The sequence below is a fragment of the Acomys russatus genome, chromosome 22 (genome assembly GCF_903995435.1).
Source record: "Acomys russatus chromosome 22, mAcoRus1.1, whole genome shotgun sequence".
In the NCBI taxonomy this organism is placed as follows: Eukaryota; Metazoa; Chordata; class Mammalia; order Rodentia; family Muridae; genus Acomys; species Acomys russatus.
The window spans coordinates 29,524,482-29,667,854 of NC_067158.1; the positions used below are offsets into that span (position 1 = coordinate 29,524,482).

The 143,373-nt window shown below is 46.8% G+C and overlaps 2 protein-coding genes across 3 annotated transcripts; one reads left to right on the forward strand and one right to left on the reverse strand.

Moving 5' to 3' along the window:
• Positions 1-6,123: 6,123 nt before the first annotated feature.
• Positions 6,124-96,452, forward strand: Stx18 (syntaxin 18). The gene is made up of 11 exons (XM_051165288.1): positions 6,124-6,392; positions 55,650-55,717; positions 67,403-67,518; positions 69,070-69,147; positions 69,313-69,379; positions 80,864-80,976; positions 85,372-85,460; positions 92,053-92,111; positions 93,238-93,307; positions 95,386-95,466; positions 96,207-96,452. Exons 1-11 carry the CDS (start codon positions 6,225-6,227, stop codon positions 96,300-96,302), a joined length of 1,005 nt encoding a protein of 334 aa, XP_051021245.1. The 5' UTR covers positions 6,124-6,224; the 3' UTR covers positions 96,303-96,452.
• Positions 96,453-98,322: 1,870 nt separating this feature from the next.
• On the reverse strand, positions 98,323-119,360 carry Nsg1 (neuronal vesicle trafficking associated 1). Of its 2 annotated transcripts, none has more exons than XM_051164901.1 (5): positions 119,200-119,360; positions 118,684-118,838; positions 115,462-115,578; positions 103,570-103,680; positions 98,323-98,787 (listed from the first exon to the last, which is right to left on the reverse strand). In XM_051164901.1, exons 2-5 carry the CDS (start codon positions 118,810-118,812, stop codon positions 98,587-98,589), a joined length of 558 nt encoding a protein of 185 aa, XP_051020858.1. In that variant the 5' UTR covers positions 118,813-118,838; positions 119,200-119,360; the 3' UTR covers positions 98,323-98,586. The 2 variants fall into 2 exon arrangements, with proteins under 2 accessions (XP_051020858.1, XP_051020859.1); XM_051164902.1 differs by having other exon boundaries at positions 119,108-119,238.
• Between the last annotated feature and the right edge of the window lie 24,013 nt (positions 119,361-143,373).

Consider the following 143,373-nt stretch of genomic DNA (forward strand, 5'->3'; position numbering starts at 1 on the left):
CTGTTGCAACAGAGTAGAGGCACTTCCAAAGATATCCTGAGCCCCCACTTCCAGATCTCTGGATATGTGTGTTGCATAGCATTGAGATTGCATTTGGAATTAAGGCTCCTGGCCAACAAGTGTCTTAGTTACCTTTACGCTACTATAACAGACATCTGATACAATCATCTTAGAGATGAAGAAAAAGGTTTACTTGGGGTTTAGTTGCTCACATTTGAAAGTTCTAGTCCATGATAAACTGGCCGATTGTTTTGGCCCTTTGTGACACAGCAAAAGTACTCTCTCAACAGAGAGAGAGAAGAGAGAAAGAGGCAGAGACTAGGGTTCCCTTTGAATGCATAGCTCCCAGTGACCTATACACCTCCCACTAGACCCCTTTGCTCAGAGATCCCATTACGCCCTAACAGTGTCAGTTAAGCCTTTACTTTATGGGCCTTTAGAAGAACTCTGTAGAATATATTCCTTTAAAGGCTAAGGCAAAAAGTTCCAAGCTCAGTTGAGTAGAAGTGATCATCCCCTAGGTTCCACAGGTTTGAACGTGACAATGCTTGGGTGCAGTACAACAACCAGATGGCAACTCCTAGGAAGGGTGAAGAATACTTAGAGATGGTCCTTGCTCAGAGAAGTCCCATCGGCAGCCAGTGTCCCCGCCTTTTCAGCGAGAGCTCAGGGAAATCTTTTGTCCAGAGACAAACAGCTAGTAATTCAGTTGGGATCCAGACCCAGTTCTTCCGGCTCTGATGCTTGTGGTTTCTCTCCTTCTAATTAGTCATCCTCTGGCAATTGTTTCCTGGACTTCTAAGGTTGTTTATATGCCCCCAGAAAGCTTGCTAGGTATTAAAATCCTCAAGGTCCATGCTGTCCAGAGAGTGGAAAAGCAAGTATGTGATCCCATGGCAGCTGGCTGGCCAAGGCTCAGAGGCTGGTGGCCATAGGCTCCACAGAGCATGCTTGAAGTAGTGCTTGAAGGGACTCTGGCTAGCTTGAGGCTGGCAAGCACAGCTCTGGCAGGCCTTGGCCTTCTCCCTCATTGCCTCTACCTTGCTAAAAACCATTAGAGCACATTCCTAAAGCTACCTCACCAAGGTCTATTCCCTTATTTGGCCATTTCCTCTCCTGAAGATGACTACCAAGTTACAACTACCCAAGTAATAAAGTCCAGAAATCAAAAGCTCCCTTTGGCTCACATAATTAACATGCCCAATCAAAATATACCACCCCATTCTAGCCCATTCTCTCACGGCCCTCCTTTTTTTCTGTTCTTAAAAATTACACCTGCAAGGTCATTTGCTGCTGTTTTTCTGCCTGAGTCAGGAAGCAGCTGCTTTAACTTTTCTTCTCCTCTTAATAAAGGATCTCTTTATTAGGTTTGTCCCTAATTTAGGATCTGAAAGGGAACCCCTCTGTGGGAGGGTTCTCCTTCAGTGTTTCCCTTGGATTCTTCTGGAGCCTTTTGTTCACCAGGGCCTACTCTTGCGTGATGCCTGGAAGTGGACTCCATCAGACATTGGGTGCTCAGCAGCCCTCAGACTAGCAAGTCACTCCTACTCAAGCTGTGACTTTCAGCATTAATATCTATGGAGCTCAGGGGCCAATCCTTCAGAGCTACAGAAAAGACTTGTGAGTTGTGACTTCTGAGACGACTTCTGACAGATGAACATCATCAGGGCTGAATTCCAAGCTGTGTCAAGTTGTGTGTGGGCCAGAGCATCCTATCTTTGCTGGGCCTGCACTCTTGACAACGTATTTGTACCTGGAGACAATAGGAATCTCCTGGAGAGGGAAGAGAACTCCCCTTCCTCCTCAACCCCTCCCAAGCGCCCCCCCCCCGCAAGGTCAATGCTGATGGCATGAGCACCCTGCCAAGAACCAGTGAGTTGACCCATATCATACAAACATTCCTTGTCTTTCTATGTGAAAATAATAGAGGACAAAGCTTAGTTGGGATAACTTCCAGGATAAGCCAAAATCCACACAGTGATTGCCTGACTGGCAGAATTCAAGTCACAGGTAATGCCACATCACATTTGCTCTTTGTAACTCTATCTTAAAATCTATCCACATGGCCCTGGGGGACAAATGGAGTATGCTCAAGAGCTGAGGCCCATTTTGTCTCTGTGATGAGACCTTGTTGGGGAGATGGCTGATCAATGTTGCTGCTCTGGGATTGGCTCACTTCCTCACCTCCAGTTCTGGGGGAAGCTTGTCACTCACTGACCTCTGGAGTGGCTGTGGACATGTGACAAGCATCACTTTCCTTTCTGCAGCTTTTCAAAAGTGAAACATCTTTCCAGACTGACAAGACCCACTCCAGATAACACAAGCTGTTGCAGAACTTGTAAATGAACCCTCCTGAACCCAAGAAATTCCTTAAAGGAGAAGCTGGGAGCAAGAACTGAGGCACATGTTGAGAGTGATGCATGGGTCATGTGCCATTGGCCATTATGTCCTATTCGCTGCACACTTGATGGAAGATGCCTTTGTTGGCATCCTTTCTTACCAGATTAGGCACATTTTCTCTCTAGCCTTCCTTTTCGGGGGGTGGGGGGTTGGTGTCCTGGTCAGCTGCAATTCTCTGAGAATGGAGGATCATAGGGAGATCAAAGAGACAGGAGAATGAGAGAACACACAGGTTGGTAGCTGTAGGATTTAAAATCAAGACACAGGGCTGGAGAGATGGCTCAGTGGTTAAGATCACTGTCTGCTCTTCAAGAGGTCCTGAGTTCAATTAAAGTCAAGCCACAAACCCAAGGCAACTGGGGATGGCTTGTCTGCAGGGGATTAGTGCCCAAACAGGGGCAGAAGACAGAAAGAGAACTTCAAACGAAGCAAGGCAGGCATAGAAGAGACAGACTAGCAAATGAAAGGGGGTTGGGTGAGAAGGGAATGAAATTGTGGTGTGCATTTGTTTCTGGGGGTTGCAGTAACAGGTGACAACAAATGTGTTGACTTAAAACAACAGATATTAGAGACCAGGTAGATCTCTGTGAGTTCAAGGCTGGCCAGGCCTCCAAAGTGAGTCCAAAACAGCCAAGGCTACACAGAGAAACCCTGTCTCCAAAAACAAAACTGGCAAACAAACAAAACAAACAAACAAACAAACAAAACAAAACAGCAGATATTTATTTCCCATAGTCCTGTAGGGAAATCAAAATGTTTAAAGACCCACACATGCTTCTGAGGCTCTTAGGGAAGAATTGCTGCTTGCTTCTTCACCTCTTGGTGACTGTCAGCATTTCTGAGCACATGGCTACATCTGCTTGTGTCTTCACATTCCTTTGTTGGCATCTTTTTTGTTTTTTGAGACAAAGTTTCTCTGTGTAGCCTAAGCTGTCCTGGACTCACTTTGTAGACCAGGCTGGCCTCAAACTCACAAAAACCTGCCTGCCTCTGCCTCCCTTAGTGCTGGGATTAAAGGCGTGCATCACTACACCTGGCTGGCATCTTTTATATAGACACCATACTGACTTCAGGCCCTATGTTGTCATCCCTACCTTTAACTGTAGCACATCTGTATTTACAGAACCTATTTGTAAGCAAGCTTTGGGTTCTAATCCCCACTCGATATAGGGTCTGAATATAAGGTCTAAGAATAATCTGGATATGGATGTAGTTCCCAAACACATATCATTTAACTATTACATGGAGGGAAAAATCCAAAGGAGAGTGAGATCAGGACAAGCAGCCTTTTCTTTGGAACTTGTTAAGTGTTTTATGTACTTGCCATCACTTGAGCCTGGACAGCCTGTCTAAAGTTCACTTGAGTCTCATCTACACCACAGCTTTCCCTGCTTTTACAGATCCATACAGAAAACCTGGAGGCTCATGCCCACCTTCTACCCTCACCCGACTGCACCAAGCACATGGCTCACACAAGGCACCACCCACACACTAAAATATTTTATGGAGCTCAGTGTTCCTCCTACATCGAGCCTCATCCCACTTATCTTCTTTCTAATTTCCTGGCCCCCTCCAAGATTCTGGCTTTCTCTTCTGTCCCCTAATTCAACTCCTCCACTTTGTTATGCAAGACAATTTAATTCTCTTTCCATTTACTCTGCCCCAGGCTTACCTTTGCATAGCCAAAGTCTCATTAATGTCTCCATAAAACAAAGCACCATTTATGCAAGATGCAAGACAGAGTCACTGGCACAGACTTTGTGTTCTCTCTCTCTCTCTCTCTCTCTCTCTCTCTCTCTCTCTCTCTCTCTCTCTCCCTCTCTCTCTCTCTCTCCTCTCTCTCCTCTCTCCCCCCCTCTCTCTCTCTCTCTCTCCCTCCCTCCCTCCCTCCCTCTTTCACTCCCTCCCTCCCTCTTTCACTCCCTCCCTCCCTCCCTTCCTCCTCCTCAAGTTTTATGGACAGTTTTCTTCAGGACTGACTTAGTGGATAGACTCTTGATGTTAAACAATCGTTTACTTCTTTTCTGTTACATGTATACTTCCTTGACATATATTTATTCTAAACATGTCTTTAATACTGTGGTTCTCAAATATTTGATGTCAGAAAAACTTTTATATTCCCACAAAATTATGCAGGGCCTTCAGTACGTTTGTTTGCATAGATTTTATCCATTGATAGTTACTATATTAAAATAAAAAGGGCAACTTAGAAATATTTATCTGCCTAAAATAATCAGGGTACATCTATCACATATTAATATAAACATCTTCATAGGAAAATAGTTTTTAAAACAATAGAGGACTCGGTAAGAAGAGTTGGCACTTGCATTTTTGTAATTCTCGTGGAAGTCTGGCTTAATGGAAGACAGCTGCTCTGCATTTAGCCCATTGGAAGCTCAGTGTCTCTGGAAAACCCAACCATACAATTGGTTAGAACGCGCAAAGTGTAAAGGCAAACGTGATCTTAGGGCTATTATGAAGCCAGCTTTTCATCTTGCTGATTGTTAAAAGCCGGATTTTTAAAAAACATACATCAGAGTTGGGCTTCTTGTGTAAGGAAAACGAAACCCAGAAAAGTTGATACTGAGTTAAAACTAAACCATGGGGTCATACTCCTGGACATCTGGCCACTGTGACGCCGAGAGAGGGAGAGCCAGCTTATCCCAGGGATGATGAACCCACTCATTGGTTTTCCAATACAAAGTGGTTATCCCTGAAACCCTATACGTATAACCAGATCCAGCAGATTGTGCTTGCATATCCATGGGTACTTACATATGTAACAATGGTAACTCAGGAAGAAGAGGCTATCAATTTGAGACTGAGTCTCGGGATGTGGAAGGAGTTGGAGGGAGGGTATTTGAGCGAGCTGGAGGGAGAAAATGGAAGGAGGCAAAGTGTTGTACTTGTATTTTAATTAAAGGTGTATACAAAATGAAAAAGAACTGTAAACCAAGCTTTCAGAAAAATTGTATTGGTTGACTTGAGTTAAGGCAGTGATTCCCTTCCTCTTCCCTTCCTTCTTTTTCTATGATAACTATGATTCAAGAGAGCACTTTTCAGAACTACTCATTGAGGGTGAACATAACTCAGGAGCATCAAGGTCAGTCTGCTTCCTTTTGTCTGACTCTGGTAAGTTCCTCCAAACTCTCCACAGTTCTACTCAGGGATGTCTGCTCTAAGCTTCTTCGGCATCGCATGTAAGCAGACAATGGCAACATCTATTGTCCACATAATAAGAGCCAAACGACACGAAGACGTTTTATATGCACATTCTAATTCTCTGAGCATTCCAAGGAAGGCGCCCTGGCTTCATTTTACGTGGCTGAAGCTTGGAGCAGAAAAGCTTCTGGCCTCTAGCTCTGTATACTAACCCTGTCCTAGCTCCTGCACCCAGATGATCACTGTTCTTTGCTGCTCAAGGGGATCTTTAGACAAAGATCAAAGATGTTAAGCCTCCCACCTGTCAACCTAACCGTCTGATTGCTTCCTAAAGAAGCATAAGAGAGAGATCTTTCTGGCTTCCCGATGCTTTCGTTCCTGTAGCTCAGGTCTAGAAGCACTGAGAAATTTCTGAGTGGCTGAGGAGAAATTGGTGCCGATGCCTGTCCCTATCTGGAGTGGAGAGTCCCCGCGCTTGGCTGAAGTCGGAACTTTTCTCCACTAGCTGCGGTACACGGGAGGACCGCGGAACCTTTCTTCTCTGACCACAGTTCCCGGGCGGAGGCGTGCGAAATCGGAACGTCCCTCAGCGACCGGGTTCTTGCCGGGGTCGCCGGCTGCTGACGTGTGCCGACCGGCTTCAGGCCGCGGTGCGGGTCGCTATGGCGGTGGACATCACACTGCTCTTCCGGGCTAGTGTCAAGACAGTGAAGACGCGGAACAAGGCATTGGGAGTGGCGGTTGGTGGCGGGGCCGATGGCAGCCGGGACGAACTGTTCCGCCGAAGCCCTCGGCCTAAGGGAGACTTCTCCAGCCGGGCCCGCGAAGTGGTAAGCTGGTTGCTATGGGAACGGCCAGCGGGATTTGGGGGCGGATCCGCACTCAGGTCCCTGGACCCAAAATTCGACCCTGCCTCATAAGCTCAGTGAAGAGAACTTACGAAACAGAAGAGTAGGTCTCACGGAGCCGACAGCTGGCTGGGGTTGGCGACAGGTTTATTTTCGAGAGGAGGGGGATGCGTATTCTGGCACTGTAGGAAGCAAGACTTGTAGAGGTGCTTGGATATTCTTGAAATCAGGCTAACCCTATAGGCAATGAGTTCGCCGTCATTGCTGACTTGAGTGCCAGGGAAAAGTTCCCCCAGTCCTTTGCTTCCTGTCGCAAAGCTCACCACTCTACCTTTGCCCCTTTCTTGTACTTTTTTGGGCCTCCTCTTGCGCATAGGGTTTAAAATCCACGCTCAGCTGAACTCTCTGTTACCCTCGCCACCCGTAGTAGGTAGGACCGAGTACCTCCTGAACTGGTTTAGGATATCACCAGTGTAGGGTAAAAGGTAGGGGAAGCCTTTCCTTTCAGAGCCGCAACACGTATAAACAAAAATGCATTGTTGTTACTGTCCTCTAAACTGCTTTCTGCTCCCTGAACACAGCCGGGCTTTCGTTGTCTTCAAAGTAGGATTCTTCTTCATAAGGGCAGGAACAGTGTTGCATAACGTGACCAACAACATTGCTTAGTAAATGGATGACTGGGTGGTTAGTGACTGTTTCTACTAAACAGGAAAAATAAGAGCGATAATAATTTGCATTGTATTTCTTTGTATCTATGACACAAGAGTAGGTGTTATTTTTGTAGCACTAGAGGCATGTACAGTCTGTCTTTCATTATTTTTAAGAAACACACCACACACACACACACACACACACACACACACACACACACACGTCCAAAGCATTGAAAGGGAACCTAAATTTTAAGCCTCACATGTTATCCTAACCATGTTAACTATTAAGAAGACTTACGCTATCAAGCAAGGTTTATTTAACTATAAAATGGTCCCTTTTTATCCAAAACAAACTTTAAAAACTCAGTTGGATCTGTCATATATATTATATGTCACATGTCTTAGCATACTGTGTATCACGTGGGAGAGTCCTGTCTCGGGTTGAAGTGAGAGGAAGGGAAAGTAAGGTGTCCTCACAGCTCCACTCTGAGTCTGGCCAAACTGTTGCCTAGGTTGCTGTGACATAGTGTGTGGACATCACAGTTTTTGCGTAAGAAGGGCCCTTCCTGAAATTGATGATTTATTAATGCTGCACAGATTTTCAGTCCTCGGGAATAGAAGATTTGGGAACGGTAGTTAAGAAGCTCAGTTAAGCTAGCAGCCGTGTGAGGAGAGAGCCCTGTTATCAGGTGGACTGCTCCCCAAGTGCTGGAAATGCGTTCTCGACTATTTTCATGTAAGAACCTCAGGATGATAGGTGCTTCCATCTTACCCACCTGTGGTCTTGAATGACTTGGGGATGGGCTGGCCCTGGAGGTGCCATGTGGTGGAGGCTACTCTTCCTCACTAATTTATAGAGGTTTCGGAGACCAAGGGAGCTACCACACAGGTACCCGGAGCCAGGTGAGCAGCCCAGCTGCCAATCCAGAGCAGCAGGGGCTCCTGAGTAGCACAGAACAAGAAGCCAGGAAACTGCTTAGTGCTAGGCCTGCCAGGAAGTCACCACAACCTCTCAGGCCCAGTTACCACATTAGCAAGACTGAGAGCTTAGACTAGCTAGCCAGGGGAACTTCTCTTAAATCACAGATGTTTTGATTCCAAGTAAGGTTATAATGATTCCGAGTTGTTGAGACTTTCCCCCTCAGGTGAGGCAAATAATGAGATGTTGTTCTTTCTTATATCTTGGATTTGTGAGAGTTGAATTTATTGGTTAGTTTATTGTTCATCTAGTCATCCTTAGGAGTTCACTAGCTTCAGGGTTTGGCTGAAATCCAAAGTCATTGGTGTTTGTTGTTGTTTTGTTTTGTTTTTTTGTTTTTTAGTCAGTTGTGGCACATGCCTTTAATCCCAGCACTTGGGAAGGCAGAGGCAGGTGGATCTCAAAGTTTGAGGTCAGTCTAGTCTACAAAGTGAGTTACAAAACATCCAGCGCTACACAGAGAAACCCTTTCTCAAACAAACAAACCAAACAAGAAATACTTATTTTAGTGTGTGTCTGTGTGTCTGTCTGTCTCTGTCTACCTAAGGAGGCCAGAAGGGGATGTTAGATCCTCAGGTCTGGAGTTACAGGTGGCTGTGAGCTGCCTGGTGTGGGTGCTGGGAACCAAACTCAGGTCCTCTGAAAGAACACGATGTGCCTGTAACTACCAAGCCATCCTGTAGCCCCATAAAGTTCTTAGAGTGGCCCCAAAGCAGGCAATTTGGGCTCAGCATTTCCCTGTTGTCGCTTCTAACATGTTCTTCCTGCACTCGGCGCTCGCTGCCACCCTGTTATTGTCCTTGTTCTCTCGTGCACCAGACACCTTCATAGCCCAGGCTCTTTGCATCTGTAGTTTCCTTTACAGGAAACATTCCTCTCAGAATCCACACGGAGTGATCTCTGTTGACTTCCTGTGGCTCAGCTGTTCCTAAGCCAGGCCATCCTTCGCTGCTTTGTACACAGTGGCAACCTTTTCCTCTTCCTGGTAATGTTTGTTTCTGTTGCTAACACATTGGGTATAGTTAGTTTACTTAGTTATCTTAGTGACTGTGTGCTCCCTAGGAAAGAGACTGTACTGAATCCATAGCTTCTAGAGCAGTGCAGGAATATAGGTTCTCAGTGTGTATCTCTTGAATTAGTAAGTACTAACTGACTGTTTCTCCTTCCTTTCACTTTTGGGGCTCACCAGGCCTCCTTCCAGTTCTAAAAAGTTGCAGTTCTAATAGGACTCTTGACTGTTTCAGATGCCTATTTATTCTTTACCCAGCATCTGTTATAAATAGCAGCTTTAGTTTTATTAATGAGGCTCAGGCCTTCTCTTAAGGAGAAGCAGACACAGTGCAACTTGGGGGTGACTGACAAGTGTAACTCTCCAGCATCAAATCCTTAAGTCCTCTTTGATTTCCCTTTCAGGGGTCCCAATATTAGGGCCTAGTAAGTGAGCTGGAACCACCTGGATTGTTATCTGGAGGAGCTGTAAATAAATTGTACCCAGAAATTGGCTGTAATCCTAGTTGAATGGGATTTCAGTGAGGTAACACATTTCAGAAGCAGCATCTGGCAGCAGGTGCAAAGAGCCAGAGAGAGGCAGAGGAGGCAGGAGATGGGGCCAGACTCCAGGAGCAGAGAAAAACTGAGTAGCCAATAAGGCAGCTGGGAGCAGAGCAAGAGTGTGTTGAATCATACTGATTTAAAAAGTATAGGGCAGAAATGGTTTTGCAAACAAAATAAGGAATGGCTGGGTATAAAAGCTGGGGTAGGAAAGGCGTGCAAGAAAGAGGTACTCATTAGCCAGCCTTCTCTTCGCCTTTCCCCCTTCTCCTTCAGGGCTTTTAGGAACCAACCAGAGGGCCCAGGGACCCACTGAATGGCCTTTTACCTTCACATTGCTGTGTCCTTGTACAACAACTGGTGTTTCCTTATGTAGAGCTCAGTGCCAAAGACTCTCTTGATGTCAGTTATGAGCTTTTTGTGGATTGCCCTTCTGGATTTTGCCTAGGACTTAGGAGAGCTACAGCTTTTGAAATTTTGTTTTTCAGTAATTGGTTTATTCCATTACCTGAGAGCACCTGATGTTTATCAGGCATTGTGTGGGCACAAAGGACTTCAAAAATACAGATAAAGGGGGAAAATTAGTGGAAAGCTCAGAGAGAAAGTAGTGATTTAATTGGGTTGTCAAGGCGGAGAACCATCATACCAAACTTAGGAAGGGGGAGCAGTGTGCAGGGAAGTGTGTGAGCTGTCAGTGAGGCACAGCAGGGTGAGCAGAGCAGAGGCAAGGCAAGGATGAGAAGGGCCACTTATTGGAGGAGGCCTGAATGGTGGAGTGGGTCTCTAGGCGTGAGGATGTTCTGGATTGCATAGGTGTGGGCGCAGAGTTGGGTCTGCAGGCCAGGTCCAGCCTGCTGTCTGTTGTTAATGAAGTGATCACTGTTAATTTCCTTCAAACAGTCTTAGAATTTCATGCTACAGCAACAGTGCTATAGGCTACAAAAGCCTGTAGAGCTGTAAGTGTTTGCTGCCAGGCCTCCCCGACAAATGTTTGCCAGCTTTTGGGCTCACAGGGCTTTTTAAACCTGTAACTCCTCTCTAAAAACCAACCAACAAACAAACAAAAAATAGTGCATGCATGTGTGCACGTGGAGGCCAGAAGATGGGATGAGGTGTTTCCTTTATCATTGCCTATTCCCTTGAGGCAGAGGCTCTCTCTGAACTTGGGGCTTGTGTTTTCTCAGCCAGGCTGGAAGCCAGGAAGCCCCAGGATCCTCCTCTCTCTGCTTTCCCTGGAGCTGGGTCACAGGCATACATGTGATACGCAGTTTGTGACAGGGGTGCTGGGATCCAGACTCCATTTCACAACTGTGCAGCAAGTTCTCTTAACCACTGAGCCGTCACTGCAGCCCTGTGACCCCTTTCTGCCCAGAAATCTTTACGTAGTCTCAGATGTGTAGATTATAAATTAGGCACAGAAGATAAAATTTTCACTGATAATCGTACATTTATGTAAAATAGTTCTTTGGAATACATAATGCTTTATCACTTACTGGAAATGAAAGCAAGTTTTTGTACTAAGATGACTGTTTATTTTTGCAGAAAGAATGAACTCTTGGTTGAGTATGTGATACTGAAAGATCTTGAATATTTTCAGCATTTCTCAGAGTTAATATTTTGTTTTTTAAATTGTCAGTGCGGAAAATGCTGCTTTATATAAATGTATAGTACAAAAAAAAAAAAAAAAAAGAAAAGAAAAGAAAAGAAAAAACAGCAGAGAAAAGTATGCTTTGGGCAGTTTCAGCAGTTGTTGGTAATTGTATCCTAACCTGAAGCCAAAATTTATTGAATGATTCTTTTTTTAAATGAAACTCAATTTGGTAATTTAAACAGGATTTACAAAAAACAAACACTCTAACAAGATATATTCCAAAGATACACTAATCTAATACTTCCATACTGAGCAGTCACGGCATTAGAAGTCTGTTTTCTTTGAAACCATCGCTCCTGTAGGATAAAAAAAAAATTTTTTTTTTCTTTGTAGAATCACTGCAGTTTATAACGTACAATAGCCTTGCCTCTAAGCCATGGTGTTTCAGACAGTGCTGGCTGGCATCACGTGATGTGACAGCATGCATAGTGCTGTGTGTTTAGAACCAAGGCTACAATGACATCACACATTGTTATGGGGTTGGGTGAATCCTGCCAGAGCTCTTCATTATGGGTTTGACTTTGAGTCAAGTTTTGGCCATTTCACATTCAGAAACTGTTCCTTGTTGCCACACTTTTTGTCTTCTCTGTTTCCAGTTTGTTGATTATGAATTTGTTTTGGTTTTGATGTGAAATGTTTCCTTCCTCCCACAGGCTCATGGCTGTGAAAACTTGGTCCACAATTGGTGGTACTATTTGGAGAGGTTGTGCAACCTTTAGGAGGTCAAGCTTAGTTGGAGGAAGTGGGTCAGTGGAGGGCAAGCCTTGTGGATTTATCCCTTTCCTGGTTCTGGCCTCAGCCTGTTGCTTCTTTATCCACCAAGATGGACGCAGGCAGCTTTATACAGGAGCTAGCTGCCCCACCATCAAGTCTTCTTCACTGATGGTCAGCACCCTCTCAGACTATAAGTTGAAATAAGTTTTTCTTCTCTAAGTGCTGTTGTCAAGTATTTTGTTTTCAGTGAGATGAGAGTAATATAGGGATACTCATCTGTGTTTAGTATGGTTTTGGATGCACACTTCATAATCAGTTAGTGAGGTAGAGGGAGGAAAAGAAGGAGAAGGGGAGGGAGTAGGGGAGAGCAAGAGAACAGCCTAGGTTTTTGGGCAAAAAATTAATACCTTAGCACTCCCTCAAATCTGAGAGAAGGTGTCAGCCACTCATGTCTTCTTAATTCCACACAGAGAGAATAGATCCAAGAGCCACAGGGTTTGGAGGCTTAGTGGTAGAAGTCTCTTGGTGGTAGTGTTTCCTGGCAAACCTGGATTGGACATTGCAGGCAGGATCCAAAGAGGGTCCTCCAACTTTGCCATGCTTAGCTCTCGGAAACTAATGAGTATTAGATAGATACTACGTGTGTCCAGCTAACAGCTCAACCTAAGACCAGTCTTGCAAATCCAGAGCACCCTGGGCTGCTCCTTACGGCCAGTCTGCCTGTCTGGGGTGCAGCTAGGGACTAAGGCTTAGGAGCCCCATTTGCTCATTGTTGGGTAGTAATGGGTGTGCTCATGCCTCTGTGGTCAGTGAGTTGATTAGACTTCAGCATGCTAAGAACAGTCTGGAGTGCAAAGGTCTCTCTTTCTTCCCCTGTTACCTTGCAGAGCAGCAGCAGTTCATCATGCCTTTTCTCCCTCCCTCAATGACAATTTTGGTAAAATTTTTCCTATCTAGGACCTGATTTCATCTTGGAGGATCAAAAGCCAGATTTGTGTATACACTGCAAATAGAACCTTGTCTGTTGGAGCAGATACCAGCCAGCCTTGTGCCCATTTATAGTCAGAATACAGTTGGCCCTCCACTTCTTAGGGTTCTCTTACAGAAGCTGTGCATTCATTCGACTATGTGTTGAAAATTAAAAACTATTTATGTGCTGAACATGCACTTATATTTCTTCTTGTCAGCTTTCCCTGAGTTATCACTCTAACAAGTATTGACCTAGCAGGGAGCTGTATGTCATGAGCATCTAAAGTGTGTCGGATGTTAAATCTTACGCCATTTTATGTAAGGGGCTAAGCTTCTGTGGATTTCGTGTACATAGGGATTTTGAAACCTTTCTCCTGTATCACTGGGAGAGTGACTGTGCCAGGGGGCTGCTTTATTGCGAGTGCTGTAACATACAGCCAGGAGAGCCTGCACACTCAAAAACTGGTTATTTTTGAGGGTCTTCTGTAGGCAGGAGGTCTGTTAAGGTCTTTGGTTTATCTCAGGTAGTGTTTATTTATTTATTTTTTAAGTGTTTATTTTTACGGGTTAGAACTATGATGTTGAATGTGTAATGCTGATAGTGTGGCTTTAGGGTTCACGTGAACTTGATGCTTGAGGTGTCTTGTTACGTAGAAATCCATTTGGGCTCCCTCTGGTGGGCGAAAGACCCATGCGGCCTGCAAGTGGCAGTCACTCTTACAATGTGAACTCCTTTCAATTAAAGCACATTAGGTCAGGCATGATGGCTCACAACTTTAATCCTAGCCCTCAAAAGGCAGAGACAAGTGGATCTCTTAGATCAACACCAGCCTGGTCTATATAGACAGCTCCAGGCCAGCCAAGGCCTAAGACCCTGTCTCAAACAAACAAACAAACAAACAAACAACAGAACTCCACTAAATAAATAAATCAATAAATAAAATTATCTTAAAAAGAGGCTCCTTGAAAATTCCTCTTAGTGCATAAAGTTGAGGAATGAGGGATGGACTTGTTGAATGAACCCAGTCACTTAGACACAGGAAGCTTGCAACACAGTTGAAATGTTTTTTTGTTTTTGTTTTCGGGATTTTTTTTTTTTTTTCAAGACAGGGTCTCTCGGTGTTAGCCTTAGCTGTCCTGGACTCGCTTTGTAGACCAGGCTGGCCCCGAACTCACAGCAGTCAACCTGCCTCTGCCTCCCGAGTGCTGGTATTAAAGTTGTGCGCCACCACGACCGGCTCCAGTTGAAATGTTAAATGCTGAGTGGTTTTTGTTTTTGTTTTTTCCCGAGCTTTCAACATATTTAAGTTTGGAGATCCTAGCATGTGCTACTTCCTACATATTGTGGTGTAGCCTATGCCTGTTTGTAAAAAAATATTCTCATCCTGGGACTCACAGGATGGGCTCACTCAGCCAGTTTTTTCTTCATTTCACAAACTGTTTCTACTTACTTAGTGTCAGTGATAGGAAAGATACTACAGTGATCCTCTGCTTTTTCAGAGGCCTCTTCTCCAGCTTTGATTTCTGTGGTCTAAGTGGAAAAGACGTGCCACAGGGCATGGTGACACAGGAGAACTGAGCAAGGCATTAAAAGTGTGTGTTTGCAGTTAGAAGTCCTTTTGGGCCTAGGCAGTAAGGAGCCGTATGGCCCTGAAGACCCTGCTCCCTGCGTCTGTTGTTCCTAGTGAGAGGTTGTGAGTAGGTGGGCCTTGGGAGCCTTTGCAGTAGGGTAGTCCCGTGTCTGTTCAGTTTCTGTCCTGAAATTCCTAGGGTGTGTTTTAGCATTCCTCTTGATGACAACTGCTCATTGCTTTGAGACATTTTCCCTGAGTCCTTGTATGCTTAGAATTTTTTATCCAGATTTTTAAAAAATGTTTTTTTCAAAGTTGGCATTTTGCAAGTCTTTTAAAAATGAGTTTAATAATGGCATGTACTTTCCTAGTGAACTACTATCATAGCATACATAATTGAAATTGGTTGTGTTAAAATCTGATCATAAAGGTGGTCATTAAACAGAATAGAAAAGAAAAAGAATAGCTGCTGTTACAATTTTGGTGTATAATTTTCTAGACTCTCTTAAATGAATATAAAATTCTCCTATACTAACTTTATGACCTATTCCCACACTCCCATTTTTTTCCGTTTCTCTATTTCCTCTATTTCACTGTTAGCCAGCATTTTTTCTGTCATTCTGTATTGTTGTATATCACTGATTTATTCGCCTGCGTGCCTATTAGAAGTATCTCATAACTGATTCACTTGAATATATCTGTTTGTGAGACTAACTGCTTCCAGCTTGTCACTATTTTAAACAAATAGAATGTTTTTTTTAAAACTAATTTTGTTTCAGATTTATCCTAACTTCTTAAAAGAAAACAGGTAGAAATTTAGTTTGTTTTATATTTAATTTTTTTCTCAAATAAAAAGTTTTCATGTCCTAATATTGATAAGAAATGACTACTGGATCACTTGAAAGCGTGAAGTTACATTAGAACATACTATGACAGAATATGGAAAAGGTGGTAACTAGTATCTAGGCATGGTCACTCAAGCCCACATTCCAGCTCTCTTTAGGCTGTGGCAGGAGGATTGCCACAAGTTTGATGCTGCCTAGGCCATAGTAAGTTCTGTTTAGTGGAGCCATAAAGACCACGTACAGTGAGCTGGGTGACCAGTGTAACAATGGGTGCTGCAGAGACAGGTTGTAGCCACTGCTGTGATGTGAAGTGGGAGTGTGTGGGGTGGGGTTTGTGGCCTGATCGTGAGAATGGACAGATGCTGCAGGTGATCCTGAATCTATGGAATGGGCAGTTAAAATAGTTCAGAATCATGTACAGCCAAAGCAAAAAAGAATTCTTAGTAAGAACCTTGAAAAGAAATGGAAATGGCTCAGTTGGGTAGGGGTTAGAAGACCTGAGTATACAGAAGCACACTGTGAACCTGGGAGGGAAGAGCAAGTGTTGCAGAGGGATTTGGCAGTCTAAATTAGCTTGTAAGTTGGAAGCAGTTTTCATCAGAATTCTAACAATTTTTCTGTGAGGACCAAGAAAGTAGTTGCAAAATTTGTCTAGGAAGACAGATGTGAGGACAGGTAATTGACCTTTTCAAAAATAGCAGAAAGGTTTGTTTGTGCTGCCAGAGCAGGGTGCTGGCCTTCTCAGGCACAAAGCACGCCTGAGCTCTCCCCTAAGGGATGCATGCCGATGTGATGCCTTTAGGCCTAGAACTGTGTGCTTCTGAGTTACCTATGCTTTCAAAGGAGACATGTGAATCATTCTTACATCTCTTAGTGTACATACATTATGAATGGACTAGAAATTTAGTTATGAAAACAAAACAGAAGAAAATGGGAAATGATTATTGGTATACCTAGAGGTGGAGGGGTCTTTTGGAGTTTGTGAAGTAACAGCATCTTAATGACATTAATGATGCTGGTCCTGATGATAGAGCATAGGGGCAAACATGGTGTGCTAAATAAAGAGTGTTTCGGGACAGGAAGGACTCCTTCACTGTCACATTAGGCTTAAAGGTCAATGCCTAAAGTTCTTACAGTTAAAACAGAGAACAAAACTCCATGCTCCAAGCATGGAAATACTAGGTAGCTGGGGGGGGGGGGGGGAACCATAGCAACTAGGCTGTTGATCTTTGAGTAGTGGACTGTATGTGACCTTGTTTCTTGTTCTGTCACTCAGAAATTCTTTAATGAACACACGTTACTTTTGTATAGAAAGCAGAACAGAAGTGAAATGCCTAAAAGATGAGATTTTACTTGTAGTAGGAATTGAGGAAGAATGAAAAGCTTTTGATTAGAAAAATGTCATGGCTAAGCAGTATGCACATATGTGTTAAATGTGCCTGCCTCTGCCTCCTAAGTGCTAGGACTAAAGGCGTGTGCCAACACACCTCATGGAAAAGCCTTCTGTAAAGGGAGTAATTTCCCCATAGCTCAGCTGGAGTTTCAGGTCAGAGTCTCTTAACCTGTCCAAGAAAATCATCCATAAATGTTGCATTGACCTCTTAGCTTCTTGGCTGTCATTGTAAAAATAAGCCTTAGCAATAGCTGGTGTCACTGAGCACCTACTCTACCTGACCTTGTATAGCAACTGTCATTGACTGTCCTGCAAGCCCAGGGTCTATCCTATGAGGAAAATGAGGTTCACCTTCTGGGCTGATACCCCAAGCACTGGAGGTGTGAAGAGTGATGGGAGGGCACCCCGTTCCTGGCTGGCCTGCTGCATTTGTAGGCTCTTAGGTACGGAGGGAGCTGCACTCTGTGACATCCCATGAACCCTGCTGTGCTGTCATTGTCAATTGTTGTCCTTAGGAGCATAATTGTCCTATAAATCACAAAGATTTGAAAGTGCTTGACTAGTTTGGGGAAAGAGGATAAGCTACTATTGCTGAACCAAGCTAATTTTGTGGAGTCTTGAAACTCCTTCTTCCTTGCTGGCTCTTTTTTGAAACAATTGTCTAGTCATGGTGTATTTCTTATAGATTATATTGATGTTGATATGCATTCTGGGAGAATAGGAAAAAAACTTGTGTTAGTGACATCACTGAGAAAGACGTATACTCAGTTTATAGGCATAATGGAGCATGCTGGGGGGCTGAGATGGCTTTTTAGAATTGTTCCGTGAAGCAAGGGATCTTTTGTCACTGAGTGTGAGCTTCCTCCAGGGAAGGACCCTAATATGGAGGAGGAAGCTGACTACTGCTCAGGGCCTTGCCTTGGGAGACACTTGGCTGAGAGCCTCCAGTCGTTGGGGTAAAAGATCCTCAATCCTGAAGGCTGGGTTCCCACACTAGCATTAGCATTGCTGACTGGGTGGAATGTTGCACACGAAGCTGTTGGCATGCTATCCAGTACATTTTAGACACTCAGAAAAGAGCAGCTACTTTAGTGTCATCCTAAGTGCATTAGGAGTAAGGAAGCTGCTTAGTTGTATTTTGGGATAAGATTAAGAAAACCATCAATTTCTTGGAATCTGGAAAGAGACATTTCTTTAGCCAGTGATTATGAAGGCTCTCTGATTGGCCATGCTAATGTTTTTGGCCTGAGAACCCAGCAAAAAGAAGAGGTGAATTCTCAGGGACTTCTAGTCTAATGGGAACTTACAGTAAGCAAAGGTATATAGAGACTATGCCAGGAAGTCATAGTTGTCTCAGGTAAACTCCCGAAGTGCCTGTAGATTAGGTAAAATGACTGGGGAACTTCAGGGGTTCAGGGGACAGGAGATTACTTCTGGGTAAAGCTTAAAGGCAAGTTTGGGGAAGAGGTGATGATTGAGTCTCTTCATGACCCATATATTTTCCATATGTGGGAATGAATAGAGGAGAGACAAGCTTAGAATGAATGACAGACCCAACCAAGGTGGACATTGAGGATGGCAGCTCAGACTGAGCAAAGCCCAGCTTATCCAGGTTGAGGATGAGAAGGCCATGGATGTGCCATATGCGGCTGTCATTGGCTGTCCGGCAAGCTAAGGGCCTATCCTGGGAAGAAAGTGGCCCCTGGGATCTACTCTGTCTAGACCCCCTCCTTTGTTGAGCATGTTTATCCTAATGGGTAGCATGCCACGATACCCTTGCTCCCTGGCTTCTGGTGGGAGTCGGGGGGGGGGAGTTCTAGTGGGATAATGGAAGGCTGAATGAGAGGAGTTGGTTTGGAACTTGGGTACCAGCTTTGCATCCACTCCCCATGATTCCATTAGGTGTCTGTTCACCACCCAGAACTTTTTCTGTGTATGGCAAACATCTTATATATCAGGATGGGTTTAGCTAGTAGGGTGATACCATGCTCAGGGCTACAGTATGGTCCCACTCAAGGAGACCCTGGAAGACTGTGACAAGGGGAAACCAGCACTTTGGACAATTCATCTCTGTCTCTCCTTTTGAAGGTGAATTTTGTTTGATCTCCGTTTTTCTCCCTTCCTTTCTAGCTCAGCATTGCAGAAGAAAAGTCAAGTATTTTCGGCTTCAGTGTGCTTTTTCTCAGTGATGTGGCAGTTCATACTTTTCTTCTAAATATGACCTGAAAGGTTAGAGGTGGTAAATGGCTCCATGGCACACTGACTGTAAATCTGAGCTGAAATGGAATCTGTAAGCCATTATCAGATTCCAGATCAAGCTGCTGTGGCCTTCTCCAGTTTTCGTTTCAGTGAAAGTGTGTTTTCATTCTGTCAGTGGACAGTTCACACACCTACTATTAAAAGAGCATTCACAGTGAATACTTGATGTGAAAAAGACTACTTAAATACTTCAACTCTGAGGGATTCCATTAAAGCAATAAGGAAATTACATTTAATTTTGAATGGAAGAAAGATTTTTAATGCTATTGCCATTAAACATTTATCATCCACATGCAGTGCTGATTTTTGCGAGTAAATTCCTAAAGCACAGTTGGTCTTTACAGAGGTAGAAAGGAAATATTCCTGTCGAATGCATAGTTTGATGTCGCCTTCTTAACTGGAAAACAGCATACATCTCCAAAGAATAGAATGTGATGGTTGATTGGAAACTTTTGGAACTACAGCTTTTAGCTCTACCTCCTGAAAAAAGAAAACATATATAAATGAGTCCCCAGATGAAGGCGTGGTGGGGTACTTCATAGCTCTAATTGACTCCAGACACAGGCCATGATTTGTAAGCAAGCAGTGACAAGAGGAAGTGAAATCAAAATTAAATTAAGGGTAGGAAGGGAAGAAAGAGATATGAAGGAGAGGTGATGAAGTTTCTGAAAGCGTCTAATGCAACTCTGTGAGTAAGCAATTGGAAGTCTGCAACCATGCCCCGGTTGTGTCAGAAGGTGAAGTCTGGAAACATCTTAATCCAAAACCAGATCCCCCCCCCCACTCCACCTCTTGTTTAAGAGTCTGTCTTGATGCTCAGTGGTTGGTGCAATCGAGAGAGTTCAGGTGCTTGCTTCTGGACCAGTTCACTGACCAGTGGTGTAGCATCCTCTGTTGGGAAGCACAGGTCAGGGTGTTGTGGAGACAGCCTTTTCTGTTTACAGTTTGATGTTTTGACATTGTTGTAGATCATGTAAATGAATCAGCTGTCCTCAGTCACCACATTTGTATTGGTCTCACTCATTTTTCTGTTTCCTGGCCATTACTGTCTGCTTAGTGACCAGGGCCTAGAGGACAGGCAGGCCCATTGTCCCACTTCCCTTACAGCGTAGAGCACATGGTTCAGCACATATCTGGAAGTAAAAGAAGTGAATTAGCCACATTTTTTTTCTCTTGCATGTCTATATCACTATGGCTGTGTGGGTTCGGGCCCTGGTCACCTGGTGCTTGAGCCCGTGGAAAAGCATTGGCCCTTTGGCTGCTGCTCTTTCCCTTGTCTGGACTAGTCACTCTCTCTACTTTCTCAAATTTGACTTTACTTGTAAGGCAAGCCATACTCTAACCTAAACTGGTCTTCTGAAGTTGAATCCTTTGCTGCCTGCTTTACTTAATAAGTCAGGAACTCTTTCTGGCCTGTGACACCTTTTTTGTTACTGTTATATGTTATTTGTTGATCACACAAGGCTTAACTTTTCAGGTGAAATTGGAAGAGTACTGTTGTGTGAATTCTGCATGGCATTATTTACCATAGGAGATGCAAGAGGTGAGGTTAGGACTCCACCTTCATGTTTCTCTTCCCTTTCAGAGGATGGATGTAAACACCTCATGGTCCTTATGCCTCCTTGTACGGCCACAGGCTGGCCGAGTCTGGCGTGTAGTACAGTCTCATTACATGGTTCTGGACTAGATGAATAAAGGGCTCTCCCAGATTATTTGTTTATAGTTTGTATCCACAGGGATAAGTTCCCCTCTAAAAAGCCACACAAGTCCTTTTTCATTTTGCCTTTCCATCTCAGAAGTTCTTCCTGCAGCATGTCCTTGTCACCTGCAATGGGTGTTGAGACTGAAATTTAAACCAGTTTCCTGTCGTCCTCCTCTCTGGGAGACTGGAGAGCAGTTCAGTCCTGTCCTCACTAGACACACTCCAGCACATCAGACTGCCTCCAGGAGGAGCCTGAGGCCTTTCCTGTTCCTCATAAAACCACTTTTGTTGTTGTTAAAGAACTTCTATTTCCAATTCTTCATAAAACTTAGTTCTTTTCATAATTGCACTAAAGGGTGACTCTACAAGGGCCTGATAGACCTGTCAGGAATGGAGGGCTTTCTCTTTAAATCTTTCTCCTATTTGGAGTATGTTCTTAGCCGACTCTCCCCTAATGTTCTCAGGCCTAACCTGGGATCTGCTCTCACCTCTCAATGTTTGTTGTTAATATGTGTGTGTGTATAATATATATCTATATTATATAGTACATAAAAATTAAATATAATATAATATATATGTATGTATATATTTTTCTAATATGTACCTTGATTTTTTTCTCACAAGCACTAACTTACATTATCAGGAGGCTTATGGTTACAAATTACAAAGACCTTAATGCAAATCAAATTAGCTTAGATGATCAAAAGAGTTTATAGATCGATATTACTGGCTGGCTGGATCCAGTTGACCTAACAGTGTCACCACATGGTGAGTTTCCTTTGTTCCCTTTAGTCTGCCTTTCAGCATTGGTACTCCTCCTCCTTTTTCACATGGGTTTTGTTTCGTTTTTGTTTTTTTGTTTTGTTTTGTTTTTTGTTTTTGAGACAAGAGTATTTCTATGTAGTTCTAGCTGTTCTGGAACTCACTATGTAGACCAGGCTAGCTTTAAACTCACAGACATCCCACCAAGTGCTGGGATTAAAGGCATACACCTCCATGCTCATCACGTGGACCTTTTCATTCCACTGTAAAAATACAAACATTAGCTTTGGCATCCTCTTAAAGGCCCCCATAAGTCCTTGCTTTGTGATGTCCAAACAAGAGTTCCTCTGTCGTTGCTGGGGCTCAGCTAGTTGACTCCAAGGCCTGTCCTAAAGCTCAGGCCTCCAGAGGAGATGGCAAGCATGCCTGTCCGGGCCACTCAGCTCACCGTTCTTCAGCTTCAGGGTGTCGCGGCTGAGCACTGCGGAGGAGTTCCTCAGAAGGAGCCATGCATAATGGTGGCCAAAAAGAGCTGTGTTGCATTCAAAGCTGTGCCCTCTCACTCCATGTTAGACACATAGTTAGTTTCTATGAACTGAGAGTATCTCTGAGAACCAGGTCTCTTCTCACTTCTGAGCACTTCCATTTGAGCATTCCCTATATGTCTAGCAGGCAAACACAAGTCAGATCATCTCTAATCTTGAGAATTCCAAGTCTAATGAAAGGACAGGGAGCATTAAGGTGTATAAGGAAAGCCTATTGTGGTAAGTGCTGTCGCCACAGTGGCAGATGGCAGAGGGCATGTGAAGTTCTCATGCAGGAGAGCTGACTTTTCAGCTTGACCTAAAGGGTACAGAGGGATTCCCCTAATTGCGAAAGGAACAGGTTTCTCCTGAAGGCGGTGCTGAACTATCATCCATTTCTGTCAGGGACTCACACGGTCAAATATTGTTAGAAAGTTCTTTCTGCTGCCTCTTGTGGGTCAGGCTGGCAGCAGGGATGATGACCTGGTCAGCCGTCACAGTAACACTCTAGGGAGACCCAGTAGAGTTCTGAATTAAGCAATAACTGTAGGGAGAGAAGACAGAGTCAAGACATGTCTGACAGGAAGTAAGCTCCATTAGATATAGAAGATGACAGTGTTAAAGATGTCATTGAGGTTTGGTTGGAGTGGAGGTGGTTACATTTTGTGCTGTTATCTGAGCTACAAGGCCAACAATTGAATGATACATTGATTGGGTACCTGCAAAGACAGACATGCACTGAAAGACTAGGGATTAATACCCAGGTGGCATGAGTATAGGTAGAGACTAGACTTTGGAGAGTGAAGAAGAAAAGGCATGGGGTAAATCATAGAGAAAGACATTTGAGAGGTCATCAGAGCATAGGATGCCCGAGGCATTGGCTCTGGAGAAGGCAAGTATGTGGGGGCCGCCACATAACATGTAGCTTATAGCCTAGGATAATGGCAGGGACCCTGGAGTCCTCTGTCCCTAGAGAGTGATCTGTGGTCAAGTAACTTATTAGCTCCATTTTCTTCCTGGTAATGGGTGAAGAAAGTTGCTTTTAATTGAGGAAATTACAATGAATAAAGGGCATTGAAAGTGCTCAGCCTAGACAGTAGATGTGTGGGGCACTCTGCAGATACACATTCCTGTCTCTGCATTGGTGTACCAATCTACGTATAGAAATAGTTTCTTTGGACTTAAATATATTTGTTTCTCTGAAACACCTTGAAGGCTTTTCAGATCATTTATTGGGTTGTTTTTTTCCCCTTGCTGGTTTAAGTTTGACCTCGAACTTAGATGTGTGTCTTTGGTTTCTTCTACATTTTGTGTATTTTTTATTGTTCATCATGCTTCATAGTAAACAGTTTCCTGTCTTCCTTTCCTACTCTCCTTCCTTCTCTCCTTCTTTTCAGTTTCCTTCGTCAGAATCTTTTCTAAAACTGCTATGCTCCGTCAGTTGCCTGCATTGGGCAATCAGGCTACTTTCCTCATGCTTCTGTAGAAACTGGAAATAGTTTTGAGTCTTTTCGGGTCAGAGTCTGGAATCCGAACTTGCTGTCTTTTCTTCCTCTTCCGTTTTCCCAAGTCAACATCTTAGACTACTGGCTGGATCTGTGTGCCCACAATAACCTAAAACAGCATGAAGCTGGGATCCGAGTTAAACAGAATATTGCACCAAGTCCGTTATGTTTTGGCCTTTTTTGAGCCTAGATTAAAGTAGAGTGGTATTCAGGGTGTGACTGTGTAGCTGAATCCCTAGCACTCACTGAGCCTGGCATCGTGTGTGTTCATTTTTCAGTAACTGGGTGGGTCACTTTTTTATTTATTATGAACACAAACACTGATGCTAACAGCTGACATGTGAAAGGAAAGAAGGCGCTGGTGATGAAAACCATTTAATGATTAGTGAGGAAACAAATATTGTTTAATGAAAATAAAAACCATGTCGAAAGGGCCTAATGCTGACTTTTGGAAATATAAGCATGTTGCGGTCTTTTGTGTACCCTCTGTCCTGTACAGTAGATATTGTTTAAAATTGCTTGGGAACTGGAGCTTGCAATTGTGAGCCTGGAATGTCCTGCAGATAATTAAGTTGTGGTCAGGCTTTGGAAAAATAAAAAGTTCTCGAACTATGATTTTATAAACATGCTACAATAACATTTCTTTATATTTAACAGTTTCTTATAGAAAGTTGATACTCTCATGAGGCATTGATTAAAGGTAAAACATCAAGAAAGAAAAAATATTAAATTAAAACTTCACTTAGGATGTTGACAGTTGGCTTGTAATATTAAACAGATGTGTATGTTCCTGGGGAGAGTCTTCTTTCTGAACTGAATTGCTAAGTTGTATTTTTTTTTAATGACAACTACAAATTTTTGATCAGTTAATAATTTTAAATACCCGTTCTACAATCTTCAGTATCTAACTTCATCTGTAGTTTGAGCCTTCTCCATGATATAATGACTGCTGAGACCTTTGCTGCCTCTTCTAAAGCCTTTCATTTTCCCTGCCCCCACCCCCAATCTTGAAGCTTAGCCTGGCTCTTCTGATTTCATGATGCATTCTTGGAGATTGATTCCTTGAAATAATTTTAGGATCATTGGGTGGAATTCTACCCTGGCAGATTTATGTCTGTAGTTTCCTCCCATGTAAGCTTTGCTTTGGCATTTGAGCACACAAGCTGACCTACATTGTGGTATTGTGTTTGTGTGGTCAATTGTAAAGGCTTCATAATATGTCTGTAGAGCCAGCCATGCAGATCAGCCCATGCCCCACGCTGTGGGGCCAGAGATGCCAGTGAGGGGACCTAGAGGAAACCTGCCCAGAATGAAAGAGATGGGGTGAACTGGCATAGGAGGGCTTTGCCCTTGCACTCTCTAAGGTCAGAGTCCAGCAAGAGCAGTGGGTTTGGGTGGAGTAAATGTGAGTTAGATGGGTGGGTGACTTTCATTCTGTGATATGAAGTGAGAAACACTTTGTGATATCATAGTCTTTAGATCTTTTTGTATGACTAGATAAACTCTGCATCATTGTGTTTAGGGTAATGCAAATTTTAATTGTAGACATCCTTTTTGTTGTGCAGTCCTTGATATGCAAGCATCTTAAGTTTCCTGAAAGTTATCTGGTTACACTGGATAGAGCTTTGGGGCCTTGGACACACTTATTTATCTTGGAGCCGTATATTGTTTGCACAGTCTTCTTTGGGGAATCAGAGTTTTGCTGTTGTTGTTTTTTTTGTTTTGTTTTTGTTTTTTGTTTTTTTGGTTTTTTTTCTCTACAGATTGCATTTGGAAAGCTCTGATTTGGGGCCTTAAGTATATGGGAGACTTCTTTAGTAAACAAAACCTTACTAGACTATCTAAAATACAAAAGTATTTTGCTCCAAGAATTATATATATGTGTGTGTATATACACACACACACATATATACACACACACTGTATGTGTTGTCTATATGTGTATATGGTATGTATGTATGGAAAATGAATTTTGGTGTGTGTTGTCTTTACAGTTTAATTCAGTCTGCCAGGTTCTCCCAGAAGTAAAATTCCCTGATTAACTGCACCCTTTTGGAAAGACTTGGAATTTTGAGCCATGTACAAAAAACAAATTCATATAATTTGTTGCTCTAGAAAGAGCCACCAGTTTTAACTTAAGATTCTGAAAGGCAATAAAATGTATCATTAGGGGGTTATATGTACATAGTTTCCCCCCTAGTCTTTATACTGTTTCGTTCCAAATCTCTTCCAATGTTTTGCTATTAAGGACTGACACAAATATTTTGGATAGTTCTCTCTAACCAGAATTCGTAATTATTAACAGATTTAAGTAGAAAATTCTGTTTCACTCTGCCATTCTTACTGCATCATAAGATAACTCTGTAAATGATATTCATTTATAGATATTTTGGCTAGCTCACAGATCCTAATTTTAGTATTACGCTTGACTGAGCAACAAGCTGCTGTGATCAGCTAAGGGAATTGTATTAGAAAGGCTTTATTTTCTCTGTCTGTGTAGTTTGCAGTATCTTCCACCCCTCAGAGAAGCACAGCTTTAAGAGTTGGTTTTTCAGTTTTCAAAGTTAATAGTCAAAACATAGGGCAAGGGAATGCGAGTTTTTCAGAGCAGGTGATGACTGTACCCTCTATTGTGAGACTCACACACTGCCATCTTTTAAGCACCTCACTTGGTCCTCACTTGTCTCTACATAGTGTTTGCTTCTTCTCAACTGTTTTACAGATAGTGAAGTCTGTGTGTTAAGGAAGAGGGGATATACTATTCCTTCCCCAGGAGATGAGTTCTTGGGTCTCTTCACCACTCAGTTATGAATTGGGAAGTGCAGGGTACTTATTGGTCCCTAGTGGTCTGGAATGGGAACTGCATCTCTTGAAATTTTCACTAGAACCCTTTATGAGTTTGATTGGAGAGAAAGACTCTAATAATTGTAGCTAGGTTACTTTATTTAAAATGCTCTTTTGGGCACAGCTGCACTACTTTTCCTGCCCAGGCTTAGCTATAGGCCACGTGAAATCCTGGGTGCTAGATTTGCACCTGTCCTTTAAGTCACTTAGGACTTGGAGGGACAGTCTGAATATGTGTGTGTGTGTGTGTGTGTGTGTGTGTGTGTGTGTGTGCGTGCAAAGAAGGTGGAGGAGCTCTGGTGGGACTCGCCTTTGTCATCTTTTTGTCAGGTTTATCTTAATTTTCATGAAAATGATGTGTTTGTTACTGTGGTCACACTGTGATTAAGCTTTGGCTGATGTAGGATATTTTATTGTCCCTGTCCTGGAAAATTACAGCAGTTTTTATGAGGAGTGGTTTGTGGGTTCACACAGCCCACTCGGAGTGCCACTTACTATAATTCCCTTCTAAAAGAACCATAAAACATCATGTAAATTGTTTAAAAAGGGAAAGGGCTTTTCTGAGAAAGACAGGACATCTCTCCAAGCTCCATGGCTGAGCCCAGTTTATCTGAAGCAGCAGGAGGGTTAGTAAATAGAGTGCATGCGGCTGAGGCCAGGAGACTCTGAGCTGCAGCTGCCCAGCTCTGCGCCAGGGTTGGTGTGTATAAAGATCTGCATTCTGTGACTTTGGGTGAAGTTAAGGAAAGAGGGAAGTGGGAGGTGAGAAAGGAATTAATTTAAAAAAAAGTCCTCAGCAGTCACATAAGGAGGCCATGTGCTCATAATGTGCATTAAGACATGATTTTTGGTAGCCACTATTGTGTAGCTTATATTGAAACTCACATGTAGACTGACCTAAAGAAGCTTTCTTTCCTTGGCAGTTTCTTCATGCCAGTTGGCTTGCTGTGTTCCGTTTATGTGCAGTGCATGAAGAAAGCATAAAATGACACAAGCACAAGGCCAAAGTTCTGTCATGGTTTCGTATAAATGCCTTATTCTGATCCTATCTTGGTTTGAGCATGAGCCTTACAGAGAGCAAGGGCGGAAATTGGGAATGATTTTCTACAGCAGTTACATGCTACTCTGCTTCTAGCCATTCAATACAGGTCGATCGTAAGCTGAGCAAATCGGTATAAGAAAATCTGTATACATGTGAAATGGGAAATCGGGGCAGTTGCTCATTTTCCGTGAAGATATAACTTATGGTAGATTTAGTTTTAGAGCCACTTCCTGGGTCTTAGCGAGATTATTATACTTGCAGTGATTTCTTTTAGAGGCAGGAATGAACCATCTCTAATGACAGAAACAGTAGCCTGCAAAATGCACCTCTGTTTAAATCAGTGTTGTTAAAACACCCTCATTATCTCTGTGCCTTAGCAGCTGATTTTGTCACAAGGTGGCTATTAATCAAATGTGTGTGTCTTACCAGAGTGTGTGTCTCTACCAGAGTGTTGGTGAAAATGTCAAGTGTGACTGTGAATCTTTGTTTTCAGCCTAAAAATTTTCTACATATATATGATGTCATGAAGAATAGCAGCCTAGGATGTATTCTGTGACCATAAATTCCCCTTGCTGCAAAACCCAAACACACACACACACACACCCCTACCTCCTGAAATGGAAACCTTTTGAGACTATCCTACATTCTGTACGCTCTATTTTCACTTCTCTACTTTTATCAGTATGATAACAGAAGTGAATTTGGGGAATAGGAAATGAAGCTATAATTGGAATGGAGATTGGAAAAAAATAGATAGTCCTCATGTCATGATGTGAATGGGAAAGCCATGAGGAATGCACAGACTGGCTGGCTACAAGGCGGCCCTCAATCTCTGTTTTCTCCAGGGTTCTCTGACAGGATTGAGGGCGGCTTGTCCAAGGTGTTAGCCTGAGAAAGCCTCTGTCTGTGTTTCAGCACACCAAGCAAAGGCAATGGCATTTCAGCCGGGGCTGGGAGTCCGTGCAGATGTCCACGGGGACTTGGAGCCTGAACACTAGGGACTCTCTAGGGACTTACGTGATGCTGTGTGGTGACTTCATGGTTGTACTGCTGGATAAAGAGTGCTGTGTTTGTGCGGGGAGGGTCTCTTTTTTTAGATTAGGAAGTAGTTTTGCTTGTTTTGTTTTAGCACAGACAAAATTCCTAGTCATTTGCAATTCGTAAAGAACTATACTTTGGGTTTAGTGAAGAATATGCTTTATTTTTAAGTTGTCCGGCTAGAAAAGAACCACATCAATGTTTGCTTTTTCTGCTTTTCCCTTGAGCCCTTTAGGAAGTATTTTCTGTGGACTGTGAGTGACGCAGGCTCGTTTATCAAACAGTAACATTTGCATGTGAGAATCTTCATCATACAGCAATTCCTGTCAGAAAACTGCAGCTTCAGAAAATATGTAAGAGATGTAGCAATTAACCTACATGCAGGTTTCTAATACTAGAAAATGGGCAGCTAGTTACATTCAAAGACAGGATCTGATGGGCCCAAATTGCTTAAAACAGCACAGTTACTGAAGATCTTCCCCAGGGAGCTCGAGAAACCATTTAACAGATGAAAGTACATTCTGAAAAGTCTGACCTTACAGGCAATCATAAAATGAATCAAAACAGTGCTTTTTTCCCCCTGAAATGTACAGAGCCCATCTGTGTCTAATCCAGTAATTATAGACTGTGTTCAATTACCTTTTCAAACTTGGAGCAGACTGGAGACTAGGCAGTGAACAAACATAGGGTTTTGTCTAGACCTCAATTGACCACAGTCTAAAACGTGAATTTATATCTAATTTTATTTTTTGTTTGGTTTGATAGTTCTTAGAGGATTCATTTTTGCTACTTGGTATTTCAGCCTCTTGATCTCAGACACCGCCCTTTCTCATCACAAAGCTTTTGTATCGGCTGTGGCTTAAGCTGTAATGAGAGGTTTAGTTTTGCGAATTCACTGTTGCCTGCAAATCAATAATTTGCGCTAGAGAAAAAGCTGCATTGGGCAGGGGGAGGGGATTCTGCCAGTGAGTGGCGTTTTTTAAACTAGCCCTTTAAATGTATTGTTGCTGACTGTAACTCTTTGTTGAATGCTAGGGAAAAATAAATTATTTTTCCTTAAGCATAAAAAACTCTTGATAATTTTCAGTTACTGTGTCTATTTACCATTTTCAAAATTACACAAAGATGCCAAAAGAAATCTCTTTCTCTCTTCTGCTGGTGTACAGGTTTTGTGTACCTTCATTTTTATTGTTTTTGCTGGCTGTGTTATAAGGTGCATTTCCAACCCTTAAATAAGTTAGTTTATGATCTGATGAATCAGATTGTTATATTTTGTCCAAGAGCCTTGGCAGTTCAAGGTTTTTGTTTTTGTTGGTTGTTGTTTTTCCAAGTGCAAAACAAAAGATGACCGCAACCTTGCAGTAGTGTAGCCTTTTCTTTGTTGGTTAGTACCACTTATCTCACACCACTAGTGTTGCCAACAAATATTTTGGGGAAGTATCATTGCATACCAGCTAAGAACTTTTCCAGAAACTTTCTAGTATAGCAGTTTTGGATAGCTGTGCTCCTTTAGATATCCCCCACCCTTGGAAGGTTTAAGGTCTGACACAAGGGAGAGACTAGTTGCACTTGGTTGCCTAGATGCACTTTCTGGGAGTCACCTGAAGAAAGAAACTAACAGCTGGTCATGAGCACCTTGTTTACAGAGTAGGGCGAGCTGTGTGCTTAGAGCATGTAGCGCTGTGCTCCCCTGTCTCCTCCCTGGCTCCGATTGCCTGGCACTGTTGACACAGTATTGTAGGAGGCTGGGAACTCCTGATAGGAACTGGAGGGACACTTTGGGTCCTCTGCCATCTATCCCTCTTTACTTAGCAGTTTCTTTGCCCATCTCTTCACTGGGCCAGCTCCTTCCCAGCTCCTACATTCCTTGCCTAACGTGGGAACTCCTTTTGTTGTGTGGGCTTCCTATTAGCTGATTAGCCCTACTTACAGCTCTACTCAAGTGTAAGTGCCTTCAGATCAAGGCTGGGTGGGCGTATGTTCTCCCGTTGTATCCCAGCCTCAACACAATGCCTGGCTTGTGCAAGCAGCCTGCTCTTGATGGCTGAGTAGGGACAAATGAATCTTCCATTGAATTTTTAGTACTGAAAGGTCAAAGTGAAGGATCCTTAAAGTTAATAGAAATTGTATCTGAATGACACTTAAGTCCAGACTCTTTCTCTGTAGCCAGAACCCCAAAGATAGAGCTTTATTTCCCACTCTTACTTTTTAAGTGATAGTCGTCATAAAATGAGTTTTGTCTTTGGAGTCTCAGCTTCTCCTCCAAGCTTCCCTCTCTGCCTGTTGCTGTGCTGGCTCTCTTATGGCTTATGGCAGGTTTTATGCAACTGTTTACTCCATCTTTAGTGAAAAAAGTGAGAAACCGTTCTCTGGTTTGCACATCTGCAAGTCTTCCTGATTCCTATGGAAACTTGGCAGGGATAATCACCCAATAGAGTAGAGCACTTAACTGCTTGAAAGATGCTGCGTAATGTGATGATGTCATAATGGAGAAGCCCTACCCTTCTGAAGTATGAGATTGGTGGTGATGCCACCTTTATGACAACCCCACAGCTCTCTCCTTGCACAGTTGCTATTCCCCACCCTCCATCCTCAGTGTCTTCACATTCCTTCTCTCAGGTTGAAAGGGAAAGAAAGCATCTTCATATAAAGGTAGTGATGGAGCAGTAGTCTAAACAGTCCACAGTTCTCCAGACACATCCCAGACCACTGGCTTTGCCCATTCTTTTTTGTTAAGCGAAAATGTAGAATGTGATTTTTTTTTTTTTTTAAGATCACTTTGGATTTTTAGAGACTTAGAGTGTGTCACATTTAAGTAATCCACTTAAGGACTGAAAATACTACTCTTTTTGTGATCTACATCCTGTCAAATGTAGTCCCTAAAACCAACCAATACACTGTTAGACCCAACAATAGAGGAGCCCAAGGCCCAAGGCAGGTGGAGGTAGGGGTACAGTGAGGAGGTAGCTCTGGAGACAACAGTGAAGGTTGAGGTTGCCTTCATGTCCTCAAAGCACACCTTTCTCTTTTGAGCTTGACTCGCCTCTGACTAGAGGAAGGGGAGCTGTTTCTGGGATAAGGAGTTCTATTGGAAGCTAGAGACTCAGGCCTGCTCCCCGCAAAGCTGAGGTTAGAGAGCCAGGTCACAGAGCAAGATGCAGGCTACTCTAATCCACAGGGTGTAGTTCCCGGGTTTGCTGCTGAGTTCTGGATCTCCTGTCTCTTAGCTCTGCTTAGTCTCTGAGAAATCTTAAAAATTTTTTTTAAAACTTTGATTGCTTCTCTTAGCATTCTGAATTGGGTGCATTCATGTCCATTTGATATGTATATTATCATATTCTTGGATTTTATTCTTGAACCCAGTTGGAAAGTTTCAAGGTAAACATTTGGTTTTCTGTTAGCCCACAAATTGGGCCATGGTTGTTCAATGATGGCCTTGTGTTGACTGAGGCAGTATCACATGTTAAGTGTATTTTGTTAGGAGCCCACAGAGCACAGCAAATGTCAGCCCTTTGTCGTGTCTGATTGTGAGCAGTATTCACTAACACCAGGTTCCATCTTCAGGTACCAAGGTGTCATCCAGAAATGCAGAGTCTTGGTGAGAAGTCCTGAAAATCTAGGTGTAATGTGTCCTGCTGGCCCCATTTCCCAAAGTTCATGGCGGTTTTCCAGTGAGTTCGAATGTGCCTTGGAGAACTCCACCCACAAACCTGTCTCAAAGGTGGAAAAGCTGTCCTCAGTGTTGTGAGCTGCTTGCTGTACGTGGTGCTTGCTAGTCAGCCAGGACTACCAGCATGGCTTGGTGGGCACTTGCCATTCCTTGCCCCCATAGCATCCTCTGTCAACCGCAGGGCCACCCTTCTTTTGGAAGCTCACACTGAGAGAATGACAGCTGAAAGGCAGAGAAAACATGGATCGGAAATGGGCAGTTCTGGAAGAGGTTTTGGTGTCTGGCTGCATTGTTTCGGAGGCGTAGGCAAATAGCCACCCTTGTTGTGGTAGGGTCATGTAAGTCAGTGGTGTTGACTGGGATAATGCTGCCTCCACAGAGCCTTTGCCAGTCTTGGGAGACGTCTCTGCTTTCTTTAGGGGCTGATAACTGGCATCTTGTAGGAAGCAGTTGGGGGTGCTGGTAAATATATTCTGCTATATAAGTTTCTCCCATAAATACAACCTCCTCTCTGGACCCCAGGCAAATTATCATGAAACCTCAATCTTAGCAAAGATGAAGTTGAGAAATCTAAATGTAAACCCATCCCTCATATGTAGCATTCATAGTACATATTAACACCTTCCCTCCTCTTGTCAGAGACTGATTATAACTAGTCTGTTCGGGGGACTTAACTAACATAGGAATATACATAAACTAGTTGTAAGTCTTGGGTAGTGAGTGCTAAACACTCTAGTCCCATACTTCTGATCTTCCAGGATATAGTCAACCTGGGATAAAGATAATATCCATTGCACTGTTTTGGAGAGGTGGGCTTCTGTTCTCTCCAGGTCAGCCTTGCAGGCCGTCTTGAGCTCCTAGGCACTATCCGCTCCAGCATGAAAGCACTGAAGGTGATGCCTGTTCATAACTTGTCAGAAACACTGGCTCAGAGTTACGCCATCCACCCCAGGATTTCCTCTGAGAGGGACATTCAACCTACATAGGAAGGAGACAGTCACCATTTTAAGAATAGCTGTCATTCTAAAAAGCCAAATGTTGTACCACATGAAACAACAACAACAAAAAATAACTCTCATGGTCTGCTAAGTGTGAGCTTGAAAATATCAGAGCCTTTGAGTCACTTGCCTGCTCACTTTCAGACAGGGCATGGATTTCTCTAGTAGATCCAGTGAAATGAAAGCTTGTAAGTGACTGGAGCAGGAGCAAAGGCCTGCCATCCCTCACTTAGATGGAGAGCTACCCCCAATCACCTGCATTTTATACAAAAGCTTGAAGGGTCTTTTAGATTTTTTTCTAACAGTTTTTGTTTTAAATCGTGGCCTGTGGTTATCTATCAGTTTCTGACCGTTTCTGGAACTCCTTCATTGCTCTGAGTAATCCAGACTTAAACTACAGAGAATTTTATGAGGGTGCATGAGAAACCCTCTCCTTCTTGGCACATGGTTGACATTTAGTACTCGTTTATTGAAACAGTGAACAGTGATTGCCTTCAACTCTATAGCTCTAAATATTGTCTCTAGCCCAGGAACCCTCAAATTCGTAATTTCTGCTCAGACTCCTCTTTTATACTCTCTGATTAGAGGCATCTGTTGCTATCTATATATCTAGATGTCTGGAAAGCGGTAGTTCTGCTTGCTGTCTGTCACATGCACTGGGCACATGGCTGTCCCAAGGAGCGTGGTGGTCCCCTCTGCTTGGAATGCTTTGCCCAGGTGTCTACATAGATATGCATATGGTTGACTCTGAGCTCTGCATCAAAACTGGCCTCACTGCCAGCCTCTCAGAGGTCCTCATGATGACTGTATTTAAAGTGTAACTCTACTCTCCTTCTGAGCTCTACCTCAGTTCTCCCTACCTTGACCTGCATGTGTACTTGGCTATACCTGTACTCGTCCAGAACTTCATTAGCAAATTCCTTCATTCCTGTCATTTTGTTTTCTCAAGAATCGCATAAATGTGATTGCATAGTGTGTAACTCTTTGAAACAATTCTGCTTAGTCTGACTAAAGGAGCATGCTCTTGGGAGTTCTCAAGAATGAACCTATGGATATTGCCTTCCTGCTTTATCACACAACAATCTTTTGTTGTATGGAACACTATAGTTATCTATCGCCCGTGGAGTGGGCCATGTCTGCTTTTTGGCACTTTTGAATTGAGCTACCATAAATATTTGTGTGTCAGCATAAAGTTTGCATTTCTCTAGGGCTGATACTTAAAAATAGGATTGTTAGTTCATATGGTGTTTGTTAACTTTCTAAGAAATTGCCTATAAACAAATGACCATAGCAACATTATTTATTATGATAAATATCCAAAGTTCATTAGCATTAACTGCTTTGATTGAATTTTTGTTTTTAGACTGTGATGGGGCTTCTCTTTCAGTTTTTCTTCCCTTTCTCTCCCTTACTACTCTGGTTAAACTATCCTTAGAGGACTTTGTGAAGATACATACATGCATACATACATACACACACATACACATACATACATACATACACACACATACATTATTTATCAGAAGGAAGAAACAAAGAATTGATACCTGTTGAACCTGCCTGTACCTTGAAAACACATTAAGTTTAAGATGTCAGTCATGAAAGGACCACACAGTGTATGAATCCATCTCTATGGCCTGTCTAGAAGGCAAATACATGAGGAATAAGAACTTAGAGAAGGACGTGGAGTAACTGGGAATGGACATGGGGCTTTGAGGGTAATGCAAAGGCAATGGATGGGAACAACACTTGCATAATTTGTAAATATGGTAAAAACACTAAAACATGTACTTTTAAATGAGTAGATTGGGCATTGTGTAAAATAAATCTCAATAAAGTACTTTTAAAAATTTAGCTTGCTCATCAACATGCCTGTCCCATCTGTATTTCTACTAGCAATGTATTTAAATGTTGTTTGTCAAATATTTCATTGGTACTTGCTGTTGTCAGTAATTTTTGTCTGTCTGTCTGTCTGTCTGTCTGTCTGTCTCTGTGCTTGGGATTGAGCAGGTCAGGTATTACTGTCCTACCAGGCTCTATGTCAGTGGTCTGCTGGGTAGATGGTGCCATCTATGCTAATAGCACTTCCACAGTTGCCAGTGATGCAGACACCTTTCACACACTTGTTTGTTTTCTTTGTGAGTGGCCTGTTCCAGTCTTTTGCTCACTTTTAAGTAAAACTGTTTTTCTTGGCTTGAGTGAAATCCTTTATATATCCTGGATATAGGTACCTTGCCATATGTATGATTTGAAATACTTTCGTGTCTTAGAATGTGCTTGTCTTCTTGGCTCTTAAAGACATTTGTTGATCACCTACAGGGTTCATCTGTGGACTGAATGCACAGTGGGGTGTCTGGCACAAAACAGGGCTCAGTGTTTAATGATTGGGTGAGTGGATTCCTTCTTTATCACACAGCAACAGATTTCCCTTTCCCCCACCAGGCAGTATGGAAATGTAAACCCTATTAAGTCATTTTCTGATTGCAACGTTTCTTTTCTTGTATTGCCTTAGAGGGATTAGCAACCTCTGTGGAGATTATAGAGCTGGTGTGATGCTGGCTGACTTTGGGATTCTTCCTCTTCTGCCTCCTAGTTTTGCCTTGCCCCTGTTGACCCACCTTCCCCAGCCATCTTTGCTGGGCCAGCTTTATCTTCATGTCTTTAGCACAAGAATCACTTGCATGCATTCATCCTGCGTCTTGAGTCAGCTGTAGTCGCTAGCCCTTGAGACTCACATCAGTGCTACAGGCCCTGCCCTCTCCCCCAAACTAAGTTGATGATTTCACTTTACGTTCTGGAACCATTTCTGTGATTTTGCCTCAGAGGACTTCAGTTATTTATAAATATTTATTTAGGGTTTTTCCCTTTGCCTCACTGTAAGCTAGTAACTTTCAAATATTTTTATGTATTCCCCCAAAGAATTTTGAAACAACTAGGTAACCGCTCTCACTTGCAAGGTATATAATTTCCAGCATGCTGTAAAACTTAATATGTTCTAGTGCAACTTGGTCACCCCTCTTCTGAATATACCCCAGTGTCTTTGATGTTGCACTTGGTCACCTCTGCTGTGCATCTCTGGCTGCCCTTTACAGTTCCAAGAGCCACAGCCTTGCTTTTCCCTGATGAGCTCAAACTTGTGCCTCAGAACCCATCTGTGTTTGTACTCTTCTTTATATTGTATCTGTCTTTGCATTGGTCATGCTGTCAGGGGGTTCTATGGAACAAAGATGAGCATATGAGTTGAAATGAAAGTCTTTGGGGGGGGTTTCAAGTCAGGGTCTCTCTGTGTAACCTTGGCTGTCCTGGCCTCGCTTTGTAGACCAGGCTGGCCTCGAACTCACAGCGATCCGCCTGCCTTTGCCTCCCGAGTGCTGGGATTAAAGGTGTGCACCAGGCTGAAATGAAAGTCTTAACTGTCCATTTATTTGGTCCGCATTGGGATCAAAACCAGGGCCCCACACATGCTGGCAAACATGAGGTTTAAAATGTTCCAGTGACCAACAGTCTTTCAGTGCTCTGTGTTGTTTTCTCTATGGTTATTATTGACTTGTGGATTAGGAGAAATGTGCAGGTTTCACTGGAGGGGCCTCTCAAGGTGTGGGATGGTCTCCCTTTGCTTTCTAAGTGGCTAGGCACAAGCTAATGACATCATTCTTTTCTGATATGTCAATGTTCAGAACTGGTTCCACTCTTAGTTTCCATGGCTTGTAGGCAGGAAAAGAAGACAATGGAACTCTATGGAATTATGAACCCAAACTATCATTTTAAAAAAATAGTCTTATCAGATAACTTATTTTCCGTTTGTTTCGTTGAATGGGGGGAAATGGAATTCCCTGAATTGTGCAAGTGTGGCTGGTCGGTCATCAGAGCCATTCCTTCCTCAGCTTAAGCTGCTGCTGGGTGTCCCTTTGATGGAAGATGGGTTAGATCTAGGACAGAGTTGCTCGAGACTGGTATGATCTGCCTTTGTCTCCAGTGGGAGACAAGCTAGTGGCTACCTGTGGGGAAGGAGCTCAGTGGGGTGGTGTCGGGAAGACGGTATAGGGGAGGTGGGAGCAACAGTAGTTCTTAACTGTGTCTGAACACACGGCAGCCAGTGTCTCCTTCCAGGGATGCCCAGCCTCTGCCATGGGAACTGCAGCTGAGCCCTGTGCCAGGCAAAGCTGAGCACAGTTTGCTTTGCTTTGCTTTGCTTTGTTTTTATACCAGTTTCCACAACTCAAGGCATGGAGTAAGACCTCGGTTTTTTAAAAAAAAAAATCTACTGATACTGAATGTAGGAAAAACTTTTGTTGTAAAATTGAATTTCAAAGTCATAAATCTTTTCAGTTTTATTTGAAAAGATGTAAAGAATAAAATACTTTTATTCCCAGGTATCGTTGTGCTGTGAATTAATTTTCAAGAGCAAAAATACTCTTTACAGCAATATTTTTATTGACTTGGTAGCTTCTGGCCACCCCTGCCTTTCCGTTGCTTCAGATCGCCTTTATTGCTTTTAAGTAACCAGATTCTTTTCAAATGCTCTGCTCGGACAACATTTAGGTACCTTTGATGCTAATGCATCAGTTTATACTAAATCAGTGTTCACACAATTGGAAAGTAATGCTGACATTTCTTCTCTCTCACCTGTGGAGCTTTTGAGGCATCTGATAGATAGAAGATGGTTTAGGGGTATTTCATGCCATGGGGTTCTCTGTGTGCATCAGATTAAGTCTGTGATACTATGGTAAGAAATCTGACTGCAGACGGCAGCTTCTCGTTTTGCGAGTGTGTGGACCATGGTGCTGAGTAATATCCTGACGTGTCTGTTCTGCTGCAGAAAATCTAACACAGATTTGCGATTGCCTTTTTAAAAGCTACACTTCTCCAGGAAACCTTATCTTTACTTTGGCATCTGGTTTTCTGTGAAGTCATAATTTTGGATCTGAATTTCCAGCTGTGGCATCTAGCTTTATGGAGCCTGAACTGAGAATTAAAAATTAGGTTATGTGTTTCAGTGTGTGAAATGAATGTTATCTCTGTGTGCAACAGTGTGGTGCTTGTGTTTAAGGATTTTAGTTTGCAGGATTATTTTCTGATCTGCTCTAAAAATAAAAATTAAAAAAAACACCCAGCCTCGCAACAATGGACAGCTCAGAGTAATGCCCTGGGTTTGCCTTCTTCCAGTGTCCCATGACATAATGTGGTGTGCACATCTCCACAAGGGAGAAAAGCATAAGATGGCAGGCTACCAGCAAGCCTCCAGTGGCTCCCTCACTTCCCAGATGAGAAACCGAGGCCTTCACTTTGTCCTGTGTGAGTGAGACAATGGTCACTAGCTGGAGGTGAAAGGAGTCAGAGTTAATCCTGTTAGGGGAAATGACATGGCCTGCTGTTTGCCACGGAAGCAGTCCTGTGCAGAGAAGGCTGCTCAGACTAGTAGGGCTAGAGGCCAATAGAATAGGAGACAGATTCGCAAACCTTCTCAGGATTTAAGTGTTTCCACTCTCTACTCTCTAAATCTACTCTTCAGTGTTTATCCTAATGAATTACAAAATCAGGGATTTTGAATACAAGAATGTCTTGATGTAGCTAATTGATGGTCGTTGCAGCAGGATTTGTCTTGCAGAATTAGATACCTGGTTGTCTAGCAATGGAGACATGCCTCTATTATGGTCAGTGTAACAGATGGATATTATGTTGCTATTAGAAGTTTTAAGAAGCTTTTGGTGCCAAATGAAAGTAGGCTATAGAATATGATTTTATTCACATAGGGGATGTAAACATACAAACAGTAGTCTATAGCATATTTCAGAGTGCTATCAGTCACTATGGGTTCATTTTACTTTCATTTCTAATTCTGCATAGTTCATAAACTGTCGATCATAAGCAGAAAATAAGGCCAAAAACTTTAATAAAACCTAAGAGACCCATTTTAAAGTTATACATCCATTTTAAAGTCTCACTGAAAGTAGGATCATAGATATAACAAACATGAAGATGGCACTTGGCTGAACTCTCACACAGCTGCCCTCTCTCCAGCCCATGCTGGACCCCACTGGTGGGCAATAGCAGCTTTCCAGGACAGAGGCAGTAAGGTGAAGCCCTTAGGAAACTGTTTTAGTCAGCAGTCATTTTATTTAACCAAAACCAAAAGAGCACGTACATTTGAAAAGCTGTTCTTCGGTATCGAAAGACCATTTCCTTATTCTTTGAGAGTGCCTACTAGTTAGCTCCACTGACTGGAAGATGACATTCTACCACTTGTAATTCTTTGCCTGGTGACTGGAAATGTTCATAAATCTGCTTCTCAGAGCATTCCGTTATATGGGTAACTTGACCCAGTTCCTGGTTCTGGTTTAGTAATTAAGTTGAGTTAGTCATTAAGTAGCAAATGGTGGTGCAGAAGCCAGTGAGTGAATACTGGGAGTCTAAAGCATAGCTTTCATGGAGCAGGCGGTGCTGTGTTCTGGAGTACAGCACTGGCCCAGCAGCTGTGCAAATGAAGCTGTCTTCCTTAAAGGTAAGCTTTCCCAGGGCATACTGTGGTTTTCTTTACTCTCGGAATTCTTTGAAAAAAAATCTAAAAATATTTTGAAGCCCTCAATTCCACTTTATAATTTTGAATTAATAACTTCTTACTACTGTAATTTCATACGTTTTATACTACCCCCAGGAAAAAAAGTATTTACTTACTTCACATTTCTTATATTGATTTCAGTTGGTCTCGTTTTGCATTACAATTATGGCTTTCCATTCCATGAGGTATGGCTTAGAGTTGTGTTTCAAATTTGAAATGGCTCATGCATTAATAAAGCTACTGTTTTTAATTTGAAAGAAATGCTCTCTTAAGGAAAGTTGTTAGGCCTTGGGATGCAGTTTTCAAATGTTTGTCTTGTGACAGTCTCACGTCATTATTCTCCCAAGAGAAGTGGCATCTTTAGCCCCTCAGTTGCCCATTGGGCTAACTGTACATTGATTTCTGTGCAGTCACCAAGGGGCCACAGAGCAGGAGGGACAATGATGTGTACATGATGAGCTTCTTTACAAGGCCTTGGGACAAAGATGATGTCTTACTCAAAGGAAATTCCAAGTAGGCCCAATGCCCAGTCAGCCTCTTTCCTCCCTCCCTCTGCATTTGATGGAAAACCTAGGTGTTTCCTTAAAACTCAAGCTGCTTCTACTTGCCTAATTTGGGCGTTGTGAATGTATGCCCATGTGGATATAAACTGGGTTTATGGTGCTCATTAAACATCATGACTTCCTGAATTCGCTGATAATTTTGTTCTGACAGTGATTTTCTTTTCCCTGACAAACAGAACTGTTTTCTTTGGGAAATGTATGAAATCTTTGATTTTGAATAGGAACAATAGTATAGACAGTCCAAACTCATGCACTTACTTTACTACCTGCGTAATGACTATTCATGAGGTGGAGTGTGGGCCAGTCTTTACTGGTGATTGAAGGTACACTGGAGACATTACCATTATTGGGCCATTGACGCAGTACTATTTAGCAAGAAGTAAAACATCCAGTATTGAAACATTTGCTGTTTTTTGTTGGGAGTGTATTTAACAAGGTGGAAAAAAAGTAACAAACACTTGAAAAATTTAGAAAGACATGTAAACTAATTATAAATTTCTGGTTACAGTATATACCAAGAATTCTCCTTTTTAGAAAAGAATTCTCCTCTTTATGTCTTCATTAGTATTTGTGAGCGCACACACACGCGCGTGCACATTTGTATGTAGTAATTAATGATCTTCTCTTTGACAGCGCTGACAGCCTTTATATGTAAACACCTGTGAGTATGTCTGTCTGTCCTAAAGCCTTATGTTCTTATACTTAGATGATTAAGTTGATAGTAGTAAAACAGCAACAACAACAATACAAACCTTATCCCAGGCACCCTTGATACATCTCAAAATGAAGCAGGGGTGTTGGAGCTTGGATCGTTAGTTTGAGGCTGGTGCAGAATGTTAGGCAGTACAGACAGAGTTGGGGCCAAGGCTGTGCAGCCACAGCAGTTAGATTTGAATCCAGTTCTGGGGCTCAGTAGCTGAGTGCATCAAACACAGCACTGAGCTTTCTTGAGCCTTGGTTCCCTGTGTGTGAGACAGGAATGACCAGTCTCTGCATGTGCAATAACAGCATCTAGACCACTAATCAGGGGCCAGATGAAACTATACCCAGTGCAGTGTTCCATGAGTGCAAGGGCTATATTTGATATTAATTGTAGAATAGTAAAGCAGTTGTTCTGCCTATCATTCCAGCCCTGGACAGCCAATGCCAATTAAGTTGAATGATTAATTTTTCTCCGAGTTTTTTTTTTTCTCTCCAATTCCACAGAGGCATGCTATAAGTACATTATCAGCTGGAATATGTGCTCCCTCTTGGTGGGTTTACGGTGTTCCTAGGAACTGAGCTTGAGCTCTGAGAAAGAAATTAGGTCCACATGGGCAGAGGGGTGGTGTTTGTTGTCTCTGCATGCCTAGCTCTGAGCTGGGCAGTGTCTTCTCTAATGCCTGCTTAGTACCTAAGTTCCTAACTTTAGTCTCCAGAAGCTTCTCTGGTCGAGATGCTGAGTGTGTGGAATCTGATTCTTTGAACAATGTGAAGAAGCCTGTGATCTCGACTGGGTGCACTAGGGAGGGAGTCCTACTTAGTACAGGCTGCTTGGCAGTCTGAAGGGCTCTTCTCCCTCCTCAGCGCTGGGAAATCACTGCTTAATCCAGCTACTTGAGACATCTGTTCTTTTTTGCATCTTGAAAAAAGTTCTTAAGACTTAACAATATTTTAGCCTCCTGCATGACACTGCAGCAAAAATGATTTCTGTTACACCCTGCCCCCGGGCTCTGCTGCAGTGGTTCTTTAGGAAAGACGGGATTAGAGATGACGTATAGCTTTCTACACACAGGTAAGAAGGCAGCCTCCTGAGTCACTGAGAAGGGTATGCAGAAACACTGGTTTCAATACTGCTAACATAAGTATCTGAGGCCTCAGCTCTCCCTCTCTAACAGGAAGGTCCCAGCAAGCCCAGTGGGAGTGGAGGAATGCAGATGTTGGCCTGGAAGGGGAGGGACAGATGAGACTGGAGAGTCACCAACCAGCAACACTAATAATGATCTGAGCCTAAGGCTAGCGAATGGGCCAGGAAAATGATGGAGCAGCTGTAGTGGCCAATTGGCTGTCGGAGCAGTGTAGTTGGAGATGGTGACCAGCTATGAGGCCTGAGCTGAGCAGGCAACAGCAGCCTCACAACCTTGACAGGGTGACATGGGAACTCCAGAAGCAAGGCTGCCCCAGATGTAAGGCATAGGATGTGAGAGTCCCAGCAAGAGACAGGGATGAGGGATGAGGATGGAGGATTGATCCCAGCAAGAGATCGAGGTGAGGGCAGGAGAACCCCCTGAAGTTTTGGATAAGGACTGGTTTTGTGTGTGTGCCTTTTCCATCTTGCCTCACTCAGCTACCAATGTTGCTGTTTAAGAGGCCAGAGCTTTTCACTGTTCGTGGGGCCAATCCCTCTGACTTTAGTGCTGTTCAGTTTCAGTGGATGATAACAGATTGTTTGTTCTACCTTTCTTTTAGGAATGTAGAGGAAAGATGAGGGGGAAAATCTTGATTTTGTAATTGTATATAGCAAAGAACTTCAGCGGAAGGCTCCTGTTGAAGGAATGTGCTGTAGCCACAGGAGACTTGACCTGTGCTGTGTAACCATCAGTGGCTCTTGTTCATTCTCCAGCGTATTCACACACACACAAGTCCCTCCAGGGCAGACTCTGACCAGAGGTAGAGCACCCCAGGGCTCTGCTATCCGCCTGAAGTTCTCATGTGCACCCTGACTTCCACTTCTTTGTGCAGATCATATGACACCCTTTGGGAGAAAATAATATCCTTTCATCATCTTTGCGTCTCCTTCCCAAGTTGCACTATACTTAGTATGTGCCAGGCACTTTCCTACTTGCTTTGCGTCTCACCCTTGTGAAGTGCATGCTGTTATTGCCCCCATTTTACAAATGAGGAAACTGAGGCCAAAATAGGCTAAGTATTTGGGAATGGCCATGTGCTTCATGAGTGTCAGCGCACCACTTTGGATGCAGAGTCTGGCCCCAAAACTTCTCCTCAGCCTCAAACGTGTGCTACCCATGGGTCTCAGCTCAGGTGACCAAGGAGCTTGTGGACAGCAGCCATCTTGCTTCTGCTTCAAGGTCAATGGCCATTGCCTCCTTGTTTTCTAATCCACTAGTGTGGCTCCTTCCTCTGATCTGATGACACATGTGTGAGGCTCCTAATGACCTTTTGCAATCAAGGGCCTGGTGGCTTTAGCCCTGGAAGGTAGCACTCTGGACACAGGAACATGCTTCCTACCTGCATATCCAGCACAGAGTTACAGTGTTTCCATACACTGCATGGTGTATGCTTCTTGCCATCTCTGAAGGGTTCCATGTGTTGTTGTTAGTTTGCATTTTAGAGCTCCCAGAGGCCTAGAAGTAGTATGGAGGGCTAGTTGGGTGGCTCTAGTCCCTCTGAGCCAGCTCCTTACCTGTGAATGGTGCTTGTCTCTGGGCATCACTGAAGAGTGAAGGAGATGTGAACATCTGGAGTGTGCTCTGTAGTGGACAGGCAGAAGGGCTGGGCCCGTCACCTGTAAACAGGCATAATACTTATAAGACTGGCTGTAAAGAGCCACCTGAATATGCTGTGGTTTTTCAGTCAGATGCAAAAGCTGTGGCCTGTGTGGAGTTGGACTAGACCTTAGGGATCAGGGAGTGTAATCCCTGTGTTCATGAGCAAGGATTTGAGCTCAGCAGTGACATGTCCAGAGGTATTCTGTATTTACTCTGTACCATGTGCAAATGGGCAGTTAAATACTGTCTTATCCAGGCACAGTAGTCCCAGAACTTGAGGCTGAGGCAGGAGGCTTACCTGAGACCACTATAGACCTGTCTCAAAAATCAGAAGCAAGCAGAACAGCATCCTTGCTCCTGCACTGATGGCTGCTTTGCACTTCCTAACCTGTGTGGTGTTGGTCACCCAGGACATACTCTGTGCTGTGTGATCCTCTGAAGAACCTCCCCTGAGCCAAGTGTAAGGTTTTACTGCTGCGTAACAGTGACCACCATATGATAGGGGCTTAGGAGAGGCTAGGGACGAAGCATACAGACTACTGCCTGCGTGAGGGGAAGAAATAAAAACACACTAGCCACCAGAGGGAGGGAAACTCTCCTATTCTTGTTTCCCATGGAAATGTGTATTTTGGTTCTTTGCTGCCTTACTGCCTGTGAGGGTTAGGATTGGACAAGTTGAACTGTGACAGCCCTGCTGCCACAACCCTGGCACTGGGCTGTTCTGAACTTATATTGGGAAACTATAATGTGCTTTATGCTTGGAGATGATTTCTAGATAGTGAGAGATGCTATTTTTATCAATACTTTATCACAGATTTTTACATTACTACCATTTGTAACTGTTATACTTTGAGAAGTGAAATTTCACTGCACACAGTGAGTAATGCTTATCTGGAGAGTATCTCCTGTGGAAGGCTTAGGCTGCGGGGGGGGGGGGGGGGGGGGGGGGGGGAGGAGGCAGCCCTTCAGCAAACCTCACTGTTGTCTTCCCACCCCAGTTAATAAGATCCTTTCTCCTTGTACCACCACAGATTAATTTTAGCACTGCAGAGGTGAACGTGCTATGCTGTTGGCTGAATCCCCTAGGCATTGCCTGTTTTTGCCATTTAAAACAGGCATATTCTGCCTCTTGGTATATAGACCAATTCATTACAGATACACAGAGTTTTCTCAAAAGTTTCCCCTTGCAGGATATGAAGAGCAGTGGGAAGCAAACGCATGCTCTGCCTGCAGTGAGGCTGCTCACAGAACGGATGGGTGTTCAGCTCTCTTAGCCGTGCACAGGCTTAAGCAAAGCAGCATCTTTCTGGTCTCTGACAATTTTGATGATCGAAAAGCTCAAGGATTTGTAGCCTGCCAGTTCTGGTGTTTACACTTTACTGTGTGGCCGCTTCACAGATACTTAATGTCTAATTTATGACATGATCAGCAATATCTTTGTTTCCAAATGGCAAGTTTAAAAGTAGTAATGAGAATCAGAATGTGGCCAGCTTTTAAAATTATGCATTATACAGAGAAAAACTTGAAACTACAAATTTTAAATCTCATAAAAGCTAATCAAATTTGGTAGTATACATTCTCCCTCCGCATCTGAGTTTCATAAGCCTCGAGAGCGCTGACAGTGCCTGAGGAGTCTGTTTCCCACACATTCCTTCACCCAGTTTGGAAGAGACTCCCAGGAGAGCCTAGAGATTGTCCCAGCCGTTCACTGGCTTCCCATTCAATAACCTGCTTGCCTTACTCCCGGGTGACCAAAGCGTGCACAGCAGCGTGTCGCATTGTCCTATGTGTGAGATAGAAATGGCATGAGCACCAGAGTGAAAGCTGACTGGATGGGTCTTGTGTTGAGAAAAGGTGAATGGTGTTTTCCCAAGAGAAGCAAAGGGACTTCCGCCAGGAGGGCTCCTCCCAGCCGTTAGTGCTGAGTTTCCTTCTGTTGAGTTGCTTTCTTGTCTTTGCTTTTCTGCCAGTCTCACTCTCAAGTGTTCTCTGGACCTTCGCGTTTCACTTTCTCTTCTGCAGCCATGGTCCTGTCCTGGTCCCGAGCAGGGCCTTCCAACAGTGTTTGACTCATGGTGTATACAAGTTCAAGAGTTAATGAAATGTGTTTGATTAATTTATTACAGAGCGCTGCCTCAAGTTAAAACAGTTTTGCTCTGTGGAAAATTCTTTCTGTTCAAAAGAAGGTCCTTATTTCTAAGAGCAGAGCTCTGATTTTAATTAAATAAAGAGCATTTTATGCAATTTTTTTCTAAAAGCTTAAGACTAATTTCTATGGTTACTACGGATATAAATCTCTAGATTGCTTTAAAACAAAGATTTGTGTTCAGGAGAGAGTTGACAGCTCCCTTTAAGAGAAGCTATTACTTAATTTTACTTTCCTAAGTTTAAACACATAAAAATATTTGTAATGATACCCCAAAGGCATCATAAAAATGTAAAATAATTGTACTCTAAAATATCTAAAATTACAGGAAATAGACCTCATTTTAAAAAATGAACTAGGATTCATGGCTAGGGAACGAGGGTGTGACACACTTCAAAACTGGAGTCTCTTGTTAGAAGGCTTTTTTTATGATTAAAAAAATTTTTTGTTAATTGTACAGAGTTTTAAAATATGTCCATTCAGTTAGGAAATAATTCTTTTTAGTCTCACTACTTTTTTTTTTTCTGCAATGGAAGGCACTTCTTTATTAGTTCAAAAAAATATGGAACGCTTCACGAATTTGCGTGTCAATTGTTGTACTGTGTGGATGCCTTCAGTCTCCCGCGGGAGAAGTCATCTGTGTGTAGAATTAGACGGGAGCCCTGTGTTTGTATCTGTGACTCCAAAGGACACTGATGTAAGGATCACTCACAAAGAAGGGCCCATGCTTCCGGGCGCTGACACTGCCGGTGCGCTACTCTCCAGGGCGCCCTTCCCTTTGCAGTGCATAATGGGAGCTAATAAATTGTTCCAGCTTAAAGGTGTGCCGGGTTTTAATAAGCACAGTATGAAACGTTTGTTATAAAGACTGCAAAAAATATTTTCCACTTTTTAATAAATAAAGCTAATCCTCCCCTTCCTTCCCATATGATAGTGTGGTTTTTCCTTTGCTGTTTCTGTTTACCAAAATGTTAGCTGGACCATATATAATAAAACACCCCATTTCATTAGGAAAGCAACATATGACTTATGCAGTATTTATGCTGAAAACTGGATGTTCTGTGCAAGACGCTCCTTGGCCCGGACTGCTTCGCATTAGCTCCCATTTATATTTTGACAGCAAAATGGGGGGAAACTGCTTACCCTGTTTTTTCTTTTCTTTTTTTTTTTTTAAAGAGACAAGAAAATGCAGTTGACTGTAGGTATTGAAAGTGCTGCGTGCTGCGCATTTGAACAGACATAAACAGCAATCTTTGCAAACGCACATGAATCAGCTTGCTTTTATCTTTCAAGCAAAGTATTTCCCATAGTTTTTGTGGGTATTATTTAAGTTGGGGAAACTTTGGAAGTTTGTGTGAAAGTATAAATAAATTTAGGAAAGTCATGATTAGAGTTTGATAATAAACACTCAGCAGCAAATTGGGAAAGTCTATTAAAGTCAGATGTAGCTTTTAATAATGTTTGCTAAAAAACTTACTCCCAAGAAGAGAGAAACAGTGACTTGTGCGGGATTGGAACAAAGGCTTGGCCATGATTCAGAATAAAAGCTGAATGCAAATTTTCTACATGAGGTTTCTGGTGTTTTAAAGAGCCGTAATGATCTTGTAGAGGAGACTCCACAGTGCCCTTTGCTAATTTTAATAAGCACAGAAGTCACTTGTTTATCCATATGTGTGTGTGTGTGTGTGTGTGTTCCAGTTTAAAAACAAAACAATTTCCAATAAAATTTAACTTTTTTTTTTTTTCAAAATAAATCTATATGGAGATTTGGGATTCTTCAGTGAAGAGAAAAAGTAAATTTATTTAGTTATTGAAATGTACTGCGATATAGGATGTAGATAAAAATAAAATTTAAAACTTTGTATTTGTTTCAAATCCCAAATCTGTTGTGAGCTTGACCTGGGAGCCAGCCCGTGCTTCTGTCCCTTGCTTTCCTCTCAGGCATGGGGAGCGGCTTCATTTCCCCTGGGGTAATCCCAAAGAGTAGGACCCGCAGCTTGCCAGCTGTTACCTAGGGCTTGAACAGTGCGCAGGTTCACATCTGATCAGGGCCGGCTGAAGGCTCTCACACCGCTGGGCTCTCCTTCCTCTGGAACAGGACTGTGTGATCTTTCAAGTGTGTGTCTGCTTCTTATTGGGGGCACCTAGTATTACATTTTGATAAGTTTTATTGCTAACAAAGTGAGACATGATTTTAAAGTGAAATTCTTTGTTATGATAAAAATAGAAATGTTTACATTTGCGTTTTTAAACACCTTAGTCATCTGAAAAAAATTGTTCAAGAAAATACAAACTTGTCTTTGTGTACTGTGAAAGCTTTCAAACATGAGTTTCAAATATAAAATTTAAATAGAGACTTTAAAATATTTTGTGTCCCAGTAAAATAATTTTTGAAAATATGGAATTCAAGTCTGCTAGTTGAGGTCTATTATGTATCCTTATTTTGTTAGCTGTTCCTCTCCACCCTAGAATGCTATAATAGGAACCAAGTATTCTATCCTATTTGAACATTTAAGTAAATTCATTTTTATCAAGCAAGTCTTCATTATGTAAAGTTTCACAGTAGTCAGTTTGCTGTAGTTACTTAAATTCTAGAAACCATGGGGTTTTACATTTTCACTTTTGCAAAGCAAATGTATTAGAACGTTTTGCAACTTATCCCTTGAAGCACTGTACTTTCTACAGCGTGCTTAAAAGAGAGACCAGAATGAGGGAAAGGAATCTTTGGTTTTTTTTTTTTTTTTTTTTTTGAGGACACAGAATGATTAGGCAAGACCCTGGATTTTCTTGGAATGCCGGCATCGGTGCTGTTGGCTGAGGCCAGCATACTCCGCGTTTTATTCCCATTCACTTAGCTGAGTGAGGACCCTGGAGCCAGGCTGTGGATCTTGTTACCAAACCCTATTTTCAGAGCTTCCTGAGAGAAGGAGTGCTCGCTCCCTCCTTTGCTTTCATTTTGCTAAAGGAGAAGTAGGCTAGTGCAGAGCAGAGCTCTTCTGTTATCAGAGCAGTGTTTTCTGTTGAGTGTGAATGATTGGCATCTATCAGGCAGCAGAGACAGTGCATGTCTGTCCTCCCTCTGTGCTGCTCACAGTTGCTTTTGCTGGTCCCTTGATGATGTGAAGCAGAAACTGAACAAGGTAACAGTTTTGATGGTGAGATTAGAGGTAGCCAGGCAGACTGTCTCCTGGCTTTTAGAGACCTTCATAAGCTCAGGCCACCCCCTCCCCTTGTTTAGATATTATTTGCTCTTTTGAGTTTCGGATTACAGGAGCAATTGATCTGCATGACCTATCTTGAGAACTTTAACTTTGCAGTGGAAACTTAAACCAAATGTGTATCCTCAAGAGACAAATCATCTTAGGACCAGGCTGCTGTCACTTTGATGTACTGTGCTGTTCACAGGGGACCCCTGCGGTAGAGAGTGCCACCTAGTGGGTGCAGCTTGTGGTTGCTACTGTGGGTGAAAGGCTAGAAAATTAGTCTAATCCTTGTTCTTGGCTCACAAAGAAATGAGCTTTTATGTTGTTCTTAACACATAAATTTAAGCTGTGGCCAGGAGTCTAAGAGAATATTGTGGAGAGCATTTGAGTATTATATGTGGTTTGCTCACTTGGATTTTAATTCGTGCTTGCCTTTGCCATCTTCACACACATTTCCTCCTCTACTGCTGTGGGGGGTGTGTGGGGGGGATCTTCAGGGACTTCATGGATATGGTAGACCAATTCTATTGCTGTAAATTCCATTCTGTCCTGAAGATGAAGATGAACTGATATCACAAGTTGGCTCTGAGGTCGTGAGCCTCTGGTGCATAATATGTTTATAGAAACCACACCAAAAAAAAAAAAAAAAAGTCCTATTTTATAAAACCCCTCTATACATTGTAAGGGCCAATTTACTCTTTAGTGCTTTTTAATGGCAAGTTCTTGGTAAAATACCTCTCTCTTTTATTTGTTGAATGGTTGTAGATCTGTGTTGAGCTGGGAACTCTGCTAGGCCTTCAGAATCCCAAATGAGCGCGGCACTGTGCTTCTGAGCTTCTTAGCCGTTCACCACAGAAGGGGCTAGACATCATGAGGTTGCACTATAAGGGATGTCATTATGCTTACCTGTTAAGGGGTCTCTGCTATGGATGGAAAGAAAACATTAGCAACTGTTTTAGAAGAAACTGATAAGTTAAAATTAATAGATCATTTTCACGAACTTCGTACAGGGTCAGTAGTAGAAGGTCGCATAATACCTTCTCTCTGACTTATCTCTTGGGTTCAAATTTATGTCAGAGTCCAAACTTGGAGGTACATGGCAAAGAATTCAAAACAGCAAGACGTTCATTCTGGGCTTGATTCCAGAGTTTGGATCTTGGCTTTCCATTCGTTAGCTGTATGACCTTGACGTGTTTCCTCATTTGTGCTGAGGAGTAAATGTAGTAATCAATGCAGGGTCTACCCTAGTGCCTGGTATACAGTGCACACTGCATATGAGTATAGCTTATAGTAACAGCTTTTGGAGTGTTCCTTCCATTCCCCCCTCTCCACAAATGGGGAGCCAGATGTGTGGGAGCTCTTATGAGCAGCTAGTCTTCCCTCACCCCGCCGCCACACTTTTAGCACACTCTTAGCAGAGCCTTCCCTATAGCAGAGCCTGTCAGCCATGTAGGGCCAGCAGCAATCTCAAGTGCCTAGCTGGAAATTTGTTTTGTGTGCAGGGTGCTTACACTAGGGTTTTACTTGAGAGAGGCGGGGGGAGAGAGAGGAGGGGAGGGAGGGAGGGTGGGAGGGAGAGAGAGAGAGAGAGAGAGAGAGAGAGAGAGAGAGAGAGAGAGAGAGAGGGAGAGAGAGAGAGGAGAGAGAGAGAGGAGAGAGAGATATCAAGTGAGTCTGCATGCACAGATCTTTGACTTGAGTTCCAGCAAGCAAAGAGCATTTGAAACTCAAAACGGTGGTAGAGAGGTTTGTGCCTAATGACTGTGCTATTTAAGCTTTGGTTAGCGTCTCAGACATCTATGGCCCATATAAAAGTCAGGAACTATGTGTTAGATATTTGTGACTCTTTCTTTAAGGCTAATAAAGAAATTAAAATAGAATCCCTCCTGAAAAATGAAACTCAAGTTCCACTGTGCTCCAGTTGCTTTTTAAGATGATGAACAATGTATGCACAGGGTTGAGATTTTGCTTTGCCTCATTTTCCTGTCACCCTCCCATCATAGCTGCGGGATATTAAGAGTAAAGAAAGATACAATGCAGGCTATGGTGTAGACTCACGCCAGGGGCAGCTCACTGAGACCTTGAGCTGGCTCCATGGCTTGCCATGTAAGCCTTGCCATTGTCATTTCTGTTGTATATTTACCAGAAACATGTACAATCTGCTCAAATTTGCACCTTTTACAAATTGTCAGGGTGATTTTTTTTTTTTTTTTTTTTTTTTTTTTTTTTTTGTCTACTTTCCCTATACCTTCCTGAATCATAGACCTTGGAAGTTCTTATTTTGAACTTACAGAGTAGGTTAGATACCACAAACACTGCCAGTGCATACAGCCTCGGAACCATGTTCTGCCTCCGTGGCTGTCAGCCTTCCTAATTCTGCGACCCTTTAATACAGTTTCTCATGTTGTGGTAACCCCCCAACCATAAAATTTTCTCATTGCTACTTCATAACTGTAACTTTGCTACTATTATGAATCTGAATATAAGTATCTGTGTTTTCCGATGGTCTTAGATGACCTCTGTGAAAGTAGTTTGGACCCATAGGTTGAGCACCACTGGCCAAGTGGAAGCAGGGAAGGGAGGAGACTGGCCATCTTTAGTCACAGTAGCTTTCCGATAATCAGACATCCACATCATCCTGGAACTTCGTAGCCAGAAGAACCTTGCAGATTTTCCAATCTGACCTTTCCAATGTGCAGTTGAATATTTTGGCACAACAGTGACCCTGAGGTCAGAGCTGGCTCAGTCAATCTGCACCTGGAGGTGCCATCCTGCTCTCTGCCTGTATGCCAACCGTCCAACACACTTTCTGCTTTCAAGAGAACAGGACAAATAATGCCTATGCATGGATGTATGAGCAGCAGGCAAGGGAAGGTACATGGTGAGTTAGGCAATGGAGTAGGAGTGGAGGAAAGATTCTGAGGAGAGTGTACTGGGGACAGACAGGACAGGCTGGTTGGCGGGTGCAGTCCATAGAGAATTGCCTGGCAGAAACCTGTTGTCTACTTGGTGTGGTAGACATTGGACCAAGGGTCATGGGGTTGGAGAATCCTCACCCCTCTTGTTGGTTTGGTTTCCCAGGGCCTCATCCAGGGAGTATCTTAACTCACTGCCTGCAACACTAGCATGGAATATGCACTTCTGCTCTCATCATGACTCCCTAGGCTACTAGCCATAGCCTCTGGTCCATACTTGATGAAGCCACATAGTCAGTCTGTGCCTTTAGTTAGAAAGCTAAGCTGAGCTGCTCTGAGGTTCATGCCAAGGGAGTTGTGTGTTCTGGTCCCCTTATACTCTGTTCAATAGAATTAAAGGAGGCAGGCCATTGTTTTCACTGAACTCCTAAAGATCAAACCTTTAAAATGGAGTCATTCGTGTTAAATGCTGCTGAACTAAACTAAACTCAAAGGGATTGCAACCCACAGGTTGAAGAACCACTGTTCTAGGGACTGCCACTCCTCCAGACTTTGCCTACAGTGAGGGCCATCATTCTGTACTGCTGAAAGTGGAAGGAGGTAGGCCAAGACCATAATACTTGCTTACTCAACACTTACTGGAAGAAAGGACCTTTCAGAGACTACTCCTAATGAGCCAGCTGTCTGAGCACAGTGGACAAGCAGGGCCCAGCCAGGCTCTCTGTAGGTGACTTGTCTAGAGATGGAAGCTTCTCTCCTGGGACCTAATTCAGACCTCTCCCAAGGTGACTTCAGCAGGGTCAATGCACTCCAGAGGCACGTTAGTCTGCTTTCTCAGGCATTTAGTAATTGGTGGGATTACTTTTTCAGTTAGGACTGAAGGTAGTAGGCCCCAGGTTAAACCCAGGAACCAATCCTTGTGAAAACTCACTCTAGCTTATCAGAAGCTGGCAAGCTCTCATACTGTAGCACCAGCCCTTCTGGCCATGCTCCACACTAACTGACAGAGCAAGCTGTGTCCACTGATTGAATGAAAAATAAATAATGGTTTTGTGTTAAGAGAACTTTTTACAATATGCCAGGGGGACCTACTAGAGTCTCTTTAATCTTGAACAATGCTTGCTTCTTTCAGAGGCAAATTATGCAGATCAGTACTTAGTGTTCTAAACTCTATCAAGTCTTTGTTGGTAGTGCTGTGCTTGCCAGCAGAATAGAGTTCCTATCGTCTTAGGCTGGGGAGAGAGCTACAAGTCAGACCACTGCTGTGATCAGAAAGACATAGTCCACTGCTTTGAGCTGCCCAGCAGTGATGTTGTGGCCTTTCTAAGGAATCCCACCGTTTTGCACAGGGCTTTTGTTTTAATTTATCTTGCTTTGGGTAATTTACAAAGCACTCACAAAGGAGCAGATAGCTGTTGTGTAGGTGACACACTTAAACAAAACTGGACCTGCCACCATGATAGCAGATGGCAGCCATGTTCCTCTAAGTTCTTTTTGTGTCCATTCCACCCCAGTGGTGTACTATAAAAACTTCCCAAACATATGCAAAGTACACGTGTAGGTGTGAAACAGTGTCCTTTAAATTTCAGCCTGTGCAGAACAGTTAACTTGGAGGAATCCTTTGATTCCAAGCTAAAAGAAAGTACTAGAAAACTTTAAAAGCCCTTGGGGGGGCGGGGGGAGGGGGGAATGACCCTACTTTTGAGTGAGGGCCTGGCATTGCTGCTGCTTTAAGGTTAGTACTGCCATCTAGTGGCCATGGGGAAAGTGTGCCGCTGACTCACCGAGTTAGAATTTTCGTATTCACTATACTTCTTGACTAGAAAAACCATCAGTGTGAAGGACTGAATTGGTGAGCTGGGAGTGGTGGCCACACCTTTAGTTCTAGCGTTTTGGAGGAAAGACATGCAGATCTCTGTGAGTTAGGCCATCCAGAGCATGTTCCAGGCTAACCAGAAGAATTGCTTTTACCAAATCTTATGTGTTATGTGATAGACCTTGCTTGTACAGCTTGTAATTTTTCCCCCAACAGACTTAACAATGAGATTTTTTGATGCATCTGGGATGGGAAATAGGAAGAACACAAGGAAGGCAGCTGTGGTAACTAGGAATCATGTCCAGTGTGTGGACTCAGACCTAAGCTTGAGCCTGAGATCTCTATACTGGATTTATGACCAGAGACATGTTAATTTTTCTCTACAAGGTTCATATTCCCAACTGGCTATGGGAACAGTGCTGATCAGTGCACATAGCAGGGCCCTTAGAATGAGAAAGAGAATGTGTTTGAAAGTGGGTGTCACTGCCCAGTGTTGGACAGTTTCCACCAGTGTTTGTTAAACAAATGAATGCTCTAATCATAGTTGAGGTTTCCTTTGTGCTTTTTAAGTGTCTCAGAGTACCTCTGTAAACTGCATTTGTACTACTAGTCAGGACCCTGTGAGAAGCGGAACTAACCTGTGCCACACATCTCTAGACAGACCTGGTACGTTGTCTCATGTGCCAGTGCTGAGCATCTTCAGTCCTTCCTGTTCACAGACTTTGAAGAGCACTGTGCAGGCCTCCTGGGTGCCTCATGATGAGTCTCAAAAGAGAAGGGAGTGTATTAAAGATAAGAGCTAAGTCAGCATTTCCCAGCATGCCACATGGGAGGTGGGCAGAGGTACTTTTAAATGCAGAGCAAAATCAAAACTCTCCTGAGTTGACAGAAAGCCTATAGAGAAGTGAAAGTTCAGCAGCTCTGTCAGTAGGAGTGCAAAGGCAAGGGTGGGGGTCTGAGTGAGCAGCAGACACAGGACACAAGCAGGCCACTGCTGGCTAGCCATTCTCTTCCCCTCAGAACACTTGTCCCCAAGGACTGTCACCCGAGTTTGACTCAAACTCCCCAATGACATAGGTGTTGTAAGTTCTGGTTTGGTTTCTGGGGATGGGGCTGGAACCAGGGCTTCGAGGATCCTAGATGAGGGCCACACCAGCATGCCCACGGTAGGCTTTCTCCTATTAAACTTGAAGACAGCTCCAAGTACCGGTTTCACAACCCATTGCTTCCTGCTTATCTGTGGGAGCACCCATGAAGAGAGTGGGGACATATGTCGATTTAAATCATTGTCCGAGTTGTCGCTCACTGCGCTGCTCCTAGAAGTTCTGATTATATATAGCTACAGCTTCTGCCTCAGGACCCATCCCTACAATCCCTGAGAGAAGAGCCTGTTGTCTGTGAGACTAGATACAATATACTTAAAAAAAAAAAGAAAACAAACAAACAAAACAAAACTGCCCTACATTGAGCTCATGAGGTGTACTTCTGGTGCAGTTTGTACTTTCCTTTGGTGCTAGTGTCACAGGTCACCATAGTTAGAGGAAGAAGCAGCATTGGTAAGAGACCAGAGCCCTTATGAATTAGCCTGGTAGTGACTGTGAGATCCTAAAATCAAAGTTGTGAGCCAGGTTTGGTGGCTCACACCTGTCATCCTGGCACTCTTGAGTATGGAGGGAGGAGGACCATAGGGTCAAGGCCATCCTGAGCTACACAGCAAGACCTTGTTTTAGACACACTCCTCCCAGCAAAATTAGAAGCAAAGTTTCTGAGTTTGCAGCTTCAGAACCTCCTTGCAGCTGTCTCTGCTATGTGGGAAAATTGTGTGCTCACTCAGTGTCTGCCTGTCTGTATAAAGTGTTTGGCATCTTTTCAATTGTAGATTTCTCACATTGGGAAGCTGAGAGATTTTCTCCTGGAACACCGGAAGGATTATATTAATGCTTACAGGTAAGTGGGTTCTTATTTCCATGACTTTGCTTATACTGGGGAAGGTCCGTATCCTGGTCTGCTTTCTGTTGCTGTGATAACACCATGACCAAATGCAAGTTGGGAAGGGAAAGGTTTATTTCTTCTAATACTTCCATATCTAGGTCTGTGATTGAGGGAAGTCAGAACAGGACTCTCAGCAGGATCCTAGAGGCAGGAACTGATGCATAGGCCACAGAGAAACACAGCCTACTGGATTGCTTTGAATGAATTGTTTGTCCTTCTTTCTTAACACACCCAGACCACCTGCTAGACATGAATTTTTAATGAAGAGAATGTTCTGCAGCCATGCCTACAGACAGTCTGGTGGTGGCTTCTTCTCAGTCAAGCTTCCCTCCTCCCAGGTGACTCCAGCTTCCAACACATTGATAAACACTCACTAGCACTTCAACTACGTAATGGGTGGCGGGGTGGGGGCTGGGGGTATCTGCAGAATGAAGCAGAAAACCATGGCAGGTTTGTGCCAACTCACTGGTCGCCACATGGTAGCAACAGGCTCTTCGGTCTGTGCGTTTCTCTGTACCATTCTCTATTAGCAGATGTTGCTCGCTGCCTGATGTGGATAGTACCAGAGACACATGTGTCTATGCCACCCAAACCTGGGGAGGAACGAGGTTTTTAAAGTTCTCCTGAGCTGTTTTTACTCATGTTTGGCCATCCCTGCCTGTGACTCTGGATTTTCTAGTTTGAAGACATTCTTGTGAATCTATTTCCAGCCTTCAGTCTTGAGCCTGTCACTGGGTCATGTTTTTCTTGCCAGTTCTCTTCCTGGTGGCAAGCTTCTTTGAAGTTTTCCCAGAAACAAATCCCTCTGGCCTGGCCTTTGCTTCTTATGGCGCTTTACTCGTCCCCTCGTGTACGTATGGTGCCATTCCTCCTGGTGGTGAAGTTCCATTTCTAGTCAGTAGCCATTTGCTTGCATCACCATCTAAGCAGATCCACTGTGAGGATGTACTGCATTGGCATTGGCTCACCTTCTTATTCTTATTCTTCTTATTCTCCTCTTAAACCAAGCCATGGTTATCCTGCCTTCCCAGCTTTCCCCTTTCTAGCTGCAGGGCCTGCCCAGATGAGGTGCTCCTATTTCCATACATCCCCCTTTCAGCTTCAGCCCTCAGCTTTTATGCCATATAGTATATGGAGGGCAGAGAAGAGTCCATACATGTTGGGGCTTTAATTGAACTATGTCTTCTGAGAGGCTCTCTATACTCTCCTGTTAGTGTCTATTTCTTTTCTCCATCGTGTGTATTTTCTTTATAACATGAATGACAGTGTATAATTATTTAATCAATTAATGTTTTTGTCACTAGTTTGTAAACTTTATGTCAAGAGACCTTATCAGCCTCTCATTCATATTTCCATAATGCTTCAGCTATGTGTTGTACTCAGTCATTATTTCTCAAATAAAACATAAGTGATCCCCTCATATCCCCAAGATCCGTGGCTAGCCACTGGTTCTCACCCACAGGTGTTTTGGCAACATCATAAGAGATTGGGTTACAACAGTAGGAGGAATGCTACTGGCACCTGGCAGGTGTGGGACAAAGGCATGCCAAACACCTTGCAGTGCACAGCCCAGCCTTCCAGAGCCACGGGGCAGGTGGCATGCACCCTGAAGGAGCTGCCCCAGCCTGACCTGATCACTGTTGACACACACAAGGATCTGTGAACACCTGCCCAGGGCCTTCTGCAGTTCTAGATGCTTAGAGTGCATCAGGGAATAAGGCAGAAAACTGTCTCTCCCTTATACAGCCTGCACGCTTGAGACTTACCAAAGAGTTTCCGGTGACCTGTAAAGACAGAGCGAGCCATGGTAGACACCTCTGAAGCTTGAACTTCCTGGCAAGATCTTACCCTGCCTACCTTGCTTCATTCTCCCTCCTTTCCATCAGCTGCAGAGAACTTGACAGTCCCACTTGTGCCCTGGGCCCCGCCCTCAAGGCTTCTGAAACCCAGCTCCATACATGGTTCCCATTGTATCTGACAGTCTGACTCTCTTCCCTCCCACTCTCACACTTATCTTGCTTCCTCCCTAAGCCACACTATTTCATTTCATGGCCAAACATCAGGGTCTGCCAACTCTGGGAGGAGGGTTAGCACCTCAGACTTTGTGTGCCATGCACGCTTTCTGCCACATCGATTGTTTGTTGTTTGGCTTATTGCCTTTGAAAAACAGAAGACATTCTTAGCTTCTAGATCACATAGAACCGGGCCTAAGGGCTGGCTTTGGCTGTAGTTCCTGACCACTGGTTCATGCCCATCATCCTCACCATTTGTTGTGCTGAAATCCTGCAAGGAGAGCTCCATCACTCTCTCTGTTCCCCCAGGTTTATTCTCTCAACTTGTGTGTAAATGGAGTAACACAGAGCACACAGCATGCCTACCTTCTAGTACACAACACACTCATTTTTTAAAAATTTCTTCTCTTTTGTATTCCATTATGCTGAATTATCATAATTTGATTACTCATTTGCATAGGAAATAGATGTTTCCAGGTGCCACTGTAACTGAACGCTTTCTGAAGTCTTTGTGGACATAAATGTTCATAAATAGCGAGGAGAAATATTGATTGGCCGTTCACATGGCAGGTGTGTGTTTAGCCTTAAAACAAACTCCCAAGCCCAGGCCCAGCAGTGCAATAGATAATGCTTCTGACTGTGGATCGGAACATTCAAAATCAGCTATGAAACAGCTTTGCAAGGTGATTTTACACAGCCCACCACAACAGAGAGGAGCTGTAGGTGCTCCATACCCACGCTGATGTCCGGTGTGAGCAGACTTTTACTATAATCATTCTACGTAGTGTGACATAGCATCTCATCACACTTTAAATTAGCTCCTAAAATGTCTTACACCTTGGCTTCATCACAGCAGGGTTGCCCCTGGGTGTCCCCAGGGCATTGGATCCCACATCATAGAGGCGTTCAAGACCCTCATGGAATGGCATAGTGTTTGCATGCTCACGTGTGCTTACCAGAATTGTCCTAAATGCCCAGTGGTGTCCAGCACAGGGCCAGTGCTTAAGACACTTTATGCTGTAGCATATGGGAGGACAGAGAAGAGCTCTCAGTGTGGATGCAGTCATCCTGCTCTGAATTTCCAGTATAGTCTATGGACTCTGCCTGTAAGAATGTACTGCAAGTGCAGAGGACAAACTGTACTTGGACCTCACTGTTCCAGTTTTTGCTTCTTTTTTTTTTTTTTTTTTAAGATTTATTTATTTATTATTGCCTGTATGTACACCTGCCAGCCAGAAGAGGGCATCAGATCACCTTATAGATGGTTGTGAGCCACTATGTGGTTGCTGGGAATTGAACTCAGGACCTCTGGAGGAGCAATCAGTGCCCTTAACCTCTAAGCTATCTCTCCACCCCCAGTTTTTGCTTCTTTATCCTTAACTTGCACCATAGAACTTTGGGGTTTTCTTGGCTCATTTGTCTTATTTGTCTCTACTTTGCATTTTAAAATAACGTGTTTATTGTGTTAGTTAGATTTTCATCTCTGTGACAGATACCCAACAGAGCAACTTAAACAGAGGATTTGTTTCCTGATTCCAAGTTTCAGTTATTGGTCAGTTTGCTTTATTACTGTAGGCCTGGTAAGGCAGAGAGTCATGACAGAGATTGTGGCAGGGCCAAGTTGCTCACCTCTTAGCAGCCAAAAACTTGCAGAAATAGCATAGCTGCCCCCTTCAAAGACAAGTCTACTGACACGCTTCCTCCAGACAGGCACTAGTTGCCAGTAGCTCTTGAAGCTGTTCATGGACTGACAATCCAGTCATGAGTCAGTACTAACCAGCTGGGCACCAGGCCTCCAACATAGGCCTTTTGAGGGCCACTTCATAGTCAGTTGGAAGTCTTCTATGGCCCCACACCCTCAACCCTCATTTGTCCATCTGTGAGGTGCACTCCTAAGTACTAATGCATATTTTGTCCCATTTAGCCCTTGAATTCCCTTTACCCATTTTTACTGAGTGTCTGCCATGTGAGGCCAAAGACAGACATTTTGCTCTTTTTGCACAATCAGGCTGCATTGTACACAGGAGGGGCAACACACACACACACACACACACACACACACACACACACACTAGAGCTCAGGGTTTGGAAGATCCTGGTCTTGTAGGGGAACAACATGTCCTTGAAGAAGTGACACTTGAGCTGGGGTCTGAAGGAAGAGAAGTCACCCAGTGATACAAAGGGGGGAAGGGATTCATGTGTCAAGGGAATATACCTCTTAGCCTGGGAATAGTGGGAGCCTCCTCTCAGAGTGTTGACCCAGCAGCTGAAGAGGTGTGGTGCTATCTGGAAAGCCAAGAAAGTATTTGGCCGGAATGTCCAGAATGGCCTATGGCTGTGATTCTAGTTGTTAGCGCACAGCAGCACTGTGGCACAGGCATTTGGTCCTGCCCTGACTGCAGTATGGCTTCACTGTGAAAATCACCAGATCATCAGAATCTGGCCATATATGCCATAGAAGTGACATCACCATGAGCCTCTTTCTCAGGCTCTGTCTCTGTCTTTATGAAACAACTGTTTGCATGTCAGGTTCTCTACTTTTTAAAAAGTCCTCTATGCAAATGGAAATATTTCACATTCCTCAACAGAGAAATTCATATTCCAGGTGAATATGAGCAGCCCCCAACACTGTTCCCAAATGTAACAAGCAATTTTATGCTTTTAAATGCATTTCATTTTAGTGTCTCCAAATACCCTGAGACATCATCTGGATGCCTTAAAGTCTGCCGTTAACTGGCAGGTGAACACTAGATGGCAGTGTAAATTTTATTTCTGAAGGTGTGTCCCAGATACAAATTCAATAGATTGTTACCCAGAAGCTGCAGTGATTTGAGGGAACTACAAGTCACCAGAGCCTCAGCAACTCCCATCTCCTTTCTTTAGTCTCTAACAATTGAGGTTGCAGGTACAATTTTATAGACCCTTCATGAAATTCTCTTGTCCTGCCAGTAGCACTCATGCAAGCATGCTGACCATTCCCGAGGCCCTCCTGGCTTGCTATATATATGTAGAATTCTGTGATAGTATTGTCAACTGACAAGACCCTGAATCACCTAGGAGATAAGTCTCTGGGTACCTGTGGGGAACTAGCTAGATTAGCTTAACTGATGAGGGAAGATTCACTTTAGCTGCAGGCAGGAGCCCTCCTTGGGTGGGGGTTGTGAAGTAGACAGGTTGAACACCAGCTTTCATTGCTCTCTGCTTCCTGACTGGATGCAGTGTGACCATCGATTCCAGCTTTTGCTGCCTTCCCCTCCCTTTCACAAGAGTGCCTTGGGCTGTAGGCTGGGATAAAGCCTTTCACTCTTGAGTTGCTTTTGTCACAGCAACAGGAAAAAAAAAAGGCGGGGTGGGGTGGGGTGGAGACAGGCTCCACCCTTTAAGTATCACAGTACAAGGAGAGCAAGGACTTGTATATGCCCAGACTAAGCCAATTTTCCAGAAAAAGCTAAAACTACAAAGAACATTGTGCCAAGGCTTGAGTGTGTTGAATGTAACATGAGAAAATACTAGCTGTTAAGAGGTGCAAGATTTTGAGTGAGGAGAAGATAAGACAAAGGGCTACAATGTCCAGTTCCAAGCTACTTTTGTTATAAAGACCTGAGGTTTCATTCACATTAAAACTTAAAGGTTCCTTGTTAACACTCCCATTGCCTTGGAAAAGCATCCAGCCAGGTAGAAGGTGAGTTCTGTGGAAGGTAGTCTGGCTCAGGCCACCCCTGGCCACTGTAAGAGTCTAGGAACGCCATCTTATCTCCAGGCTCAATCCTGCCCACTGCCTAGTTCTATACAGGCTGTTAGCTAAGGTCAGTGTTTAAATGTTTGGAGGATGAGAGAAAAGAAGATAACATTTGCCACAGTTGAAGTGATGTAAAATTCCAGTTTCAGTGCTGTTGGGAGAATAGTGCTGTTGTAGCAGAGTTTGAACCTGATTGTGATGGAGGAAGGAACATAGCAAGTTTCCAGAGTTCCAAACTGCACAGCTCTGACTGGTATTTCACCCACCACAGCCCCAAGCCTGTCTCTTCCCAGACATGGGCATAAGTGCATCACTTACCCGCTTTGAGCAGCACATAGAACTATGTCCCTGAGATTTCTTTACTCATAAGCAGCCCAGCAGTTTATAGAAATCCAGCCTTTTAAGCTAGCCCTTATACCCTAGTTCCAGCCTACTCTGGTCTGCTGACTTTGAAAGAGCGTGGGCTTTGGGAACAGACACACACTCTCCAGTTTGGCTGGGTGTCAGACACCGTGTACAACTCACATCACGTCTCTGTGCTTCTTTTCCTCCTGATGAAATGTGAACTGTGCTCTCCTGAGGATTAAATGAGGTCTGTGTAAATTCCTGGCACACAGAAGTCCCTTGGTGAGTGATGACTGAGTTAACTCCCATGACCCAGGATGCCCTGACCATCAAACAAAGCCTAGGTGGAGGTAAACTAGGCCAATGGGCAGAGCTCAAGACTGTAGGTGAGCTGTTTTGTGGTATTCTGGCCCTAAACTAGACTCAGTCAGGTTAGTGCCACTAAGCAGTCTCAGTCCCTGGCTTCCAGCCAGCAGACCCAAGTCCTTTTGCTAGAAAAGAGTGGAATGGAGGGAACCCCTGCTCTTTGTGGGCATGCCAGTCTGGGATGAGGCTAGGTGCATGCCCAATTCCTTTGGCCGGAGAACCTGTCAGGGAAATTCCTGTTCCTCTCTTGGGAGGCTGAAGAGGGGGAAGCCAGGGTTCACTCTGGGGAAGCTAATGCCCACAGGAAAGCCAGAACAAGGGAATAGGCGTCACCACACTGTGCTGTCCCTGAGATGGAGACAAGCATCCCTCATCTGCTCCCACCAAGTTGTAGACTGTTACCAGCCTTTCAGCTTTCCAGCCCTCCCCTTCCCAGTGCAATGTGCTGGCCTTGGCCTGCTCCTAGGAACATTTTATAAGAGTGTAATCACAGAATTGAAAGAGTATGGGTTGAAATATTGCCTTTAGACCATGAGGCTTTGTTAGTTTGACATAATTAGGAAGCTATAATTTTTTCCAGAATGTAGACCTCAGACTTTATTGACCCATTTAATTTTTTTAATAATGACATTTTACTAGAGCAGAACAGCATGCGGCCTAGGCAGCCTCTGGCTGGATCTCACAATGACCTTAATTAAAATAATTTCTCCACTCTATACCTCTTCCATGATACCCTGGCAACAAAACAGTTCCACTTGGCAAAACAACTTTGTTGGTTTCTGTCGTTGCTCCTAAAAGAATGACAGCACTGTCAGTTTTCACTATCCAAGGTTACGTGGGTGTGTGTCAAGACCCCCCCTCCTTGAACAATCAGCATTCTCAGCTTGGCCTTTAGACCTTCGCTCTCACGGAGCTGGCCTCCATTAACTGGGAATATGAAGCCTGTTAAATATGAAAAATCAGATACCAGGCCACAAATGTAATATGGAGAAGTTTACTATAGGAACATGGGAGAGCCAGAAAGGGGGAGGGACGCCCCAGAGAGAGAGACAGAGACAGAAAGAGAGAGGACAAGGAAGAGAGTAGCAAAAGAAAAAGGGGAGCAAAAGAGAGCTGAAGAGGAAGAGAAGAAGAGGGCCTAACAAACTGGGAGAGGCAAAACGGAGCCGGGATGCTGTCCGGGTTTAGGGCCTGAGCAACAGGAAGGAATGGATAACTACCAGCACGGCCTAGGGAAGGCTGCTGGGCAGCGTGTTTGAAGAGAGAGGTCAGGGCCTTGGCTTTAGACCTCTATGCAATGCAGAGTGAGATCTGAGTGGGGCTGCTGAATAGGTCCATGTTCCAGTTTAACGACTTCCTCCTCCGACTGAGTGGTAGCACTTCAGAGACCCTCCACGGCTCCTTCAGACTGGCTTGTGTTCTTCAGGGTCTTAGCCACACAGTGGAGAGAGAGCCTTTGCCCTGGCCAGGCCTCCTGAGCACGTGCTGGTACCAGGCAGCCTGTCTTCAGAGCGCTGTGCTCTTCTGCTGAGGTCACTTGCCTCAGGTCCCAGTGCTTCCTCTGCTCCTTTGTGCTCTCTTTGTTCTTGAGCACATGGGCCCAGAGTCTGGTAAGCTTTGCCTGCAACAGCTGTTCTGTTCCAGGCACTTCTACATCCCTGGTTCTTCCTTTTTGAACCTCCTGCCATCACCTAAACGTACCATTCTCCTACCACCTTTATGTCTGTCTTGTTGAAATAGGAGTTTTTCTGTGTAGCCCAGGCTAGCCTTGAGCTCCAGATCCTCCTACCTCCCCCTCCCCAGTCCTGGGTTCCAGTGAGTGATCCACCACACCCAGCAGCTTCTTTCTGAAATTTAAGTTCTATAAAATTTTCCATGCCCCAACCCTTTATAAGTGCTAGGAAACAGACTAGAGAGGCTGCGCATAACACTTATTTGTTATGCATGAGGCCCTGCGCTCAGTCCCAGCATTGAAAGGGAGAAGAGTTGGTAACAAACAAGCAACAAATGAGGCAAACAAATGAAGGTGGAGATGAATAAGGCAAGATTCTTATCTCAAGGTCAGTAGCCCTGGGCCTGACCTTCCCTCACCTTTCCAAATGACATGTTGTCACCTCATTTCTCCTTTATCACATCCAGTCTTTCTATTGGCTACAGAGTTCCTGAGCAGCTCTGAGGCCAGTAAGGGCAGCACGCCCACTGTCCTATGTCCCAGCCAGTTTGAGGTCCTCACTCTTCTCTCCTGCGTATATTGTTCCTCTTGCCTCTCTCAGCCATGCCGGCCTTTCAAGAATCAATTCTGACTCTGCTGCCTCACTGGCCATGGTGGCACACACCTGTAATCAGAGGGCTTAGGGGTAGGACTGGGAGATTCAGAATTCCAAGGCCATCCTCAGCTACCCAGTGAGATGGAGGCAGGGGTGACCTCCATGAGACCTGATTCCAAAAGACAAAACAAAGAAGCATTCTAGGGCTCGAAAAGTCTGAGACTCTAGAGCAGGCTGCCATGGTCGAGCCCCAGCCCTGCTAATAGCTGGCTGTGTAGCCTCTCTGTGCCTCAGTCGCTTCGCTTGTAAAGTGGGAATATAACAGTGCCTACCTGGACATTTTGAGAATTAAATAGGTAAATATATGTCTAGATTAGAACAGTGGTCAGTGTCAGTGTGTGGAAAGCCTGTGCTGTGTACTGTAACACATCTATATGCACAGTCCTGTCATCACCTATTTGATAGTTTATTGAAAGCAAAGTCTGTATTCAGCTCCTGTATGTATCCCAGGCATTAACAACTTAATTTCATAATGTGTATTGACAATGCATATTACATGCACAGTATACACTATAAAGTTACTGGCAATGTGACATACCCTGTAAAAGCAAGGTTATAAAAAACAAACAAACAAAAAAACAACAAAAAAAAGTAAAAACAAGGTTATGGTCTTTAACTTACCACACCCGTCAGCACCCGGCATAGTAAAGTGCTTGCTTGCTGTTTTCTGCCTGTTCTTCACCCTCAGCTCATAGCTGCTTCTATATAAAATTATACTCAGGAGAAGGTCAGTGATGTTTTGACCCTGAACTTGTCATTTCTTAATGTCCCAGTCAACCCAATCAGAAGGAGAAACATATTCCTTTAAATTTCTGAGCCAGTAAATAAACTTGTATTTTCACTTTCCCCCACCTTTTTCCTGGAGTAAATTGACAATTCACACTCATACCTCACATAGTCTGCTCTAACTGAATCTACTACTTAGATATAGTGAGAACTATAACACAATTATTTTTCTACATAATCAAGGAAATAAAACTCAAAGATGTTTCTATATGCACATCCCATGAGAATAGTTTGGAATTATTTTCAAGATATGGAACCTTTTCGGAACAGTAATGATCTTGCTACTGTAGCTTCACTTGTGGCCTTGGTAGCTTTAGCCTGCTCTGCTTCAGGTGCACACTGTGTGTGTATCTCATGCTCTTAAAACATGGTGGAGCGGCAGCGTGGGGAGCTGTTTGTAAGTGTTACCACTCCCCGCATGTAAGGCCCTAACTTTGGCCTGGCATCTTTGGCTCAGTACCATCAGCTCCTTCCCTCCAGCCTGTGCCTTTTTTTTTTTTTTTAATATTTTTATTCAATTTTTAAATGTATGTGCATTGGTGAGAGGGTGTCAGATCTTGGAGTTACAGACAGTTGTGAGCTGCCATGTGGGTGCTGGGAATTGAACCCGGGACCTTTGGAAGAGCAGACGGTGCTCTTAACCACTGAGCCAACTCTCCAGCCCCAGCCTGTGCCTTTTGTGCTGGATGTGATGTCTGTCCGTGCACCAGACCTGCGTCCTATGTTCTTCCTTTGCCTCCATACCCAGGAGTCTGTATTGCCTGTGAGAGCCTCTCACATCTATCACCTTCCCACCCCCATGGACACTGTCTGTACCTGGCCTTTCTAATTCTCTTGGACAGTGGCAGTGGTCCCTCAACTGTGACTGGAACACCTGAGGTCAGGATTCTTCAATCTCAAGGCAGCCGGCTATGGAGAAACCACGCACAGTACAAATGGCTCTGTTTACACTAACACTGGGAGAGAAGGGTGGAGTGTCTGTGTTTGAATTTTAAATAAGCACTCACTGTAACACTGTCTTAGGAATGGCAGCCATGTGCAAGCCACGTCAGTGCAGAGGCACACTGAGAACATACCATGTGCTGCCCCTCACGGGCCAGGTGCCTGGGTTACACAGGACCAGCCTTCCTGCTCCTTTCCCTGCTCCACTCACATGTGCCCAAGTGTGCAGTGGATGTTATATGCTCACGCAAACCATCACCCACAGGGTGGAGAAACCTTCTGCTCTGCCTGTCCTGCCCAGCGCCACATTCCACTTTGAGCCCCACTGTCCACTTCTAGAGCAGCACCTCTCAGTGCAGTTCTTTGCACTCTCTGCTTCCTTGTGGTGAGTGCCTTTCGTGGAGATCAGAAATGAGCCTTAGTTCTCAACCTCAGCCTAGTACTTACCCTAAGAGGGCTCATGCACATGGGAGTGAATGACTTGTGAGCATTAAATAAAGGGATCAGATACATATAAAGCACTGAGGACAGGCCTGGCATGTGCTCAGTGTCTGGCCAGTGTTAGTCAGGCACTCTGTGCTGCATGTTTTTATTGGGGAAACAGACACAGGCAGACAGTTGTCTCTCCCACAGACTCTTTGGTATTTCTGGGAACAATAAATGCAATGGAAAAAAGCAAAGCATGGTTGAAAGCAGATAACAGCACAGCAGAGGTGAGGGTCAGAGGTGGTCCTGGCTCTGTCCCAAAGAAGAGAAGTGGAGAGCAGCTTCAGAGTGCAGACACACTCGTCTCCTGATCAGCACAGCATGACAGAGTAATGTTGGGGAGTGCCATGGGAGACCTGAGTAGATGACGTGGCATGCAGTCAGAGCCTCTGTTCCTAGCAAAGCTGTGCAGCACAGCCTATTAGATTGGCCTGTTTCTGTGGAAGCTATATAGAAGACTGTACCTCACAGCCTTCTGCTCCACTCTCTAGGTCATTCTCCCATTGGTTGGTCTGCCCCCACCCCAAGTCTTAGCTTCAATGTCACTTGGTCAGAGAAACCTTTCTTCTAGACACTCTACCCAGACTGCATTATGTCCTCACTGATGCCACCCTCACATTTTCTTCTTCTTTTTCAGCCATAATATGTCTGAATATGGGAGGATGACGGACACAGAGCGAGACCAGATAGACCAGGATGCTCAGATATTCATGCGGACCTGTTCAGAGGCAATTCAGCAACTCAGAACAGAAGGTGAAGTGCTCTTGAAGACGCCAACCAGTCAGACAGCTCAGGGTACAGCCACTTAGCATTCCCTCTCAGTTTCTGAAAGACATTTAGGACGTAAAACTTTGTAATTCTCCTTCCTGGTCAGTCTTCTGAGCTGTTCGAAGCCCTGAAAAGACTGTCACTCGGGTTAGATAAATGGAAAGCAGGAAGGGGAGACACCTCTCTAAACAGAATCCATAACCTACCAGAGGCCAGCGTCAGAGGGAACAAATTGTGTGTGTGCAAGCGCTCACACCTTTGTGAAGACATGCCTGTGTGGCTATGTCCTGAGTGGCAGGATGGGTGCAGGTGGCTAAGGAGAGAATAGTATTCTCTAAGATTTACCTGTCCTATCAAAGTCAGCTCCCATGTGAGACATCATGGTAGGGAGGAGGCTCTGCAGCCATGACTACAAAGCTTTGTGCCTCAGCTCTGCCACATGCTAGCTCTGCAGACTTGGACAAGTAATTTCGTCTCCTGGGCCCAACTTCTTCATTCAAACAGCACAGACAATAATTAGGCACATCTGTTAGGTTCACTTAAATTCTTACAGCATGCTCAGAACTGTACCTGGCACTCGGGGCCTAATGTTATCTCTCCTTTGTCGGGTTTCATCCCTGTTGAGGAGCTAGGATAGCTTCCCAGTTGTGTCTTCCTTGGTTCTTAAGCATATACATTAATCCTACAGAGATCAAAGCTGCCAGGTGCTCTTGGGCTCATGGCAGAGACTTCTGGTGGAGAAGCTTCTGAGAAAACACTGATTGGCCACTGGGAAAGCCAGAAAGCTTGCCAGAAGAATATGCTGCACACAACATTTAAAACCTCTGTGTGCAGCATTGCAGAGTACCCAAATCATGATGTGAGTTCCAGGTTCTATAGCCCTCTAGTAAAAACACAATCTGTGCCCCAAACCCTTAAAGGCATTAGGCATTTATGTGATCTTGGGCTACTCGTGGCCTCTGAACCTCAGTTGACTCATCTGAGGTAGCGCTGTCAAGCCCAGCACACTGGGCAGGCAGCCTCTCCACCAACAGCAGCATCTTACCATAGGAGCTGGCCCAGACTTCTGTGTGGCATCTCGTCCTTGTGGCTCATTAATATGAAAGGCTCTTGGAGAGCAGCATAGTATGGATAATGCCACTCAGTCTGTAAGGGGAGACGGCAGCTGCTGTAAGCTGAAAAAACTCTGGCGGAGGGTGTCTGTGGCCCAGCATGTGTGATTTAAGCATGTCATTTGAAGGTGAGCCTGTGTACTGGATGCTGCTAATACAGCCAGGTCAGCATTCCGGAAGGAGCTGATCAACTCAGCTTCCCCAGTGCTGTAATAAGCTATAAATTATCCCACTGCAGTTTCTATGGGTTTAATCTCTCACCTGGTGAACTCTAATAAATCTTGCTCTTAAAAATGTAGTCTCACTTGACACGAGGCTGTTTTATAGCTGTGCTTTTGAACATGCTCTCAATATGCTCCGAGGAAGCTGACTGTTTTGTAGGGTCCTTGAGCACAGACCTGAGTGCTGTCCTTTTCTCTTACAGCCCACAAGGAGACACATTCCCAGCAAGTAAAGGAGCACAGGACTGCCGTTTTGGATTTCGTTGAAGATTACTTAAAAAGTATTTTATTTTTTTCTAAAGGTCGAATTTGGTATTTCATAAGAGGTGCAATTTAGAGAAGAGCTTTGCTAGTTGAAGACCATAGTGTCGCATTAGTTTTAATGGTACCCTTGCATGAGAAGCCACTTTAAATAGTCTCTGTTCTGGTATTTTCTGCTTCAACAGGGGTGTGTAAGCTTTACTCTGAACAGAGAGCCATCCGAGTTAAGCGCGTGGTGGATAAGAAGAGACTGTGAGTATTGCTGCCTTTGCTCTTCCTGCCTTGGGTAGAACAGGGGCAACAGGGATGGCAGCCGGAGCTGCTGAAGCTCAGACTCTGGGCTGCTGGGCCAAATGCTGTCATAGGAGCTGAGGACACACTGCGTGTCAGGTGGTACTGCTCACTCTGTTAGCCCATGGCAACACAGGAGGCAGAATTTCTCTTTCATTTCCTGATGACACTGAGGATCAGCAGATTTTAAACTCACGTGACCCTCACAGTCTCCTATTGATACTGAGGACTTACCTAATTTCTTTTTCTTTTTTTGTTGGGAATAGTAGGGAAACAATCTGGCTGTGAAGTCCATGCTGACTTCAAACTGGCCTTGCACTCGTTATTTTTGTGCTTCAGCATTCAGAGTGCAGGAGTTAGAGGTGTGTGCCACCTACCCAGATTCCCACCATTTCTTATTAATCCTATAAGGTAGGACACTTGGAGCTATTTGACCTTGGTCTCTGCCCCCATACCTCCATCTCTAAAAGAGTTTTTCTGGAAAAGGATTTTCACAGTGACTAGTGCTCCCTGTGTTGCTCACAGCATGACAGAACATATTGAAGATGCTATGTGCACTGAACGCATCTGTCTCTCCACTCCAGCATCCATTTTGGCATGGTGGCTGCCAGTTTGCCCAGGGGTGAACCCGGGGAACAGGTCTGGTTCTGCTGATGTATGATTAGCTGTCAGCATGGTGAGGGGACCAGTTGCTAGTTGTCACAGCCCCTAGGAAGGAGAGGCAGATGTGTCTACTGTGCTGTTGCAGGTGGAGACAAGAAGAGGCCGCAGCAAATGTGGCCTCAGTCTTGCTTCTAAGCAGAAGTTGCCTCTATAGTCCACACTGATGTCGGTCAGATGGGAAATGTACAGCATCATCCCTGTCAAATAGTTGTCCTGTGATTACTAGAGCAGAAGAACTTGGGAGACTGTGACCCTTCATAGTGTAGCCTAGGCCTCTGCTCTTAGGCTTCTTGAGACAGTCTCTGTTCTTCTCAGGTAGGCCTTGAACTCTGGTCTTACCACCTCAGCCTCCCAGATGGTGGTATTATGGAGAGTTGCAGGCATTTGTCACCACCATGACTTCTTTCTAGTTCTTTCCTCATCTTTAGACACAAGACAGCTGCTTAAAACATACATGTAATTTTATATGTAATTATATGCCTCCCTTATGCTCAGGTCTCACAAAGGCCAAATATGGTCTGTAGTGCCTGTATCATAGCTTTTGTTTCTGAATCAGTCCCCAGTACATCCCCTCTGTCAGGCCTATGTGTGACTTTGTTCTAAAGGACCTTTGCTTTTCTCATGCCCAATCCTGACCGAACCTTTTACGTAGCCTGCTCTGTCATTCTGGTGAACAAAATCATATTCTTCCTTCCAGATCAACTCAAGTGTCACCTGTCCTATGACGTATTCCAGCTGCCACCACGAGCATTGTTTTGTCTTCCTCTTTAGGAGGTTCCCCATGTGTTGTTTACAGTCAGATGCATATCTCTCTCTCTCTCTTCTCTCTCTCTCTCTCTCTCTCTCTCTCTCTCTCTCTCTCTCTCTCTCTCTCTCTCTCTCTCCCTCCCTCCCTCCCTCCCTCCCCCCCCTCTCTGTCTCTCACACACACACACACACACCACAGCCATGATTGTCATGGAAGGTTGGTAGGTTATTTCTGTCTACTGTTCCGTTTGAGTTACTGGTGGCTGTCATTAAGTTAACTTGATGAGCCCAGCTGCTTGTTTTCTGTGGCATTATTGTCACTATCTCGTTTGTCTGGTGAAGGAAAATGTACCTGTTGAGGTGCAGCTTGATGGCTCACTGTTTATCTTAAGAGTGGAGATGGTATTATGTGATAGCTTTTGTTCTTGTAGAGGTGTCACATCTATCTACTGTAGCAAAGGGCACGGCAGTGCTGAAAATACTTTGCTCATTAAGCCAGAAGCATTCCCAGCTGACCGCTCTGCGCTTTCCGACAACGGCTATATTGCCTGTAAATGATAGTGCCGTCACTAAAGGCACCTACTTTCATCCACCCTGATGGCATTTGGCTTTTTGAGCTGATGGTGGTGCCTGCTGCCTCGATCTAGAGTGGGATGACTACCTTGGGTATTCTATCTGTCTGCTCTTTTTTCTGTAAAACTCTTAAGTTCCTTGGAGGTAGGGATCAGTGTCTTCTGTCTTTCTGGCCAGTGCATTGATCAGAGTGTGCTTCAAAGTAGATAGATGCTCAGCCATTGGTTTCTCACTGAAGGAGATGTCAGATGGGGCATGGTGCTCACTCCTGGCTAATTGAGTCTACAGAGTGAAAGTTTGCAAACCAGAAATATGTGCAACAATATTTGATGTAACATTGGCATAAATGGCCCTGTCATCCATTCCCCGTGGATTTTAAATCCACCTCTTTTCCTCTTGGTCTCCTTAAATCTCTGGTATCTTGGGTGATTGAAGCTAAAATGGCCGTCACATACCCTGGTAGTGTGTACTCTTATAAAACATCTGAGCTAATCAGACCATGCTCTCTCCAGAAAAACAGCGTGGGTACCATGAGAATCAAGACTAGCCTGATACTCTTGTCTGCTAGTGCAGCATGCCTTCCTACTGCGCAATGAGTGCCAGATGTTCTTTGTGCTTTTCAGCTGACCTGGCTCGGAGGTTTGCAGGCTTCAGGCCATTATTTGAACCCTTCACTTTTCCAGGACCATGTTCTTATGAGTGCAGACCTTTGGGTCATTCCCTGTCTCAAGGGAGATCTTAGAGGAATGAAAGCAATTGGCTTAAGATTATAGCTTCTTCAAATACTGAACAGATTACAAAACAAGGTCAAGAGATGGATAACTCCACAGAACCTGCTGAGTCCATCAGTGCAGCTTGAGGCTGTGTTTGTCCCACTACCACAGATCCTTAAGATGGGGGGCTTTCTTAAGATATTCAGAAGTCTTGGTGGCCCAAGCACAGGTTACTCTGACAGCGGAGTCTACTGTTGGACTGGAAGGACCCTTTGTGTCCAGAGATCTGTTTACCTGGGCTCTGTGCCACGATGGCACCTTTCTAAATAGAGCAGCAGGCGCTTCCCCAGCTCAGGCCAAAACACACCAGAAAGCGCAGCCTGACCTGCAGCCACACAGGCCTGTTACATCCTCTGTTATGTGTTCCCTGCTGTCAGTACAAAGGAGGGAGATCGTGCTCCCTTTCTTGTCCTTTATAGAAGATTGCAGTTCTCATGTGAATCGTGACATCACATACTGAACTATTAACCCAGCCCTCTCACCTCAGCAGGACTGTTTCCTGCCGCCAGTCCCAGACTTGATCCTGCACATAGTGAGAGGTCAGGGGATGCTGCCAGTGATCGTGACGGAGATGGAGATGAGGAAAGGCAGAGGGCCACAGTGATGGTTTTCTTTTTTGCTTTCTATGATGGAGGCCTTCTTTGTTCCCTAGAAGGGGAAGTTGCAGACTGGCCTGTGGGCCAAGTCTAGACTTTGGACTATTTTTGTATGGCCTTCCAGCCAAGTGTGATTTATTGTACTTTAAAAGGTCTGTAAACCAAGAGGGAAGAGTGTGAGCTAGGGCCTGAAATGCTCGCCTTCTGTCTTTCACTGTGTTGACTCTGGCTTAGAGCAGCCCCCAATGTGAAGGGCCACATCTTGTAGCTTTTGTAGTCTGCCAGGGACTGGTATGTAGTCTCTGGTACACAACAGCGACTCAGCTGTGCACCAGGTGGTCTGCCACAGTGGTCTAATGACACCAAGCTGCTCTATACCATGTTCAGTGAGACAAAGGCACTGTCAGAGTGCTGTGTATTCTTGCTCCTCATTTTGTACTTACCTCATGGCAAAACAAATAAGCAGTATAGATCTGGTAGTAATCTGTAGCCCATGCTTTAAGGAACACTTAATTTAAAAAGTGGTAGATGCCTAATAAATACCTTTGAGGTGAGTGACTGGTGGAGGTAGCTTTAGAGAGAGTGAGCTGACTCCTACTCTCCTGTAACTCCAGGACCTCTGTAATCCAAATGCCACTTTTGAGTAGGGAATTTTAATGTGTGTAGGTAGTGTCCCTGCCCTCCTCTGTGTTGGCGCATAAAAGACAAAACAGTCCTTCTGGAATGACTGCAGCTTCTCTCTGTTTGCAAAATGTGCTTTCACACTTTTTCCCCCTTCAAAACCAAGAAAATATGTCTCTTTCTCTCTTCTTGGTTTTTTTTTTTTTTTACAATTTCAAATACAATTCCTAGGCATTTTAAAATCAGGGACCTAGAAACAGATGTCAGGACTTCTGTTGATCACAGACAATGCATGGCCTTCAGTTTGAAAAGTACACTGAAGTAAACCGGGGCATAAACTGATCTTTGTGGTGACTTTTTTAAAAATTGCTTTTTCCCTCAGGTTGCCTTTAGCTAGCTAATTTGTAATTTCCCTGAGGATTTCAGCAGACATTCTGTGTATAATTAGAATCTGTTTTTATCACCTTAAAAAAAAGTGTTCAACTTTGTCTCTGTCTGCTTCTCTGCAGCCCTTTATTTATTCTACATTGAAAACTGGCACTGCCATACTCCAGACATGAGGGTGAGGGACATTAAATGAAATGGTCAGTCAAGAGGCGGTGCAGCCTGTCCCCTTCCTGAACCAAGCAGTCCTGAAACCAGGAGATGGGTAGGGGTGAAGGTGAGTGTCGGTGCTGGTGAGGAGCCCTGCTGCCAAGGGTAGGATGTCAGGGAGAGCTCCTAGTCAGGGAGGCAGTGAGAGGTATGCAAAAATGGCTATAGCCTTTCCAGGAGGAGGAGGAGTGACGCTGAGGGTGTCAGCCTACACAGGTGCACCAAGCCAGTTGTCTGACTATGAAAAAGAGGATGGGCCAGGATGCTTTGACCTTGTGGTAAGGGTTAAAATAGTTTTCAGTTTCCATAGCTCAGTCTGGAAGTCAATGGTGGTGTGTATGTGTCTGTGTGCTCATGCACAATGTGTGTTTTCTAGATCTGCCCACTGGGAAGGCCTGTAAGCAGTGATACCACAGTAGCAGCACACATCCCCCTCTTCCCAGGGGTCTTGTTTTCTAAGTACTACTTCCAGCTTTGAAGGACCAAGCTTCCTGGAGAAATGGCCTGTTTTAGGCTAGATTAAAGAAACTGTGAAGCCAAGAACATGTCACTGTATCAGAACACAAGGGAGGGATTGCAGAATGACAGGGATATGGCTGAAGACCGCAGCAGCCGGTCTTAAGGCAGCTACAGTGAAAAGGCAAGTGCAGGTTATAGTCCAGTGAGCGAAAGGGGGTATCAGACATCCATCTGGGCAGGAGTAAATTCTAGAGTGAACTAAAAGTTCGAAAGAGTTAAAATGTCAAGTGTTTCCCTTTGCTTCTTGTTGGCAAAGAGGAAGAAAACCTTACAGCAAGGAGTGGACAGCTGCCATGTCAGGTGGGCAAGATGAGTCACACCCAGGCTGGCAGATACCCCCCAAAAGCAGGATTGCCTCTGTGCTTTAGCCACGAGGAAGCACCAGAGGCATGGTTGGAGTGGCTGGTGGGGTGTTAGGTGTCAAGCACATGGAACTCTGGAAAGCCTGAAGGAAGCACTCCAAACACATTAAAGAGCATTAGCGGGTAGCACAATGCAGGATTCTGACGTGGACCCTTTGGCCGTACAGGATATTGTTGGTCAAAATGGAATATTCTGAGGGAGAGAAGATGGGAGTAAGAGACAGCTGTGCCTTTTCTGATTGTGGTGGTTGTATCAAAGCGAACTGTGCCTTTAGGGGATACGGTCAACATTCAGAGATGGAGGGCATTGGGCTGGAGCTTACTCACTGAGGGAATCTTTATACTTCAAACTTCTCTCTGTGTGGTTTTTATACAGTAAAATTTAAAACACAGAAGACCAGCTCACACTTGACAAGCCACCTAGACTAAAAATGACAAGTGAGGGAAACTGGAACCTCCTCCACGGCTAGGGGAGTTGTCTTAGGGTTTTATTGCTGTGAAGAGACACCACAACGAAGGCAACTCTTACAAAGGACAACATTTGATTAGGCAGGCTTTCAGTTTGAGAGGTTTATCATCATGGCAGGAAGTATTGCAGTATCCAGGTAAACATAGTGCTGGAGGAGTCAAGAGTTCAATATCTTGATCTGAAGGCAGCCAGGAGATTCTACACTGGGTGGAGCTTAAGTATGGGAGACCTCAAAGCCCACCCCCACAGTGACTCACTTCCTCCAACAAGGCCGCACGCACTCCAACAGGGCCACAGCTCCTAATAGTGCCTTACCTTGTGGACCAAGCGCTCAAACATATGACTCTATGCCAAACCTATTCAAACTGCCACAGAAGTCTACAGTGATTATTCATTAGAAATGACCAGTTATGATCATTCTCTGAAAGCAAGTGACCAGGTCCTGGTCCCTATAACTGGAATGTCCTTTCTGTCCTTGTGTCTGGCAGAGTCTTGCTCTCTGTCGAGATCTTGAATGATTCCCTCCTTGTGAAGTTGCCAGCATTCCATACTCAAGTAGTTCTTGGAAGAACTCAGAAAGCACTAACATTTTACATAATATATATCTGGTGCTGTAGTTTAGTCTTTGCAACAAAATCTGAGTGGTAGGTGTGATGAGAAGGCTGCTAGGAGCCAGGCTGCTCACTATCACAAAAACAGAAAGAAGAGAGCCAGAATGAGCCCTAGGTTGGATGTTGGGGTAAAAAACAACCAAAGTAGCTTTATAAATAAGGAAACAGGTGGGCGCTGTATCCTAGGCATTTCCTACTGCGTGATCTCATTTCATCTTTACAAGTACCTTGAATAAAGGCAGGGTTTCCCGTAGATGATGAGAGTTAAAACATATCCACAGTAACACACAGCAAGTAAGGGGTAATCTAGAGTCAAACCCATAGCTATATCCACACCTCATTCCTGAATGTCTCTTTTATGGAGATTTTTCAGCTTGGGACTTCAGACCCAGGCTTGCTTGCTTATCTATCTATCTATCTATCTATCTATCTATCTATCTATCTATCTATCTACCATCTATTTATTCACTTTACATCCCAATATAGCCCTCCATCCTTTCCTCCCCACCCCTCCCTCCCACCCTTTCCCCTCTCCTTGTCCTTAGAAAAGGGAAGCCCTACCCCACCCCCCACCGACCAACCCACCCCAGCACATCAAGTCACACCAGGACTGAGCTCCTCCTCATCCACTGAGGCCTGGCGAAGCAGCTGTGTTAGGGTGAAGTGATTGAAAGCAAGCAACAGAGTCCATGTCATAGACAGCATCTTTTCCGCTTTCTAGGGGACCCACATGAAGTTCAAACTGTCCGTCAATTACATATGTGTAGGGGCCTAGGTCCAGTCCATGCATGCCTTTTGGCTGGTACATCCATCTCTGTAAGCCCCCATAGGTCTACGTTAGTTGACTCTGTTGGTCTTCTTGCAGCGTTCTTGTCTCCTCCAGGTCCTTCTATCCTCCCTCTCCCCCACTCTTCTACAGGACTCCCTGAGCTCCGCCTAATGCTTGGCAGTGAGTCTCAGCATCTAATTCTATCAGCTGCTTTGTGAAGACCCAGACCTTTTTTAAAACATATAATTTATTCATATTACATCCTGATTGTTATCCCCTCACTTGTATCTTCCTGTTCCCACTCTCCTTCGCTCTTCTGCCTTATTCTCCTCCCCTAGACTTCTGACAAGGGGAGGGAGGCTCCCTCTCTCACTAGGACCCAGACTCTTAAACTAGGATTTATGGTATTGTGGTGTGGACTGCTGCCTCCTGTGGTCCATGAAGTCAGTGTCTGTTTAGCAAGCTGACCCGAAGGAAGGCTGCCTGAGCTCAGGTAGCTGCAGGACTCCACACTAGACCTGTCTTTGGCTGATTATCAGGATGTTTCACACTTGCCCCGTCCGTAGCTCCAGCTTAGAGAGCAGCAGCTTATGGGGCTGCAGTTGATATCTGTAAAGTGTGCCCTTCTCTGCATCCTTCAGGTCGTTCTGGACTGTCACAGGACCTCTTTTCCCCCATTGGTCTGTGAGGTGGTTTGAATGTGAGATGGTCCCTACAGGTTCATGTGTTTGAACATGTGGTACCCAGCTAGTGACCCTGTTTGGGGAGGCTGTGGAACCTTTATGAGATGAGGCCTGCCTGGTGGGCCAACCTGAGGAGTTACATAGGCCACAGGGGCGTAATCTACAGCCTCATCTCCCTGCTTCCTCAGCCGTGAGCTGCTTGCCCTGCGGAGGCCTCCCTATCATGCTAGGCTGTATCCACTGAACCCTGAGCCAGAGTCAGTCCTTCCCCACAGAGGTGCTTCTGGGAGGATTGTGTCACTACAAGGAGAAAAGCACTGGAGACAGTAGGGGGCACTGCCTTAGGACCTCCTCTGTCAGGCTGTGCTGCTTCGCCCATGGCATTGGCAGCAGTAAAGCTGCGACTCTGGTGTGCTGTTGACTTTGCTACTCAAGCAGCTCAGGGGAACTGGTGACCACAAGAGGACACTTTTGCAGATGAGAAATCAGACCAAGAGATGTCAAAACACTTGTCACTTACTAACCAGAGGAAAACATTGAAATTTCTGATTCATGGCTGTCTTTTTCCAGGCTAGTTTGAAAACTGGCTAATGTGTCAAGCTACTCAATTACTAAATTCCAAGACTAATTTGACACAAAATGTTAAGCAGTGTTTCATTTTATAATTATACTAATATACTTAATGTTAAATACAGACTGAACCCTGTCTGTTTCTTCAAAGGTTTCTTTTGCGTTTGTTTTGCAGTACTGGGATCAAGCCTGGGACCTTAGGCATGCTTAGTGAGCACTGTGCCCTGAGCCCTGCTTCCTACCCTTAGTTGTTTTTATTTGGCCTTTTTTCTTAACATGTCTTTTAAAAAATTAGCCATGCTTCAGTGTTTGTGATTTGCTCTCTGTGTGGACACACTGTTGCCTTCCTTACTCTGTATTGGTCAGCATAGGGTTGTTCCTGTAGAGTAAGGCTGTTGTGGCTGCTTGACAGTTTTGTGTGGACATACCTCTTCCTTTTTCTCTGGGAATCATCTTAAATGGGTTTGCTCTGTCACAGTGGAAACACTCCAGCAGTGTGAGGTGGTTTTCTTCTCTTTCTCCCCAGCATTTGGTTTAGATCAAATGCATTTTCCTATGGCTGTGCAGGATCATCTTTCACCGTGGCGTGGGTTTGCATTAATCACCTGTTCGTGAGTGTTTATAAATGGTTTCTATATTTCCTTCAGAATGTCTTTTCAAGTCTTTCATGCACTTTGCTATTCAATCATTTGTCATGTGTTACTTTGTGTAGGAATTCCTTCTATGCCCCTACATAAGTCCTTTGTAAGGTCTCTGCTGTTGACAATTGTCTTCCTCCTTGTACTTTGTCTAGTTGGGATCTGAATGGCATTACTAGCACCTATTCTATATAAGTATCTACTCGTTCTGTCAGTGTTGGTTAAAGAGACTTTCTTCATGGAACTGACACAACTGGGACTCTGGAGCTGGAACCCTGAGGACTTGTCTCAGCCTAGCTACTATGTGGCCTCAGTTTTCTTCTTTATAAAAAAGGTCATTTAATACTAGTGCCTTCTTAGAGAGATGTTTTGGTTGAATAAACTTGTTTACATTAACCCTCAATAAGGTGCTTAGAGAAGAACTTAGTATATCATAGGTGCTCGGCAAATACCGAGTGCTTTGTGTAAACCAGATCCAGTCAGCATGCATTGACTTTATTCTTTTGTTCACAGTCTGGCTGTCCTGCAGCATGGAAACTGTATCATAGATCTTTTAGCACCCTGCCTGTAATTTTTATATTTTCATAAAGGATTTGGTAAAGCTATTATTATGATGTCTATTATTTTATTTTGGTGATTGATTGATTGATTCTTTTGACAGGGCCTATACACTGTAACCCAGGTTGTCATGAAACTCCTAACAGTGATCCTGCTATCTCTGTTTCCTGAGTGTTGGGATTATAGTCAGGTACCACCACTTTGGTGGGCTCTAAAGCATACTATTTTATAACCAGTTTTTCTCCTCTGTTAGCCATTTATTCATATTTATGGACAGATGGCTTGGGGGTAAAGTGCTTGTGTGCAAGTGTAAGGTCCCTAGTTGAGTTCCCTAACACTCATGCACAATCCAGGCTTGGTGGTGTTCACCTGTAACCTCAGCAGAGACAGGTGGTTCCTGGGGTTCACTGCCAGCCACAGTGAATTCAGCTGGGGAGATGGCTCAGCGGTTATGAACATCGCTTGTTCTAGCAGAGAACCAGAGAACCCGAGTTCGATTCCCAGTGTCCACATGGCTCCTCACAAGGACCTGTAACCCTGCTTTCATTGGATGCGATCTCTCAGAAATCCGGGGGCGCGGGGGGGGGGGGGGGGACCAAACCAATGTACAGAAAAGGAACAACAAAAACAGTGAACTCTGGTGTAGTGTCTCAAGTAATAAGTGAAAGCCAGGTATAATGGCATACACCTTTAATCCCAGTACTCAGGAGGCAGAGGCAAGCAGATCTGGTCTACATAGTGAGTACTAGGCCAACCAGAGCTATATAATGAGAACAAAAAACATCAACAATAAAAATAAGGTGGAGAATTCTAAAGGAAAACTCCTGACATTGATTTCTGGCTTCTATATATGCACATATGGATGAATGTACCTGTGTTCAACACACACACACACACACACACACACACACACACAGGCATGAGGCAATGGATGGCTTAGCAGGTGAAGCACTTCCTGCACAAGCCCAATAACCCGAGTTTGATCCTCAGAAACCATGTTTAAAAAATAAAAATAAAAAGGATGCTCTAGCACACATATGTAGTCTCAGTATCCTGCAGTGAGATGGGAAGCGGAGACAGGAAGATCACCTGGAAGCTCCCAGAGAAATGAGAAGGGCATGCGTCTCACCTCCACACATGCACTATGTGCCTGCAGACACACACGCACACACACCAATGGCAAATAATAAAGTTTAAAGACATTTAAATACAATTTAAAAGTTTAAGAAAGCCTGAGAAGATCTCTAGGTAGCAGAGATGGATATGCACCCTATGCGTAGAAAAGGAGACCACATCATGGGCCAGAGTATTGTGAGAAAAGGTGAGAAGAAAGCTAAACTCAGAGGCTTCCTGGCTCGACTAGCTGGTAAATACTTGTACTCTCATAGTTAAACTGTTTCAAGAAAGTCCATGTGCTCGAGCATGTGTGTGTGTTTGGCGTACTTTGGTATTAGTGTAAAATTCCTGGATTACTGTACACCCACTTCCTGGCATGACGACTTTCTCCAGGGCAACCTCAGTGCATGCAGATGCTAGGCCCTGTGCTGTGGCTGGAAGGCAGAAGGCAGCCTATGGCAACATGGTGCCTCGCACTAAGGTGTGAAGTACCCATGTGACTCCTGCACAAGTCACACATGAAAACAGAAAGGGATTCTGTTTGGGAGGTAAAAATAAATAACTGCTAAGTATTTGTTTTTAGATCTAAGCTGGAACCCGAGCCAAACACAAAAAGGAAAGAATCCACATCAGAGAAAGCTTTACAGCATGCCTCCCAGGACTCTGAAGAAAAGCCTGCTGCTGAGGAGTTGCCAGGTATGAATCAGGATAAAGTCTGGCTTTGTGCTTCTTCCTTCTGACCTGTTGGCAAGGATACAAAGCAGGGAGCGGCAGCAGTTCCTGACCCATGGCGGAGAGCATAGATGCCCAAAGCGAAAGGAGCTTAGAGGTGGCAGTGTTTAGCTTGAGGAGTGGCGAGTTCTCATGGACTCTGAAGAAGGGCTGCTTTTCTGTGCCCCAGCTGGGTGGAAACTGAGGAGGCACCATTGGAGCTGTCTGCTAAAGAATGGTGTGAGCCTCCTCAAGAAGTCTGCATGGGCAGTGGCCAGCCACACTGCCCCAGGGTGCAGCATGCTTCTCAGGGGTCTCCACAGCCAGGCAAGCCCTTGGGATATGGTGTAAGTATGAGTTTGTGTTTCTTGTCATCACAGATACAATAATGTTCCCGATGGCATATGCCAAAGAAATGCAGACTCCAGCAAGTCTGGATGTCACAGACTGCTTCATTATGTGTGCAGTCCACATGCCCTGGATAGGGATGCCTGCTCAGAGCACTGCATCCCTGAGTGTAGCAGGCAAGCAGGTTTCACGTGGTACCACTCACTGCCTAGCAGCTCACTAAAGCTCTGAAGCCTGAACATCTTCTCTGCCATGTCTATGGCTCTGCCAGCATTGGAGAGTCATAGCCTCTTTTATCAAGAAAACTGTGAAAGGCTCATCCTGGGCTACCTGTCCAAAGTGGACACTCATAGATGGTGGGTCCATGAATCCCTGGTATGTAGGTTTGGCTCTGCAGCCCACCTCTATCTCGATTCCCTGCCTTTCATAAGTGTCCCATATGCACCATGGCTCATCAGCCTGGAGGGTGATGGAGGCCCTTTGTGCAGTGAGAGCAGCACTTTTGGAGCGCTTCCTTGACTGACTTGTGCTGGATCTTTGGAGGTGTGCGCAATTCAGAGAGGTTATACAACAGCTCAAGTCCAGCACTGCAGAAGCACAGCCACCTTCCATGTGGGTGGTTCTATTTGCACAGCCTCAGCCTATTCCTAGCTCATAGCTGCTGAGGCTTAGTATGCAGCGGCACTGTATAGCTCCTGTGCCTGCCTGGGGCTTCCCTACAACCCATGAGCACAGCTTCTCGGAAGACAAGACAAGGGCATCATAACTAAATTTACTGAAGCTGGGTGCAGCATCCATAGTCAGCCATTCACCTACTCAATAACTTCTGTGCCGGCTGGTGACAGCAGGGAATGCCAGTGATGACTGAGGGCTAGAGGAATGCATCTCCTGGGAAGATACTCGGTTGCACTGCTGACCTCAAGCCTACATTGCATGTTGTGCCAGGCCTTGGGCTGGGAATTAGGCACTTCGTAGTGAGTGGAAATGGCTCTTCTTTGGGCTCATAGGGAAACAAGGGAGGTTCATGTATCTCGTCCTTCCAGTGTGCTGTCTGAGTGTGAGCAGAGCAGTATTGTTCCTATGCTCTGCCTTACAGTCCTTATGCTTAAAAGTTGTCTTCTGACTGGTGAGCTGTGAGCAGTTCTGAGCAGGATGCACCTGTGGAAGGAAGCACCTGGCCCTACACTCACACCCATGCTCACTTAAACATGGGGGCAGGGAGATCAGCACTAGTCACTGGGGCATACTTTCCAAGAAAAGTGTAAAGAGCCCACGGAATGGAACGGTTATTTATTTACACTGTACCACATATCTGATGAGGCACTTCCATCCACATGGATGGACACCCAGAGACTTCTCAACTCAAAGCTAAGAACACACCCAGATAGAAAATGGCAAAGGATCTGAATGGCAGGTACTTTTTTAATTGAAAAGAATTCTCATACAATACCTTCTGATCATGGCTCTCCTCCCCCAACTTCTTCCAGCCCCTGCTCACCCACCCAACACCATACATTTCTCTCTGTGTGTTTTCAGAAAACAAGCAAACAAACAAACCAAAACAGGAATCCACTGGGCCTTCCAAAGCTGGAGTGTACCATGGTATAGCTTAGATCTGAAAAGCCCTGAAACTGCTGAGAGGTGGTGTAGAAGCTGGCAGGCTGGCCAAGAATCTCTTACAGCAACCCAGACACAAGACATCTGCCACTGAGGACCGCCCCCGCATACAGACCCAAACACACAGAGCAGAGTGAGGAGTGTTCAGGTCCCATTTTGGACTCTGAGGTCACTTACTGGGTAGTGACCATGAGTGAGTGGGATGGGAGCACTTGGTAACTTACAGCCTTGAGGCTGAAGTGCTGGTGGGAGGGGCATTGCTACCTGAGGTGAGTGCAGCTCCATGTACAATCTGGCAGCAAGGCCGGGGAAGGGAGTCCACATGCTGGACCACATGTGTTGGGCCTGCAGTGCCTGCTGGGTGTGCAGGTAGAAATGGTGTTGGGGTGAGCAGGGAGGGCTTAGGGCTAGGAACTTGGGGGATCCTGAGAGATGGGCACTGTGGAGTCATAGCCTAAGTGTACTTCTGAAGGGAGGGAGAGGAGAAGCTGGCCAGGCTGGCCAGGGAGAGGCCTGTACCCAACTTCCGTGTGCTGTCTGTTCCTGGCTGGGCTCTCTTTCCATCCCAGGCTTGGTGTTGACAGGTAATGTCTTCCCCTGCGGCCAGCTGCTCTCCTTCACATGGCTGTGTCTGCCCTTTTCTCGAAGGCAGTAGAAAGCGTTTCTTCCTGTGTATGGACATCTGCTAGGTTTTCTGTGAGTGACCATTTTCAAACCTGGCCTGGGTAGATGTGTCCTTTGCTTACTTTGTCTTTCAGTATTTATTTTCTATTAAACCTGTGATGTCACCCAGACAAGCACGTTCTGGCACAGAACAAGGTGGTATGGTCCTAGGTAAAGGATGGTTCTTGTATGTCATACTCCCTCTGCCATTTGTCACTTGCTCATTTAGTTGGCAAGTTTGCACTTCTGCTCCTGGTAGGCCTGCCACCCCCAGCATTAAGGTTTGTTCTTTAAAGATTCTTTCTGGCATGTCTGTGATAACTTGTTTTCCCATCTTGGTTCTGGGTGTTCAGATGTATTTCTCAAGTGAGTCATGGTTCCTGCCCCTGCAAAGCTCACTTGCCAGGGAGGATACAATTCTAGCTCCTGGAAGAATAAGTAGTCTCCTAGGAAGGACAGAAGTGGGGACAGAGTTCAAACAGAGGGTCCCAGGGGCCTCAGGAAGAAGTAGCCTGAGCAAATGAGTCAGCCCCTAAAAAGAAAAGGAGACGCTTAGAAAGTTCTAGATGGAAGGGATAGTTAAACAAGAAAAACCCTCAGGCCAGAAAGGATGGAGGCCTGTGGAGTGTAGTCACTAAGCCCCTGGGCTCATGGAGGAGCATACATTGTAGGAAGTAGGGTTGCAGAGGCTGCCTGGGCCAGACCACAGAAGGCCTGGGATGCAGGTGGCCTTCTGAATCTGAGCAGTTGGCTCAGTTTGCTGTGAGCGCTGGGTTGAGTCCTGAGGCCCAGGTCAGGAGGGCTTCGGGTGGCATACAGTTGAATCACCTGTAGAGCAGAGAACTTCTCCATCCTGATGCAGCTAATTCATGCTTGGACCTGTTATGATGGGGTTTATGTTTCTGAGTTTGTCTTTTGTATCCAAAGAGGAAATGGAAGAAACATCTGAAATAAGGACCATCCTAAAGCCAAATAGGAGACAGAGGTCACAGGGATGTGAGTGTGATGGGTGAAAGCACCCAGAATGTTCCTCAGAACAGTGCCACTCTGCCTGAGCATGCTTTGTGCTATGGCTGTCTTTTCATGTCTGTAGCTCTGTTTCACCTGCACTGAGGTGCAGGTGACTGTTTGGGAAGATATGTTTCTAATAGTAGCCATACTTTTCATGCAGAGTGGACCTGATCTGCCTTCTCTAGACTCTGCTGTTTTAATGTGATTTCCCAATCAAACCCCTGAACTCTCACCACCCCACAGGGCTGAGCTAAAAAGAAAATTGATTTGGGCTGAAGAGAAAGGAGAAAGATGCAGTATTTGCCTTTGAGTCCCTGGCAAAACAGTGATGGGTCCCAGGGACACTAAGACACACAGAACTAGAATCACCTTTGGAGACAGACTTGTCACAGTCTCCACTGAACAGTCCTTCCCTCCCACCAGCCAGCTCTACTTCCCTGTACAGCCTACACCATCATGCTGGGCAACAGTTCGTTGTAGGCACCTGTGCTATTGAGGGGCCATTGTGTGCTTGCCTTGCATGAACAAAAGGTTTTCTAGATTAAAATGTTCATGTTCTAGGATACATGGTTGTGTGGGCTGGACATGCTGCTGCTGCTGCACATTAGCTAACTGTTCAATATGGAGCACGCTACAGAACTCTACTCCTTTTGCTGTCCTCATGTGCCTGTTTCCTCAGCTGCCTATTCTGAATAGCTGGCTTCTAACCCTTGTCCACTTTACTGTCTTGTTTCTTAACAGAGAAGCCTTTGGCTGAATCACAGCCTGAACTGGGAAGCTGGGGCGATGGCAAGAGTGAAGATGAGCTGTCTCCAGAAGAGATACAGATGGTAATGCTAACTGCTTCCTTTCAGCTGCCGGCCTTGAGACTTTGAGTGAGTGGGAGGCTGTGCAAATGTCCTTTCCCTGATTTGATACTGAGCTTTAAAAGTATAAACACATTTTATATGTACTGACCCATTCACTATCCTACTTCTCGTAGGCTAGTCATGATTTCAGTGAATAATAGCATAGTTCAAACAGAAGCTGGCAGCCGGGCGTGGTGGCGCACGCCTTTAATCCCAGCACTCAGGAGGCAGAGGCAGGTAGATTGCTGTGAGTTCGACGCCAACCTGGTCTACAAAGCGAGTCCAGGACAGCCAAAGCTGTTACACAGAGAAACCCTGTCTTGAAAAAATAAAAAAAAACAGAAGTTGACTTGGATGGTCTTGCTAAGTGTCTTCACCAGTAGGCATCCAGATTAAACGAGTCTTTTATATTTTCCAAGATGGTGCTTATACTCTGTGGAGGCTCTGGTGTCATTGAAATGAGAGAAAAGGACAGTGATGACTAAAGGATGGCAGGTGATGACCTCCTCCTAGTGACCTGCCCCCTGTGTTAAGTGCTATCATTTGTTATCTCTGGTTTCAGGGGACAAAGTTTTGGTGATAGCTTCTGAAATGGCAGCCTCCTGGCTATGCAGCCATTGACAGCGAGCATTTTTGGACTCATCTCCCTGGATCTTCTCCAGGCCTGCAGTATTTACCACCTCCTCTTGTCTTTAGCAAAGGGCAGGAAAGTAAGGCCTTGCCAGCAATCCTCTGCTGATAAGAGTGGATCTGGGTTCCCAGCCTCTGAAGATAAGAGTGTTTTGAACAGTGGCAAACAGAAGCCCTCCTATCTAGTAATAATGGGGTCTGGCCCTGGCTTAGCCCACGGCCCTTCAGGAAGCTGTTTGAGATGCTGGCCATTCCCCCAGAAGAGCCTTTTCAGCCCACTCCTGTCTGACTCCTATCATGTCTCCACAGTAGCTTCTTGGAGTCCGCTCTGACCAGCAGCTGCTCCGGTGCCCCACTTTATTCTGTCCCCTTCTACTATGCTAGCACCATGTGAGCAGACTCTTGGCTCACTGTCTTTGCCTTAGTCCCAGGCCAGTGATTGGGAGTAGCTGCTAAGTGGGTAAGTGACTGCTGAGTGTAGCATAAATGCTACAGGGTCTTGTGAATGGTACAGAAAGCCTGTCCACATGCTTGCTTCCTCTACATCAGCTGCCTGGCCCGGATGACAAGCTCAGAGCCTCTGATTCTCCAGATTCTCTGCTCGTCCTTACTTGAAACAAAAGGCTGAAACAGAAAGTAGCATAAACAGGTGAAAACCAACATGTGGGAAGCCCAAGGAGCCACTGCCTAAGGCTACAAAAAGGGCTGTGGCCTCACAGTCACCTTTATCCACACCTGTCTTCATCTGGAACCTCTGTGCCTTCCCACTGCTCTCAAAGGGCAGTAAGGCTGCCTCCCAGGGCAGGTATGATGGAGAGCTAGCCCTTGAAGGACAGATGTTAGAGGACCAGACACTTGGGATGTTTCTGACTGCATTCCCTTCTGATAACTAATAATGACAGGAGTGTCTTAAGATCATGCTATTTGTCATCAGTTTATAAATTTGTTGGAAATGATAAGTTATATTGCCCTAAATGTTGCAGATTTGTTAGAGGTAATAACTGCCCAATCTCTTCATTGAGAAAGGGGATATTTGTCAAGTGTGAGCAGAATGTAAATTTGTGTTAGGCCACACTCCTTTATGTCCTATCATTCTTCATAAAGGAAATAGCCAGAATACCCACAGGGGGTTGCCAGAGGACTCTGCCTTTCTCCTGGAGCAGTCATGAGCCCTAAAGATATGTAAATCTTTGCAGGCACATGGCTTAAAAGCCACTGGAGGTGTGGAGGTAGGCCTGAGGAAGCAGGAAGCAGGGTGTCTGCCATCCCATGGCATAGTCCTTCTGAGATGATGGAGAACAAGGGCCCAGGGACCAGGCAGTCAGTGAGTCCTCTTCCTTTCACTAACTGTGTAACTTGGGAAGCAAATGAGCCTCAATGAGCATCAAGCTGCTCAGAATAGATGTCCTGTAAAACTGTGAGGAGTCATGATTGAGAGCCACTCAGCACAGCCAGGGAGGCCTGTGCATGATTCACAAGACCCACACCTGCCACACAGCTGAAGACTGTGTCAGGATGAGTCTCTCTCCCAAGACTGTTGGTGCCATCTTTCATGTCCTACTGTCCCAACCATACCATTCCCCAAAAGGCTGGCATTTTAGCCTGTAGTGTTGGTGACATATAATCAGTGTTTGCAGTGCTTTCTAGTTTCCGTTGTGTTGCTGCAGGTGGGTGCAACAGAAGGACGTTGTGAACTTTATATAACAGGCTACTTAATGTTCAGCTAATGACATTCTTATTTGGGAGCAATTGCTGAGTGTCTGACTAGCTCAATTCAAATTCAAAGAAAACGATGGGGAAGGAATACTGTTATTGGATTTATGTTGAAAAGTAGCTTAGCAAATTGTGGTCATAAATCATAATCAGTTTTGGAACGTTCCCTCAGGGTGAAATAATGAATTAAGTCCTATAGTGGCAATTTAATTCATTCTTTTAGACAAAGAAATGGTTGTGAGGTATTGCAGATGGCTACAGGGTGGTGTTTGGTGTGCACAATTACTCTCCAGGTGTACGCTATGGTACAGGAGGATGGGACCTTGAGTTAGGAGAGGCTTTATGGCAGTAGTGAAACTCAGTTGTTTTCTAATATCAAACATCAGGAAGATTGCTCTCTTTTAGGGACCACATTACTTTTATGTGCCCTATTCGTTGTACTCAAGTAAAGTCATCTTTGTTTATTGAGGTAACTTTGAAAGACATGAATGTGACCTAAGTTTGTATGAATGTGTCTATAGCAGGTGTCCTGAGCATGGAACCCAGGTAGCCAGGTGGCACAGCTTTCTAGTATAGCCCAGCACAGTGCACACATCAAGAACGTAGGTGTTGGAGAGTCTGATTCCTGAGTCCTTACCTTCTCTGGACAACTTGAGATGGGGGTGTTTCATCTTGCCTTGTTTTCTACTCAGGGGCATTGGCAGTAGGGACTTTGTAAAACTGAGCAAAGAGGTGTGGATTGAAAACAGGATTTCTGTAGAAAGATATTACTAATGGAATGTGTCCTTTAAACCAGATTAAAAGCCCTGTCACAAAGCCTAATGGGAAAGTCTACCTGACAAGTAACAGAGTAAAATGGTCAAGGGAGGTATTGCTTAGCACGCTGTGCTTGCACAAGGGCTACCCTGAGTGCTTCCACCTGTTTTGTGTTGCTTAGCCTCATCCAGGAGGGGGTATCACAGGCCCCACTGTGTGGACAGCCATGCATCCATGGTCACTTGGATCTTAAACTCTAGATCTTAGGTGATGCTGATAAACCAGCAGTGAGGGGCGCAGCTGTAATCTGAACACTTGTGTAATCTGAACTAATACATAGAGGTGTGAGCCAGCCTGGGATCCATATGAGCCTGTCTAAAAGAGAGGGCCAGCCTGGGATACAAATGAGCCTGTCTAAAAGAGAGGGCCAGCCTGGGATACGAATGAGCCTGCCTGAAAGAGAGGGCCAGCCTGGGATACAAATGAGCCTGTCTAAAAGAGAGGGCCAGCCTGGGATACGAATGAGCCTGCCTAAAAGAGAAAGGATGTTGCTGCTTGTTAGCCATTCCTCACTGTGACAAATGCCTGAGATAAGCTACCCAAGGTTTACCTGAGTGTGTGGTTGTGGTCAGTGTGTCCGATTGCCCAGAGCCTATGGTGAGGCAGCATCATGGCATAAGAGCATGTTGGGGAAGAGCTGCCCATCTCATACCTACCCCAAGGACATGCCTCTAATGACCTACTTGTGCCCTCAGCTACTTCGTTCCCATAGAAACCAATGCTTCCTTCAGCCATGTGCATTTTCAGGAGAGAATCCATATCACATAGCACACTAAGTGATAAGTACCTCTAAGCATATAAACATCCTTCTATCGTGTCGACCACAGAGACCAAGGCTTTGGTTCATCCCTATGCCTGGCCAAGTCCCTACTTATGTATGGAGGCAACATGGCCACACAGTCAGACTGGCCCTAGAAGAAACTATCTGAATTTTCCAGAGCCTGACAGAGTGAAACAGCAAAGGGCACAGCTGCCCCATTGAATTGAGGTGAAAGGGGTCTTCAGGCCTCTCTCACTCTACCTGTCTGGAGTCTGTCTCCCAGCGAGTATTCAAGTAGACAGCATACATGTGTTAAGGACCTCACTGCCTAATCCTTCTGTTCCCACTTTGGTAGCAAAGGCAAAAGGACAGCAACTGAATTACTCACCTGCCCAAAGACATACAGCTTCCAAGGCGAAGGAGCTGGGACTCCAGCTGGGACTTCATACCGCAGGGTCAAGGAAGGATAAGGCTCACAGCTGTCTACAAAGAAACCAATGGCCTTCAAGAAGCTGCTCAGTAGCTAGGGCTACCCAACCATTTTCATAAACTCTGACCAGCCTTCCATATCAGTGAGGTACATAACCAACTACTCTGCCACTCAACCTTTGGGGCAGGCTTGCCATTCAGAAAACTGCTCTGAAGCCAGTGCCAGCAAATGACCATGCCTAGTCCCTGTTAAGACTTCAGTGAGCAGTGACCTTGCTTAGGGCAGTGGTTCTTAACCTGTGGATCTTGACTCCTTTAGGGGTGGAACAGCCCTTTCACAGAGTGGCCTAAGACCATCAGAAAACAAGACATTTATGTTTCATAACAGTAGCAAAAACTAGCAACAAGATAATTTAATGGTTTGGAGTCACCACACCTTGATATAGGGGAACTGGGTTTAGGAAGTTATGTCTGTTTGTCTGTTTTTATAAGCTGTTTCATTTTAACATGCCCTATAGTGGAGGCTGCTCTCCACAGAGGCTCCTAAGCACTATGTCCACCCCTTGTCACATGGGATGGCTTGAGGCATCTGCTTCCCTTCTTTGAGTGGCCGGCTATTCCTAAGATGGCATACCGAACCCCCAGGGTCAGGGAAACCAGAACCAGAAAATGTGCCTTTGCCTGACTGCTGGAGCTGGTGTGATGCCTTCAGAAGTGACAGTCGCTAAGGCTTAGAAAGGCAGCGCAGCCCTGAACCTCATGCCTGAGCCAGAGGAAACCAGAAAGCTTTGTTCCTAGGCAACACTCCCATAATAAGTCACTCAGACTGATGGTTAATTGTGTTTAGGAATAGTTTCAAAGTATCTGAGGACAAGATTTAAAAGGTCATGATCATATTTTATCATTAGAGACAAAAAGAAAGAAAGTGCCTCCCTGGAAAACCTGAGGGAATTGGTGCATGTAAATTAGCACCTACAACTGTAGTAATTACACTTGCTCAGGAAATACTGGCCTCCTAACTCACAGCCGAGCAGACAATTGACAGCTGATGCTTTCAGACTCAAAGTGAAAGTTTTCTTCTCTCACAAGGTCTCCGTGATGCCTAATGAAAACAGCCCTTAGCAATGCTGTATCCAGTCTGCAAGGCAGCCTGCTGTGCCTCAAGTGGTCCTGCTGGGAACTGCCCCGCCCTTCCACCCTCCCAAGCACTCTCAGTTTCTGGTCTGATGAGTCTAGGGTAGAGTGAGGCCTCTTTGTGTTCTGATGAGCAGCAGGGGTTTGTTCAGGGCTCAGGGACTAAGGAAGGATGGCTCTGTGCCTTGAGAGAAGCTGGTCTCTGAACAAGTTAAGAAATGACACAGTAAAGCTGCATGCAGAGGAGTGCCAGAGAAAGTGTTCCCATCTGCTCTGTCACCCAGCCTTAACGTGGTGCCTGTGCTGGAGTCCCCAGCCAGTCAGGAGAGATCGGGGTTATGACACACATCTGTGCCCTGTGGAAATGGCAGAGGTCATTACAGAGGTGGGCAGTGCTGGATCACAGAGAGCATGTGCCTTAGGCCTCTTCTGCTGGGCCAGGTAGTGCCAATAGTGAAGCAATCCAGTGGTAGTATGTACAGTGGGTACCAAGCTCAACACTGGCAGTCATGCAGGCTGAGTTCTTTCCAGCTTCTGCTCAGGTGCATCCAGGATCTGGAGGTTACACCACAGAAAGAATTTTAGGACAGGTCAGTATGAAGTAGACTTATCCTAAGAAGGATAATGGTGCATCCCACTATGCACTAGGGCAGCCCTAGTGCTGTCTCACAAGGCTCTCAGGTTCACAGGTCTGTCCCTGTCACAGGCCAAGTAGCCTGCCAGCCTCTGCCCACAGTCTTCCCAACACCAAGTTCTCTATGTAAAAATGCTGTCCCTGGAGACAAGTGGCAGCAGTAGACTCCTCACAGAGTGTGGACACTGCTGTGCCAGCTCCCTCTGCCAAACAGCTAGCCTATGTGTCAGCTGCTCAGACACAGGAGGGACCCTGAAGCCAGAGACTACAATTGCTCTTTGGGCTACCTAGCATTTTCTTCCTAGAGTACAGTATTTTTTCAGACAGTCTTCTGGTAATGTCTTGTGCTGGCCAATGGGACTAGACTGATCCTTAGAAGGGTGGAAGGTCAAAGGTTCCTTGTGCCCCTTTCTTGAGTGCCATCTGATGTCATTCTGAGTATGTGTGCTTCTTTGCAGTTTGAGCAAGAAAATCAGCGACTCATTGGTGAAATGAACAGCTTGTTTGATGAAGTGAGGTGTGTATATAGCTAATGGCTGGATGACAGCTGCCCCAGACACTGGGGCTTTTTCCGTTTGCTTTGGCTTCTAAGCACCCACATGTAACAGGACAGGGCTGGCTGGCCCTGTGGGAGGAGACTGGCTGCTACAGCAGGCTTGTGGGTGCTGCAGCATGCAGAAAGAGCAGTTGCTAAAGACAGCTCACCCCAAATGTGGGAGCATACCCACCAGCAAGGGCTGCTTGGGTGGCTAGGCTATGAAACGCAGTAGGGGCCTTGTGAAGGGTGCGTTCTCCAGTAGTGCCTGTTTCCAGATGACCAAGCTCACACCAACTTGCCTGAAGCTTCCAGTGAACTTCAAGGGCCTGTGTTTCACAGGAGTGTTGTACTGCTGTGGAAGCAGTAGCTGAGTCTTTGCACAGCCCTATTCCATTCAGGATGTGGCCCCTCCCAGCCTGAGGACTTAATTAGCGCAGGGGTACTCTCTGGAGCTATTCCAGGGGTATTTTGTCTCAAAGGTGTCACTCTAAGGCCCCTCTGGTTATCCTAGCTCTGCATATCCCCACCTACCTTGCTGTTCCTTCCCCAAGCCTTGTTCCTTTCCTTCCATGTCTCCTGCCTGCCTTTCTCAGGAATTCTACAGGCACTCCCAGCTCCCCACATGACTCCCACCTTTCTCCTCCTGCCACTGACTAATCACCAGCTGTGCTGGAGTCATTAATTTCCAGCTTCCACTTCTAGACCCTCACAGCCCCAGCCCACCCTGCAGGTGCCCAAGCTGCAGGAAGCAGGAAAAGGGCTCCCCCAGTGTTTCATGTTGGGCAAGCACTTAGTAGCTAAACTGGGTGGGGTGGTCACAGACTGAACTGGAGCGTTTTCTTGCCATAAGGAGCTGGCTTGAGGGGAACATGTAGTGTTTTGAAGATGGTCTTAACATGGGACCGTGCCTTTTTGCTCTCCACCGTGTATGCATCACGGGGTAACTGGGCTATGCAGAAGACTTACCATGTCTGCCCAGCCCCTCCCCATCTGACATGGCTGCTTAGCCTCTTTTGCCATCACCTTAATGATTCCTTTAGGAATGTGTGCTGTTCATCTCAGAGCACCAGGGGCTAACGTGTCACCTGTTGATTCTTTTTTGAAGGCAAATCGAAGGGAAAGTCGTTGAAATTTCCAGACTCCAAGAGATATTCACCGAAAAGGTTTTACAACAGGTAAAAAGACCTGGAGGCCCAGCAGTTTTGATTTGGCTTAGAACTGACTGGAGCGCGGAGCCCTCTTCCAGAAGCATCTGAGTGGTGCAGGTTAAACGGCACCATGTTTTGTTAGCCAGTCACACCATTCAGAGGTCTCAGGCATAGCTTCCTGTAACCCCACAGCAACCCTCTGAGGTACATCTGAGGGCTGTGGTGGGGGTAGGGTTGGGGTGCTTGGAGCAGAGTGGCCCCTTTGAGCTAGAGCGTCTGGTGGCAGTTGGAGGGTGCAGTCTAGGATTGCTGGTCAGCCCCTCCACACCATCACTCCTCATCTATAGAAAGGAATGAGACTGCAGGACTGGGACTTCACAGAAGAGTGCTGCACAGTGCATCTGGAGAGCTGCTTTCCAGGCCACAGTGCCCCAGAAATTATATACAGTCTCAGCCAGCCCATGCTGCCTTTGAGAGCGGGAGCAGAATCTGATAGGGGGTAAAATTTCTCCCAGAGAGCATAGGCTTAAATCCCCCTCTCCAATCCAATTGGCTCACTCACAAAACAACTGTTCAGTGAGCATGGATAAAAAGAAGAGAAACAGATGAGAGTACAAAGTCATAAAAGTAAGATACTCTTCTCTTCAGAGAAAAGATCTACCCAAGCCAGAAGCTTGAAGGCAGGAAGCCTAGAGCCAGGCCTTGGGCAGACCCTGTGCCTAGTGGCCATGTCAGCTGCATGACAAAGGAAGCCACCAAAGAAAGCTCAGGCACAGCAGCTTGCTCTGTGGAGAGTGGGCTTGGCTGAAACACCCAGCTTTCAGGGTGATCAGGCTGCAGTCTGGATGCTCCACCCTGTGTGCTGCATCCAGTACTTCTCCTAAGCCCTATTCCTAAGTACAGCTGCTGTGCCCTACCTGGCTCATGACAGGCCTCTCAGTGACTCTGACCAAGCCAGGTAGTGCCCTATTTTAGTAACACCACACATGCCACTGTAACTACATCCTCTACATGGTACCCCACTGACACACCCTGGCTGGCCACATACAGGAAAGGGAATCAGCCTTCTACCACAGGAGGTCAGCTGTCACAGCAGTGGCTGCCCCAGGGAAGTGGAGTGCTGTATGAGGTTGGTGTCCCTCCAGAGTCCAGCCAAGGGCCTCTTGGACTGCTGAGGCCTCTAAAAGCTTATGTATGTCAGTGTCAGGGGCTGTTTATGGCAAACTCCTCAGCTCCTGCTCTGATACTCTCAACCAACATGGCACTACCCATGTGCCCTGGTCTGGTGATGTCACTGCTGGGAACTGGGTGGTTACAGCCTGCTTTCCATTCTGCAGCATTTTGCCAGACAGGGCTCCCTGAAAGCCCACACTAGGGCATGCCTCCCTTCCCCTCAGCAGGGAGACCACCAACAGTACCACATGGCTGGTGTGGTGAGGGGTCCTATAGCATGATCTCGTGAGCCAAGACCAGTACACCCCATTTCCATGTCCTTTCGGCATCTACCCAGGGCATTTGCGGCCAGCAATTCATATCTTGTTCTAACTCTTACCCTTTTAGCAGTATGCTAAAACATGCTGTTTGGGTGGCTAGTGTGTTTCAAAGCCTGTAATATTCTAGACCTTATAAAGAATGACTGGAATGCTGGAGGAGAGCCCTTGGTGGGAGTGGCCAGTCCACAATCAGCAGTTCATGTTTGTCCTTGTCACTTGATAAGTGACACATGAGGGGTAATAGGTAACAGACATTGTGGCCTGTACAGCCTGACAAGAGCCTTACCTTACATACAGGAAAGGGAATCACAGCCTCTTAGGCTCCAGTACGCAGCCTTCTACCACAGGAGGTCAGCTGCCAAAGCTGTGACTGCCCCAGAGGCCTGGGCAAACAGTCCTGCCACTCAGACTCAGTGTGACCTTCCATAAGCTAGTAAACATCTCTGAGCCATAAATTTCCCTTTGTGTTGGCTGATGCCCATCTCTCAAGTGAGGCTTCCCAGGCTGTGTAGGTACAGCCTCCAGACCTTGGAGCATGGTAACAACTACTTGCAGGATGTCTTCTTGTGGAGGAAGGAATGGCTGAGTTTACAGGATACTCTCTTTTTGCAGGAGACCGAGATTGATAACATTCACCAGTTAGTCGTGGGGGCAACTGAAAACATTAAGGAAGGCAATGAAGACATACGGGAGGTGGGTATCCAGGACTCTTGGGTCTGCTTTGGCACAGCACTGCACCCCAGCAGCTGATTCTCAGCAGTGACGTTGTCCTAGAGCATTGCAGAGTGATCAGGGCCCAGCCTGAGAGCCTCAGAAGACCGGCCGGCTCAGCTCCCACTTATTCTCAAGAGGGAGTAGTTTCCATCCCTGCAAAGATGTGTGTGTGGAGAACATCCAGGGAGGGCCAGGATAACCTGCAGCCAGGGAGGAGCCCACAGAGCACAGACCTCCTGGCTGTCCCTGTGTCACCACAGACAGGCATCACAGGGAAACCTGAGCCCTGTTTAAGATGTGGATAGGCCCTGAGGAATTGAGTCCTGGGAGGTTAGGCTCTGCCTAACAGAAAAGGATGAAAGGCCAGGCAAGCAGGATGGCTCAGTGGATAAAAGTGCTTGCTGCCAAGCAGAGCAACCTGAGTTTACTTCCTGAAATCCACATGGTACAAACAGAGAATTAGCTCTAAATGTTCCTTTTACCCTACCCCCTCATACACCATAGCATGTATTCCCTCCATCCACCATAGAAATAGATGTAATTTTTTAAATGAAATATAAGACATTTGTTCTCTGTCAGGTCTCCATGCATGGTGGCTTTTGTTCCCACTTAAGCCAGCTATCTAAGGAGAGCATGGGATTCACAGAGGTATAGGTGGGGCACCTAGGGCTTCTGAAACCAGTCCGGGGTGATGCTAACACGTGTGCTCCTCCTGCCAGGCCATCAAAAACAATGCTGGCTTCCGAGTGTGGATCCTCTTCTTTCTTGTGATGTGTTCCTTCTCCTTGCTCTTCCTCGACTGGTACGACAGCTAGCCCATGGGGGCTGCACCTACCCCTGCACTACTGCCTTGGACACACCATGTACCAGCATCTGTCTCATCTGATGTGGAGCTGTGTAAGATCCAAGGGCTGGGGAAACACAGCTCCCAAGCCAACATTTGGAATCCATCAGGACCTGAAAATGCATGAATTGCAAGTGCCCTAGGTGGTCTTCAGGGTGGGAGATAAAGAAGTCAGGAGGTGTGCTCCAGGAGAGCCTGGCAGAGGCTGAGCAGGGCAGGGATGTGGCACACCTCCTATCCCCACTACGTGCCAGGCCTCGGTCTCCTGCCTTTCCCACACCAGCTGCTTCAGGGGTGAACATGCCTAATGTTTCTAGTCATTGGTTCTTATTTCCTTGTGGCATCTAATGTGTGTTGATACATGGCCATTTTGTCATAGAAAACAATTCACATCTGCTTTGTCAAGCTAATAAATATAATTACAGCCACTTATTGCAGTCAGCGAGTCTCCAGTGAGCGCCTCTGGCTGCCACCTTGCTAGCCAGGCAGACTCTGGTGTCTTCTACTGCTCCTCTTTCCTGCCTGGCTCCCCATGTGAACAGCAAAGCCAGAGCCCAGGAGCATGTGAGGTCTGGTTTCTGCCACTGGGTCTCAAAGTCTCTGTCCCACGAAGGGTGTGGATCTGAGAAGAGCGGGCCTTCTGCCTTTGTTCCTACACACCCACTCCTCTCAAAGAGGCCATGGGGTATCTGCTGAGAACTAGACGTGTGCACACATGGCCTGGGCCCACACAATCCCTGTTGAAGCATATGAGTGTAGACGGTCCAGTGTGTGGCTTCACTCCCACAGGCTCCTTATTTGCAGAGTGACCTTGAGAAATTACATTGGGAGAATGCACAGTGGGTAAGTGGCTACTACTAGGAAACACAACGGGGCTTGCCTGCTGCACACACATGGTCCATGAGTCAGATCCCTAGCAAGACAAGCATTGGCACATGATTATTGCATTCCTCACCCCCTCCCAGCCCCCTTCAAGCGCATGACTGTGTGACACCCACACACACACCCGTGCTAAGTTGTCTTTGTTTCTGAATACTCTGACAATAAAATGTTTTGTCTCAGTAGCCCGCCTCAGGAAACAACCGTGAAGCTGATGGTGGTCACCATGCTTGTTCACAAAGGATCTCAGACTATTCGCCATTTATTTCTGACCTACTAAAGAACACTGAGACTTCTGACATGCCCACCGGTAATACCACATTCTGTGAACATAAAAGAAAACAATCATGAATAGCTTTTTCTATTTAATTGTTTTACACATTTAGCTTACCTACTGGCAATTTTGTAAACATATACTTTAATGTCAAGATTCAGATTGAAACATAAACATACTTTTCTTACAAAGATTGTGGACTTAGATAAGATTGTGGATTTCGATATTCTATTTGCAAGGTGCCACATCAGCCCCCCCCACCAGCTGTCCTTCCCTTTCCCACAGCACAGGAGTCACATCTCTTCACAGAATAAAAGCTAAAGTAGCCCTGACTTACCCAAAATTACATTGTCACTTTGCCCACCCAGCTAATAAAACAAAAAACTCAAACTGCACCTGTATACAGGGCTGTACGTGCAAACACATCCGTAACAGGAAAGAAAAGGGCCGGTGGGCTTCCTTCCTATCTAGCACGTCCCCCGCAGACAGCCCACCCACAGGAGCACAGCTCTGTGACCCCAGGCCAGAGCCAGCTCCTTCCCACCCAGTCATTGTGCTCTGCTCAGTGTACACACCAAAGAGAACCTCCCAGAATTGCCCAGGCAGGGGCTGGCAGGGCTGCATTGTGGCATATACCTTCCCTTCTCTGTGCCACTCAACAGGGCATGTTGGCAGCAAGCACGGGATCACTCTAGATATGGCTATGGAGTAAGGTCTGCAGATAGCAAAGGGGCATAAAAGGAAAAAAAAAAAAAAAAAAAAGGAAGCCACCAATTGCACTGTTCTGATGGCCAGACCCCTGGCATATCCAGTGTAAATTATCTTTTGACAGTATCCAGTGAATCCCAGTGAAGGAGCTAAAATGAAGGCTCCTTGGCATGGAGGGTGGCATCTAGCTCTCTAAGCAATGCTGAGATGCGCTTGTTCTTATGCCTGTGGGTGGTCCGCAGCAAGTTTTATATGCAAAGCAGCATTAGCAAACAGAAGCAATTGCACCGTAAATGGGTAATCTCTAAATTATCGGTAATTATATTTAATGAATGTCCCTCAAAGTCCCTTTGTTGCCTTCAAGTGACACGTTATAAGGAACCTGCCCAGCTCGCTAAGCTGACTTCTCAGCAGCTTCGGTCTCCTGTTCTGACAGCTTCTCTTCTGACAGAACTGACATCCATGGCGACACGGAGCGGGTGATGCTCTGCTTGGCCAGGTTGTAGTGGTTTATGACAGTGTAAAATTTCTCCCGGGCACTGGAGTCTTGCTCTGTGTAGTAGCTCTCCAAGCCTTCTGGGATGCACTGGGTGTTCTGGAAGACAGGAGGCCATGGAGATGGTAGTAGACACAAGGGCATACCAGCTCATGTCTGCAGTTACTATCCCCACCCCCCAAATAGCTCCTAGGCATCTTCCCTGACCTTGCAGGAATATACACTAACATGGACAAAGGGATGGGCTTGCCCTCAGCGGGCATAGCTGTGCAGATTGGCTGTGCTGCAACGGGCACCTGGGCTCCCAGGTTAGTGTCACAGGTGTTGTGCCTCCCTTCTCACGTCTAACTGGCTGATTGTCCTTGATTCAAGGATACTTGACATGTATACGAACAATCCAACTAAGAGGACGAGCACTGAGGAGGGCTCAGTGGGTAAAGGTGTTTGCTGTCAAGTCTGGCAACCCTAGAACCAGCTCCTGCAAATTATCCTCTGAACTGAGCCATGCAACTGGCATGGCAACCAAGGACTGCATTTCTTACCTGCCTTATAGCCCTATAAGGTCATGTGACTAACATCAAGCCAAGAGAATCTTGGAGCTGGCTCCCAAAGAGCAGCTGTCCCCACCAGTGTCCACATCTTCCCTCAGCCAGCTCTGACTGCCCAGAGGACAAAACCTCAAGAGCCACAGGGCAGGGAAAGATGGAACCAGACTCCAGCCGACTCCTGGAACTGCCTTCCACTTGGGCTCCTGAGACCATCAATACGCTTTCCACATGTTGAAGCCATCTGAAGCATATAGCACCAATCCTACTCAAATAGGAATATGAGACCCCACAGTTGAGTCAGAGGTGGAGACCTCTGCCACCACCTGCCACCTGGGGCACTCATTTCCTTGAGCCTAGGGCAGCTTAGCAGAGCTGTGCTGAGGCCATCTGCCTTCCAAGTGTCTCCCAGTTAAAAGAAAGAAAACCTGGTTTTCATCCCATGGCACACAAGGCTGAGTTGCTCTCTCCTCCTCTCAGGTGACCTAGTGCCTCCATCCCCAAACCCAGGGTAGTTCACCAGTGTAGTGAACAGGTGGCCCAAGATACCCGGGGATAGCTCCTGGGAACTTCCTCTTAAGTCTGAAGGCCAAGGTTCATGGGGCCAGTTGGATGGCCTGCCCTAGAGAATGTCCTATGGATCTCAAGCCTTCTTTCCTTCCTCTTGCAGCAAGGGAAGGGGGCTGCAGTATGCCCCCACATGCAGGGTTCCTCTTGCCTAAATCCAGGTCTGTAGAGTACTTTCAGGCCAACTCTCTCACTCTGAGGTTCATGCCACTCAGAGGCCCCATGAAGCAGATATGACAGCATAGCTCCAGCTGGAACCTCCTGTCAGCATTGTCCACCAGCACACACTGGGCCACCCTTCCAGAACGCCGATCCCAGATGCCACCCCCAACTCAAGGGCATGGAATGTGAAACAGACCTTTCCATCATCACCCTAAGGACAATGGGTCCAACCTGTTCTTTTCCAGAATCTTCCACTGGCATCTTCAGTCCACCAGCACTTGACACACATGGCCTCAGGTGCAGACCAACTCGGTCTGCCCACCTATGCTTTCTGCTGCTGCAGCCCTCACAGATGAGGATACAGCACTCAGGGTGGCTCAGATATGCACAGTGGAAACAAGATGGTATACCTCTAATCCCTGGCTGCTGGGTTCAGTGAGAGATGCTGCCCCAAAGAGGACGGGGGATATAATTGAGGACACAAGACATTGACCTGGCCTCCGTGTGTGTGTGTGTGTGTGTGTGTGTGTGTGTGTGTGTGTGCGCGCGCGTGCGTGTGCGTGTGCGCGCGCGCACGTGCACGTGCGTGTGCACGCCCTCATCTTTAAAATGGTGCTAATGTGCCACACAGCCTGGCTGCTTTTGCTCTAAGGATGAAACTTAGTGTGGGACAGCTCAGAAAGAAGCTGAGCTGTGGCTGTGGTCAAAGATGCTAAATACAGAAGAGTGAAATGCTCCAAGCACCCTCCAGAGTACAGCCTTGACTGTCCTGACCCCAGCCCAGCACAAGGAACCCCCTATACTGCAGAAGAAGGTGGCTGTGCCGGCCAGCTAGGACTCTACAGCTGATAAAGCTCCTCTTGACTGCACTGGCACCCTCACTCTGTCCTTGACACATACCCCTCCTCTCCAGTCCTTAGAGAAATGGGAGGAAGGCTACAGTTACCACCTTCACTCCTGTCCAGTCTGGCAGACACACAGCACAGGGCCCTGCTAGAACTTTGCATGCAACCAAGACCTGAAGAGCAAGGGCTACTTAAGGCAGGCATGGGCAGCCGGGGGCAGCTGAGCAATAGCCCCGTCCTCCAGGCACCTGGCTGAGAGGATAGCTGGTGGTGTCTGACACCTCTCAAATAACATGGCCACCAGAAGATGCAAGAGACCCTCTGAGGGGCTGATGGTGTCAAGACCCTCAGAAGAAGCTGGGGTTATAGGTGTTCGGTCTTGTACCCATATGGAGAAAGGCTTTCACATACCCTTTTGGTAAAAGAAATCAAACAAAGCCTCAGTGACCTACATGGGTGTCCTGGAGGGAGCACAACTGTCACATGGCCTGAGCAGGGGTCACTGTGGAGTTTGAACTGGGTTTCACTGTGGCCCAGGCTTCTTCCATTTGAGTGCTAGGACTGAGGGCACACATCGCGACTCTGGCTCCATCTGCGCACTCTCCTCAGCTTGGGCCATTTGGCTGTGGCAAGAAGGCTGCATGATAGGACTCAGGCTTCTTGGGTCCCCTCTCCCCAGGCATCCTGTCCATCCACACTCCCAAGGCTCAGCTGATACACTTAAAGAGGCCCCTAGTTAGCATATGCTGAAGAGCTGAAGGCACTGCTAAACCCTGTTTCCTACTGGTAAAGGGGAAGAGGCACCCCCTTAGGGTCTCTGAGCAGCCATCCAGGGTGAGGGAGGCTCACAGCCCTCTTAGCCAGCCCTCCTCTCCAGGTAGTTGTGGAGTGTGCATATGTCTGAACACAGGGATGGAGGAAAGCCTCCCCAGCCCACCCAGCAAGCCACTTACACCCCCTAGCAGTATCGTCCAGACCACCATCTGCTGCCATTGAGACACTGATGGACAGTGTACACGCCCACCATGGTGCACGTCCAGAACTGCCTGTGGGGTTCTGTATTCCCAAGGGACCGCAGACCACAATTTCCACAGGGCCTTTTATACACGCAGATACCCCAGGCCCCTCCCACACTGCTAGGACTCTGATCTCAAGTCAGCCTGGGACCAGGCCTCCATCCTTATCATCATCACCCTTCTGCACCAACTTCTCCCACAGTACTTGGGTTTGCTGAGTGGAGCTGGCAGTTTTACCCTCTCGCTGCGCAGGCAGCCTGTCCCAGACCAGAGACAATGGGCTAGGCAGAAAGCTCAAGACAGCTCTGTGGTTGGTAGAACACTGGCCTGTCATCTGTGAGCAGTGACTGCAGGAGGGAGCTGTCCCCTACCATCCTGTTTCCTACAGAGGCGCCATTGTTCCTGATGATGTCAGCCTGAGTCACCTAGCCAGGTCCTGCCTGCCTGTCCCTCCTGGCCTTCCTAAACTCAGGCTTCCTGTTCATCCACTATCACCATGGTCTGCCTCTCCATCCCCATTGTGTCAGCCATCTAGACCCTCTCGTCCCTGCCCCCACTCCATCAGCTCACCGCCTGCCTCACTCCTCCATTAGCTCACTGCCTGCCTCACTCCTCCATCAGCTCACTGCCTGCCTCACTCCTCCATCAGCTCACCGCCTGCCTCACAACATCCAGGTGACCCCTGGGATAATCTCATCATACCCTCTTTTGCTCAGAACTCAGGGTGCCGTGCAGTGTGTGATCTGGCTGTACACTGGGCACTCTCTCACTGCCACTGAACACACCCCAATTCACCTGCTACCACTCCATCTCCACATGGACCACCATCTGGAAAGGGCAAATCTCCATACTCCGTGCCAAGTCCTCCTCACTCAGCATATACACGCCTGCCTGCCTGCCTGCCTGCCTCACATTTCTTGAACCAGAAGGGCTTCAGGAAAGCGAGTCTTTGCATCAATGCCTCCTGGCTGTGGCTGAGCACCCTGAGCCACCAGAGTGCTCATGTGGCAGGTATCCTACAATCGCTGCAGGAAGAAATAAGGGCTGAAAGTCAGAAACCATGAAGGAGCGTGTGGTGTAAAATGGTGGAGGAGGTCCTGGCTGGGGTACATGAACTTTCAGCTCTTCTAACTTGCTCTGCCAAGGCATTGCAGTTTCACCTCAGCAAAACCCAGACAGACGTATCCATCCTGCAAAGATCCACAAGCCAGGTGGGACAGCAGGCACACACGCCCACTGCCTGCACTGTGCACACTTCAGCAGTGCCAAAGCCTACATGGCATCATTTGCTGTCAGCTCTGGAAAGTTCAGGACCAGAGTGAGTAGGACATGGAAACCTGTAGGAACTGAACTACACCTCCGCTCTGCTCCATCTCCTACCTCTGCAGAGAGAACATTTCCATGTGTGCAGATGCCAACATGGCTCCTGCATGGAACCCACAGGAGAGCCCTGTAGGCAGGAGGACCCCTTTGTGTGGCTTGGGGCAGGGCTTTCCTCTTGGGCACTGCTGCCTACCCTACCCCTCACTCAGTATTGGAGGAAGTGTTAGTCAGGCACTTTCTTCCCTAGGGGAGGACTCTTCCCCAGTGACCACACGGTGCCTTCTACCTGCCCAGCTGCCCAGGCATGGCCTTGGGTGAGGACCCTCCCACTGTAGGGGCACAGCCAAGGCTCTCCTGCTATAGGGCCCTAGTATTAGGGTGGGGAGGGGTTGCAAAGGCATTCTCATGGGGCCAAGACCTTACCTTCAAAACAAACCCATCAGGGCAGGCACGGTCATACTTGTACACTTTGTAGACGACCAGGAAGACGACACAGGTGAGGAACGCCAGAGCAAAGAGGACCAGCACGGACACCTGTGGGAAGAAGCAGAGACCACCTTGGAGCTGCAAAAACAGATGAGAGGTGAAGGCAGTCAAACACACAGAGGCATGTGCACCTGCACAAAGAGTCTGGGGAATCACCTTGTATTGGGCGTTTTTTGTATGGCTTTAACTTTTCACCACATTCACGTGTCACTTTCATGTGTTCCTTGTATTCCAGGATACAAGGAAAGCTCTGTGGACAGACACAAGAAAGCCTCATCATAGGCCGAATGGCCCCCAGGCAACTTGGGCCCTTGACAGAGAAGTGGGGCTGGGATGCACTCAGTGCCACCCCCCCCCCCCATTTATAGAGCTGAGCACCTGTCACCTAGGAAACAGCTGCTCCACAGATGTGTCTGGGCTCTGAGCTCAGGGTGAAGACATTGTCACTCAGACTCCAGGCCACCCACATGCTGGAGCCACTTAAGCAGAAACAGGAGCTCTGCCCTCACCTCTGCCCTCTACAGTGTTTTGAGGACATGTGCAAGCAACAGTCAAACACCATAAGACGCCTCTGTAGTTGGACCTCAAGGTGCCCGCCTGGCTATTGAGGAGCCTGGTGGGGCAAAGGTATGTGATGAGGTGAGGCATGAGATGGAAAAGCACGGGAGATGGTGCAGGATCCCTGGACAGACCCTAGGAGCCAGCATGGGGTCCAGGTACCACAAACAGCAGTCTGGACAGATACTTCTGGCTTCCTACTTTCCACCCAGGAGCCAGGAACTGTCCCTCTCTCTACCCCACTCAGCCTAGGTGACCCATCACTGGAGCTGTCACCAATCTGTCTGAAGAGCCTGTGTTGTGCATAGAGCTCATGCCTGCCGCAGGGGCAGTCGTGGTAAAGCATGATGTCTCAGGCCTCAGGGCACCCATGGGAAGTGGCATGGACAAGAGTCTGAGGGAAGCTACAGCCTATAGCAAGCACAGAAGCAACTGCCTCTGGGAGTTGAGTGTGGACCTTGAGGAAGAAGTGGATCCTAACACGTGTAGGAAAAAGAAGGGGTAACATCCAACACCCACCCGCGCTGACAGTACTAGGTCCATCCAGAGAGGTCACTGCCAGGGGTGGTGGGAGGGTCCAGGAGTGACGACCCTGTCTAAATACTGAACACCAATGGAGTGAGACTCCTGGCTGCTGCTCCTATAGCCACTGTCCATTCCTTGCCTCTCCCAGGGTCCCACAGATGGCAGAGTAGGATCTCAAGCCAGGTACCTCACCCAGAAACACACCTGGTGTGGAATCTGCCCTGTCAGGGACCCAGGCATATGCCTCTCCTCTCACGGCCCTTGCCCCCAGAGCTGAGTCCTGGGCATGCTGCACACCTGTAACCCAGGCAGGCACTTCAGGAGGATCAGAAGTTCAAGGTCATTCCCAGCTACATAGCAAATTCAAGGCTGGTCTGAGGCACTTGAGATCCTGCCTCAAAATAAAGTAAAAATATATCAAGGCTAACAAGATGGCTACATGGGCGAAGATACTTGCCACCAAGCCTGATGACCTGACTTCTGAAAGCTGTCTTCTGACCTCCATACAAGTGCTGTGGTGCTGTGGTGCACGCGCACACGCGCACACACACACACACACACACACACACACACACTTGAATAAAGGTAATTAATATTTTGTTTATTAATAGTTTTGTTTTTATTTATTTAATATTTGTTAATTATTTTTAATTTAAAAAATCATAAAGCCAGGGGACAATGACTATCAGCCTTACAGGTATCAGGAAAATGACAAGACGGCGCTAGGGAACCTGCTCCCAGCCCCACAGGTAAATACACAGTGTCCAGCACAAGTGCCGCGGGCTGGGGCCTCACTTAGAAATGAGCCTTTGTGCATGCATTGTGTTCAGATGAGGTCATTAGCAGGGGCGCTTGTCAAGTCTGACTAGTGTCCTTGTAAGAAAAGGAGATGAGGCGGAGAGACACACTAGAAGGAACACCATGTGTGGACAGGGGCTGGAATAATGCATCTCTAGGTACACACCCCCAGCGATGGCAGTAACTGTACACACACACAGTAAGACTCTGAGGCAGAATGCCCCACTGACATTTTAACTTCAGGCCTTTCTTGCCTTCAGAAACCTGAAAGCATGCATCTGTGGGTCCCCCACTTTGGGTGCTTTGTTCAGGCAGCCACAGGACTTGTACTAAGGAGCATGAGCCTGGCTCACCTTTCTCCCCCTTCCCTCCTCCCTCCCTCCCCCCAACCCCCACCCCCAGTTAAGGACAGTTCCCATACACACCTCCTCTGTACTCAGGCTGTGTCTTACCCATTTTCTTACCCTTCAAAGCCCTGGCTAGTCTCCGGATCCCAGGGAGGGTCTGAAACACCTAAGCTTTGTTCAGTTGCACGAGCAGGCGCCAAATAACGAGACACAAGCTCCTTCCTGAGTCCAGAGGAACAAAGCGTGTCCCAGTTTGGAGACTTGTATGGCCTCCTCCCCTCCCCCACATATGCGTACTCATGAGACAATTGGTAACATTCTAGAACACAGACCAAGTTAGACATCTGCAGTACCTCCAGGTTTGGGGAGTCTCCCTGAGGTCTGCTCTACAAGGACAAACAGACACCCTGCCTCCCGGAGAGTTAGACCACCAACCATTCATCCTTCAATCAACTGCAGGACAGAGGAACCAAAATGCACGGGTGGGCTAGCCCTTCACACCAGGGACTGGAAGGGAGATGGCCAGAGCAGGGCACCCTTGTGACCCTCAGAGTCTTGCCTGTGAAATAGGGGTTCCGGCCCCACGGTGATGCTTGTGGTAAGGTCCATAGGAGCCCATAGGCAAGCACACAAGACCCACGCCATGCCCTTTTAGCTAGTGCTGTGGCCTCCATGCAGAAGCTGGAAACCCATGATCTCACACTTGGACCAATGCAAAGGCCTAGATATCAAAGAGGGGCCATCTGGACACCAGGGGAGCTAGGAACCCAGGAGGGACCATGAAGGAAGAGAAATGAGAGCTTCTCACAATGACCCAGACCATGCACAAAACAGGCTCAGTCACGGCTGTGTGTTCACATCATGGGAGCTCCTCCCACAGCAGCGACTATCAGGGGTGGGAAGTGGACATTAGGATTGCTGACTGCTACCCAGGTATCCCCTGTGCTCAGCCTGAGTAAGCCTTGGGCACAAACAGAGGGTCCCACTTATGGGCAGAATTCCTGTAACCTAGGGTTCCTAAACTACCATTTATGTTTAAATATTAGTGTTCCCCTGAAGAGCTTATTGCTCAAGACTTGGCCACCAGCTGGTAGGGCTACTGAGATGAATGGATGACTGTAGGACTGCCAACTTTATCAGTGAGGTACTCCATGGGCACGTTCACAGCTGAATAGACTATTTAGAGATGGGGCCTGGTCAGAACAAGTGAGTACCTGAAGGGGGGTGGGGGAAGGTGCCTTTGAAGTGGCATCTTGTCCCTGTCCCTTTACCCCTCCTGGCTTGCCATGAGTGAGCAGCTAGGCCTCACCAGACCTTCTCCATTACAAAGCTCTGCCTCAGCACAGCAATGAAGGTGTTCCACATGAAAACAAACAAAAAAGCCAAACCCACCATGATGTCATGCACTTATAATGCCAGAGCTAGGGAGATAGAGACAGGAGGATATGGCCACCAAACCTAGCATAACCAGTGCTTTTTCACCTCCGAGAGAGACCTGCTTTCAAGATAAAGGTGACTGGGGCCTGAGGAGTGACACTCAAGATTGTCCTCTTGCCTCCACATATACTCAATAAACAAACAACAACCAGGTCTACGGTGTTGCTTCAGTAACACAAATTGGACTGAGACCTCGGAACTTACCAAGGATCTTGGGATGGGAAGACAACCTGGGTTATCCAGGTAAACCTTCAGCACCTCGTTGGCGGCGTCCTGAGAGAGTAGGGGAGATTCCAGGACAGAGTGCAGAGACTAGGATGTGGGAGAGGCACTTTGAGCTGGCCAGTGAAGTTCCAGAAACAGAAAGGCAAGGACCAGATCCCTGGAGTCCCACCACAGTGCAGGCCGGCACACAGCCCACCTCCAAATGAGTACTTACTAAGCAGGTCTGTGGCACCCAAAGCCAACCCAGGAACTGTCCACTCACTGGACAGAGCATGAACATGGCTTGCTGGGGGTCCAGGAACGTTGGTCTTATTAAGCAAATATTCTCACACAGGATGGAGCTATACCCAGTATTACTTTTTCCTTCGTGGCCTGGGGTGGCCTAAAGAGCCATGGCCTTCCAGACGGGGCTGACTCCCACCCTTCTCAGCCAGAGGCAAAACCTAGAGGGCCTGTGTCCACTTTTTATTTTGAGATAAGGCCTCATTAAGTTGTCCTGGCTGCCTGTGAACTGGCAATCCTCCTGTCTCGGCCTCACAATTGACTGAAATTGCAGGCCTTGCCATGAGGCCCACCTACTGTCATAATTTTCAAACCAGACAAATGTGTGTCAAATCAGAAGGGGGAAAAAAAGTAATATAACAAAGAGAACAGACTAGACTAGTCTTGAGACCAAGCCTGACACCATTTTCTTTTCTATATAAAGGGGCCTGTGAGACCACAAGGTCTTATTCCCCAAAGGTCCTACCTTCTCCCATCTTAGGAATCCCCATGCAGCCAGGGAGCCTCCTCAGGGGATCTGAGATTAGCTACCCAAAGTGTCCACCTCAGGAGGTGGCTGAGCAGCCTGCAGGGCCATGCTGTTCCACTGCATCACCCTGGTGTTGACTCGGCAGAAGTAAATAAGTGTCACTGGAGAGGCAGGACACTGAGGCAGCTGTGGAGCTCTGATTACTCTGGAGACCTCCTGGAGAAGCATCAGTCTCAAGGGACAGGTAGTTCATTGGGAGGTGAGAGAGAAAGTGGAGGTGAAGAGCAGAGAAGCCTGCAGTATCAAAAACATGCTGACTGTAGCATCATGACCCAGCAGGAGTGGAGACACGAGGCAGCTGACTGAGTGGCCCATTGGCATACCAAGCAGTGGGAGTCTGGATAAGACCTTGATGTGGCAAGACCCCAGGAAGCAGGTCAATGATTCTAGGCATCAGGGAAATGCAAATCACACTGCAAGGAGATGCCATGTCACACCCACTGTAATGGCTGGACCAAGTGCTAGCAATGCACAGAGGAGATGCTGGAACCCTATGAATTGCTGATGAAAAATGGTGGCCTAATATAACAATCAGTGGGTGTTCCATAACACATAAATTATAAAAATTATCATGGCAACCAGCAGTCCCACCCTTGGGTATTTACCTACAAGAATGAAAACAGGTCTTCAAACAAAAGTTTATACAAAGAAAAACTGCACAGTTGCCAAATGATAGAGTCCAAAAGTGGCTGTGTGGGTAAAGAAAATGTAGTGGTCCATACAACAGAATATTACTTGGCCTTCAAAAGGAATGAAGTGCTGGCACATGCTAACAGATGCTGAGTAAAAGTCAGACAGGAAAGACTGCAGAGTGTATGGTTCCACTTCTGTGATGTGTCCCAGTGATGGACACTATGGGAGCAGGAAAACTGATCAGTGGCTGCTGGGGGCTACGGGGAGGTGGGGCTCACTGCTTGGTGTATCTGGGTTGACTCCTGAGATAACGCAATGTTGTGGAACTAGACAGTATGACAGTTGGCAACTTGGTAACTGTTAAATGTCACTAAACTGTACTTTGGAGTGGTGAGTTTTGTATCTTTGTTTTTACCACTTTTTTTTTTTTTTTTTTTTAATGGAACAAGGTAGGAAGGCAAAGATCTGAGAGTATCCATAGATGCTGGTATCCCCAAGCAAGAGCAGCCATGAGCAGGAGGTCAGCAGGATCTGAGGAGTTTTCTGGAAAGGAACAACCTGGAATAGACTATGTCTCTGGGTGAGACTGAGGCGGACAGGGGCCTCAGGGTATGACCCCAGTGAGGATGATGAGGAGAGAGGGGGTTCAGGGTGTGACCCAGTGAGGATGATGAGGAGAGGATATTCAGGGTGTGACCCCAGTGAGGATGATGAGGAGAGGAGATTCAGGGTGTGACCCCAGTGAGGATGATGAGAGGGGATTCAGGGTGTGACCCCAGTGAGGATGATAAGGAGAGGGATTCAGGGTGTGACCCCAGTGAGGATGATGAGAGGGGATTCAGGGTGTGACCCCAGTGAGGATGATGAGGAGAGGGGGTTCAGGGTGTGACCCCAGTGAAGATGATGAGAGGGGGCTCAGAGTGTGACCCCAGTGAGGATGATGAGAGGGGGTTCAGGGTGTGACCCCAGTGAGGATGATGAGAAGAGGGGGTTCAGGGTGTGACCCTAGTGAAGCAGGGAAGAGGCATCCTTGGTGCTTAGACCCAGCTTCATTACCAATTACTGCCCAGCATCTGTGCCCACTTAGCCAGCTGTCTTTCACCAAAGTGCCACAGTTTATGCATAGGTTATGATCATTCAAACGGCCAAGACACTGGGTGCTGACCAGTTCTCACAGCACTTCCCACCAGGCAGAAACCAGCAGAACCCCAGCCAGGAACAGCAGGGGAGCTGCTCCTGACCATACTAGCATGGGGTTGTGTCCTAGGATGTGGGGGTCTGAGTCCTGCCATGTTCACCCCTGTCACGGCTGACCTTGGAGCTACTCCTTACTGAGAAGAGCGAGCTTGGTGTTCTGATGATGCTGCCAAGGGCAAGAAAAACAAGGCTCACAAAGTCCTGAGCAGGTCGATGGCGTTAGGTCACTTACTGTCTCTGTGCCCCATGCCTGGGGGTGGGGTGGAGGATGGAAAGAAACCTTTTGCTGACTAATGCAGTACAGGGAAAAAGAAAAAAAAATCTCTCAGAGATTGAATCTTGAAACCTTCAAGTATTTACAGAGCTAAATAATTTTAGGGACCACGCAGAAGAGAATACAGACACATACCCCAAGGTGATTCAACCTATGCCTTACGCAAGTTGGGAAGAAGCCCCCACTCTGTAGCTGGACCCAGAGTTTGTGGTATTTAAGTACCACAGTCATGGTATTTAAGAATGTTTCTAAGGTCTCTGTTGCCACCATGAATGAAGACCCCACCCCACCCCCAATACTGTACTCGATGTAGGAAAACTGCATCGTCGTTTATAAACAGTTAACAAGTGTGACTTAGAACCTGCCATGGGGATTATTAGAGAGTGTGGAAAGCAGGCACACAAGAAGCTCAAGGTCATTAAGGACGATCAAGAAAGAAACAAACCACCCACAGCATCATTTGCAACAGCATGCCAAGGGACGTCTCCACTGCAGCACTGACTGCCAGCATTGAGGACCATCCTAAAGTGGCCTCTCTTAAGATATCCTCCTGGCTCTTCACTGACCTTGAAAGGTGGTCCTGTGCAAGGCTGGCCTTAGAATTTCTCAAGGCTAGAACGGTGGTACCAGAATGGGGTGTGGCTCCATCCTAAAACCCTGAACTGGATGGAAGAGGGAAGGTGTGCAGACCTTGGAAGACGCAGCACTCGTCACTCTTGACAGCCACAAAGCACAAAGAGCAGAAGAGAACCTGGCAGGACCTTCCCTGAGCCTGCCTCACTGTGGAGCATCCGTCTTCCAGGACATTAAGATACGGTCCCAACAGCCCATTACACACTGCCTGCATGAGTGGGAAAGCACAGATTTTTTTTTTTTTAATGTTTAAGTTTAGTTTATTTGAGCAACATCTTAGCCTGCATTTTACTCTCAGTGTAAAAACACCTCTGATTAATTAAATGGCTGCTCTCCCCGTTAACTCAAGGCTCACTGGAAGCCCAGGCTTTTGGCTGCCACAGGGTGATTCATCCTGCTATCCCTGTATAGCAATCTTACAAAGCCTCCCTGCCCCCAGCTGTTACCTAGCAACCAACCTAGCAACCTTGCGGCCAAGAGATTAACCCTCCCTGTGATAACCACAATGTAATATCCAAAAAGACAACTTGGTTTCAAGGGTGCCCTCCGAAGTGAGGAGTGACAGGCATACGTTAACAACACAAAGGAGAAAGAGGCTCACATGTGCACACAACTTATCTATTGCTTCAAGGTCTAAAAGGCAGGTTCTCCTTCCCCGAGTTTACATACATATAAAGGAAAAGACCCAAACTATCATCATCAAAATGGCGTGCTTGCTCCTACCAGCACTGTGAATAATCCCTGGTGGGAGGGTCAGAGGGTGGGTTCCTCAGTCCAGACATCCTGCTCCTTCCCCAAGCGCCCATGTTCAGAACCAGTTGATGCTATATGCGTGACAGCCACATGGCCTATTGTATGTACCCACTCATGGATATGGAAAATATCACTAAGTCTTAAAGGACAAGAGAACTTTCCAGAAAGGTAAACACACATTTACAAAGGCCTCCAAGCCCTCCAAATGTCTCTGGTGCTGTGCCAGACCATGCCCCTATAAAGAAAAGCACAGAACCTCAGGAGACACTAACTCCAACTGTAGAGCTGACTAAACTGCACGCTGCCTGGGTGAAACTCCCAGGTACATGTGAGGAACTAACTTTCTGGTTCCAAAGCATCTTAGAGCTGACAAAAGCAAAGGGCACCCTTAAAGCATGGGCCATCCATCTGAGTCAGCCCTCAGTGCGCCAGGAGGCTGCGCACCTCAGCATGCTGGGAGGAACCAGCTCTTGGAGCTGGGTTGCAGGGATCTGTGACTGAGGCCTGGTCATCTGCTGACCCTGTGCTAACCGTCAAGTGTCCCCTATAAAGCGCATATACCCATCCATGGCCCAGTAAGAAGGCTAGATCAGGAGAGCTGCCGGCTGTTAAGGAGCCCACAGGGACACCCAGGAACTCATGCCAAGCCTCCTCCATAGGAGTCCACCAGGATGATGGATGGGCCACTCATTTACTTAGCTAGCTCTTACTGAGAATGCAGTAAGCGCCAGAGAGATGGTATCGGAGACTCTGGCAGTGCTGGCCCAGGCTATGCCTAAGTGCTGTCTGTGCACACAAGCCCTACACCTTTATTTTTTGGCCAATATCTGTGTCTCAGGGGGCTGCTAGGCCTGGTTTCCTCTTCAAGGTCATGAAGCAGGTCAAAGAGCTTCTGCTCCATGAGACCACTCGTCAGTGCCTGCTTGGGATATCAGATCGCAGGACCATTGCCCAGAGGGAGGTATAGGTTAGCCCAGCTTCTTAAAGGAGGACGGCTGGGAGGTAGGGCTGGGAATTGCAAACACAGAAACAAGATATATGAGGGAAAAGGATGCTGTCAGGGGTGTCATCCGGCTTGGCTGCTGGACCAGGAGTTAGAGCTGGGTTCTGTTGGGTGCAAAGCAGCAGTCAGTGGTAGTTGTGAGACAGGGTTTGAGAGTCAACAGAGGAAAGGGGTGTGGTGAGACACCCCTTGCAAGCCTGTGGCCTCTATTCTTCACCAAAAGCAGGCTCCTAGCTCTCCAGCTCCGCTTGCATCGCCCCTTGACTATCATGGAGAGAAGGGCGGCACCCCACTTCCTAAAGCGTTTGTGGAGTCGACAGGATGAAACGCTTGCTTCTGGAAGCACTGCCTCCTGGCAGAGGGCAACAGGAACTTGGGGTGAGCTTATTTCTGGGAGCCTTGGTGTCAAAGGGGAGAGGGGAATGGGTTTCTGCCTGGGGCTGGAGCTTGGGTCATGGGAGTTCATAGTGGCTTTAGAACCCGAGATGAGGGGAGTCCCCGCCATCTTAGAAGTGAGTTATGAAGAAGGCACAGAAGCTAGGCTTAGGAAACACTGACAGCGGGAGGCTAGGCAGTACTGCAGTGTAGAGCAATCCTCTAGTGGGTCCCCACTCTATCCAATATCTTCCCAGACACCTGGGAGATAGCAAAGAGATGAGGTAGGCCTTCTGAGACCAGAAGTCTCCACACTGGGATGATAGACACTGTCTAAGGCCTTCCTGGGTCTTCTGAGCCCTCAGGTTCTGGGCAACAGAAGCCAGGTAACCGTGCAGAGGCCCAGCCATGACTGCCTGGAGCCCTGGGGCCAAATGTGCGTCACCTGTGCCTTAGGTAAGGGACCTAGGGACCTGCCTCAGGTGAGCATGTGAGAAAAACACAAACCAAGAACAGCAGAGGGGACAGAGCCCGGCACACAGAGGCACAAACAGATGGAGAGGATATGTGGGCACCATACTACTCACTGACTTAAAGTGTGATGGGGACCAAAAAATCCAATCAGACATAAGAAACCAGAACATGCTCAGGCAAGACGACATCCAGACAGTGTGGCTTTGACATTCAGGTTTGATCCTGTACCTGATCCCAAGTACATGATACTGGTGGGCAAAAAAAGTGACCACAGAGGGCAGCCATACTGACCCCATAGAAGAACAAAGATACTGACTTTAAGCCAATCTGTCTTAATACTGTCCATGAACCTCAAACATACTAGGAACCACCCATCGAGCCAGAAAGAGCAGCTCATTGTACGTGATGCCCTTCCATCACAGGGATGCAGACACAGACCTCTGTGCCTCAGGCCCCTATCTGGGAAGCATACTAGCTGTTACTAGCCAGGACAAGGAAGGAGGCTGGGAAAGTGAGATGTGCCACCCGTGCCTTAGGCAACGGACCTATAGAGCTGCCTCAGGTAAGTGTGTGAGAAGAACACAAACCAAGAATACCTGAGGGAAGCCTGGCACAAAGAGACACTCAACAGATGGAGAGGATGTGGGGTACCCCGCTACTCACTGACCAGCATCACAGGACACAGGATAAATGACATTCATGGAACCCACTGCACCAAGAAGATGCAGACAGCAGTGAGAAGCAACTGGGAGCAGAAGGAGACTTGTTTTCCAAATTCCATGAAGACATTCTGCTCTTCTGGATTCCCTTGCAGCTAGGAATGTCATTGGTCTCTGAGCTTGCCTTCTGTGGTTCTCACAGTCACCCAAGAATTAAGTACAGATGCACTACAATTCGCCAAGAGTGGGTATGCACCTGCACTCCCATGAATAGACTGCTCACACATCCTAATGGGGATGGCCATCCATCCATCCAGGACCACTCATTAAGGTCTGAGGATGTCTCCCAACTAACCCCTTTGAATCTGGGCCATAGCCACCATTTTACTTTCTCTTAAATCTCTCCCAAACAGTGAGGTTTCCAGAATATCAACATCCCAGCTTGTTCCTCAGCAGACACCACTTTAGGGAACACACACACTTGCTATGAGGAAGGCTCCTCCTACCAGGGCTCACTGGAACTTCGTCCTCTCAGCAGCTGGTGCCAGAGGTATCAGGAGGTACAGAAGGATTGGAGGTTGAACACATAGGCTCTGCAGCCAGGCTGACTCTGGTCATGGCTCTGCCCTAGAGAGTTGGGACCAATGAGCCCACAGTCCCCTCCCCACCCCCATGAGGTGGGGCACAGGAGAATAGCCTGCTCATGTGGCAGCTCCTTGGAGGAGCTTGCATAGGCACAGAGCCCTGCCTGGATGGGTATAAGTGTCTTGGGCTGTGTGCTTTCCTCCTGCAACTGCCAGGCAAATACTTCAGTATTTGGCAAATGTTTGTTCATGTTTATTGCCTTCACCTAAAGAGAAGTTCACGGGTGGCTTTTCCCTGTTATAAAAATGAATAATACCTGATTATTTTGGAGGACAAGGCAAAGAAAAGAGAAAATCTTACAAAATAAAACAAAACAAAAATCCTACATGGAGAGCCTCCCGGTTGAGAACTAGAAGCTGCTGGGTTTGCACACCATGGATAAGTAGAACGATGTTCTGTTCTTGCCCCCTCTAAAAGACCTCACCACAGCCTGGCAACTGCCTCCTAGCCTACAGGCAGCAGCTCAGCCTGCAACCACTCACCTTAAACCTCTCGGTGACTCCTTCCGTGATGCTGACAGTGAACTCAGCTATCTTGGGAGGACGCGCTTTGCCTTTCTTGCGGTCAGGTTCATATTCAGTCTTAGTTTTCACAACGACCTTAGCCAGGAAACGGAGAGGCATATGGTCAGTGGTAAAGCCAGATATGTTGAGACACATCTGCCCTGAGCAGGTGGGTCTGGGCCTGTCAAGTTCAGAGATACCCACCATTCCTCCAGGCCGTGAGAGCAGCTTCTGGTTTGCAGACACTTTGAGAGACAGTGCCTATTCATGGTCCTATAGCAGTCCCAGGGACAACACAGAACTGGGGGACAGAGAAGTGATGCTCACTGGCCAAGGCAACAGGGCTAATGGCTGGCAGACAGAGCACCCACTATAGAAAAGCCCTGGCCCAGGGAATGGAGAGGGCACCTCTACTGTCCTATTGGCTTTTCTATGCTACTCACCTGCTGGACACATGTGTCACCTAAACACAACTGTCTAGGCAGCCAAGAACTGGCACCTGGAAATAAGCTGCTCTGGGGTCTCTCTTGCTTTTTCTTCCCCTCTCCCTCCTTCTGGAAACCTGTAAACCTATTCATCCTCCCTGTACAGACTGCCCTGTAGCCCTGCCAATTTGACACCAACCTGGTGACCCACACTACATCCTCCAGGGACATTCCTATCTCGGCCTCCCCAGTTCTGCCTCTGCCCGGCCTCCATTCCCTTTCTGTTTCCCTTGGACAGGGAGAGTGAGGTCAAGGAATTACCCACTTCGAATCACCAAGCTCACTCCCCAGAGCAGGTGCCCAGCACTGGCTCTAGACCAGCGGAGAACCAACCACCCCACCCCCATCTACTTCTCCTGGAGGGAGTATGTCCTTTGTTGTTTTCAGGGCTTGGGAGACACCCACTTGCCTTGACAGTGAGACAAAGGGAACTGAGTGACTCAGGACAGGTCCCAGGCAAGTAACTAGAGAACTCTTCATTCCATCCATGACCTGTGGAGCCAGACTCAAGAGCGGTCTTAGGGGTGAAAGTGGACTATGCCTGTCACTGAGCCTGAGAGTCCTGAGTTTCTGTGTATACGGTTAGTTTCCTTCCTAGCATGCCACTCTTCTGCAGTAGACAGAGGGGTAGCCTCCTCTTCAAGGCATCATATTCCCAAGGCAGCACCGAGCAATGCCCTAACATACTCACATCCCAGCTGTCCCCACGTAGCCTTGTGACCTTGAGTAGGTCTGCATTCACTTCACTTGACTGTGAATACAGAAGGCTTCTTTGTGTCTCATTTATAACCTGGAGGGCATAAGGCCTGTGTCATCCAGAGCTGTGACAGGGAGGACATCTGTGGCCCACCTAAAATTTAGCCCACCTAAAATTCAAACCGCATCTACCACTAACTGGCAGGCGACCTTGGACAGCTCCATTAAAACTCTCTAGTCTAGACCTCCATTGCTAGCATCTGTCCAATGGTAGTGACTGCCACGCAGCAATGTGGGCACGTTGAAGTTCAACCTACGAAGTGCACAGGACAGTGCCTGGTGTGGCAAGTGTACCTAACTGATGTCAGGCAAGGCTGTTCCTGATGTTACTGGCAGCCATCAGCACTGGTGCATATTCTCAGGAGGGTGCAGCCTGCACTTGGAAGTCACATCCCCCACCTCCCTGAATCTTGTCGTGTGTGAGAGGTGTCCAGTTATAAAGCAGAGTGGAAATAGCAGCAAGGCTAGAAACTTCTATATCCCGGAGGCCAGTGACCTTCAGCATGAATGACCTTGGGTGCATTTGGTGAACCCTGAGTGTCTCTCTCTTCTGCTTGTTGACTTTGGAAGCCTTCTAGCTCAAGGACCTGTTCCTACAGGAATACCCTTCTCTGGAGCATCCCCATCAGTTACCCCAGAGAGGAGAGACTCCAACCCTTACAGAGCCACCTAGCCTACCCCTGAGCAACAGGGATGATGGGCAGAATGTGGGAGCTGCCAGAAGCCCTCCTCCTGGTGGCCAACCGTGCCAGGCAGTTCTGGAACAGAACACACTGAAGGCAAAAAAGAGGAGCCTTGGGCCAAGCAGAGGGAATTGCCGGATAGAGGTGCTGCTCCAGGACACAGAGTTCCTGCTGCTCCTTGGCTGTGGGATAGGGCTTCTCAGGACCAACCCCTGACACTTCACCCTAGGGTAGAGGCCAAAGACTCAACAGCCCGGCTCCTCGTATGAAGGCTAGCCTGGGCCAACAGCTGTGGTGTGGGTACCAGTATGACCAGCTGATCTCCCTTTCCCAAAACGGAGACACCTGCAGCCAGCCCCTTCCTGCAGCCAGCCCCTTCCCTGCTCCCATGTTGTAGTCTCCCTCACCCTAACCACCACACCCCCAAGAGCAGACAATAGAATTAGGGGGACAAAACCACTTTGGGAAGCTAAGCTTAGGAGCGAAGGCAGCCTCTACCAGTGACCCACTGTAAGTCCCTTCTGCACTCCATTCTACTGCCCAGCGAACACACAGCCTCTTTATAGGGAAAGAAACGACAAGAATGTGGGACTAGAGAGCAAGCTCCCTTTGTGTGTGGGGACTGTAGACGCAGCAGGGCGTGTAAGCTTTACATTAGAGTGTTGTGATGCTATCTTCTACTTTAAGGATGGAATTTGCCTTTAAATGTTAAGGCTTGAAAAAATATCTTTGTGGAGCAGTGATACCCCCACTGGATGTATTCAAGAGGGGAAGTCTTTAAGTCAGAAGAAAAAAAAATGCATCAGGGTAAAGATCTTCCTGGTTACACTAGCACTATCGGGGCTGGATTTCACAAAAGGAACAAAGAGGAAAGAGCACACACCCAGTGAGGCAAGGAGAGCTTGAAACCTTACTACCCAGGAAGGCACAAGGCCAGCTCGCTGAGCTCAGTCCTGACCCCCAAGACTACTGTACCAACAAGCAACGCTCCTCGCTCCTCATAAGATTCCCCGCCGCCCCCCCCCCGCGCCCCAAATCAAGAGGGGTATTTCCACTGAGGAGTCTTGCTAAGACGAAGGTGTCACCTAAGGCAGGGGGGCCTCCAGCATCACCAAACCCAGTATCACGAGGATACATTGTGCTAGCCCTGCCTTCCTCCTCCTCCTGGCTGAGCCCGCCCCCACCTCTCAACGCGCACAAGGCGTTTCTTTTGTTTCACTTGCAGCCTAAGATTTAGGGGTGCAGGCTCAGCAGCGCGGCGGTGTAGGGGACCATACCTTATCCGGGGGTGGGAACTGCAGCTGGTTGACATCGAGGGGCGTCATCAGGGGAATAGTGTCGAAGCCATCCTCTAGCAGTGGCTGCTTGGTGCCCTTCTCTGCGAAATTGTTCCCCAACTTCACCATGGTTGCGAAAGATTCGAGGCTGGGGCCTGCGGAGGGAGGGCCGTGTAGGGGTCAGGGCAAGCGGCAGCCAGGCGGGGCGGGGCACAGCCAGGAGGACTCCACACACCCACCCGCTGTCCCCATGTCCGCCGTCCCCGCCTGGTCTCCCCAGAGAGGTGGCTGAGACGCGTCGATCGCAGCTTGATCAGGGTCTCCGGACTGTGCATTGACAGGCATTTCTAGATTCCCATCCCGCAAGGTACATCACGGCCAGGAGAGGGGACGCCACCCATGCCTAGCCTTTCCGGACGCGTACCCTGTCCTGCCGCGCTGGCCTCCTGCGTGTCTCCCGCAGCCCTCTGCGTGAGAGATGCTCGACCACCCGTCCCGCTCGCCACCCGCACTCACCCCACGCCCGACTCCGGCAGCTCTAGGTTCCAGGCGCGCACCAAGGCTCCGCGTCGCCTGCTCCCGCGCGCAGCAATGGCGGAGGCGGCGCCGCGGCCGGGGGATCAGCGATTGGGTTCTGCGCCTCCCGCCTCCGCGCGCCGCCTCCTTCTTGCCGCTCCCGGGGGCCGCGCGCGGGAGTGCGCGTGGGGCCGCGCCGATGCACCTCTGCCTTGACGCAGCGCCGCCCGCGCGCAGATCGGTCTCACAAAGGAGCACACGGCTCCGGTTGGGGTCCCCCGGGGACCCCGCGCGCGCCCGAACCTGGGGAAGGAGAACTAGAGACTTCCAAGGCCTGGCTGAGGGAACACCCCGGCGGGTTGTGCAACCCTGGGGCGGCGGCCGGGTGGTCCGGAGGGAGGAAGGGAAGGGAGAGGGAGAGGGAGAGGGAGGTGCTGGGAAGCCCCAAAGATGGACAGAGGCAGGGTGCTGGCCCACTGCCAAGCAGATCTGAGAATCCTGAAGGATGGTGAAGGTTTTCGGAGGACAGTGTGGGTGACAGACCTCGGTGGCCCTTAGTATGAGGCTTGGTGGGAGAGGGATGGAAAATGAGGGCGGGTTCCTATTAAAAAAAAAAAAGAGGGTGTTTTCGGGATGTGAGGTAATGCTGTCCCGCGAGGGACACACGCCTAGGTTGTGGGGTGTGTGGAGAGGTGGGGCTGGGGAGAGACAAGAGGACAGGTGCTCAAAGCTAAAGGTGCCTAGCAGGAGAGCTAGGCTAGCCAAGCTGTCTGCGGACACCCCGTAAGGGAAGATGGGAATCTTCTCACGCAACCTTAGCAAGCCTAGATAGTACAGAGACCCAGAAGGAAGAACCAGGTTCTAGCCTGAACCGGTGCTCCAGACAGCTGTCACCGCTACCAGGATGAAGGCCAATGCACTTTACAGACCACTAGGTAGCCTTGCCTGCGGGACGCAGGAAAGAAAACACTTCTTTGATGGGGAAGCTGAAGCGAACCTGCAAAAGGAGTAGGAGTAGGGCTGCGGGCGCCTCACCATCCTGTTCCCCTGAGAGCTTAGATGTTCCTATGGCGAAACTGGGGCTCTCAACATCTCGAGAGAACCCTGAGGAATAACTGAAACCTGACCCTTCAGGGACAGCCTATGGGTCCAGATTACAAACTCTTCAGGAGGGCCCCTTCTTTAAAAGTTGGGGGGAGGGAGGGAGAGGCAGTGCTGCCAGGATTTCCTTGCTCATCAGGGTTCTGACAGTGTCCAAGCTGCCTTTGAGTGGAGTTAGGTCAGCTTGGCCAGGGACCAGAGTCCCCTCTAGGGTGCTTTTTCATGCCTCTTCAGGCAGAGGGAAGGGGGTCTGTAGGCTCTGACCTTTTCTAAACCTACTTCATTTGAGGTTCTTTAATATTTATCCCTCCCTTTTAACCCACCTACCCTACATAGGAGAGAAAACAGGCTAATGGGAACAGGAGAAGTAGACCTTTTTGGACTCAGTTTCTGGGAGCGATTCCCCTTAGTCGGCAGGATTTCAGTAGACCAGCAATTCCACCAAAGTTGCTGCTGGAACCCAGAGCGCCCAAAGTGGTGAGTCTCCAAGTGGAGCAGTGAAAAGCCTAACAATATCAAGACCCAAAAAGCCCCGCCTCAGAGCCTGTACTAAGATGTGTTTCAGCTGGCAAAACCCAAGCACCCACAGGAGGTGGTTCGTCTTCTGGTGGATAAACGTCACCTGTTCTCTCACAAATCTGCTCCCTATCCCATACTTGGGATCAAAACAAAACATGTTTACATCCACTACAGGGGTTGAAGACACCTGTCTGACATCAGGTGACTCTCTTGGCAGCTGAAAAGGGAGTTAGAAACCACCCAAGCATCAGCCTCCAGGTATCAGGAGGCTCGCCAGTCAGACTGTCTGGTTTCTCCAAGAAAAGGGCTTTATCTCCATCCCAGACTCAAGCTATTTTCAATTCCCAGCACTAGCCTACTCACAGCGCTAGCCTTCGTGAATCCATTCATGTAGCAAAAGGGTTCCCTCTCCCTTCAAGACTGCCAAGGATCAGGCTATCCCAGAGGCAGCTAGGGTTGTGCCGTGGCTTGCTGGCTTCGGCACTGTTCTTTCGTTCTGTGTGGTTTTTCTTTGCTTGTATCTGGGTCCCATGAAAGGCACCAGAAATGCAGAGTGCATAAGACACCCTGTCACCCTCTGAGGACAAAGCATCAGCTCTCACCAAGAGATGGGACAGAGAGTCAGAACAGGGGTATGCTCAGGAGAGGAAGTATATGCTGGCAGGTCAGAAGGCAAAGGCAGCATATCATTTCCTGTGGCTCCTGGAACACAAACTAGCAACTCTACAAGAATGGAAATGTATTCACAGCTTTGGGAGCCAGAAGTCCATAGTCAAGGTGTGGGCAGGGCCCCACCCCCTCTGGTGACACTCGCAGTCCTTGGCTTGTGGCCACATCACTCTAACCTGTCTCCATGCTACTCCCAGCATAGCCCTCCCCTCTACCTTGTGTATGTCACCTCATCATGTATGACACCTCATCTCTCCAGTGTCTTTAAGTGAAGCATTGCTATAAGTAACAACTGAGGCATAGATCCCTAGGATCAGGACATAAGGCAGACCTTTAGGGACCCATCACGCAACTCACACAGACATCAAGGATGCCGTGGTTTTGGGGCCCAAGTAATTTCCAGAGGAAATGACAATGTCTCTGGGGAAGTCAGGGGCTCAGTGAAGTGTTGTGTTGAAGAAGCCAGGGTCAGAAATGCCACATATAAGACCAGCCAACTGAAGTGACCTCAGCCTCATTCTGGTGCCCACAGTCTAAGTCCCAGGGCCACAGAGGATTGTTGACAGAACATGTGATTTATCCAGATGAGTCTTAGAAGTACACCTCAGCATCCTTGACCCCACCTGTCACTACTGAGACAAAGCCAGCCCCACTGCTAGCAGCCAGATGCTGTTCCTTTGTACCTGGACTCCACCTGCCATTTCCAGCCCGATGTTTTCAGAGGCTTCCCCTAATTTTCTGGTTGAAGTCCAAACTATCACAGTTGTGCCTACTTCTGAGTTGGTTTTCTGTTACTATAACAAAACCCCAGAGGCTGAGTACTTTAGAGAGAAAAGTCCATTTTGCTCACAGTTCTGAGGTTCAAGGGCACAGTGTAAGTCAGCATTGGCTTAGCCCTGGTGAAGTGGTCCAGGTGAACTGGCAGTGTGATGGTTAAAATTGATTGTCAACTTGACAGGACCTAAAGTCACATAGAAGACACACCTCTGGGCATGCCTTGGAGGGAGTTTCTAGCTTGCATTCATTGAGGTGGAAAGATCCACCCTGAATATGTGATCCACATGCCCGGCTGCACGTAGCAAAAGCAATTTAAGGAGGAAGGGTTTTTTGTTTGTTTGTTTATTTTGGTTTGGGTTTTTTTTTTCTCACAGTTTGAGTGTGCAATCCATCAAGGTCGGGAAGGGGAAATGTGGCAGTAAGACTGCAGTGCAGCTGGTCACATTGCATCTGCAGCCAGAAAGCAGGTATGCATGCTGCTGCTTAGCTCCCTTCTCCTTTTCTGTCATGTGGGACCCCAACCTTGGGATGGTACTTGCACATTCAGGGTGTGGCCTTTGGGGACAAATCCCACCTAAGCCATAGAACCATGGCCTAGTGTGAATCATGTCTCTCTTTTAGGATGTTGGGCAAGTGGGCTAACCTCTCTGTGCCTCAGTTTCCCCACCTGTAAGTTAGAAGGTGTGATAAAGCCTCTGTAGTGATGTTCTGAGACTCAGAAGTGCCATGGCTATACAGTTCCTGTCGTGGCTGTTATTAATGCTTTTGACTTCTAAGCCTGCATCCTTGGGATTGCTAATTTCACTTGCTCCTGCCAGACAAACAAGGAGAGGGATGCTTTTTATGTTTGTCTTGGTAGCCCTCAGGTTAGCTAAGGGAACTCATCCCTTGGAGTACTGGTGCATCTACCACTAGAAGTGTTGCACAGTGCCCCATGAGACTGGGGTGGGCTTCAGGCTCTAAACAGCATCCACAAGTCTGTGCCCTCTTGCCTGATTCCAAGACAGGAGCCTGGGAGGAAGTTCATGGCAGCTTTAGTGGCTAGCAAAGCCCTGCCCTGCCTTCCACCACATGGCCACATCAAACTGGAGCTCCTTCATCCTTAAAAAAAAAAAGGATGCTATTAAGTTACCTGGTTCTTTCCTCTCCTGACACATCCTTCCCTACTCGGTGCGCACCCTCACTGCTAGTGGGGCTCTGCATGCACCCTCACTAATGATGCTTTCCAGCCCACCTGTCAACTGTCAGGCAGACCGCACACACAGATGTGGTTCAGGGAGATGGATCTTGGCGAGAGTAAGGAATCAGCCGTGCTCCAGCCATATCCCAGCCCCACACCACTTTCCCAGACGCCGCCTCCCCAACCCAGAATTCCTCCTCATCCTTATCCAACATTGCCACCTCTTTGTAACTGTCCTCATCCTACACTCCATTATGTGGAGGCTCTGTTTTCATATCATTCTAGAACACAAGTAAATACAGGCAGAATGACTTTTTTCCCCCTAATGTTCCCTGTATCTAGAATGGGGATATTGCGCTCCAGCAACCCCACCCCAGCAGGCGGAAGTGCTTCATAACATCACACTGGGGACCAAGTCCCAATATCTAAATATGCGTGGAGCGGCCCAGTCAGGGGGCAGCCACTTACCGTACACTTGGTCCCTATCCATTCAGAAAGCGTGAAAGCCACTTTCCAAGGCACAGCAAGAAAATTCAAGTCCAGTTCATGCTGGAGGCAGGGTTGCCCGTGACACCATTGTGACATTCCGTCTCCTAGGTTTATCCTTAACCACAAAAACACTCATTCATGGAAAACTCCAAGCAATACCAAAGCACATAGTATGTACACACACACATGCACACACACACACACACACACACACACACACACACACACACACACTCAAATCAAACACAATTTGCAGTGGTCCATAGCATTTTATTTGCTTCTATGCTCCCCAGCACTTAGTCACACAAAACAGCCAGAAATAGTCAGAAAACAAAACAAAACAAAAAAGTCTTTGGTTCTTTGTCATGGAAGTTTTGGGTTCTTTGTAAACTCGGTTGTGTTGTGTAAATATGTTTTTGCTCTAATCCCAAGTGTGGGGTTTTAATTTGAGCTTTAGCTTGTCCACACCTTTAGCTTGTCTTGTGAGGGTCGTGGCTTTTGCCAGCTGGTAAGGGCCTTCCTCATGCAGCACAGAGAGAGGCGTGGCCTAGGGCTCTGAGGATATAAATAAGAGCACAGAGAGAGCGAAGTGTGGTGTGCGGTGTTGGTGTGTGGTGTGTAGCAGTGTGAAGGGACCAGATACAGTGTCAGGGTTTGGGGCAGACAGATGGAGAGAAACGCTTCAGGGAGCAGCGGCTTGGAGGAGACTGCTAGCTTGTCTGCTGTTGGCTGAAATGGGTATAGCCCAAAAGAACCCAATTAACCCTAAACAGCTGAGAGAATAAAGGGGCCCCTCTCCCCACTAGCCTTTCTCCTACTTAGGGTTGGGAGGTTGAAAGGGAGGATGAGGCCTAAATACCCCAAATAAAAAAGAGTCTAAAAGAAAGAGTGTTACAGTTCTTAGCTTATATTAATAGGAATTGAGTAAATGTTATTATGGGGCCCAGAGATATGCAGACTGGGCTATATGCATGCTTTTTGCGTTGAGTTGGGGGAAATTGTTTTACAGACTAACATATCAACAATTGCTAATTTTCCAAAATTACTTTTAAGATCCATTTCACTCTGGGCCGTGAACCCCTTGGCCTCCTGAGAAAGGCTGTGGTGAGGGGCCTCTCTGGACCTTAGCTTCCTCTTCTATTCTCTTTTTCAAGTTCAATATCTGATGCACATCAGGAGGAGCTTTGTAAAGTGCTCCCCAGTTTGGAATTTCAGATCCAAGCGTGCCAGTTTTGTACAGACTCTGACTTGAGTAGATGGAGACAGGGATGGGCTGCTTACGGGAACTGACTGGGCGGTTAGGGAAGCAGAGTGGTCTCCCGACCAGCTAGCTGCAGGCAGGAGCCCACAGGACGTCGGTAGTACAGTTCAGGCCAATTCCACAGGCTCCGAACCCAAGAAGTAGATGGTATGACTCTTAGTCAGAGACCAAGGGTCTGAGAACCTACGGAGGACACTGGTTTGAGTCCAGGGCTACAGCCAGACATCCCTGAGTTCTGATGGCTAAGGTCAATGCGGGTAGAGTGTCTGGTTCCAGCACAGAGTCCTTTGCTCTGGTCAGACTGCCCACCAGATCAAGAACAGACCCTGCCTGCACAGTTATCACTCCACATGGCAGCCCCCCCACCCAGACCACCCAGAAACAGGGCTTCAACAGTCGTTGTGTGCTGCTTATGCACCAGGCTGAGCCTAGAGTCCACCTGTCGCACACACATGAACTTCGGGCACTGCACTGTGGTTGGCCTGGCAGTGCTATGCAGACCACATCTCTGAGAAACAGGAGCTCCCTGGGCGGATCATGGCCTTTTTAAAAAAAATATTTTATTTATTTATTATTTATACAGCATTCTGGCCCCATGTGTGCCTGCATGCCAGAAGAGGGCACCAGATCTCATTATAGATGGTTGTGAACCACCATGTGGTTGCTGGGAATTGAACTCAGGACCTTTGGAAGAACAGACAGTGCTCTTAACCTCTGAGCCATCTCTCCATCCCCCATGGCCTTCTTTAGTAGACTTGAGCAGGCCACCCTCCTCCAAACAGCCCCCATTCTTCCATTGCCCACCCCCCTTCACTCTCCTGCTGGCCCAAGGATAATAATGGTTCATGTCCTTGTGCCTCAGCCGAGGTCCTCCAGAGGCCCCTTGGAGCCCCACACCCTGCTGCAACTCTGCACACCAACTTCTGAGCTCCACTTAGAACACAGTCCCTTCTTGGAATCCTGGCTGGGACAAATGCCACCCCCACCCCGAAACTTCCTGGAACAGCAGTCTTCAACCTATATGTGGCAGGAGGAGAGGTGTCAAATGACCCTTTCACAGAGTTGCCCAAGGCTATGAGAAAACACAGACACTTCCATTATGATTCATAACAGTTATGGAGTAGCAAGGAAAATAATTTTATGGTTGGGGGGGGGTCACCACAACATGAGGAGCTGTATTACAGCAGCACTAAGAGGGTTAAGAACCACTGTCTTAGAGCCCCATTGTCCACTCCAGATCAAAAGTTCAATAGCAAGGATGGTGACAATGACGAGGATAGAAAGAAATCCTTTCTCTTTCATTCTTTCTTTTTAATCTGTTCAGTTCACAAAAGTTGAGCAATAGAGGGGGCAGATATGCTTGCACCCATTTTGCACATGGAGGAGAAGCACCAATTGTCTGAAATGACTGTGCTGCTAATCCCCACATTGCAGTGAGCACCAAAGCCACCAATGTGCTCTCTGGGTCTTCTTCCAGCCGCACTCCAGGGGCTGCCTCCCAAGGCACGCGATATGCAGCGTGATGATTGACACTGACTGTCAAATTGACAGACGCTAGAGCCACATGGGAGCCACACCCATGGGCATGCCTGTGAGGGAGCTTCTAGAGTGGGCCCACTGAGGTGGGATGGCCCAAGCTGAATATGAGCTCTACCATTCCATGGGCTGCGACCCTGGACTGACCAGAAAGGAGAGATGGGGCTTGTTAGGATTATTCTCTCAGCTTGCTGCCTGTGGATGCAATGTGGCTGGCTGCCCCAAATTCCTGCCACCTTGACTGTTGAACCTCAGACTGTGAGCTGAAATGAAGCTTACTTTCTGTTGTAATCAGACATTGTTTCACAACTGAAAGAGAAACGACTAAGATGCATTGGCCGAAGAGGAGAGCAAGGCAGACACCTGAAGAACTGTTTGCCTGCCTGAGTCACAGCTCCTCCCTGCCCCCAGCCGCTTTTCCACCCCAGCTCTGGACTCCCAGTTTCCTTTGGGTTCCAGTGGGGAGGGGGAGTGAGTCCTCTGTCTGATATTGCCCCTGCCCCACTGTGTCAGTGGCTCCTTCCCCCTCCCCCACATTGGAGTAAGAGAGGCATGAGGCATGAGAACCCATGCAAAGCAAGGTCTCCCAGACCTCAGTTTCCCCTTCCATAAAGTAAGGAGGTGGGACAAGAATGGAATTCACTCCTTCCGGCTTAACCTACTCTCATGTTGCTGGCCGGCACCATGTTGAGAATGGCCAGGCATAAATCAGAACCAAACTGAGGGTAGCTGAGGTCAAGCAAGGCAGAGCATGAGCATAGAGATGAATTACCAGATCATATAATCTCATTTGGCCCTTTACTGCTTTTCTTTCATAGCATTCCAGGATCAGCCAGCACCGGCAAGGAGTCTAGCTCATAGAAACAGCTCATATTAAATAATTTAGCCAGCAGATGACTATAAAAGCACTGTGCCAGAGTCAAAGCCACAGAAAAGCCAGATTCGAGTAATGACAGCACTGTCCACTTCAATTAATTATTGAATTTTTTTAAGGGCCCACGAATGGATAAACACAATTCATTGCTTGCTCTGGGGAGCCAGGGTCCCTGGGAGCTTTCACAAAGTACACAACCTCCCTGGAGCGGAGTAGACTGTGCTGGAGAGGGGAGCCAAGAGCTGGGCTGCACTGCAGTCAGCCTGCTGGGGCCCAGTGGGCCTCTTTGTCCCCCTAGCCAGCCCTGGCCTGCAAGCCCTGAGCTGCCTTGAGCATCTGACCACTGCTTGCCTTCCTTCTTTTTTTCTTTTTATCGGCCATGACTTTCAATGTCCTCTCTCTTGTGCAGTCTCCCCTTGCTTCTCTGACCCACTGCAGAGGTCGGATGGAAATCTTTGTGTGCAGATTCCCTGGCAATTGAATTTTGATCTGTTTAAGTCAGCCTACTTCCTTCTGGACCGGAGCCCTTCTAACATGCAAGACACGTCATCCGATTCTGAGACAGGACCTTGAAAAGAATGTAATGTTTCTCGACGAATGAAGCCGGCTTCCTGCATGTGCAGCGATGATGGCCGAAGCTGTGTCAGTCGTCAGTCACTGTACACTGGGCTCGGCACCCGGCACCGAATGTCCCTGGGCTGTGTTGGCTTCTGAGTCTTTGAGTTGGCTTCTGTTGTCACCTGTATCCTCCACCCCCACAGGGCCATACACACCACCGCCCTTTGCCAGTGTGCTCCTTTTACACTGCTGGGTATAATACAAATTCCCAAACTCAAAGGGGCATTTACTAGGAGCTAAGGGGCTCAGTGGGTAGGACACTGTCCTCCCAAAATTAATGTTGCCTGCGACCCTAGAAATATGACCACCTTTGCAATTAGGGTCTTGGCAGGTAGAAAATGGTGAGACTCTTAAGATGAGGTCACCCTAGGTTTAGGGGCTCTTGTGGGAAGAAATATGGTACATGGAACATAAAATGAGAGTGATGGAGTGATATGGCCACAAGCCAGGGCATGCTGAGGGTTTCCAGCAAAGGGCAGAAGGTTCTGCCCAGAGCCTTGGAGGGAGTGTGGCCCTGTGGACAGCTTGACTGTCACTGTCGCTCTGAGGTTGTATGCCATGGTTCATGTTGACACTTGAGGCACTCCAAAGAAACTAATGCAGAGGTTCTGTAGTCCATGGAGCTGTCACCCTTTGGTGTCTTACGTTCTCTTTTAATTTTTTATTATTTGCCTATTTGAGGGCATGCGGAGATCAGAAGGAGACTTGCAGGAAAGACAGTTTCCCCCTTCCACCTTGAGTCTCAGGGATTGAACTCAGGTCCTCAGGCTTGCTGGCAAGCACCCTTACATGCTGAGCCATCTCACCAGACCCTTACATAGCTCCCTGTCAAAGTTGTCAAGGGAAACATGAAGAGTGTTGAACTCTTGGCCACAGGGCCTGCATGGCTAGCTTTCCCTGTTACAGGCTGCTTTAACTAATCCTGGGAGGCAAGGAAGCCCTTCCTGTCCATGTGGAAAAAGGCTCAGGAGGCAATGAATGCCTCTGACAGGGTCTGTCTGCCTCCTGTCTTCCACACCCATTTTCTCTGAGATCTCTGGGTGGATGGACAGGGGACTTGCACACTGCACATTCTGGGGTCTCGTGTGTGTGTGTGTGTGTGTGTTGGGGTGTCCTCTGCACACCTGCATCCATCAGATTGAAGCAATGTGAGATGCGCAGGAGGTAAAGGGGATGGACCAGTGCCGGTTGCATGTTCCCTGTATCCTCCAGCTTCCAAAGATAGATTTTTAAACCTGCAACAATGAGCCTTGAATGTGAGCAGAAAATGTTTTCCTAGCAAAAGACTCATCCCTTCCCTTGAAACCCGGAGGCAGTACCGAAGACCGAGGGCTCCTCGCGTTCCCCGCTTCACCCCGTGTGGAAGGAGATGAGCTGTAGAAACAAGCCTGCTAATTGTGTTTTTCTAGGAGATTAATTTTACTGTTTCAGTATCTGCTCCTTCAGAGTCTGCTCAGGGGTGGGTTGTGCCTTGGCTTTCATCTCTGCAGTGCTCGTTAATAATTAGGTCACCTTTTACCCAGGCACTCTGCCTGCCTCAGGCCAGAAGCTTCCAGCTGCAGCAGCCCTGAGGAAGCCAGCCAGCAGCTTCCTGCTGAAGTCTAATTCCTGAGGTGGTGAGTGCTCCGCCATCGCTGGCATCAACAGGGGAGGGCAAGTATTTGCTTGGTGTCCCACAAACCCCAAGACTGCACTGGGAGCACTTCGTGAACTCCCTCAACACCCTGTAATATTGGGGTTGCTGCTCCTGTTTTACAAATGCAGAGGCTGGTTTTCACGGAAGCAGAATAATAAGGCACAAGGCCATCTCACCCCAGAGCTGGACCCAGGACAGTTTCCCCCAAAGGCAGTGCTGGCCACGCTATTGGCTAGGCAAGTCCCATGACAGAGGTCATAGGTTTGGAGGCAGAGTTGAACCCCTCTATTGACTGAACTGATTACAAACTGCATTGAACACATTGACACTGGGATGTTTTTCTGTCTGGTGAGAGACAGGACAGGTGGAGGAAGGCTGGAGGCTCGGATACGTTACCAGCCACAACATCCCCTAATGGCCAACTGTGACTCTCACCATTTGTGATGTTCACACCCTTCTATAGGGACAGCCATATGGCCCTCTGTTCTCCAGTTGGATGAAGTTGCTGAACTGTTGGGACCAGACATGGAGCAGCATCCTGTAGCTTGGCCCTGGTCCATATGTTGATCATACGAGATGTTTATGCCCTTCACAAGAATAAGCCATGGTGTGTATAGGGCATGTGTGACAACAGTCACTCAGGGATTTCAAAAGTAAAATGGGAGCAGTGTTTGGAACATCAAATGGTTTTGAGCTAGTGTTGAATAGAGAAACTAGAAAGTGAACAACGGGTTTCCCATCTTTCCTTGCAGTGGGGTCCTGGTCAGTGGGTGCTAAATCTATGGGGAAGCATTTATTTTCTTCTTCATCCTTCCTTAAATACTGTATTGGCTAATGTTCTGTCAACTCAACAGAAGCTGGAGTAATCTTGGAAGAGAGAATTCAATTGAAAAATTGCCTCCATTAGATTGGCCTATAGGTAAGTCTGTGAGGCATTTTTTTAATAAACAATTGATGGGAGGGCCCTGTCCCCACTCCCCCCCCCCCCGCCCCCGCATCCACTGTGGAAGGTGTCAGCTTTAGGCAGGCTGAGCAAACCATGGGGAGCAAGCCAGTAAACAGCACTCCTCCATAATCTCTGCTTCAGTTCCTGCCTCCAGGTTCCTGCCTTGAGCTCCCGCCCCGCCTTCCCTTGACCATGACTGGGACATATAAACCAAATACACTCTTTCCACCACAAGGTGCTTTGGCTCAGAATGCTATAATCACAGCAAGAGAAAGAAAACTAGGACAAATACAAAAGTAGTATTTGGAAACATAGCAGCCTTCTGTAGCCCATGAAGCTGTCAATTTAAGCATAGAAACTACCCATCAAAGCATGCCCATGTTTGAGCTCATTCTACAAAACACACTTGGTCTATGAGAAAAACAAAACCTTGTTTGCTTGCACCACACAGGGACAGGATTTTGCTTCCCATCAGGGTAAACCCGTTCTAAACTAGCCTTGGTTCATACAGGTTACAGGTGGCAGATATGCTGTATCTTCCAACATTTATTTCTCCCATTCTCCCATGAAATTAAGGTGTTTTGTAGCCTGAATCTTCCTGGAATAAAAACTCCATTGCTGTAGGCCAGGGGTCAATCCCAGGGACACATGTGATAGAAAAGAACCAACTCCAGGTTGTCCTCTGACCTCCACACAAATGCTATGGCATTAGTGTCTACATGCATAAAGACACACACACACACACACACACACACACACACACACACACACACACTACATGATTATAATACATATTTTTTTAATTGTCCCACTTCTCCAGCAGCAATTAAGTTCTGTCAAGAAGAGATGAACAAAGTGGGTGGTTGTATCTAGCACCACATCTCACACTCCCAGACTGTGTGTGTGTGTGTGTGTGTGTGTGTGTGTGTGTGTGTGTGTGTGTGTGTGTTTATCAATATGCCACAGATAGAGTGGCAGGGAGCCTGAAGGAGCAGAGCATGGAGGGTCCCGCTCCTGAGCTCTGAGCCACATGCCTCTACAGACTGTAGTCACTCTCTTGGTGAAAGCACTGTTATTCTGGATTTTCCATCACCAGAGTCAAACCTAATATAAGTAACCTAATAAGTAAATAAGTATTTACTTCCTGTGGCTTCTCTAAGGAGCTCACTGAACAGCCCCACACAATTCAGATTCGTTGTTTCCGGTTAGCAGTTAGAAGCTAGAAACTAACATCCTTGGCTGGGATCATGGGGTGACTGCTCTCTTGTCTCCTCTTTCACATTCCAAGGGTTATGACCTGTGTTCCTTCCTCCATTTGCCTTCTACACTGACAGAAAGTGTCTCCGAAGCCTATTTACCTCTCCCAGTGTCCCTTCCTCTGCCCTTGTCTCCACTTGTAATGACATTGGGCTGTGTGGATCATAAGAATTCTCCGCATCTGGGATCTTTTTCTTCCTCACAAAGCCCCTTCTCCCATGGCAAGGGTCACCATGGACTCAGGGCACATGTCCAGCTGGCTGAATATCATCTAACCTATATGGCCTTTGCCTTTGGTTGTCCTCACATAGAAGTGTCCATCTGAAATTCATATTTGGAAACCCTAGCTCCACTTTGAGGTAGTGCCTCTGAGGAGGCCATAACAGTGATAGGACCTTAAAGCACCCCCTGCCCACCTTATCTGTGCCATTCTAAGAAGGTCTACCACAGGTCATCCACCATGGGAAGGCACAGGAAGAAAATGCTATTGGCTTCACTTTGACCCAAGACTTGATCTGCAGCCTTGGGTACCAGGGACAATGTTTTCCTGTTGTATAAGCCTCCTACCTGTGGTCTTGGTCATGGCCATTTGTCAAACCATTCACTGGTCTTTGAAAGTACCATCATTGTAGTTTGGGTAAAAGTAGCACAGACCCTTTTTCCCATGGGTTGGCAGCTGCAATGCTACAAGACCAGACCTCAGATCTGGCTACTGTCATCTATGTCTCTGGGATATTTTGTGGGTGTGAACCTCCCCGGATGCAGACTCTCTCATCTGTAAGCTGGGTGTGATTGTTGCAGTGGTGACATTAGGTAGGCTGGCTCAGGTCAGAACCTGGCACTCAACAGGCTCAGAGCAAAGATTTATAAGTGTCGTCAGCATCTGAGAGTCCAGAGTCGGGAGGCTTAACATGCCAGAGTTTCCCTAGACTTTTAGGGACATCAACTCAGGCCAAATGGGGATTGATGGCTTTGGTGCAGAAATGAATTTCAGGACTCACCAGTTTCTGAAGCAGATGTGGGGTTTAATAAAGATACTATAATACAGGCTTAAGGCAAGAGGTAAGAGAAGAAGACACGATCAGTAGAAGAATACAGCATACCTGAGAGCCTGGTGTGGGCTCTCAAGGAGACCAGCTCATCTTGTTGCTGTTTTCCATTTGTTTTGTTTTGTTTTAGCATTAGTCATATACAAGATTTCGGTGGGCTTTGTTACTGTATTTAAAGGGTTGCTAAGAGAACTAAATGAGACCCCCCCAGGTGTTCCCAAGGGGCACTTGACAAGATTACAGTTAACTACATAGAAGTCCAGGCTGAAAACATAGCTCAGCAGTTAAGAGCACATATTGACTGGATAGGACCTGGGTTCAGTTGCCAGACTCCACAGGGTGGCTAACAACCGCCCTAAAGGCCAACTCCAGGAGGCCTCTTCTGGCCTCCTCGGGCACTGAACTCATGTGTGCTCCAGCATACACATAATTAAAAGCATAATAAATAAATCTTTGGGAGTTAGAAAGGTGGCTCAACAGTCAGTACTCACAAAGTGGCTGGCAACCACCTATACCTCCATTTCCACGGGATCCAGTACTTTCTCTGACCTCTGCAAGTACCAGGCATGCATGTGGCTCTACATATATGCAGTCAAATACTCAATTAACTGTTTTTAATTTAAAAATTCTCATCCACAGGGGAATAGGCTATGTCCCCTGTAAATATGATGCTGTTGGAAATGTAGGGAAAGGCATGAGGCCATACAGATTCAAGCCTTAAGCCTTCTGTTGCTTTAAATGGAAGAAGAGACAGGAGAATCCGTGGAATCTCCCAGGTTAGCTACTCTGTGGTACATGACATCAAACAGCAAAGGGACTATGTCTCAAATAAGCTGAAAGGCAGGACCAACACCAGGCATTATCCTCTGACTTTTCTATGTGTGTCCTAGCATGTACACACACACACACACACTCATATGTACATATCTAAAAATAAATATGTTAAATTTGTCACATTAAAAAGAGAAAAGAAATTGGTCGTGAACCAGAGAGGCTTGTAGGTATATGCAAAACCTCCCGAGAGGTTATTCATACAGCTTCAACTTGCACTCAGCATCTTGCCTTTCCTAAAATGCATTATGGAATCCCTGTTACTTTAACATAAAACATCTATATATGAAAGGAGTAGTGACTCCACGCATTGGAGTTCTTGCCTCTCGGCCGGCAGGAGGCTTTAGTCTGACTCCAGGGCACCAGGCTCCTTTCCCTAGGACTCCATGTTTCTGTAATTCTGACTTTATATCTTGCCCCAGTAAGTACACACCCTCCAGCTGCCACCCATGATTTAGCTGCTTTGTGCAGCCCTCATTCATCTATTCCCCCCCCCCCCCACACACACCTCATTCAGTTGTGTGGAGGGACTATTTTAGGAGCCAGTCCGGGTACATAGTGTGACGACCTCAAGGAAGTGGACAGGGCTCTGTCTCCCACAGCCTGACTCAGGACTCTCAAGGGGAGGGGGTGGGGGGTGGGGCGCGGGTAGGGGAAGCAGCCAATCTCTCTTGGAAAAGTGCGGGCACATCTCACTGCTAGAGCCTGGAGCTGTACTCCTCATGCGGGAATGAGAAGCCCTGCTGCTCCTTGGCCAATTCTCACAGATACTGCGGCCCCTCAACTCAAGCAGCCTGAGACTGGCAATTACTTGGGCCTGGCGCTGTCCATGGTGCTTGTTTGTATTCCCATCTCCTCCTAGCAAGGCTGGTATTAGTAGCGCCAATCTAGAGATGAGAATTCCTTCGTTAGTCTCATTTTAGGGGAGAAGAAACTGGTTCAGAGAGGCTCCGTAACTTGGCTGTGGGCACACAGAAAGAAATAGTGACAATTAATTTGAACAATACATCTTTGTCTTGTCATGCTGAGGGCTGGAAGGAGAAGGGGCAGGGATATGCAAGACAGTGGAGGAGGCTCCACCTGACTAGAGGGTCAGGCTGCAGCACCAGGCAAAGCTAAAAGGTGCAGATCAGTCCTAGTTCTAGAAGTGGGCTTGAGGATCTGTAGGCCAAGGCCTGGTCCTTTTCTTGCAGTGAATGCAGTGCCATCCCAGAAGGTCCTCCTTACGTCTGCAGCATCCTGCAGCATCCCTGCACTGCACACAATAAATTAAGATCTCCAAGCTGTAAAATCGACATTTGGACTCAAGTCACGTGCAAGGGGTTCACCCTGCCTCTATGAGCTGTGAAACAAAGCAACTTTGGGCAGAAATGGCCACTCTCCTTTCTCTGCAGGCAGATGGAGAGACAGGTGCATCCCTCTGTGTGATGTGGCAAGGGTGTCAGTGATGAAATTGTGGGGTACAGGGCTACCTGGGCACAGTAACCTGCCAGCATGTTTACTGGGTACACCCAGGCAAGGCTGTGCTATGCAGGGTGTGGCTTTGCCCTGGCTAACACAGGAGTGACTGCTGGCATTCAAGGAGAAGGCACAGTCACCTCCACATTCCTGAAGCACACACAGCATGGCAAGGGGAACTAGGCAGCCCTGGGCCCCTCCCTCCCTGATGCTCAGCAGTTGTGGCTGCTCTCAGGAGGCAGTGTTTAGTGGCCCTACAAGAGGCCCACTAGAGTCATTGTATGGAGCTGTTGCTTACTTGACCTAACTCAGGGCACAAGCTCTAAAGCTGTCTCTGTGATAAGGGTTACCTTGGGCGGTGTCCCCAAGGTAAGCAAAGGGATTTAGACAGATAGCCCCTTGAGGCTGAAGAGATTGCTCAGCAGTTAAGAGCATTTGTTGCTTTTATAGAGGACCCAGGTTTGGAGACCCAGCACCCACATGGCAGCTTTCAACCACCTATACCTCCAGTTCCAAGGGATCTAGTGCCTCTCCTGATCTCTGGCACCAGGCACACACATGGTTCACAGACATACATGCAGGCAAAACACTCATATACATAAAATAAGACAAATCTAAAAACCATACAATAAAGGAAAAAACAGTGGGCATCCCTGTGGCTCTGACCCAGCCCTACACTTGCTCTTAATGAGTGCCTAGTGTTTCCAGTGAGTAGGGTCACAGGGAATTGTGACTGAGGGCAAGCCCTCCATTCCAGGGCCTCAGAGTGGGGGATTGGAAATACAGGCCAGAAAGTCAAAGTTGGTGGTATTGAGCAAGAGCTCTTGAGACTGTGTGAAGAAAAGGGCTTATTGAGCCAAGACAGGGTATGGCAGGCAGGTGGAGCTATTTAGGCAAATTAGAACAGACCCTGCCTCCACAGGATTCAAGGGACAGGGTAATGGCCATTCTGGTATTGAGATGCTGGGCTCCAGGATTAGGGGTGCAGGAGTAGCACTACCAGAAAGAACAGTGGTCACATGCTAGAGGACCCCCGGAACATCCTCCTGAATTCAGGACTGGTCTGACATAGACACAGGGGACTTGTTTAGTGGCCCAGGCAAGCATGCAAGCTCCCTGCTATGTTTCAGGAACCCCTAAGTATGTCTCAGCTACAGTCAGCCTAATTTGCGACAGGCCTGTCTATTTCTGGGCTGCCTCAGGACAGTGAGCTCTGGGCTGAAAAGTGATTAGTACCTTAAATGCCTCTAAGGGCACCTTGCAAGTGCTCAGAAGGTAGACTGCTCAGTGACCAGGCAAATTACAGAACTGACAGAAGTCACCTTGTCGCCTCCCAGCAAGATAGCCCCGACTGCTGGCTCTAGTTGGATGAGCCATCTCTACCAGCCCCAGAGGCTTGGAAAATAGGGAGAAGAGGTTTGTTTTGGTCCACCATGGCAGGAAGGTATGGCAGCAGGAGTGTGAGGCAGCTGGTCACATGACACACACAGTCAGGAAGAGGAAGGAGAGGGAGATGAACACTGAAGCTAAGCTCACTTTCTTCTTAGTCAGAGACCTCAGACCATGTGCAACCCACATTCAGGGTGACTCTTCTCACCCAGTCTAGAAAACCCCTCATAGGTGTGTCTCCTAGGTGATTCCAGAGTCTGCAAGCTGCCGGTCAAGATTTGGCACTACAGAAGCCTCTGCAAATGACCAGGGAACAGCCAGCTGCACATAGCTACAGCCAGCTGCACCACAGGTATGTGCTGATGCCAGTGGACAGTGTTCACCTTCCTCCAATCCAAGAGTCCACTCCTCCTCAGTGACCACCCTCCTGTCTGCAACCTTTACAGTCTCATATTCTCCTTCCAATGTAGGGAGAGCCTGTCTTCCCTGTATTCTCATGATAAAACCATCCTTAACTCTAAGCCTGGGGCCATTTCCCTAGGTGCTATCTAGATCTGCATCTGGGAATTAAGGATGTGCCCCCAATTCTTTTTCTAGGCAGGGTCTGTCTCAGCTCAATAAGGCCTTTTCTTCACACAGTCTCAAGAGCTCTTGCACACTACCACCAACTCGACTTTCCCATATGACCCTGTGCACAAGATGAAATGGAGCAGCCACCATGTTGATTTCGCAGATGTTTTTAAATGGTTAAGTACAGTTAAACTCAGCAACTAGCCTCTGTGGCATGTGAGGGCACAACTCAAGTGGACATGGGCACTCTGCTGTGTGGGGCAGATTTGACACCGCTGTAGCAAATACCCAACATAAACATCTTAGGGGAGGAAAGACTGAATGTGGCTGGTGGTCTCAGAGGGGTCAGCCCATGGTCCTCAGCTCTGTTGGTTTTGGGTCCAGTGTTGATTCTAGGGAGCCAGAGCATCATGGCTGCGGAGGTCCGGAGAGGAGGAGACTGTTCACCTCATGTCAGACAGGAAGCAGAAGGAGGGAGGGCAATCCAGGAAGGGCCTTGGGCAGATGTAGTTCCCAAGGGTGCATATTCTCCAACTTGATTTCCCATTATCACTTTCCCAGTAATGTCACCATGTCATGGACTCACCAATGGGTCATCAGTGAGATCAGAGTCCTCAGTCACAGAGACTGCCCCAAAGCCATCAGCTGGAACCAGGACCCTGGGACCATCTCAGTTCAACCAGAACATGTGTGTTATGCTGAAAGGTGACAGTTGTCTCAAGCCCATCAACAGTAAGTGGGTAAAGTGGTCCTTCTGCATGCTGGGGTGATATGCAGCCCTAAGAGCAGGGTGCTTTGACACCGTGCTGAGACGGAGATGAACTCTGAGGATGTAATGCTGGGTGACACAAAGCACTAACAAGGGGATTGCATCCAGATGAGGGCCTGGCAGTCAGATTTGCAGTTATGAATGTAGAGTAGAGGTCACGGGACTGGGCAGACAACAGCACCTGCTGCTTCCCAGACAGACCTCCTGATTTGTAATGGAGAGACTTTGGAATTGGATGGAAATGATGGCTACACAGAAACAGGCTGAACTCTCTGTAAGATATATATATATATATATATATATATATATATATATATATATATATATATATATATTTATATAAAACAGCTATAGATACTAGCTTTCTTCAATGTTTAAAACCTGGTGCTTCTGAGGAGATGGCTCAGTGAGTAAAGTAAATGCTTGCTCTGCACACATGAGGAGCTGAGTTGGGGTCCCCAGGACCCACATAAAGCTGCATGTGCTGGCCAGTGTCTGTGTTCCCACAGTTCCTACAGTGATATGGGAGGTGGTGGAGACAAGAGAATCCTTTGGAGTCTCATGAGCCAGATACCCTGGTGCACACAGCAGTAAATGAGAGACCTTATTTCAAACAAAGTAGAAAGGGAGAGCCAACACCTGAGGGTGGCTGGCACATTCCGCAGAGGACACCATCTTTCTTAGAGGGGTTTTGTGACTCATGGGGGAGGGGGAGCACAGGAGCCCTGGGCCTGGGAGTGGTGGGACTGAGCAGGGGAAGCTGGGAGAGAGCAGGGCACAGCCAAAGGTTCTAGAATGTACAGGAGACTTGGCTCCACTCCAGCAGTGCCTCATGTGGTCTATGAACACCAGGCTCCAGCACAAAGTGTGGCATGGGGTGATACTTGCTGGCACAAGCTGACTGGTCTGGACTTTGAGAATGTCTAACAAAGACTGAGACTTCTCTAAAAGGCAGGAAGCGGTTCTAATGCTCTGGCCTCAGCTGAATGCCCCGGCCTGTTCTGATGCTCAAGGGCCCTGGGAGGAAGGGCACAGTGGGGCAGATGGCTATAATCTTGGAAAGAGCTTTCAAGAAAGCCACAGCCAGCCACATCCCTTTGCTATGGGGCAGAGGAGAATAGCTACTTTCCTCTGATCTACTTTCCATCCTTGGCCCAGTGTCACAGCCCAGGGGAAGCTATCACCAAGTACTCCCTTCACACAGGCAGGCTCCCAGGTACCTCTCCTGGCACATCTCCTAGCATTCCCCATAGTGCTGTGCTGCTGAGGGGCCAGCTAGTTCCTAACAGCAGCCTGTTCCTCCTGCTCCACTGTGAGAACCTTTCCCAGGAGTCACAAAGGCCCACAGGAAGAGGTAGCCCCCTCTGCCACCACGTACCACCTCACTAAAACAAAGTCCTTTGAAGCAGGAACCATGCCCATCACCTCTGGGATCTTATCAGGCCCCAAACAGAGCAAGTGTAGAGTCAATATTGATCGAGTGAATTGGATTAAAGGAAAACAGACTGGAAAATGAAACAAATTGGGAAGAATTAAACAGAGTCCAGGTGTCTGGAATGAGATGAAAGGTGACTCCGAAATGAGATGTCCACGTGGTGCCCACTGAGACCATGAAGGTGACCTTATTTGAAATTTATTCCCCACCTCCCATGTTGAGGTGTGTGTGTGTGTGTGTGTGTGTGTGTGTGTGTGTGTGTGTGTGCACATGTGTGTGCCAGCCAGAGACCAACCTCGTGTGTCTTCCTCAGGAGTTCTCCCCTTTGCTTTTTGAAGCAGGGTTTCTCATTTTTATCAGATCCAGCTAGGCTATCTGGCCAGCAAGTCCAAGGGCATCCTCCTACTCTGTCTTCCCAGTGTTGGAATTATAAGCTCATGCCACCATGCTTGGCTTGTTTACATGTGTGTTCTTCTGCTAGCACAACCAAACACCTTACTAACTGGGCCATCTTCCCAGCCGTGTGTGTGTGTGTGTGTGTGTGTGTGTGTGTGTGTGTGTGTGTTTTGAGTGTGCCCACACTATGGTGCACATGTAGAGGTCAGAGACAACTTAAGTGAGCCAGGTCTCTCCTTCCATTGTTTGGGCTCCAGGGATAAAAGCCAGATCATCAGCCTTGGCAGCAGCACCTTCCCCCACTGAGTCAGCTCACCAACCCAAGTTACAGCTCCTGAGGTCAGAACACACTGGATTGGGCACTGGGACCCCAGATCCATGACAATGGCCTTACAAGGATTGTGCGTGAGACCCACAGATAGAGAAGGCCTCTTGCAATGGAGGTGGAAGTGGGGATGTTGGAGACACAAGCCCAGGAATGCTGGGCAACGGAAGCTAGACCATCCCCATACACATCTTGCTTTCTGACTTCTGGACTCCAATGAGTGAGATGGCTGATTTCTATTGCCTTGGCTACAAAGTTTACTGTAACGTTACATAGCTGCAGCAGACATAGCAGAAAGAGCACCGGAGTTTAGATACAATGTCAGCCCTGACTCTTGAAGCCCTAGCTGGACCCCTAAACCTAAAACCTCTTTTCTCCCAAGTTGTGAGAGGATGCTGATACCTGCCTCTCCCAGTCATTGTGAGGAGATGACGAGAGAGGAAGTTTTGGGGCCGAAACATGTGACTGCTATTCAGCAGGTGCCTGAGCAGGCCTGTTGCAGGCTGCCTCCCACCCGTTCTCTGGAAATTCACAGTGAAGAAATGGTTGCCCACCCCTGCCCCATGGTTGCTAATCTGGATAAAGTGAGTCATTTCTATGTAAGCAGGTGAGAATTGAGATGGGAGGTTGACAAGGTTAGAAGCTGAGCAAAGACCCATTGCAGATAGTCAAAGGTTCACTGGAAGGTAGTGACCCAGCTGGGCTTTAAAGGAGGCATAGGGGTTTATTACTATTAAATGCAAAGGAAGTGGGTCCAAGGCAGAGAAAGGACACCTGCAGATGCACAGATCGCAGCAGTATGGTTTGTGGCTAGAGAAATGTGAGGCTGGGGAGTCAGGTTGCAATCCAGCCGGGAAGGCCATACACTCTACCAAATAATCTGTCAGGGTGGCTCATTTTCCCCATGTTTACTGATTTATCATAAAGAAAGTTACAAAAGATGCCTGAATAACAAACAAAATGAGATTCTCCAAAGAAAGTTATTTATCGGAAATGAACAGGGATTATGACCTGGGTCTGTGTGGTAGGCAGACCATGCATCTGAGGAGCCAAGCTAGGGGACTGTTACAGGCATATGTGTGAGATCTTTGAGACAAAACCATTGGTCATCAGAGCTCAGTATGGGGCCTGGTTTACTAATCGGAGGCGTCACTGGTTAATGACAGAGCTAGTCTGGTCTATGCTGTGTGCTCTGGCTCCCTGTTTCTTGATGTGGAAGCTTCCTCACATGTGTCTCCACCTCAAGTGCAACCACAGGGTCCCAAACCAAGCTGAGATGATGCCAGCACTATGCCCTTGAACCTGCAGAACTGTGAGCTGGGTAAACCTCCTCTACTTAAAAGCTAGTCTGTCTCAGGTATTTCATTAGAGTTGCTCGAAACAGACACATACAGAAAATCGGTACCAAGGAGTGGACTTGTTACTATGCCTGAAAAGATGGAGACATCTTGAAATTGATTAAAGAGATGACAACAGCATACTTTGGAAGCTAAAGGGAGCCTAATGTGCTGTAATTAGAACATTAGGAGTAATCCTAGTGAAGGCTCGGACAAGGAGAGTAGGAAGGCACAGGGACACTAAAACACCTGGATGCTGATAGGAGGCTGGACAGTAAAGGGCACACTAAGGAGGTCTTAAGAAATGAGGACTTGGGACTGGAGAGATGGCTCAGTGGTTAAGAGCACCTCCTGCTCTTCCAGAGGTCCTGAGTTCAATTCCCAGCAACCACATGGTGGCTCACAGCTATCTATAATGTAATCTGATTCTGCAGATAAAGCACTCATATGCAATAAATAAAATAAATAAATCTTAAAAAAAAAAAAAAAGAAATGAGGACTCTTGGGATCTGGTATAGAGCTCATCTTCACTACACAATAGGAAAGAGTTAGTCTGCATTTCATCCATGGCTCAATCATCTGGGAAAATCTCACACCGCAGAGCATTCTGGCCACTGCCTGGTTATCAATGGCTGGTTTGGGTCAGACTTAGTGAGACTTAGGAACGTAAAGATTTATAGACCTAGAGAATATATAATATAGAAACATGACTATAAAGATTTGCAGAATTCTGGCCAGGGAAAGCATGGTTGGGTCAGGAGCTTGTGTGACCTGCTAAAGAGGTGAGGACAGGTGCTAACAGGACAACTGGAAAAGGACCTGAGGACATTGAGATTCTTGGAGCTCCTTCTCCCTTTATGGGATGAGAGATGTGCATCTTTTTTTCATGATCAAAGAAGGATGTGTCCTCTAAAGGCACACCCTGTTTAGGACCACCTCAGGACTCTAGATTTGGCAGTATTCCTCATGGCCATCATGACCATGGTTGGAACGGACCAAGCAGAGCTGTGACGGCAGACCTCCACCACATGTGCGAACCTGCTTCTGAAGGTGTGCAGGAAGCCAGAGCTGCAGGATCACAGTAGCTTTCACACAATGCCAAAGGCAACCCGAGGAGGCCAGGAAAAATGATGCTCAAGGGGTGGAGCCTCAGAAGTAACTGGCATGGTGACATTAAAGGGGACTGTGAAAGCAGAGCTGCAAGGAGGAGTCCAGAGAGGTGTGCGACCAGCATCCTGTCACAGCTGCCCGGGAAAGCTGCCTGTACCAACATGTGCCCCATGGCTAGTTAACATCAGGCTGAAGGTAAGTACCCTGGGCTTATGGGGCAGTGTTTGAGCTGCTTGCCAAGACCCCTGAGATCCAGAGCTGCCCCCAAGGCTGAGTCTGCCGTTGGGTTAGTCACTCCCTTGTTGTTGCCTGTTTCTTTAGGAATAACAATGTGTCCTTGCACCTGTCTCACCTGCAAGTCTTGGAAATATGTAACAAAATTTGTAAATAACTTTCATTTTTTGAGATTATGATAGATTGCATTATTGCCTTCTTCCCTTTCCTCAGCCCAAATCCTCCCATATATCCCATCCGCTATGAAATTCATGGCCTCTTTTTCATATGCACATGTTATTTCTAATGTATAACTGCAATCTACTCATTCTATATAATGTTACTTTTCTGTATGTTTTCATGGCTGACCAGTTGATATTGGATAACCAATTGATGTGCTCTTTCTGAGGGAGGACTATTTCTCCTACT

Bases quoted from the DNA above. Each gene is read 5' to 3' on its own strand.
- Nsg1 (XM_051164901.1), bottom strand. From the start codon at position 118,812: ATGGTGAAGTTGGGGAACAATTTCGCAGAGAAGGGCACCAAGCAGCCA. The intron at 115,579-118,683 runs GTATGGTCCCCT...TTCCTGGCTAAG, and splicing joins AGTTCCCACCCCCGGATAAG to GTCGTTGTGAAAACTAAGAC. The intron at 98,788-103,569 runs GTAAGGTCTTGG...CCTGTCTTCCAG, and splicing joins CTGATGGGTTTGTTTTGAAG to AACACCCAGTGCATCCCAGA.
- Stx18 (XM_051165288.1), top strand. From the start codon at position 6,225: ATGGCGGTGGACATCACACTGCTCTTCCGGGCTAGTGTCAAGACAGTG. The intron at 67,519-69,069 runs GTGAAGTGCTCT...TTTCTCTTACAG, and splicing joins TCAGCAACTCAGAACAGAAG to CCCACAAGGAGACACATTCC. The intron at 93,308-95,385 runs GTAAAAAGACCT...CTCTTTTTGCAG, and splicing joins CCGAAAAGGTTTTACAACAG to GAGACCGAGATTGATAACAT.